The sequence below is a fragment of the Mytilus edulis genome, chromosome 9 (genome assembly GCF_963676685.1).
Source record: "Mytilus edulis chromosome 9, xbMytEdul2.2, whole genome shotgun sequence".
NCBI lineage: Eukaryota > Metazoa > Mollusca > Bivalvia > Mytilida > Mytilidae > Mytilus > Mytilus edulis.
Genome location: NC_092352.1, coordinates 14,278,705 through 14,397,760, shown reverse-complemented (window position 1 = coordinate 14,397,760; position 119,056 = coordinate 14,278,705). Strand labels below are relative to the sequence as shown.

The following is a 119,056-nucleotide window of genomic DNA, read 5'->3' as shown; positions in this document are numbered from 1 at the left end:
GGACTTTCTGTAAATTTTCCTCGGAGTTCAGTATTTTTGTGATTTTATACTTTTTACTAATAGTTATTAAGGTTTAGTAACATTTACTTATTAGCACAAAGAAAGATTATAAATGTTTTAGATAATGACCTGATAAAACTCAGGCTAAATTCATTTTCTTGTAAATGTGAAGTAAATTAATAAAGTCATGAAATTTCTCATATTGATAAAAATCAACTTGTTACCATTTCATATCTGCTATAAACTTAAATGATGCAATAAAACTATAAAGACAAAGAAGCAACTAGAACTCCACAAAAAACCTGAAGTAAGATCAAAGATTTATCAGTTTTAGTTTGTAACCCGGATTAGTTTTATCTCAATCGATTCATGAATTTTTAACAGCAGCATACTACTGTTGCCTTTATATTTTTGTATAGAGATTTTCGCACATTTGTAAACAATTAAGTTTTATTATTGCATATCTGCGTAAATATATGACTTGAGATGTTTAACAAATACGGTCCAAATTCTATTTTATATACATAGAATCTATATATTCCTTAATATTTGTTCATATGTTATTTCTGTAATAACTTGTGCACTGACATACTTAGAATTGGAACTACTTTAACCGTTCAATATATTTATTCATATAATAGAATGTGTCAGAAAATAGGTTATGTTATTATTATCTTTATTCATATTTGTCTGTCCTATAATGTACATTATGTCTCATAAGGGGTCCGAATCCGAATTGAAATATGTTGAATATTAATTGTTTAATTGTTATTGTTTGGCATGTTTGAACTGAAGTAGTGTCATGGCCCAAATCCCTTTTTTTTTTTAAATATATGATAAATATTAAGATGGATTTTGATCTGCCGTTGTGACATTGTCCCAAATGTGATATCTTTTCAGATTGTAAATTGGAATGCAGTATTGTAGGTGGATTTATTTTTTAAAACGACCATAAATCGTTAATGATTGATACTTTTACCAGAGTTATACGATAACTTAAGTGTACCTAAACAATGCATTATTTGATTTTATACATTATAAGTGATGACATGGAGTCACAAATTATTCTCGTGTGATCAACAGTGGCATAGAAAATCTTAAAATAAATATTAAAATGATACAATGATGTTAGTTTTACACAAATCATCTGAGAGAATAAAACATACAATCTTAGTTGAAGATGTGACCACCTTCCTCCCTCACTTAATAAACGAGGAACATCAATGTTAACCGGCGAAATTCTTCTTTATTCTTGAATTTATTAACTAACGAATTGCTTATCGTTTAACATTGATAACCAGTGCTAATAATTTAGGACCAAATGAATAGTGTGTGATAACATGAACGACAGTCTGCTAGAATGAATGGAGAAAAATGACCGAAAAAATACGAAAAAGACAACTATAGGCTAAAAGATATAAAAAGAATTGAGATAACAGCCGTTGCCTTTAAATAATTAAATCTTAAAACTTATGATATAGAACACTTAACTAAATACATTTTACAGTGTCACTTTTTTCTCCAAAATTCTTGTCAAAGTCAAGCGTGTGTAGGTTTTATTTATGTGCTTGTCCCGCAATAACTTTAGTTCACCTTGTGCTAGTTATGTATTTTAATGTGCCCTTGAGTGTAGTTGCTTTTATTTTAAATGGGACCATCCAAAGCTTGCTGTTTTGGGTGGACGGTTACCATCGCATTTTCGACTGTGTGTTGAACCATGTATGTCTTTTGTTGTGAGTTTATTTTTGTCGTCGTGAAGTTTCATATTTGTCTGAAGCAGATTGAAGCATTTGTTTTTCATTTCAAGTTTAACTTTTGTAGAATGCGCAAATATAATGTGAATTCAAATACTGTTTTATATCTAACTTGTTTTCTTCATTATTAAAAGAGATCCATGAGAGTTAATTTAAAGCCTCCTACAAGCTTCCGAAAATGACATCATGTTGTTTATTTTAGTATACATAACTTATATGGGTTATATACTATTCATTGTAACATTTTCAGTTTAAGGTCAAGTTGCAGTAAATGGGCTTAGTAATAGATTTTCATAAAATTTTGCAAATTTTGGTTTGTTGAGCTTTAATTGAAAATCGAAACTAAATACTATGCACCTATCTGTTATATTTTCTGAAACATTACTGATTGAATTCCATCAATATAGGTAAACAGTGTGTAAAAAGCACATACAATCGGCAAAAACGTTCTTAAATTTGTTTTAAAATAATCAAATCTTTAATTTTAATGCAAACTTTTATTAAAAAAAAAAACACTCTTTGTTGTCAATTGGTACAATAATTTCCGTTTTAAATGATGTTTATCAATAATAGGTACACCGATTTCATTTAAAAGTTTAACATGATCCAAAATAGTGTACTTGGTGAGAAATACCACATTACGTCGAAGTCACGTCAACGCGTTGTAGACCCTAAAAGTCGATTTTTTTTATAATTTTGTCATACCATCTAGGAAAGAGTTTGGTTAAAACGCAAAAAAAAAAACTAAGTCGGTGATGATTATTTTTATATCATTCAAACAGAAATTTATGTATTAACAATATTTTGTTTTTTTTTGAAAGAAAAATCTATGGATTTGAATTTAGACATTTGATGATTTTTATACAAATTAATGAACGTTTTTCGATATGTTGTTTCACAAATGTTCATACATCTTGATAGAATTCAATCAGTCATATTTAAGAAGAAAAAAGAGGTAAAGGCATTATTTTATTTTATAGATTTTCTTAGAGAATTCAACGAGCCAAAGTTGTACACATCATTTTACCAAAAACTATGACATAGCATATTTACTGTTCATTGACCTTAAACGGTAATACGATGAGAAAAGACAGTTATTTGATAAATGGAATTGCAATGTGACAATTAAACAATTTTAAAATGTAAACTACTACAATTAGTTATTGATGTTAGATTTACATGAAAAGAAAGAGATAGAACAATCACTATTGAAGACAAGACTCCCTTTCATCATAATTATACAGAAACATTTAAATTGTTTTCTGATAAAGGTCAGTTAACCGAATAATAAAGACTCTCCCCGTCACTGCTTCTCACCGATGGTGTCACTATCATGTAATTTCAAAATTTATTTGTTTTTCTTCGCCATGTTTTGAAAGCAGAAGTATTAAACTAAAAGGAAAACCCTGATTAGTTTATTTTAAATCATCATGCTGCATTTGCAAAAGAACAATCTATATTATCTTCACAATATTTTGGCTATCATAATAACAACATTAGATAAGACACCTTATCCTTATTCTGTACCATACATAACTTGATATATTTAAAATAATTGAAATATGTATGAATAATATGATATTTGACTGAGCATTCATTTTTTTATGATAGTTATCAAAGATACCAGGATTATAATTTAGTACGCCAGACGCGCGTTTCGTGTGCATAAAACTCATCAGTGACGCTTATATCAAAATATTCATAAAGCCAAACAAGTACAAAGTTGAAGAGCATTGAGGATCCCAAATTCCAAAAAGTTGTGCCAAATACGGCTAAGGTAATCTATTCCTGGGATAAGAAAATCCTTATTTTTTCGAAAAATTCATTGTTTTGTAAACAGGAAATTTATAATAAAAAAAAAGGACCACATTATTGATATTTATGTCAACACCGAAGTGTTGACTACTGGGCTGGTGATACTCTCGGGGACGAAACGTCCACCAGCAGTGGCATCGATCCAGTGGTGTCTTCACAATTTTAACATTGTAAGTTTATAAGGTTATCAAGTAACAAGAGCCGGTTATATGATTTCATATCTTATTTATGTATGTTGCACTGATTATGGCATTTTAATAATGAGAGACAGTTTTAAAATGAATGTATTGATGTTAGATTTACATACAAAATAAAGAGAGATAGAATAATCATTGTTACTGACAAGACTCCCCTTTTATGTAATTTTATACAAACCTTTAAATTGTTTTCTGAAACTGATTCCACCCAAAGATATTCACTCAACAGCACTCGGAGAACGCCGTAACTAAACCTTTGATAAACTGCAAAGATTTGAATATCAATTAATGTGCTTTTTCTATATGCCTTTCGGGGGTTCTTTTATACATATGAAGTGCACTGTACTTTTACATGACGTTAGTTTGCTATTATAAAACATTTTTGCATGCTTGCCTTTTAGTTTTGCTAAGGGACCGTTCAATATTTATCAGATGGATGGGCCGGTGTATTCTTAATATTAATTCATTAAAAAAGTTAATGCCCATCCTTTTAAATTCTGAAAAAAAAGTCCTCGCCCATCTAAAAAAATCTATAAAAAAAAGTCCTTGCCCCTCTAAAGCTTAAAACAATCAAAAAATATTAAAGTTCTTTTTCTATTTGAAAGTTTGCAGGTTTATGTCTTGAAATCAAAGAATAGACTTTGGTGTAAATACAAAATTTAAAATGTGCTAGTTAATTCCATTTATATAAATATTTAAGTGTGTATCAGAACCATACATTTTATTGTTTTTAAAACCAGCATGAATATACATGTATATATTTGATTTTATATTTGCAGCCTCAGATACAATATTGATTTAAAATAAAGGAAATAATTTAAACTAAGGGACAATAACTCTTGGACTAGTAAAAATATTATCATATGCTGAATTACTAATTATTGTCTTAATAACACAGCATGTTAAATATAGTTCAAATACCAATGTCCCTTTATCTAATCTTTCAAAAAAGAAATTATGGTCTTTTTAAGCAATTTAGGCAGACATATTTTTGACTTTGATGCACCCTTTTTCACCTATTAATTAAATCTGAACATTTGACAGTAAAACACCAAACAACCTGGCATTCTGTAAGATTAATTTATAAATGAGATAGCTGTAGAGTTATATGAAGATCTAAATTGATTTGAAAAAGTTATAAAAAAGTTTAAAGATGACTATCCAATGATTTGGCCTAAACTGAAAATTTAAGCTTGTTTTAACCTTTTTATTAAATCCATAAGAATGACACCAATTCACCAAACTACCAAACAACCGGGTATTCTGTAAGATCAATATATAAATGAAATAACTATAGAGTTTTATGGAAATCCATGTTAATTTGAAAAAGTTATAAAAAAAATTAAAGATGACTTTCTGGATTCAGCCTAGACTGAAAATTTTAGCTTTTTTAACCTTTCTATTAAATCCATAGAATGACAGAAATTCACCAAACTACCAAACAACCTGGTATTCTGTAAGATCAATATATAAATGAAATAATTGTAGAGTTTCATGAAAATGTCAGTTGATTTGAAAAAGTTATGAAAAAAAAATAAAAATGACTATCTGGATATAGCCAAAACTGAAAATTTTAGCTTTTTTTTTAACCTATTTATTAAATCCATAGAATGACAGCAATACACCAAACTACCAAAACAAACTGGTGTTCTATAAGATCAATATATAAATGAAATAATTGTAGAGTTTTATGAAAATGTCAGTTGATCTGAAAAAGTTATGAAAAAAATTAAAGATGACTATCTGGATTTAGCCAAAACTGAAAATTTTAGCTTTTTTTTAACCTATTTATTAAATCCATAGGATGAAAGCAATTCACCAAACTACCAAACAACCTGGTATTCTGTAAGATCAATATATAAATGAAATAATTGTAGAGTTTTATGAAAATCCATGTTGATTTGAAAAAGTTATAAAAAAAATTAAAGTTGACTATCTGGATTTGGCATAAACTGAAAATTATTGTTGAGACCATGTCCCTTATGTTTTTTGTGCCTGCAAAAGGAATTTCCTCCACACCAATAAAATTGAAAGCAAATTTTTTTCAAATAAAATCAGTTCTAGCCCATCTACTATATATATTAAAAAAAGTTCTTGCCCATCCAAATATTTCCACAAAAAAGTGCTTGCCCCGCCCCATTTTGCACCGGCCCATCCATCTGATAAATATTGAACAGTCCCTAATGTGCTTTGTCTATATGCCTTATTATGGTTCTTTGATACTTACATCTTACGAGTCTCTATACTTAAATATCCCGACATTGTGTTATTGTACTATGTAAAATTTGTGTGTTCTTGTCTTTAATTTTTGCTAATTTACTTGGTCTATATGACATTTTGTGATTATTTGTTACATATTTGTTTGTTTTTATGGTGATTAAGATTATAACACAATGATGACTGTTGTACCCCTATTTTTGACATTTTCTATCTTTTATGTCTGTTTTGTTTTCACGTATCGTTGTCAATATAATGGAATTCAGTGCGACTGTCAAACAAGAGAGAGGTTTAGCTACCCGAGGGTATCACCAGTCAGTAGTCAGCACTCCGGTGTTGACATGAATATCAATTATGTGGTCATTTTATAAATTTCCTGTTTACAAAAGTTTGAATTTTTCGAAATACTATGAATTTTCTGATTCCAGGCATAGATTACCTTAGTCGTATTTGGCACAATATTTTGGAATTTTTGGTCTCCAATGCTCTTCAACTTTGTACTTGTATGGCTGAATAACTATTTTGATCTGAGCGTCACTGATGAGTCTTATTTAGACGAAACGTGCGTCTGGCGTATCAAATTATAATCTTGGTACCTTTAATAAGTATTTAAAACCTGCAGGTTAAATCCGCCATTTTCTACATATTAAGAAATTGCCTGTACCAAATCAGGAATATGACAGTTGTTATCCTTTCTATTGGTATGTTTGCGCTTTTGAATTTGCCATTTGATTAGGGAATTTCCTTTTTGAATTTCCTCTGAGTTCAGTATTTTTGTGATTTTACTTTTTAACAGTAATTTGTTATTTTTATTCTATCTAGTCAGGTAACGATTGGAAACGATAAGAAATCAATAATTTTCCGTTGTTGTGACTCATTCATCGAAGTTTCAATTATCAAGGTCTTTCCTCTACGCGAGACCATCGGTAGATCTCATGAAGTATTATCAGATGAGGCTGTGTAGGATTTCATCATCCCCTGTAGAAGTTATCTCCCTTTTATTGTTATTCTTCGACATGGCCCCCCCTCGTTGTTTTTAAAGATATCATAAACTTATCTGGACAATGGACCATCGGTAGATCTCATGAAGTATTATCAGATGAGGCTGTGTAGGATTTCATCATCCCCCGTAGAAGTTATCTCCCTTTTATTGTTATTCTTCGACATAGCCCCACCTCGTTGTTTTTAAAGATATCATAAACTTATCTGGACAGAGGTAGATTTCATCATGATGTATTACCATATGAGACTGCGTAAGAGGTCATCATCTCCTTTGAGAGTTATGTCCCCTTGAAGGAATTTCTTTTATTTGCATTTTTTTTTAAAGTATTAGAGATAGAATCGATTTAAAAAAGGCAGCATGTACAAGAACAGATGGTAATGTTTATAAACATAAACAATTACTTTGTTCCTAAACCTTATAAGGAGTTATTTCCCTTTAAAAATTATAAATAATTTTTGAAAAATTTAATTTCGAGAACCAGAAGTCATAGAGACTTGGAACCTTCACCAATAATCTTTAATTCATGTGACCTTTAAAATGCACACAAGGTCAAAGGTAACCGAGTGCAAAAAAAAATTACGCTGCAATTTCAAGCTTACATATTAGGAAAACGATAAGACTTTGCTGCATACATACAGCGTATAAATTGTTCCCCTCGACGAGCTCTACATTTTATACAATAAGGCCAAAAATGTTAAACCGTCTGTTCAAAAGTTACAACGGGATGATTCTTAAAAGTATAGTATTGTGTGTATATCTTTTTAAAGGTAACAGATATCAACCTACTATAAACTGCAAAGATGATCAGTAATTCAAGACCTTCAATTTGAGGTCAATGTCAGTTCATGATGAAATATCACCTTGACCTTCACAGTATACAATGACCTTGACCTTGTGATATTTGAAAGGTCAAGTAGTCCTGAGTTGAATGGTGGTAGTTCCATGTCTCTTCATAGTCCATGAACGACTTTCGGTTCTCAAGTTTGGTATTGCATCATATATTTGATGATTCATTGTGACATTGATGAACTTTGGAATTGTCCCATTTTTTTCTATAATGTTGTCCTTCAACTGTAGATTATTTATTATTTAACAGATTTGAGATATCTATTGTCGTTTTAAAGATAATGCAGTTTGCAATTTTGCGAGCGGCAGCATGTATTTCTGAATCAACAACAGCTTATCACTTAAAATGTTTAAGAAATTGAAGAGGTTAACATAGTTATATGTTTGACTAAATACCGAAAACATTCCATGGAAAAAAACACCCAAAAAATCAATTTGAAATTTTCATGTTTTGCATTAGTTTAGTTTAAACATATTTATTTATAGTGGATTGGGAAACAAGTTTTGCAACTTATATTATTCCCTTTCCACTGTGCGGGTGCGACTACTCGTTTTCGAAATTTACAAGGGTGTCTTTAACGTGCAAGAGATATGGCTCTCTCTTAACACGGGTCAGCCATTTTCGACGGACTATCATCGTTTCCTCAAGACCATACTCGCAGATGGTGTCAAGGGAGAGCCGAAAATAGAGTTCCTGAAATTTTCATCCCAAACGGGAATCGAACCAGGAACCTTTGTGTTAGTAGTCCGATGTACTAACCACAACACCACGGCTCTCATTGACTTTGTAAGTTTCATAACTTCTATTTATATAGTTGATATTGCATCATTTTTGGCACTTTGTCAAATGGGGTCATCTGATATATCAAAATTGAAGGTCTCATTAAACTCTACTTAAAAATGAAAATTTTGAACCTCTGTTTCATCCCAGGGGGAAGGGGGAAAGGGGGGGGTCATTTAGTGAAAAAATTAAAATTTCTCAGATGGTAAAGTTGTCGCATATCAAATGATAGAACATAAAGCGTACATTTCAAATTTCAAATTGACGTCCCACAAAAAATGGTTGGATGGGGTCATTGAGTGCAAACAATAAATTTTCTTTTACGATACGATTGTTTTATATCAAATGAAAGGTCATGTGTACTTTGAAATATCAAATTACCGATCCAAAAAATGAGTTGGATAGGGTTATTTAGTGCAAAAATCTAACTTCTAGAACATGGCGTTGTCTCATATCAAATGAAAGCTCCTCTACCCTGTGTTACATATATCATACTTCCGATCTCAAAAATGAAGCCGATGAGGTCATTAAATGTAAAAAGCGAAAAGTTTCAGAAGGTATGCTTATCGTTTATCAAACGAAAGGTCGTACACAGCACATTACGAAAACATCACTTTTACAGGAAAGACCTTTCAATTGTTTTACAAACAATGGAGATTCTAGTGTGTCTTCACTGTTGTCTTCTTTGCCGTCTTTGGAAATTAAAGCATTAAACTAAAAAGGAAACCAGATTTTTTTAAATGATGCTACATTTGAAAAATATTTCTCGTTTGTGTTCTCCTTAATATTAAATTTATTATAGTAACAAATTATATAGAGATTTCACCCCAATTTTGCACCATGCATATCGTGAGATCATAACTTGATAATAACATAGTGTGTTGTATCTTTGACACATTCCTATTCTTATCCTTTATCTTATGCAAAGTAGGGACTGATATTTAATTCACTGATAGCAACGATAAGAGAAACATACTAGTATTTCATATTTCTTATTTCATAAGTACAAGTTATGTAACAAATATACAAAAAGATGAATGTATATCATTACAGCCACTAAACTGATAACCATTAATGATAAAAGAAAACCCACAAAAACAATACCTTACCCTATATATCATAGACGATATATTTTTTTTGAATTTTCCTTAGTCATTTACAGGTCGAATGGATAGAAATTTAAAAGAGCACTAGCTGTTAAATTCATGTTCACCGATTTGACTCGAATTTATATATTTGATTTATAACCACGTAAAACATTTATTCAAATTATAAAAAATCTATAATAAACAATTTACAGGTCATGAGCTCAATAACATGTAGCTTCGTTTCGTGTAAATTTTAGTCTTAACGTCAAATAATTAACTTTCGAGTTGACCTCAGAAGACATCTGATGGTCATATAAGCAATATAAACATAAATTTAGATATAAATAGAAAGCGGACTCGTGCAACTGCATTTTGTTTTTAGGTCTGTTTAATTTCATATTATAGATTGAAAATATATGTTAATCAACGTTAGTATTATAAGTCTGGAATCGGTCACGAATGTTGTCGTTGTCTTCTTGTTGGTAGTACATGTTCATGTCTTCTACTGCAATTACGTTTTTATTCAATTAGTAACAAAATTCATCATGTGATCAAAATCGAGAAAGTTATCTTACATTTAGAGAACAAATTGTTATCCATTCGCTTGATTAGGGACTTTCCACTTTGAATTTCCCTCAGAGTTCGGTATTTTTGTTATTTAACTTTTTCTTAACTTCTATGTATCAACAATCCAGCGCAGTGATAGATTCCGTTCTGGTATAAGAAATCCCTACTCCCCATAGATGAACAGAATCCGGACCGGAGATGGAACTTCCCTAAAGATTGTCATGTTTCATGTCAAAAGACTCCTGTTTAGAGCTAATGTAATCAGAGAATGTGGGGGAAAACTTGTAGACATAATAACACGTTAGTGATTGAAGATACTAACAGTTTTCAAATCAAACGTTACCATTGAAAGAAAGGAAGTCTGTTTATTTTACCGTTTTACCTTGTAAATATTTTCACAAATAAATGAATACTTATTATTGCAATGGTGCTACCAAATGTCTATCCCTTTTCGGTTTGAAGGTTATTTTTCCACAGGTTTTAACCATACTCCACACACATGATTTTTATGTCTTGGCATTTTATTTTATTTCTAAATCATTTGAACATTTGGTGAATATAGTTGGTAATAGAATTTTTGTACTTAATTGGTTTTGATAAATAAAAGCCAACAGCATTTTTTTCTTATTTTCCGAAACCGCTTACCCATTTCAAGTATTAAAGAACGAGCAAAACAAATTCGTCTGAAATCAAAGCGTTGACATTTTAAATTTATACTACTTTGAAATCAACACCAGTTATGACTAGATATGACAATTCAGAATCAAATATCAAATGGAATGACTGATATAAGGAGATTATAGGTCCACGTTGGCTGTCAAGTTTCTAACCCTTTCGTTTTGAAAAGAAGCTTGATACACAATCGTTCATTCTGATCGACATTAAAAAAAAAAATTCAAATCTCAGGGATTACAACATTATTGCATAAAAGATTTAAGGAGTTTAACTTAGCTATGGGAAATAAATTAAAACTTTTTCTGTATTTTGGAATTTGGATATTTTTCATAATTATTTCGATTGTTTTAAATACATTAAACATTGACTGGAAGCGTTCCCATTGGCTCACCGGTGTGATTTTGATTATTTTATTAGCGGTTTTACAGGGAACCGTATTAGAGATACCCATGCAAACAATATTTTGTATTGCTCTTGGAGGACATGGACGAGTACCAGTTTCTACTAAGAACCATAAATTAAAATTGATACTAAATTATAATCTTCTCGCCACGTGCGAAAACGATATAGACGAATGTATGCAAAATATGTTTGAGGCATATATGGGAAATTTACACGCAAACGTCGCAGCCGTTCTAGTCAGTGCAACGAAGGATGTAAAACTTAAGGATTATGAGCTCTATGTTCGCGATGACATTCGAAGAATGATATATTCTAAATTGTACCTCGAAGGCATGGCATTTTGCAAAATGCGCTACAATGAAATTGATGGACCTCGTCTTCAAAATTTTTGGAGTGCATATAGAGATTATGTTACGAAAGAGTTAAAATCATTTCATATCCACAGTATTTGTAAAGAGCGAATGGACAATTTTATGGTCGTTCACAGACTATCAAAAGTTTTGAGAAAATGTGGCCAATACCAAGATCTCATCCTTTTATCAGAGGGGGAAACGAAAGCCTACACGTACTGTGATCGAGAATTGTATAACGATTACGCACGCACGTATGGAGTTCTTTTATTTGAAACTTCCGCCGATACGGGGAGAATTGTGGGAAAACGGTTTGACTATACATTAGTTCTGGATGGCGACACAACAGTTCCAGAGGGTACTGTTATCAAGCTATTGGATGTGGCAGCCGGAAATCCGGATCGTGGAATAATACAACCAGGTATTGAGGTTGATTGTAAGAAAGGGGACACTCTTTTTATGCATTTAGACGCGATGCGACAAGTAATCAACTTACCATTGACGAATGCTATGACCGCTCTTTTCGATCATTCGTCCTTTTTCGGGAAAGGGTTAATAAATAACAAATTATACATTCAGAAAGTAATCGGATATAAAGCGAAATTGATCGAACGTGTACCAATAGATGTTCTCAGCCATGACTCTTTTGAAGCATCTATTATGAATGTCTTGTATGTTGGTAGTATACCGCTCAAGGAAGCTCCACCCTATAACTATGTCACATGGGGTATAAGGGAAAGAAGATGGAACAAAGGAGAGGTTTTATTAGCGATGTATTACTCGCCAAAGATTTTAGGAAAACCTCTTAGATGTCTGCAAAGAAAATTCCAGAAAAACTTTGTTGAACCTACAGTAAGAACAATTTCAAAACACGATTTTGTATTTTCATTTATTGCTCATTGTGCGCTGAGACAAATGTTTGTAAAGCCGCTCTTGCTACTATTTCTAATTGTTCATATGTTTGGCATTTTTAAAAATGAATATGCTTCTATATCGGTGACTATGTTTCTAGTAATCATATTTCCAAAGTTCGCAACTTGCAATAGTAAAACGTATAAAATAGTTATTATAGAAACGATAGCATCCATTTTGCAATTTACACCGGAAGCAGTAACTGGTACAGTCAGGATCTGTCGTGCGTTTCATGCAATTATAACAAACAACACACACTGGATACCTCAAAGCGCCGTTGAAGAAGAATTTAAACGTTCAAATCATTTTGTTTCCGCGTTTCGCCACTTGTGGGGATATTCTTTATTTTCCGTTATAGCAGTAGCTTTAGTTTTTGTGTTCATAGGACATAGATTCTTGTTTCTCTTCATGGCAACGACTGTATTCTTGCTACCAATATTTACAGCAGTGACATCACATTCGTTACAATATTCCGTAAATTCTCTGCAAAGCAAGTCAAAGATAGCCAAAACATCTGCTTCAAAAAAGGCTTACTTTTCTTTACTTGTACCTAACGCAGTAGAACAATTCTCTAAAAATCAAGTTATATTGAAGTCCCAAACTAAACTGGATCTTCTGAATCTGAATATACTTTCGAATTTGGATAAAAATATTGGAGCTTTTAGAGAATATTATTAAACGTGAAAAGGAAGACGTAGACACTCTATCCGAATGGATTAAGGCAGTGAGGTCGTTAATACAAATCAGAATCAAGAAACTGAATGGGTCCATCAATGCCCATGCTACGTCAATCTTTAAAGACCCAAATGTTGCTAAACACTTATCCGACCTCCATGATAAATATGTTGTTGTCCCCGCAGACAAAGTCCCAAATAACATCGTTTTTGTCAGTAAAAGTCACTATATTAATTGCTTGATAAACGAATTAGGTATAGACAATTCACTAGGAAACTCAACATATACCCTCACGACACTTACCAAAGAGGAAATCCTGGATAATCATAGGTCTGTTCTTTGTTCCTTTGGTATTTCAACAAAAGATGAAGAACTGGATCTTCCATCACTGTATTGGATACCTAAACTACATAAGTGTCCTTACAAACAACGGTATATTGCTGGGTCTTCCAAGTGCTCCACGAAACCTCTTTCTAAATTATTAACATCTATTTTATCAGCAATCAAAGACGGGCTTCAAAGTTATTGTGAAACTGACTATTCTAGAGGTGGCGTGAATCAGATGTGGATACTTAAAAATTCCAAAGATCTTTTAGAGTACATACAATCTAACTCTCTTTCATCTTGTAACAGTATTAAAACATTTGACTTTTCTACTCTCTACACAAGTATTCCACATTCCAAACTAAAAGACAAATTGAAAGAGTTGGTATTACTTTGCTTCATAAAAAAGAATGGCCAACGTAGATACAAGTATCTTGTCTTAGGGAGGGATAAATCATACTTTGTAAAGAATCACTCTGATTCAAACAAAAAATTCTCTGAAACCGATATTATCAAGATGCTTGATTTCTTGATTGACAACATATTTGTAACATTCGGAGGGCGTGTTTTTCAACAGACTGTCGGCATCCCAATGGAAACAAACTGTTCCCCTCTATTTGCCGACTTGTTTCTTTATTATTATGAGGCTGACTTCATGCAGGAACTTCTTAGGAAGAAAGATAAGAAGTTAGCAATATCCTTTAACTCTACTTTCCGCTATATAGATGACGTTCTTTCACTAAACAATTCAAAATTTGGTGACTATGTGGAACGCATCTATCCCATCGAATTGGAGATAAAGGATACTACAGATACAGTTAAGTCGGCTTCATATCTTGACTTACATCTAGAAATTGACAATGAGGGTCGGTTGAAAACAAAACTTTACGACAAAAGAGATGATTTCAGCTTTCCAATTGTGAACTTTCCATTTCTAAGTAGCAACATTCCAGCAGTACCTGCATACGGGGTATATATCTCCCAATTGAAACGATATTCCCGTGCTTGCATTTCCTATCATGATTTTCTTGATAGAGGGTTACTGCTCACAAGGAAGCTCTTAAACCAAGAGTTCCAAATGGTGAAGTTGAAATCATCCCTTCGTAAATTTTACGGACGCCATCACGAGTTGGTTGGCCGTTATGGAATAACCGTTTCACAAATAATATCGGATATGTTCCTTACGTCGTAACTACAATCCTCTTCCCTTTCATGAATGTGACCTACCGAATTAGACTATTTACCGGGTTTGTAATCACATAAGCAACACGACGGGTGCCACATGTGGAGCAGGATCTGCTTACCCTTCCGGAGCACCTGAGATCACCCCTAGTTTTTGGTGGGGTTCGTGTTGTTTATTCTTTAGTTTGTTTTCTATGTTGTGTCATGTGTACTATTGTTTTTCTGTTTGTCTTTTTCATTTTTAGCCATGGCGTTGTCAGTTTGTTTTAGATTTATGAGTTTGACTGTCCCTTTGGTATCTTTCGTCCCTCTTTTATAGCTATGAATAGTACTTTTATTTTCTTTGCAACTAACTGTTGGTGCATGTATAAATAATATGAATTATGTACATTTTTTATTATTATTCTTGCATTGCATGTAGAATGAGTCAGAGTTGATAACAGTTTCATATGCCAGAAAAAAAGATATTCATATTTGTTTTAAATTGATTTTCTGATATCATGATTGAAAAAAAAATATGCAGAGAAAATATGAAATCTGAATTTAGTGGATATTGTTGAACTAGCGTATTAATAACTTATATCATCACATAAGCAATGAATCACGAGTAAAATTAAAGATTAAGAAAAATCCATTATGAGACAAATAGTTATCAACGGTAACAGTATTATAATTAATTACGCCAGACGCGCGTTTCGTCTACATAAAACTCAGCAGTTACGCTCAGATAAAAATAGTTATAAAGCCAAACAAGATCAAAGTTGAAGAGCATTGAGGACCCAAAATTCCAAAACAAAAAGTTGTGCCAAATACGGCTAAGGTAATCTATTCCTGGGATAAGAACATTTTTAGTTTTTCAAAAAATTCAAAGTTTTGTAACAGGAAATTTATAAACATTACAAAATCATTGATATTCATGTCAACACCGAAGTGCTGACAACTGGGCTGGGGATACCCTTGGGGACGAAACGTAGTTTAAATAGTTATCAAAGGTACCAGGATTATAATTCAATTCGTCAGACGCGCGTGTCGTGTACACAAGACTCATAAGTGACGCTCAGATCAAAATAGTTATAAAGCCAAACAAGTACAAAGTTGAAGAGCATTGATGACCCAAAATTCCAAAATGATGTGCCAAATACGGCTAAGGTAATCTAAACTTGACCAGAAATCAATTTCAAAAGTATATTACGAGCTTTGTTGAACTAACCATTTAAATAGTTAAAACGGGATTCTTATTTGACCAGGTTATTTGTCGGTTCGGTCATATGATATATTTTGGGGGGGAAATATCTGTATCTAAGATTCACATCATTTGAATTTCATAATCAATAACATAACTTAATAACAAACGAATTGTATGGTTTCTGCAGCCTAATATGAAAGTGTCATTAGATTATGTAAAAACTAGGATAAATGATAAATTAATAGCTGGTCTGCATCTATACAGAATTGAGAGAAACTTGTAATGATTTTACAGAAATTGATAGATCATAAGAGTTTTGCTTTGGAAATTAAGTATATATTATAATTATAACTCTTATGATTTCAAATTATAATGATTTTTTGAATAACTAAAACAATATTACTAGTAATTGGAATGGTAAATTTCACTCATGTGATAATATAAATGATTTTGAATAATAATTCTAAATAGACGTCTTCGCCAGAATACGAAATCGAAACCGAGACCGAATCAATGTATATTTGAGTGGGTTGACATTTGTAATAACATTAACGGTACCAATTTTTCTGCACCAGATGCGCATTTCGACAAATAATGTCTCTTCAGTGATGCTCGTGGCCAACATATGTATAATCCAAAGCTTATATAAAAGATGTAGAGCTATAATCCAAAAGTTCCCAAAAAGTATAGCCAAATCCGTGAAAGGAATCAGAGCTTTGCACGAGGGAGATACATTCCTTAATTTATAATATTTTTTAACATTTTGTAACAGGAAATTTAATAACACAAAAAATCCGTATTTTCATGCCAGTACCGGAGTACTGGCTACTGGGCTGGTGACACCCTCGGGGACTACCAGTCCACCAGCAGAGGCATCGACCCAGTGGTAGTAATAACATTAACGGTACCAATTTTTCTGCACCAGATGCACATTTCGACAAATAATGTCTCTTCTGTGATTCTCGTGGCCAAAATATGTAAAATCCAAAGCTTATATAAAAGATGTAGAGCTATAATCCAAAAGTTCCAAAAAAGTATAGCCAAATCCGTGAAAGGAATCAGAGCTTTGCACGAGGGAAATACATTCCTTAATTTATAATATTTTTTAACATTTTGTAACAGCAAATTTAATAACACAAAAAATCCGTATTTTCATGCAAGTACCGGAGTACTGGCTACTGGGCTGGTGATACCCTCGGGGACTAACAGTCCACCAGCAGAGGCATCGACCCAGTGGTAGTAATAACATTAACGGTACCAATTTTTCTGCACCAGATGCGCATTTCGACAAATAATGTCTCTTCAGTGATGCTCGTGGCCAAAATATGTAAAATCCAAAGCTTATATAAAAGATGTAGAACTATAATCCAAAAGTTCCAAAAAAGTATAGCCAAATCCGTGAAAGGAATCAGAGCTTTACACGAGGGAGATACATTCCTTAATTTATAATATTTTTTAACATTTTTGTAACAGCAAATTTAATAATACAAAAAATCCGTATTTTCATGCCAGTACCGGAGTACTGACTGGCTACTGGGCTGGTGATACCCCCGTGGACTAACAGTCCACCAGCAGAGGCATCGACCCAGTGGTAGTAATAACATTAACGGTACCAATTTTTCTGCACCAGATGCGCATTTCGACAAATAATGTCTCTTCTGTGATGCTCGTGGCCAAAATATGTAAAATCCAAAGCTTATATAAAAGATGTAGAACTATAATCCAAAAGTTCCAAAAAAGTATAGCCAAATCCGTGAAAGGAATCAGAGCTTTACACGAGGGAGATACATTCCTTAATTTATAATATTTTTTAACATTTTTGTAACAGCAAATTTAATAATACAAAAAATCCGTATTTTCATGCCAGTACCGGAGTACTGGCTACTGGGCTGGTGATACCCTCGTGGACTAACAGTCCACCAGCAGAGGCATCGACCCAGTGGTAGTAATAACATTAACGGTACCATTTTTTCTGCACCAGATGCGCATTTCGACAAATAATGTCTCTTCTGTGATGCTCGTGGCCAAAATATGTAAAATCCAAAGCTTATATAAAAGATGTAGAGCTATAATCCAAAAGTTCCAAAAAAAGTATAGCCAAATCCGTGAAAGGAATCAGAGCTTTGCACGAGGGAGATACATTCCTTAATTTATAATATTTTTTAACATTTTGTAACAGGAAATTTAATAACACAAAAAATCCGTATTTTCATGCAAGTACCGGAGTACTGGCTACTGGGCTGGTGATACCCTCGGGGACTAACAGTCCACCAGCAGAGGCATCGACCCAGTGGTAGTAATAACATTAACGGTACCAATTTTTCTGCACCAGATGCGCATTTCGACAAATAATGTCTCTTCAGTGATGCTCGTGGCCAAAATATGTAAAATCCAAAGCTTATATAAAAGATGTAGAACTATAATCCAAAAGTTCCAAAAAAGTATAGCCAAATCCGTGAAAGGAATCAGAGCTTTACACGAGGGAGATACATTCTTTAATTTATAATATTTTTTAACATTTTTGTAACAGCAAATTTAATAACACAAAAAATCCGTATTTTCATGCCAGTACCGGAGTAATGGCTACTGGGCTGGTGATACCCGCGTGGACTAACAGTCCACCAGCAGAGGCTTCGACCCAGTGGTAGTAATAACATTAACGGTACCAATTTTTCTGCACCAGATGCGCATTTCGACAAATAATGTCTCTTCTGTGATGCTCGTGGCCAAAATATGTAAAATCCAAAGCTTATATAAAAGATGTAGAGCTATAATCCAAAAGTTCCAAAAAAGTATAGCCAAATCCGTGAAAGGAATCAGAGCTTTGCACGAGGGAGATACATTCCTTAATTTATAATATTTTTTAACATTTTGTAACAGCAAATTTAATAACACAAAAAATCCGTATTTTCATGCCAGTACCGGAGTACTGGCTACTGGGCTGGTGATACCTCAGTGTGATCTCAATTATCATATTTCTTTATATTGTTCTCCATAGTAGACAAGCCACTCCCTTGTGTTTGTCAATTGCTCCAGCTTAACATCCTATAATTATACCCTATACTTTAAGAAGATTACATTTTCAAGATTCTATTATCATGATCAATGCAAACATAACAATACCAAGACTTCAAAAATAATAGTTAGTGTATCAACCTCAATTTACCAATGGAAATGTCTAAATTAAAGCGGTATTGCACCAATAATTTAACTATGTGCAGCACTGTCCCTTCGATGAAACCTTCTTCGGAATTAATATTTGTTTTTTCTCAATCGATTTATGAATTTCGAACAGCGATATACTACTGTTGCCTTTATTTACAAAGTTAAACCATTAAAGTACTTAAGGAAGCACATGAAATCGACGAAAAAAATCATAGATTTACCTTAAAATCAACAAATTTTATAGTTTTACTCCATAGATTCTTCGGTGAAACCTTCTTCGGAATTAATGTGCGTATTCACAAAGTTATACCATTAAAGTACTTCCATGGTTATTCTAACATATTCATTTGCATATTGCTTGATTAATTTATGGTAGGGCCTATCCAATAAAGGTTTGAATAATATTTTCAAGATGGTAAGACTATGACAGTGTTAGCTACAGAAAAACAAATATAAATGATTAATTCGGCTTGAGTTCAATTACATGTATGCAAATTCCAACTCACTAAAATAAAAAGGTCAAGGAACTTTAAATGGGGTATGTCACAAATTGTTTTGAAATTTTGCATATAGTTGGGATTGTTGAATTAGATATAAAATCGAAAAAAAATAATACATTTATACATTTAATTACTGATTGATTTTTTTTTAAATAGGTGAATATTTGTATAGGAAGCACATGAAATCGACGAAAAAAATCATAGATTTACCTTAAAATCGACAAATTTTATAGTTTTACTCCATAGATTCTTCTTTAAAAAAAATTAAGTTAATGTTTTATTGATATAACATCATCATACATTTACCGTCTTCGTTTTTGGTGTATAACCAAATCCATTACGTTGTCTATAGAAAAAAACCCGTTTAAAAATCTATGAAATAGGGTCTACAACGCAATGACGATACGATTATTGCCACGTTTTTGTGTATTTTTCTTCTTCAATTATACCACTTTGCTTGATGTATACCATATTGAAACGAAATGGGGTCCCTTGAAATGGAACTTGTTTTCCCTAAAATTATGTGATGATGTTGTTAAAACCTTACCGTAAATTTACTGTTCCTATTATATATTTATTGTACAACTTTGTGTAAACATTGTTAACTTTTTATTATTCTTTCCTTTGTTTTTACAATCGGAACAGCTGTGAATTGTTTACTTCAAATGAAGTACACCAATGACGTCATAACCTATTTTTGTTATGACGTCGGCTCTGGGTTTGGTAATTTAGGTAAATGGTAAGCCGAAATGGTAAATGGTAAACCATTTCGGTAAATGGTTTACCTAAGTATAAATACGGTGGAGGAAAAGGATAAGGTTTAGTAGAGCTTTCTTACAAATTGACGAAAGGTACGTATGCTTGACGAATCATACGTAAGACTCGTTTTAGGGATCCTTTATTTTGACACATTTATACAATAGTCGTGGAACTTCGGACAATAATCGTGCATGCTACGACACTTATTAAATTGGATTTTTCTTGAGATATATTTAGGATTTCGGGACGTACGATAGGTTAGAATATGATTATTGATACCACCAGGTCGGAGGAGGTAACACTACAAAGTGTTCTAACGTAAGGGTACCCAAATTGCACCGAGTACCCAAATTGCACCTATTTAGAAAAAATAGCAACGGAAATCTTACAAGATTTCCTAGAGACTAAACAATTGTATTTTTATGATTTGATACTATGCACGTCTTTCAACATAGGTAAAATTTTGGCTGCTAAAGGCAGTAAGAATGTGTATTCAACATGTTCAGCTGACAAATCACAGATAACAGTTCTTGCATGTATGAGTGCAACAGCACACTACTTACCACCTATGCTTGTATTTCCAGGGGAGCGTTTCCGGTTTAATCCACTAGAAGGTTTCACTGAAGCAGTACTTGGTAGGACAAAGACTGGTTGGATGGATTCCGAACTATTTTACACCTGGGTGCGTGATCATTTTATTACTGCCATAAAGGACCGAAAAGTAAAGCTACCGGTTATTTTGCTGGTGGATGGACATACTAGCCATATTAGCCTGGAAACAGCTCAGCTTTGTAAGTCTGAGAATGTTATATTGTACTGTTTGCTCGAACATGCAAGTCATATATTACAGCCTTGTGATGTTACTCTGTTTGGGCCTTTGAAGAAGCACTGGAGAGATTCAGTGAGAGATTACCAGTTCAAAAATCCGGGTGAATTTGTCACAAAAGTTACCTTTGCTTCTGTATTTAAGTCGGCGTGGGCAAAAGGAACAACAGTTGATGTAGCAATTAAAGGTTTCCGTCATACGGGGCTTTATCCATTTTCAGTTGAAAGTGTAGATAAATCTAAAGTCGAGCCATCTGAAGTATTTGCCAGGGCAAAACCAGACCAGGATCTCGGTAATGACGACGATATGAATTGTAAAGATGCCCAGGTTGATAGTCGTCCAGTTACCAATAGTTCTGGGACCTACAATCTAGATCAAGAACCCGTACAAATTGCTGATGAGGCGGATACAGAAATTGCTTTAATGCCATCTGCAATTTTTGACTCTGTCTCATGTGAAACATCACATACAATAGTTGAAGAATTGCATGATCAGCCTCCTTGTCTTTATCCAGAAATCATCATACAAGTTAATCCATGCAATGTCAATGTAACACCACACAAAGACGAAAACAAACAATCGTGTGAAAAAGCACCTTCATCATCTGTTGAACTCCTACTTGTAACTCCAAGTGAACAAAAGACTCTCAAGAAAAGGAAAACTCGCACTGTACTACCAAAAGCCGTATCGGGATCGGAAATGATAAAATTTTTAGAGAATAGAAAACAGCAGAAAGAAGATGAACAGGAAATGAAAGAAAAGCGTAAGATTGATAGAGACTTAAAACGCATATAAAGGAAGAGGAAAATGCTAAAAAGGAAGAGAAAAAAAATGAGAAAAAGAAAAGAATGGAAGAAAATAAGAAACGTAAATTATCCAAAAAACAAAAGAAATCGGAGAAATCGACTACTTCCAGGTTTTGTTCCAAGTGTTTACTTGAAACAGACGATATTTATATATGTTGCGAGATTTGCTCCTCCTTTTATCATGCAAAATGCTCTGGTGTTGACTTTTCTTGTGTGCATATTGACGACATCGTTAGCTTTCCATATGAGTGTGATGATTGCCTCTAAAACCGTCAGATATATTATGTGACAAAATTTTCAAAATGAATGTATGACTTGCAGTTACAAATTCTATATATTTATTACTACAGTGCAATGATTTAAAAGAAATAATATTGCTACATGTATACTGTGATGCATTATCTGTTGTTATTTTCGATAGTTGGAACACATTTTTTTGGGGAGTCATTAGTCTTTGGTACGGGTGTGTGTTGCACAGTCTTTAGTTTTTTGTGTGGTTCTTGTTGCAGTCTAATTTTTTGTGCGGCTCGTGTTGATCAATCTTTAGTTTTTTGTTGGATTCGTGTTGCAGTCTTATTTTTTTGTGGGGTTCGTGTTGCACAGTCTAGTTTTTTGTGGGTTTCGTGTTGCACAATCGTTAGTCTTTGTAGGTTTAGTGAAGCCCAGTCTTTAGTTTTTTGTGGGTTTTGTGTTGCTCACTCTTAGTTTTCTGTGTTGGTTATGTGTGGACTGTCGTCGTATTTTTTTTAGTTTAATTGTCCCTTTGGTATCTGACCCCCCCCCCCCCCACCCCCCGATAAATTTTATCTTAAAATACAGAACATTTTGAAAAATGATAAATTCAGCGTGGCTTCGGCAATTTGTTATAATCGTTTTTCTGATAAATACATTTTTGTCATAAATAATTACTTGCCGTAACTTTAGGGAGAAACTATTTTATTTTTATTTGTTTGAGGGGGATATCATAATGTTAGTCCTATAATATAAGCCTTCTTGTGTTCAATGCATATTCAAGCGCGTGTTCTTTATCAATCAATTATATGGAACGTAAAAGGGCACACTGAATGAACAATATCACGTGCACCACTATACTTATTCACACAAAGAAACACTTACTTTATTCATCTGACAATGTGATCTTATCAATACAGGTCACGACAATTAATTTAAATTCGCACAAGTATTCACAAGCCCCGTGCAAGCAGTTGTAGCGGTTCATTTTTTCTTGTGAAATCCGCTTAAAACAGGTAATTCGAAATTTTCAGAAACACAACATTGATTTTTTTTAAAGCTTGCATGCCTGAATAATATCAGTTGCTGATCAAAACTTGTAACGTTCGTGTGAATACCGAAACTGTATCACTTTGAGAAGTTAAATGGTCGTTTATCTCCACTTACGATGGCAAAATAATTATCAATTAAACACTTCATGAACAATTGATTCTGGGGTCGAACCATAATATAATGTTACCAGTGATATGACAGAAGGAAATTAGAAAGTGGTCGAAAATGTCCGACCGTGGTCGAAAATACCCGAACATGGTCGAAAATACCCGAATATTTAACAACGTCAAAATAGTCATTACTAATGCAATTATCAAAAATTAAGTATTGTTTCTTCGACGAAAATAATGTCCAATATGTAAAGATGTTCACTTGTAACGTGAAGATGACCATTGTTTTTTCTCTGACGTCACAATCGAATTTACCGTTAAGTGGTCGAAAACTGCCGACGTTGCCCTATATTATAAGTATCCATTTCGTAAAATATGAAGAGTAAGCATGGACTAATATCCAATTGTTCAAAATATTTGAAGAAATTAAACAAAAGCTCGGTTATTAGACTTTTGACGATGTGAATTTAAGCATGGATGCAATTTGGGTACTCCTCATTACAGAATCATGGATAGTTTGGAGGTTGATTTAAACCCATTTTTGTATGACTCAATATGGATTCAAAATTAAATCGGTGTACCTATACAATAAAGAAGGGTAGGGCTACAAAATAAACACAGTATGGACATTTTTTTCTTGATCATAAAAAAAACGTAGGTGAAAAAACTGTCAAAATAGGTGCAATTTGGGTACCGTCACGTTAAATATAGAGTTGTCAGACGAAAAATATGTCCCCTAGAAAACTAAAAACCGACCCCTCCCCCACTTTTAATATTACAATGTTGCACTGTTTAACCCAAGAAAATATCAAAGCAAATACAAATGTCTTCTTCCCTAACAGAAATACAAATACTTCCTTGATTCATAATTTGCAACGCTTAAAATAATAAAATGAAAAAAATAGGATGATCTTTATACTATTCCATATGCTGGTTCTCATTTCATAACTTTTGAACCATCGCCTTAATGTGATATATGATACACCGGAGCAATGGAACGGTTATTTTAGCGTATAACTGCGTTTTGCCTAAGTCCTGAACATTCATGAAATATTAGCCACTGGACGATAAGTGACAACTTCGTGTCTATCTTCCAAACATGTGTACTGTTAAATCGTCATTATAAAATCCACAATATATATGGTGTAAAACTGTAGATTCATTTCTTGATATACAAAGTCTTTTTTTTTTTTTTTAGATTTATTCAACATTACTTTTTAAAATAATTGTATCATCATTTTATAGAAAATCTCGATATTCCACTTTGATAATTTGCTGAAAGTGTACTGTAACAAATAAAAATAAATGTGAATCTTGTCGTTAAATTTAGACTAACGATCTTCAATAATGTCATTGAATTGTTAATCGTGAAACTCGTGCTTAAAAAAATCCCGCGGAAATGTGTGTACTCGTGGTTTAAGTAAATAACGTATCGGACGTAAGTGTATTTGACACTTTTTTTCTCTGTTAGATTATATTATAATCGTGTATTATTTGCGATATTATTTTTTTTTTAAATAAACTTGATTTAGAAAAGAATGCTGTTTTACTGGATAAAACAAAGACTCTTTTAACTGTTTTTGTAAAAATGAAATACGTGCTCCCTTTACGTTCGTTCGTACCTTTCGTCAATTTGTAAGAAAGCTCTAGTACGACTTTACCCTGGGCAAGTAACACACGCTAATTCCAAGCGATTTAAATATACATGTACCGAAACCATTTACCAGACTAAGTAGTTACCAGACTATTTCCGTATAATGTGGGCTTGTTAGTTCCTTTTAAACAAGTGAAAAACGTTATCTTTTTACATTGAATTCAATTTACCATTGCCGGTTACCAAGCTATAGTTCGTAAACTTTCGAGATATATATATTTCCGCTATCCATTTTCTTTACGATATTCTAATAAAGTAAGGTATTTATTTGTTGGACTAGAATACTGTCAAGTTATATACTATTTGTATGAATTGTAGATATTTAGCGCATCTTAAAGATAATACAAGTTGATTTTTATTTAACGAGTCTGTTATTCTTACAAAAACCTAAACGGAACCAAACTAAGATCTATCAGAATACCACAACGTACTACAAAACCTATACAGGACCAACTGTAGATCTACCGGAATACCACAAAGTACCACGATACCAGAGAACCACGCTACCAAAGAAGGGTCGCCAGTTATAACTTCAGTTCATATATACTTATCCATGTTATAAAACACATTCTTATAGCAAAACACTAAGGATTACACATTTATAGTTTAACATCAAAGCCTGACCGCTCGGTTTTCGTTACAATATAAACGACATAAATCAACAAAAAAGGGACGAAAGATACCAGAGGGACAGTCAAACTCATAAATCGAAAATAAACGGACAACCTCATGGCTTAAAATGAAAAAGACAAACAGGCAAACAATAGCACACATGACACAACATAGAAAACTAAAGAATAAGCAACACGAACCCAACCAAAAACTAAGGCTGATATAGGTTTTTAAGAAAAAATTCTATGTAGTAAAAATTAAAAATGACAAATTTAAGAACGTTTTCGTCGAATTTATGTGCTTTCTGTACAAATAGGCACCTATTTTGAAAGAATTCAATCAGTAATATTTAAGGAGGAAATAAGAGATAAAGGCATCATTCTTTTTCGATTTTCAGATACAGTTCAACAAAGCCAAACGTGTATGTAAAATATTAAGATAGTCTGTGACATAGCGCATTTACTGTAACCTGACCTACGGCTTATGTTGAACATTTTTAGTAGAATGGTACTGGTCTGTGTTTTCGTGTAAACTAATGATATTTTACTGTGATTTTTTTATCTACACTATGCTTTGTATAATTATGCAAGTGTTTTATATTGTACATGTAGTCACCGTTAATAAAAATTTAAAAAAACAAAAAACATATTGATTGCATTTAATTTTTTGAATGTTTATCATCAAATTTGAATGAGTATATGTAACCAATATCTGATGCTATCCATCCAGCTAACAAACAGTTAATGCATTCCCCTATCAGAAGGTAAATGAGACAAAGAAATTAAAATCATGAAAGTGGTTGAGGGTTGTATATCTATTTCAAAATACTCTAAGCCTCTAGAACCCACGCCTTTTCTACAATTTGGCGGTCAAATGTATTTACATCCAGTAAATAAGCTATAAACTTTTAAAAGACTAATTTTTCGTTGTTGAAGCTTTTGTTTAGTGTTTGAGACAGTTGCAAAGTAGAAGGTATTTGTATGCATTAACATAATTATGGTTTTTCATTAAATAATGTTTCCCAGTATTATTCATCTTTGATATTATAAGTTGAGTGCAAAATTTTATTCAGACGACTAGGAAGGATAATAAAAGCCATGAACTTTATCAAAAAAAATATTCAAAATTCGGTCTTTTTTTTTTTGTCCTTTCCCTTCTTCTCTACTATCGCTTCTGTTGTCTACTCTTAAATTGGGACCATCGCCCTAGTAATTGTATTTTTTTTTCATTTTAGATATGCCTCAAAACAACAGTTTTTAATGCTGTCTCTTATTTGTCATCGTTTGCCTTTGCCCACGGGCTTGTGGATGTGCTTGGTTTCTCTTCCTAATTAATTTTGTTCACGGTTTCCTTTCCTTTCAATAATAATATAAAGCACACAATAAAAAGCATCCATCAGCTAAGAGTGAATATGTTCCAAACGAAGATTAAGCAAAATCGCAGAACAGTAATACTCACGACGATTTAAATGCTCTATAGGGGTTTTCATCTTTCAAGCCTTCCACAATAAAGAACTGCAATACTCACGACGAATTAAAGGCTCTATATAGGTTTTCACCTTTCAAGTCCTTCACAATACAGAACAGAAAAGCACGACGATTTAAATGCTCTAAAGAGGTTTTCACCTTTCAAGTCCTTCACAATATAGAACAGTAATACTTACGACTATTTAAAGGCTCTATAGGGGTTTTCACCTTTCAAGTCCTTCACAATATAGAACAGTAATACTTCAACGACGATTTAAATGCATTAAAGTGGGTTTCACCTTTCAAATCCTCCAAAATATAGAACAGTAATACTCACGACGATTTAAATGTTCCATAGGGGTTTTCTCCTTTCAAGTCCTCCACAATATAGAACCGTAATACTCACGACGATTTAAGGCTCTATAAGGGTTTTCACCTTTTAAGTCCTTCACAATATAGACACTCCGTTATATCTCTAATAAAAAACACAAATGTATACCCTAGTACCTCTGCTCGGGTTTACCATGAGGAAAAAAACTTGATATTTAGGTCAAAGTGATCAAACTATTATAGAAGTGTTTTGTTTTCTCACATAACCCATGCTCGTGTGTAAAGAGGAAGAGCGTAAATGGCTTTCTTTATGAAAGATATTTTCTGAAGATAGGATCTAAATAAAGGCAACAGTAGTATACCGCTGTTCGAAAGTCATAAATTCATTGAGACAAAAACAAATCCGGGTTACAAACTAAAACCGAGGGAAACAAAATAACTATACGAGGAAAACAACTAAACATTAGAAACACTGAAGTGAACAAAAAAGCAAACGACAATGCAACACACAGAGAAACGAACTATAAGATAACAACAGCCATTTTCCTGACTTGGTGCAAGATTGATGTGAAAATATTGTGAAAAGAAAAAAAAAAACAACTCTCAGGACAAACAATTGACCAATTTACATTGAAAAAAAAATGAGAACCGAAGACCCTGTAAAGCTGGTACGAGCTGAGATGCTCATGGAGAGTGAGCAGCTCCTAGACAACAACGATAAACGTCTGTACTGAAACGAAGAAATGGAATCTACAACAAAGGAACCAGGTATGTTGTCATTTTTAAATAAATAAATATTGAACATGGAAACGCTTCATATCAATTATCTTTCTTAAATTATTTAAGGAATTACTGTAATATTTTTTCTGTCTATGAAGAAAATAACATAAAAAATGTGGTGCATACAAAATAACCATGAAAAACGTTGATTACTTCGCAGTCACCTGACAAAATTATGTCTTTGAGCTAATAAACAAAACAACCTCAGCCAATCAGAAGACGCGTTACATCTAAAATTAAATTATTTTAAAATAATGACTCACTCGCATCATTTCTGGTCGTTATGAAACCTATAATTGATTCATACTTAAGTATATGAGTTGTTGATTTAAAAGAACCGACATGATCTGATAATTCTTTGCTTTTACAACCTTTAGTGTTTCTATTTAATAAAAGATTTATGTAATTTAGTTATTTTGATAACGAGACATCTCGGACCATGACAATCTCTAACGATTAGTTCTGAGAATAACTTGGTTTTTTTTAAAATTTTATTCGCTAGTATAAAATTTTAAAGTTAATACTTTTCTTATATTAATTTACACGACAGGTGATGCTTAATACTTGATAATAAACAAAACAGCCGGATTTAGTTTGCTTTTCAGTTTGCATGAACACAGCATGCGGTATTCTACTTCGTCATATAATTTACCATCGCCTCTTCTGATTAAAAAACTGATATATAGTTTATGCTGCCCTAAATTTTTCAACAACAGCTGCAAGCTAGTAAAAAAAGTGTTTTTCATTGTAATTGTATTCTTAAACGTTTGAAATGTGCTAATTACCTAGCTATGTTAATATGTCACGTCTATTTTATCATTGTACACAAGATTGTATTCCTAAACTTTCAATTTGCAAAGTCAATTTAAAAATGTAACCTCTAACTTTCGGAATAGCATTAGTTGACAAGGAAAAGCAGTTGAAAGTACCTTATGATAGCCATGATGAATTTGACAGATGACGTTGCCACAGAAATGAAAATTGGTGGAAAAATACATGGATTTACGATTTCTGCCGTTATCGTTTTATTGAATCTTCCGGCAGCTGCACTTAGTCTACTACCACAATTTAGAGGGAAAATTCGAAAGTCGTTATACATTGTTAGTCTTGGGATAACGGATGTTCTAGTTGGGGTTTCCTCGTTTGTGATGACAGATTTGTACGAAAATGTCCGAGTAGAAAGTTACGTGACCTGCAGACTAAATTTAGTTTGTTCTGTTTAATACTGCTTTCATTGCATCCATGGTCCACATTCTAGCCATATCATTGCAAAGACTATACATCATGCATAAAATGTCTATATCTGTTGACATTGGATCAAAACAATGGCATATCATTATTGCATCGTGGATTTTTCCTTAGTAAGCAATGGAATGGTTTTAATTTGGAGTAAAAGAGAAGACGTGGACACTGTATGCAGGTATTACACGGGCAATGATGAGCAAAAAGATTCGCTATATTCAGGTATTGTATTGATTTCTATTATTGTTGCCAATCTAGCAATAATTGTTACAATATTGGTAAAAAAAGGCATTTATGCGAGAAGTTATCCAAATTCTACTATTTCAAAAAGTAGCATTCGTATGATAGTTACTCTACTGATAATAACTGTTATGTACATAGTATGTGTAGTACCATTAGCATGTGTTCAACTTTACTGTTATAACTATCCGAGCTTTAGGTCAAATCGACCATACGCTTTATCCTTCGCAATGCTTAATTCTATTTGTAATCCAATAGTATATATCATCAGACTAAAGGAGTACCGAAGCGTACTGGTAGAATGTCTCAAATTCATTGGAGGTAAAATGTGCGGTGGATGTGGGTCTAAGATTCATGTCGATAACCCAAGTAACACTCAGAACGGTGTAGAAAATCAGGACAATCCACCGGAAGGTCGTAATACTGAAAAAAATCCAAATCTTAGTGTAACTGAAGAAGCGTTCACATCTATCTATAAAGGAGAAGACTCTTCAGAACATAGCAATACCAAACAATCAGAAGTCAAGACAGAGAACGACCAGAATGTTTGTAATACAAGATTTATATACGTTGTAGAAGTGGATCCTCGGAACTCGGTTATGTAAAGTAAAACAGTCACATAGAAGTAACTAATGCTAAAGAATGACCCAGTTGATATTTTTTTGTTTTTGTATGGAACTTTATTGTATGAAATCCTTTTCTCAATCGCTTGGAATTTACAAAGCTCTAAATACTACTGCCTCAATAGTATATTCTGTGATTGATATATAAATTCACTGACTCAAGTTTTTCGTTATGAATAGATAACATAAAAACGCAAAAGTTTTAAAATCAAATACTGTTTTTTTCTTTAAACAATTAGTAGATGAGAGCTTCCTTTATCATCAATGAAAAATTTGAGATAAAAGAGCCCATTTTTTTTTAATTTCAAAAACTGTCTGAAAACTCACGTAATCAAAATGTATCAATTTTATATGATTTTGAAGTTCGTGATTTCGATTTTCGATTTTCGATTTTTTTTCCTATATTTTCTTACCATAGAAGATTTATTTCTGTATTTAATTCTGTTAACTTGCGTTGGTCTTCTATTTTCTAGAAAAGTCAATTTCATGAAAGCTAAGAAAATGTGAGAGGACATTTTTTCTATGTTTGACATACTACGAAACGAAAAGGTACATATTTATCTATTGAATTTCATTTAATAAATACTTTAATAGTTCTCGAAGGTACCATAATTATAATTCAATACGCCAGACGCGCGTTTCGTCTTCATAAGACTCATCAGTGAACCTCATATTTTTAAAAATAGCTATAAGGCCAAACATGCATAAAGATGAAGAGCATTTGGGGCCCAAAATTCCAAAAAGTTGTACCAAATACGGCTAAGGTTATCTATTCCTAGGATAAGAAAATCCTTAGTGTTACGAGAAATTTAAAGTTTTGTCAACAGGAAATTTACTACAATGAACATATAATTAATATTCATGTCAACACAGAAGTGCTGACTACTAGGCTGGTGATAACCTCGGGGGAGAAACGTCCACCAGCAGTGGCATCGACCCAGTGGTGTAAATAGTTATCAAAGGTACCAGGATTATAATTTAATAAAGTGTACTGTCGATTTTGATTTGTGGATGTGAAGTTTGTGGTATGGGCAATAACTCTACTATAAAAAGTACGAATTATTAAATTTTGGGTTAATTTGTCAACCGTTACTCAAGAGAAACTTCCAGCAGTTCTGTATAGTTCAGCCCTTAAACAAATTGTATGTGGCATACATTTATCATATCAATAATATTTAATCAAAATGGTTTATCACTTGTATGGAACATCACATTGTGTGAGCACTTCCTGGATTTATTCAACTAGAGAAATCTCAGAGAAATAGAGTTAATTATCCTTCTCTATTTGCCATTTAAAAATAGACTATTAAAGTTCGTTTTGAGAATTTCTCACTTCCGTAGATAAACATGAAAAACCACCCTCAAATTATTTTGAGATAAACATGAAAACAGAACATAATTGATGTATCAATTGGACAAACAGTCAGCTATGGTGACAGTCGGACCTTTGTTTAAGTATACAGTTAAAATCAACTATCGCTAATAAATTGGAATTGGATTATTCAAAAATATGATTTTATAATATGGCTCGTGGTTTGAAATATGTACACCAGATATTGACAGATTTAGTTTGTAACCCGGATTTGTTTTTATCTATCGATTTATGAGTTTCAAACAGCGGTATACTACTGTTGCCTTTATTCAAAAACCAAAAATAACCAAACGTGATTTTCGTGGTATACACAACTAGATTCAAAAACACAGCATATACAAACGATAGGAAACCATCGTGATATAGCATTGTATAGTGTGTGTGACATGGTGTTAGTTCTCAGTAGGTACAAGATTAATTTTTAGGTATGAAGGCATATATAAATAACGAAAAACTTCATTCAAAATACCTGGCTAATTATTTAATCTGCAAGATGCGCATTAGACTCAAAAGAGGCTGAATTCTTTAAAACGGATAGACGTTTTTGACAATTAAGTAAAGGCAACAGTAGTAGAGACTTGGTACCGGACATTTATAGAATCTGGTTTTATGGCTATTCAAACCTCAGGCTCGTATGGCAATGTTAGAAATAGCTTATCGGACAGATATGTATCTCGAAAATTTCCAAAAAAAACATTATCAATTAAAACTATCAGAGGTTCGAATTTTCGTTGAACAACCATGTAATCCTGACTTTAAAGATTTATAGGTTTGGTTTTCGCAATTTCACATATTTTGATACGCCCCACAAAACATCCGAGATTTCTCTGGCGTCTGACGAATAACGATTAATTTATGAATAAAATTTCTAACATGCATCTAGTGTAGTCCCGAAAATACCTGCTGATTAACTCTTTCAGGTTTACTAATGCTGCTTATAAAAAGTAAAATCACAAAAATACTGAACTCCGAGGACAGTTCAAAACGGAAAGTCCCTAATCAAATGGCAAAATCAAATGATAAAACACATCAAACGGATGGACAACAACAGTCATATTCCTGACTTGGTACAGTCATTCTCATAAGCAGAAAATAGTGGATTGAACCTGGTTATAGCGCTAAACCTTTCACTTGTATGACAGACGTATCAAATACCATTATATTTAAAACGATGTGTGAACAAAACAGACATAATAGGTAAAATAGTCACAATATGGGTACAGCAGTCATCATCGTATATTTTTATGTTGCCTTACAATGGGTGAACTTTGATCTTATTCTATTTAACATGCGTCAGAATAGGCTGAGGGTATTGAACATTTCATTAAGATTTAGACCTAATTTTAACTGAAATAGTGTACAATTCGTAGACGTTTTGTGAAATATGAATATCACAAAAATTGTTAAGATTGTCTGCTGATATCGGATCAGAAAATATATTTTGTAAACTGACTGACAACACATTAAGATATTGCTTTAACTCGATATATATGATTCAGATTCATAAAACATACAAGGCAATATCAGGTCACGAGCCTTACACCTACATAAGACTCACCATAGGCATTTGAAGGCTGTACGGTGACCTATAGTTGTTAATGTCTGTGTCATTTTGGTCTCTTGTGGACAGTTGTCTCATTGGCAATCATACCACATATTCTTTTTATAAGTCCAGTTATAAGTAAAATACAGAAAAATGGAATTTTATTTTTACAAAATTTACTTCTGGATACTATCTTATGATTATAAATATGCTTCTGTCCAAGTTTTGTAGAAATCCATGATAGTTTAAGAAAGTTATTAAAATTTCAAAAACTTTAACCACAGAGTGAATATTTGTGGACGCCGACGACACCAACAACGATTGAATGTAGGATCGCTATGTCCTACTTTTTTGACTAAAGTCAAAGGCTCGACAAAAAGCAAAGAAAAAACAGAAACTTAAATACATCATGGTTTGTTGCAATGAGGGGGGGGGGTGGGGGAGATTAGGCAATAACATGTTGACAACACCTCAATTTTAGCAAATAAACTCATCATAGATACTAGGACTAACTTTTATATAATATACACCAGACGCGCGTTTCGTCTACAAAAGACTCATCAGTGACGTTCGAATCCAAACAAGTTTTAAAAAAGCCAAATCAAGTACGAAGTTGAAGAGCATTGAGATCCAAAATTCCTAAAAGTATTGCCAAATACAGCTAAGGTAATCTACGCCAGAGGTAGAAAACCCTTAGTGTTTAAAAATTGAAAATTTTGTAAACAGTTAATTTATAAATGTAACAATATCAATGATAATTCATGTCAGCACAAACAGTGCTGACTACTGGGCTTGTGATACCCTCGGGGAAATAATTCTCCACCAGCAGTGGCATCGACCAAGTGGTTGTAAATAAACTCATCATAGATACCAGGACTAAATTTTATATATACGCCAGACGCGCGTTTCATCTACAAAAGACTCATCAGTGACGCTCGAATCCAAACAAGGTTTTAAAAAAGCCAAATCAAGTACGAAGTTGAAGAGCATTGAGATCCAAAATTCCTAAAAGTGTTGCCAAATACAGCTAAGGTAATCTACGCCTGAGGTAGAAAAGCCTAACTATTTAAAAAAATTCAAAATTTTGTAAACAGTTAATTTATAAATATAACAATATCAATGATAATTCATGTCAGCACAAAACGTGCTGACTACTGGGCTTGTGATACCCTCGGGGAAATAAATCTCCACCAGCAGTGGCATCGACCCAGTGGTTGTAAATAAACTCATCATAGATACCAGGACTAAATTTTATATATACGCCAGACGCGCGTTTCGTCTACAAAAGACTCATCAGTGACGCTCGAATCCAAACAAGTTTTAAAAAATAAAAAAGTTAACAAAAAATGCAAAAATGCTGATAACAGTTATCAAAGTGGGTTGAAAACAGTTAGCAACTTAAATTGATCTCAGATAACAGCTAACAACACCTTGAAAAGGGCCATAACAGGTTAACACAAAAAGGTATTGCCCCCCTCTGCAATGGTAACCTTTCTAATCTATAATTTGTTATTATTTCTTGAACACCTTCAGGCTAGATCATGTAAGGTCAAATTTAAGATCATGTTTGAACACTTTTAGATATAATTTTATTCCAATACAGGACTTATGTCCCTACTCCTCTAGTTGGTTGGTGACCCATCCTTTAACTCTTATCAATAATCATTGATTATTAGTAGGATCTATTAAGAGCACTTCTACAAAAAACATATTAAACAGAAGTTTCAAAAAAAAGGGGGAAAAAGTGTTTAAAGAAGTTTCCTCAGCATTAGTTTACAGTTAAATTGATGTTTGTTGATTGGCAATGAAAAGGTGGAGTTTTAATTTGATTACATAACATACTAATGAGAGTGTCATTGTCTCAATTCAAATTGCAATTTTTAACCAAACTTCCACACAAACAAACATCATTAGATGCAAACATACAGAATTACTGTTGGATCATCTTATTGGAGATGGGTTCTAAAAACCTGAAAAACAGAAATTATGATGTATTTACCTTTGGTGGTTTTTTTTTTAATCTTTTATGATATGTCCTGTATGCTCGAAAAGTGGCATTTCTGAAATAGCAAGAAAAAACACATTTGATGAAAAATAAACATAATGTGCAACAGTTTAATTAAAGCAATGAAATATACTGTAATGGTTTTATTTTATTCATGTTTCTGTGCCACTTGGTTTATCATTTAACCCTGAATACACTGTGAACTATCTAAAAAAAGTAGTACTTCAATGCTGCCATATTCACAAATGTCATCAAATTCAACCATTATCAATAAGTAAAACTTATAAGTGATAAACTCACAAATGTCATCAAATTCAACTATTATCAATAAGTAAAACTTATAAGTGATAAACTATTCACTTTACAACTTTATTATTGTAAACATGTGTTAGCATAGAAATCAAAGATGAGGGTTATTTTCATGAATGTTTCAAATCAAACAATCAAATTGGGACAAACATATGTCAAAATTCAAAGGCAAAAAATTCAAATGTGAAAATAGAAATTCAAATACATTTGTTGAAGTTCTTAAAGAAATATGACTATGTTCTTTTAAAGTATGTAAGTGTTATATTAAGTCCATTTTGAATATTGACAAAAATTATGTAACATGATTTGGCATCTTTAAATTTTGTCACATACATGTACATGGCAATTGTAAAAGAAAAAAAGTTTAAAGACATTAAAGAAACAATCAGACTTACTAGAATGGATGGAAATTATTTGTTTTAAGTGTCAACCCAGACAACAGTGTACATGTGTATATGATTGATACAAGCATGTGAAAAATAAAATTAGCCAGCCTCAAAGCTCTGGGGCCCATGATTTGTTTATATCCCTGCTAATAAAACATTGACAACAAAAATTATCTAAATAAAATGTATCTAAAAGATGTGACAAAACTACCAATATTTTCTCTGACTGATTTCTGTCTTCTGTATAATCTTTGTCTTCTTTCATGTGGTGGTGGTGGTGTTTTGCATCTATCTATGTTCTATAGGTGGCTTGTAAACACCAGGTCTAGTGTGTTGTTTCCTTTTGTGGTGTTGTTATTTATTTGCTGGATTGACAAGTCAGCTGACATCTGTAAAAAGGCTCCTCATTTGATTCATACCACCTTTAGAATAAATATTTGCACAACAACTTTGAAGCCCGGCTTTAAGTGCTGATAAAGATGCTGTTAATAATCAAGAACGCGGTTTCGTAGAGCACTTGAAAGACCAAGCGATATAGCGTTGTTCGTGAGGGCACCTATCTATTTTGTGTATCCAATACAGTGAAGGAAGATCCAGTTCTTCATCTTTGGTTAAAACTCAAAAGGGACATAGAACATACCTGTGATTATCTAGGATTTCTTTGGTATTTGTTGAGTTTCCAAGTGAATACATAAATTAATTCATTTATCAAGCAGTCTATGTAATGTGATTTACACACAAAGACGATGGTGTCTAGGACTTTTTTGCGGGGACATTTTTGTCATGAAGGTAGAACAGATTTTTTGCAACATTTAGACCTATAAAGATTGATGCAGTATGGGTTATCATAGACCCATTCAGTTTCTTAATTCTGATTTGTATAAACAACCTCACATCCTTAATTCATCCAGAAAGAGTATCTACGTCTTCTTTCTTGAGTTTAATCTATTGTCTGATATAATCATAGACTGAATCCATCAGTTTTTAAGCGTGTTTGCAATTGAAAACTAAAGAATAAGCAACACGAACCCCACCAAAAACTAGGGGTGATCTCAGGTGCTCCGGAAGGGTAAGCAGATCCTGCTCCACATGTGGCACCCGTCGTGTTGCTTATGTGATTCAAAATTTTTAAAGTATGTAAGTGTTATATTAAGTCCATTTTGAATATTGACAAAAAATATGTAACATGATTTGGCATCTTTAAATTGTGTCACATACATGTACATGGCAATTGTAAAAGAAAAAAAGTTTAAAGACATTAAAGAAACAATCAGACTTACTAGAATGGATGGAAATTATTTGTTTTAAGTGTTAACCCAGCCAACAGTGTACATGTGTATATGATCGATACAAGCATGTGAAAAATAAAAGTAGCCAGCCTCAAAGCTCTGGGGCCCATGATTTGTTTATATCCCTGCTACTAAAACATTGACAACAAAAATGATCTAAATTAAATGTACCTAAAAGATGTGACAAAACTATCAATATTTTCTCTGACTGATTTCTGTCTTCTGTATAATCTTTGTCTTCTTTCATGTAGAGGTGGTGGTGTTTTGCATCTATCTATGTTCCATATGTGGCTTGTAAACACCATGTCTAGTGTGTTGTTTCCTCTTGTGGTGTTGTTATTTATTTGCTGGACTGACAATAGTTATCAAAAGTACCAGGATTATAATTTTATACGCCAGACGCGCGTTTCGTCTACATAAGACTCATCAGTGACGCTCAGATCAAAATAGTTAAAAAGCCAAATAAATACAAAGTTGAAGAGCATTGAGGACCAAAAATTCCAAAAAGTTGTGCCAAATACGGCTAAGGTAATCTACTCCTGGGGTAAGAAAATCCTTAGTTTTTCGAAAAATTCAAAGTTTTGTAAACAGAAAATTTATAAAAATGACCATATAATTGATATTCATGTCAACACCGAAGTGCTGACTACTGGGCTGGTGATGACAAGTCAGCTGACATCTGTAAAAAGGCCCCTCATTTGATTCATACCACCTTTAGAATAAATTTTTGCACAACAACTTTGAAGCCCGGCTTTAAGTGCTGATGAAGATGCTGTTAATAATCTAGAACGCGGTTTCGTAGAGCACCTGAAAGACCAAGCGATATAGCGTTGTTCGTGAGGGCACCTATCTATTTTGTGTATCCAATACAGAGAAGGAAGATCCAGTTATTCATCTTTGGTTAAAACTCCAAAGGGACATAGAACAGATTTGTGATTATCCAGGATTTCTTTGGTATTTGTTGAGTTTCCAAGTGAATACATAAATTAATTCATTTATCAAGCAGTCTATGTAATGTTTTTACACACAAACACGATGGTGTCTAGGACTTGTATCCAATACAGTGAAGGAAGATCCAGTTCTTCATCTTTGGTTAAAACTCCAAAGGGACATAGCACATACCTGTGATTATCCAAGATTTGTTTGGTATTTGTTGAGTTTCCAAGTGAATACATAAAATAATTCATTTATCAAGCATTCTATGTAATGTGATTTACACACAAACACGATGGTGTCTAGGACTTTTTTGCGGGGACATTTTTGTCATGAAGGTAGAACAGATTTTTTGAAACATTTGGACCTATAAAGATTGATGCAGTATGGGTTATCATAGACCCATTCAGTTTCTTAATTCTGATTTGTATAAACAACCTCACATCCTTAGTTCATCCAGAAAGAGTATCTACGTCTTCTTTCTTGAGTTAAACCCATTGTCTGATATAATCATAGACTGAATCCATCAGTTTTTAAGCGTGTTTGCAATAGTCGGATTTAGGCTCACAATATTTCGGGCCTTTGAATAACCATATTTGACAGAGAAGGTTCATTGACATTGACATTGACAAGGTCATTAGTGATAACTTGGTCCGTCGGATTATTGATTTATTACTTGATTGTTTGCACTGACCTAGACAAACAGTCACTTTCAAGTCTGCAGCTTATAATTTAAAATAGTGAATATATACCTTATTAACATGAGGCAATTACATAGATATAGGAAGATGTGATATGAGTGCCAATGAGACAACTCTCCATCCAAGGAACAATTTATAAAAGTAAACCATTATAGGTCAAGGTACGACCTTCAACACGGAGCATTGGCTCACAACGAACAACAAGGTATAAAGGGCACAAAAAATCCCTTCAAATGGGAAACCCAGGGGTCTTATCTATATAAAAACGCGAAACGAGAATAACGTATGAACTACATAAACAGACGACAAAACAAGTGCAGTCTGTTTATGACCAAATATTACAAGATCTTGTTTTTATTATTGTTATTTTTGCCTTTGACAATTTGTCTCTATACATGATAGTTTTGAAGATAAATTTTAAAAACGCAAAGATGGATCAATTTCGGGAATATTGGTCCTTAATGCTCTTCAGCTTCGTACTTTATTTGCCCTTTTTAACTTCTTTGGATTCGAGCGTCACAGATGAGTCTTTTGTAGACGAAACGCGCGTTTGGCGTAAATACAAAATTTAATCCTGGTATATATAATGAGTTTATTCAAAATCGTCATTTTAGTTAAATTACTCCTAATGTAGTTGATTTAATTACCATTTTAAGGATGATGATGTATTTGCAGAACTTATTTTGCTGATCATCTGTTTTCATTATTTGTTATTAATTGGCATGCATACTTTTATTAGCAGATAAGCAACTACACATTTCTCTCAAAAACATCCAATATAAGTGTCCTCCAATTTTCATTATCTCATATAATGGTATTTTAGGAATTCACTTCCTTTAAGCTATATATAGTTTCAATATATATAAAACAGTCTTAATTCAACTGTACATGTAATCTTGACATTCTGCCATTGAATTATACAAAAGAAAGAAATCCACCATTTCTTTTAACCAGGAACTTCTCGTATTATGTTTAAAACATTTTAGTAAGTTAGTAATTTATATGTCCGTTTGGAAAATTACTAATGTATTAAACGTTTAAAATGAATATCACAAAACTTCCTCATTGAAAGTTGAACTTGATTTGTGTATTTTTTTTTATCCCTTCTTGCCATATAGCTGCTTAAGTACTTAAATTTTAATCATCTATATAATTCAAACTTTTTGCGTACCTTATGGATGTTTATCGAGCTAAGCGCTTCGAATATGACATTGCTATCCATTTGTTTGATGTGGTTGATTTTTTTATTTTTCCATTTGATAAGCAACTTTCCGTTTTGAATTTTCCTCCGAGTTCGATGGCATTTTTGTTATTTTACTCTTAACTAACCCATCTACTTTATATATTTGTATTTTTCATATTCTAGTGCTAAGAGAGAACCCAAAACCTTCGACAATAACTCTATATCACTGCAGATGGACATACTTATAGTCACAGAGGGTACACATCACTAACTCACAAGTCAGTGCTTTATTAATGAAATAGGATCTGCTTACCCTTCCAGAGGACCTGATATCACCCCCAGTTTTTAGTGGGTTTCGTGTTGCCTCTTTAATTTTCTATGTTCTGTTTTTTTGTGAACTATTGTTTATCTGTTTGTCTTTTTCTTTTTTAGCCATGGCATTGTCAGTTTAATTTCGATTGATGAGTTTGAATGTCCCCTGATATTTTTCTCTACACTTTAATAAAAATACCTTTCCTAATTTTTCCGATAACCAATTTAAAATCATTTATAATTTAGGATGTTTTAACTCCATCATACAGAGTTGACTTAATGTGGTTTTGGCTTACAGATTACGGTGCATTAATGCTCCTTATGTATTCAAATTGTTATTCATCAACGGCTTTCAAATATTTTAGGTTTGGGCATTCCTGATGATACTAAAACTGTAGAAAAGCGTTACGGACGCATACCATTTATAATGTCTTATTTTCATTCTATGTTATTTTTTGAAGAACAAAGTTTGTCCCACGACCATATTTCAAATACTAGTTGTGTTTGCTCCATTCACGAGAACTATTCCTAATATATAAGTAGTAAAGAATAATAATACTAGCCTAGTTAGTATTAAGCGATCTATTTTATTTTTATTTTGTGTGTACCAAAATATTCGCGTTTTAAACTAGATTCCATTCAGTCTGAATTATACCAGACTCATTCAGAACTGGTATTACCTTATCTCACGTCGAATTTTATGAAAATTCATACACAATGCTAAGAACCATGATAACACACAGACAAAGTGTAAAATTTGCTCAGTATGTCATTTACCGTTCTAATTTGGGAAATTGCGAATTTTTCAGGTTTCGCATTCTAACAAGAGTTTGTCTTATCCACATTTTATGAGCCTCTTACACAATGCTAAGCACCGCCACATTCATACAAAGTTCGAATTTAGACAATGAGTCGTTTACCCTTTTTGAGTTATATTCCTTTTTAACTTTGAAAATTGCAAAGCTTGAGCGCGGGTGCATCGTGTCCTATAACACAATCTTATTTATTTCATTTTTTAATGCTCTCCAACTTCGTATTTGATTTGGCATTCCGACTGTTTTGAATCTAGCGCCACTTATGAGTCATATGAATACGATACGCACTTATGGCGTACCAAATTATAAACATGAAATATTTTATGAGTTATTATAGCCATTATAATCGTTATGAGTAACTTGTTTTCTGAGCGTGTATCTATAATGTATTTTCTGTTTAAGTAATGTATGGGTTTCTCGGTTCTGTATTTACTCTCCAACTTTACATATTCTGAATTTCTTGTTAATTGTCCCTCAATCCTCTATAACTAGTGTATAGGATTTTATGCCTTATGTGTCTAAATCGAAAGATTTTTTACTTATATCTTTACTTACATATACATATACAAATTGACAATTAGGATGGGTTAAGAACAAAACTTTTCGACAAAAGGGATGATTTAAGCTTCCCCATTGTGAACTTTCCATTTTATGTAGCAAGAAGGCAGCAGCGTCTGCATATCAAGTATAAATCTCCCAGTTGATACTATATTCCAGAGCTTGTGTTTCCTATGATTTTCTTCATAGAAAAATCCGACTCATTAGTAAGTAATTTAACCAAGCGTTCCAAATGTTGAATTTAAAGTCATCCCTTCGAAAGTTTTCCGAACGACATCACGAACTGTTTGGTCGTTATAGAATATCAGATAATACGACAGATATGTTCAAATTACCGAACAAACAATTCCGTCCTCTTGAGAAAAAAAATCCCCGACTGCGACATCAATGAATTAGAATTATCGGAACAGGTACAGTCTACCCTTGCAGAGCACTCTTAGTTCCACCCCGGATTTTGGTGGGGTCGTTTTGCTAGATTTTTGGTTTTCATGGATCTATTCGGCATTTTCGTTAATTGTCATGACGTTGTTAGTTTTTCTCTTGCTGAGTTTCAATGTCCCCCTGGTATCTTCCTACAACTAGTATTTTTCTTTTTTTATGACATGCTTATTGTAGTTTATCGATGTTCGAATCTTTAAAATGGATTAAGAAAACAAATTAAGGTAACACACATAAGGTTTGCGATATAACTGTCAAGATTGAATCATATTGCAAACGAATTAACTAATATATAAGGTCAAACACAAATTGTTAACAACGTTTGGAATGATAAGTTTATAGAAAAAAATTTAAGACTCTTTCTATATCATTGAGTGCTTTTCTCTTACAAATATCAAATATTTTAATTTCTAATTTTAGATTTGAGAACCTGAATTAATATTAATTTACTATGCAAAGTAAGCAGTGTAACCTTATTAATGCAGTTGTGGAAGGAAGAAGCAAAGACGTGAGTGAGTTATTAAATGACGGGACAAATGTAAATTACGTCGAAAATAAATCTGGATTGGATACGACACCTCTGTATGTAGCGGTATGTAATAACGAAATAGAAATAGTAAACATCTTGTTTCGACATGGGGCCGATCCTAATATTCCTGATAAAGACGGTAAAACTCCGTTATTCATGGCTCTCTACGACGATGTCGACATTAAACTATTTTTTTTTTATATTTTTAAAATATATTTGAACTTTTGATTGATCAGGGAGCAGACATGAACTGTTGCAACATGTTAGGTGGAAATGCTCTCTTGAGTCTTTTTAAATACTTTACAACGATTGGAGAGGGTATGTGTTATACAAGAATCAGTAGACTGCTTGAACTCTCCAAAGATGTTTTATCTCCTAATCCGGAAGGAAAATGTCCGATTCACTTTATACATGTCACTCGTCCTTCTGAAGAAGAACAGTCTTCCAAAAATGAAAATCATTTATTTGTCAGAAAATCCAAATTACGAAGTTTTCGAAAAATCAATGTACTGTCTAACAAGAAATGGACTGGATATAAATATTGAGGATGTTTTTGGACAAAATTTACTCCATCAGATAATGTTTTCCTACAAGGTCCAACTGAAACATGTACAATACCTGCTGAAAAAAGAGATGGATTTTAGGAGAAGGGATAAAATGGGATCTACTGTACTTCATATGATTATGTCACCTCCAGATGACCCAATTGAAAACACTGAAGACGATGAACTCAAATCAAGAGATAACGAAATAATCCAAATTGTAAAGTTTGTTGTTAATCGAGAATTAAATGTAAACGAGACAAATCTCCAAAGTTTGACACCTTTACACTATGCTGTTCAAAAGGGGAGAAAGCATCTAGTTGAGATATTATTGAAGCTTGGCGCAGATCCAACTGCTAAAGCGAAAACAGGAGAAACATCATGTCACATAGCGAGTAAACATCCTGAAATTTTAGAGATTATATTGGAAACACATTGTTCTAGTATTGTCAACATCCAGGATAATTTTGGCTCTACGGTTTTTCATTGGGCGATATGGTATCAGGATAATAGTTCATTTTCACTGCTTGTAAACAGAGGACTCGATCCTGTCGTTGAAAATTCAGACGGTAGAAATCCAATAGATTATGCGAAATTCCTTAATTATGAATATATGTTATATCAACTGATTACTCCATATAAAACTTATAAGTCTGCATGTGCAAGTGCAAGCGACCTTGAAGTCTGTCTTCAGGCTTTCGGTAAAAGTCAGAATATGCCCGAAGAAGAACCATATAACATTATCCATGTGCAACATACACATGAGCGTATGACGGATAACAAGTATGAAAACAGAGAATGTATATGCAAAGAAAACATATTTGGCGGGTGCCCTTTCTTGAATATATTGAAATGTTGTGATAATGAACTAAATATCAGTGAATGGTAACTACATTTACAAGACCACAAGGACGCTTTTGGTAAATATGCTGGTTTTATTCGCGATTCTTGTGACATGGGGTTATACTACAACACTGATGAAAACCATGATATTGTTCAGTATGTGAAAATGAAAACCCCAATACTTGAATGTAATGTTACCCTGTCAGGAAGCAGAAAAGAAGGAACAAAGATAGGACAAAATGACGAATTTGATATCAAATGGCATATACTAAAATTTAATGAACACGTAGAACCGATAGAGCTACCCGAATTTCCGAAAGGTTTTGTTAAACTCAAAGCTAAAATGTGGTGCAAATAGTGAGCTGTTACAAAAATACGTGGATGACAATGGCTTCATCGATAGCATGAAGGTCGTCAGAAGCTTGTATTCAGCCATAAACTTGACTTTGTTGAATAATGATATTCTTAGAAGTACAAATCTTTATCTGATATCCTTTCTTGATCTACACAAAGGTTCGATTTCTAATATAAATTTTCGATGGACAGGTAAATCATTTAAAGAACTTGATATATCTGTCGACATTGTTCCTGTTGTAGAAACAACAAAATGGCTACCAAAAACCATTAACTTGCACAATACTTTAATGAATCAGTTACATTTGGAACCAAATTATTATGTTGTGTTCAAAACTCCTGCCTCGGAGGTGTTTAGAGATTGGAATACACTTCTAAGAATATCGACAGCAGACGTTCGAGCCGATATTATAAGAAGCATGTCACCGTCAAAACGAAAAGGGTACATTCTGGTGAAAGCATTGCACAAATCCGAATATTTTCCAACTGTTTGGGACAAAGACGATGACTATGAACCAAGCGTAGAATATCTTACTACATACATGCTGAAATCATGCTTTCTCTTCGAACTAGAAAAGTATTTAGATCAATACAATTCAAATGAACACTCACCTGTTGAACCGGATGTTGATTCATCAACCGCTTGGGCATACAGGATAACTAGAAGAATGCTTTTCTGTGTTGAAAATCAGGGTATGCCTGTATTCTTTCTTCCAGAGATCAATTTACTTCACACATACACCCTGAATAAAATCGTCAACCTCCATATATACAAAGCACCGTGTGAATGTTTGAATGAAATTGCAAGCTTTGCTGAAGAAATACTGAACAAATCGCGATGTTAATGTCTCAGAAAAGACTGTAGTTTGTTCATGTTTATGTTATATTTCATTACTTAGTAATATGAATGATTGACGACTCTTACCGGTTTGAATGTCTTCACACAGTATACAGATTTGGTTCTCCTAACTTTAAGTTTCGAACATTACCTGTTAAAGTTATTCCCAAAATACACGTCGCGCCGGCTGATATGTGTGTTGTGAATCTTAATTTCATTCATTTTTTAAATCAATTGTGACGTTGAAGTAACAAACAGTTTATATCTAGTTCTTTATATTCAAATTAATGGTGTTTCAATTGTTTCAGATTTTTCTTATGTTTGATTATATATAAACTATAATATACATTTGCCTTTGAATCATAACTCATATTAGAATAATAAGATTAGGTAAAACTGCCAATAAGATAAATATACACCAAGACATCAAAGATACTAAAGGGACACTCAATTGCGTTTGTCGACAATAAACTGACAACACTATGGCAAAAAAAAAGACAAACATAAAAAACGCAAAAAGCTAAAGTTTAAGTAATTTGTTGTGACACAATCTATTACTTGAATAAAAATATCAGTCAAACACATATATCGTCATTGAAATCGAAAACGTACAAGCAGATACGGACATAGAGAACGAGTTAGGAAATAAACACTATAGAAGGACTCACAAATCGTCTGAAAAAGGAAAATAATAATAGAGAACGAAAATCGTCTGTTATAGTGTGAATATTAATTGAGTGTTTCTCGTTTGAAACTGAAATATCAAGAGAAGAAAACTTATTGCTGTTCATATTAGCTTTCGAAAAAGTAAATTTTCAAAATAAAATACGGTCTTTTGCACATTTAGAACAACCATAGAAAGAAAAGAGGGACGAAAGATACCAAAGGGACAGTCAAACTCATAAATCTAACACAAACTGACAACGCCATGGCTAAAAATGAAAAAGACAAACAGAAAAACAATAGTACACATGACACAACATAGAAAACTAAAGAATAAACAACACGAACCCCACCAAAAACTAGGGGTGATCTCAGGTGCTCCGGAAGGGTAAGCAGATCCTGCTCCACATGTGGCACCCGTCGTGTTGCTTATCTGATTACAAATCCGGTAAATAGTCTAATTCAGAAAAGATGAAGAATTCTGAAAAAAAAACTAAGACTCTTTTCAAGACACAAGTGACATATTTGTTGCGTCATAAAGAAGTGAATTTCGAAAATCATTTAAAGTTTTTTCATCGTCATTTTCAACTATATATATATATATTGTCTTCTCTTTCTAAACCAAACTCCAAGAAAAATTTTAAATGGAAAGTCCCATAACAATTATCAAAATCAAAATCTCAAAAACATCAAACGAATGAAAACCAACTGTCATATTCCTAACTTGGAACAGGCATTTCCTTATGTAGACAAATGGAGGATTAAAACTGGTTTTAAAGCACTGTTATTAACATAGCTAAACATCTTTATTGACAGGATCACATGGTCCTTACATTAATAGGTGAATTGCTACTTTAGCACATCACATGACTTCACATTTTTTGGTTTTAATCTATCGTGATAGTGTTGTTGCTTCCTTTGTATATCTGCCTCATATTTATAAACATATCTGTCTAAAATAGGAAACTTTTTCATTTTCATCCAGTTTTTTTTTACAAATTTCAACTTTTTCACCTTATTTTATGACTCTAAATATGGCACCACCCCTCGCCAATTAAGATTTTTGTTGAAAGTAAAGTATATGGCATATAAAGAATAGTCCAGCACAAATATTCTAGGCGAAGGATGGCGCCAATGTTAATTTTTCGGAAAACTGTCATAAATTTTGCATAACTCTGCTAAAAAATACTTTGCATGTATCCAGTTGTAAAAACTGATAAAAAAAAGGTTTATAATCTGGTACTTGAGGCGCATGTTTGTTCAAATAAGACCCATAAGTTGTGCTCGAATTAAAAGGCCAAAATAAATCCGAAAATTTAAAAATTATAAAACAATTATGAAATAAGGCAATACATACATGAGGGATAGCGTTATGTGTAGAATAACTGTTTTGTTTTGAATAATCATCAGTTAAGGAATATATATGTTAACCTATTATATTCATGACAACATAAATAAAATACTTTACCTTTTTACTTTTTGCGAAATCGACTTTTGGAGAGCGGTATCTTAAATTCATATATAACTTCAAATTTAGAAAATTGATGCAAATGCTTTTTTTTATAACCAAGTGTCATGTTTTGTTATAAAAGTTATGTACATAATCTTTTTTCTGCAGAAAGTTCTTTAATTCTTCAAAATTTAAAAGAAATTCATATTGTTTTCAAATGTTTGCTGCTAGCAAACAATTCTCCAACACGTTTTCCGTATGCAGCGTGACCTTTCTCGTAGAAATCCGGTGATCGCAATACGCAAGGGCGAAGGGGAAAACCAAACGTACACATCGCTCCGTCATCGAAATAAACTGTTTACTACTGTCCATGCTTCTTTGTTGATTGTGTACAACTGTGACAGACAGTAAATTTCGACTTCAAAACGACCATTAATTAGCTGCCATATTGTCACAAGAACACTGACCAATTGAAATATTTTTTTGACGAATATACGAAATGAATGCGTAAAAAATGACTTAGTTTATGATATATGTATGCATTGGTTCAAGAATTAGATACGCATTATTTTTCACCGGTCACTCGTTTCATATGACTTAAAGATGCCTTATTTTTTATACATAAAAGCAAAATAATGTATTAAACTCATGTACAATTATGTAAATCAGCAACAGTTTGTTAAAGTCTTAACTCAAAGTAGTGTCACTAATATTATATCCTCATTAGGAGATACCAGGTATAAAATTTTGAACACTGAAAGCCGAACATTTGAAAACCAAGGATGTGTAAGAAGCAAAACATCCGAAGAGCTATATGACCAAAAAGGACTTAAAAGATAGCAAAATCAATATAAGGTCAACATTGCATGGGAGTTGACACCTTAGCCTCATTAAAATTTCAAAATTTATAAACGGAAACTTTTAAGAACTGACTACTTTCTAGATCAGTATGATGTGATGGACGAGAGAAAATAGGCATCTCTGGAGTTTAATCATGTCTTCTGGACATATTCAAAGTTGGACCATATCCAATAGCTACGAATTGACAAAGTCTTTAATTGAAACATATCTTCTGAACATATTTCAAAATATTGTTTAATTAACAACAATTACCTCATTGGCACTTTCAAAACCAATAGACTGAAGTAATAAATGAAGCAGTAAGGATAACTCACATGACTTCTCAAAATCCCAAAAATTCAAAGCAGACCATTTCAATTGTTATATGAATATCCTGTACATTGTGCAAATCATCATTTTGTTTCTTTTAGTTTTTTTATTTTTCAATTTCTAATAAAGCCTTTCTTGAAAATACTTTTTTTTTTAAATTTGATGCGTCCCTCTGTATCAACCCTTAGCAGGAAGATTGAAAAAAGTCATGAAATAAATTATTGCCAACATTACACAAACCACTAACGCAACACGGTGATTGTAACAATCCAGAATATTTATAATTCTATGCTATCCTTTCTTTCATCCTTAACTATAAATAAAATATACATGTATGTATACAAGGGTAGTATGTGTGTGAGAGAGAATACATATCAAACGATAACAGCATACCCCTCATAAATGCAAATTGTTTTTGGCTTTGGCTATACTTTTGGGTCCTTTTTTGTTTATTGTCCTTCATATTTTTAACAAGCTTTGGATTTTCAATTTTTTGTAGCACCACTGAAGAGACATTGACCGAAAAGCGCATCTGGTGCAGAAAAAAAGGATACCGTTTATGTTATTATGTAGATTCTTATCCTATTAATCGAATGAATGAGGAATGATTAGTAATCAAATATACCAGGCTTATAATTTGAATCGCCGGACGCGCGTTTCGTCTACACAAGACTCATCAGTGACGCTCAGATCAAAATAGTTAGATAGCAAATCAAGTATAAAGTTGAAGAGCATTGAGTATCTAAATTTCCAAAAAGCTGTGCAAAATACGGCTAAGGTAATCTATGAATGGGATAAGAAAATCCTTAGTATTTCGAATAATTCATACTTTTGCAAGCAGTTCATTTATAAAAATGACCATAAAAAAGAAGATTTGGTATGATTGCTAATAAGACTCTCCAACAAGAGACCAAAATAACACAGAAATTAACAACTTTAGGTCACCGTACGGCCTTCAACAATGAGAAAAGCCCATACCGCATGGTCAGCTATAAAAGGCCTCAAATTGACAATGTAAAACAATTCAAACGAGAAAACCTAACGGCCAAATTTATGTATAAGAAATGAACGAAAAACATATATGTAACACATAGACAAACGACAATCACTGAATCAAAGGCTCCTGTATTGGCAATTCACTTAAAATCTCAAAAAATACCCCTCCCCCCCCCCCCCCGATACTTACTAAAGAAGAAATCCGGGATAATCTTAGGTATGTTCTATGTTCCTTTGGATCAATCGACACAAAAAAACGAACTGGATCTTCTATGACTGTAACACCTAAGTAATCTTACAAATAACTTTATATTGATGGGTCTTCCAAGTGCTAACGAAACCTCTTTCTAAATTATTAAGAGCAAATTTATCAACAGTCATGGCTGGGGTTCAACGTTATTGTAGAACTACCTTTTCTAGAGGTGGTGTGAAACAGAAGTGGATATTGGAAAGTTCAAAATATATTCTAGAGTATATACATTCTAAGACTTTCCCTCTGGTATCTGTCGCTCCTCTTTTACAATAGTATTCTTAACTAAAAGACAAATTGAAAGAGTTGATCCTGCTTTGTATTAAGAAATGACCAAACGTAGATACAAGTATCTTGTCCTCGGGAGGAATTAAGCATATATTTAAAAAAATCACTCTGATGCAAACAACAAATTTTCTGAAACCCCGTTATCAAGATGCTTGATTTCTTGATCGACAACATATGCGTTACGTTTGAAGGACGTATTTTTCAACAGACAATCGGCATTCTCCTAAGAACAAAGTGTACGATTTGTCTTGTATTCCCATGAGGCTATATAGAAACGTCTGAGGAAGAAAGAAAAGAAGTATGCATTATTCTTGAACTATACTTTCCGCTAGATAGATGATGTTTTCTCACTAAATAATTCAAACTTTGGTTACTATGTTACTATCCTATCAAAATTGAGATAAAGGATACAACAGCTATAGTTAAGTCTGCCTCATATCTTGACTCCTAGAGATTGTCTATGAGGGTAGGTTGAAATTTCAGATTTTATGAGGGCGCAAAGCGCCCGAAATGAAATATTGATTATATGATAAGATTAGAGTGAGATATAATAATGCATTGACCTTCAATTCTAACCAAATAACAGCTCTTTAAAGTACACCCCTGAATAAAAAATGTTACAATCCAGGTAATACCTTACTGCGCATGCCCATAGGTAACATCGTATACCTCGGGCTACAATAGATTGACTTTCAATGAAGCCAAACCTTAAACCTCAAACAATTATGTTTGATATAAAACAACAAAACCAATATCTGAACCAATAGAATATCATGTTCTTGTTCAAAAGATCTGATACGAAAGTAACCGATTCAGTAAACAATAGATATAATTCACCATAGACATATTTCTATGCATCTGGATAATGAATAAACAAATTGACACCCAAAATACTAATTATCAGTTCACTAAGCAAAAAGCAAAATCCAACATCTGACCAAACATCTGAATACTGAACTGTTTGGACTGAATAGATACAAGGCGGTTACTTAAAAAAAATAACTACAGAAAATAATCATTTGTATTATCAAATGTACATCAAAATATTTCACAGAGTATACACGTTAAAGTCAGTAATTTCTTTATAGTCCACGAAAAAACTGCATACGAATGTTCTATATCATATTCCGCCACACTGCTACAAAACTGCAATTATTGTTTGGAATACCAGTCATATTCAAGTCCATCCAACTCTATCCTTTCTGAAAAATTTAATGATATAGATGTATATTTCAAGTTAGCATTCGAGAATAAACATTCTGTGTAATATTTCATATTTTATTGAATACTGTTTAGAAATACTTAGATCAAGAGTCGTCTTATTGTTATCATACCACGTCTATTTGCAATTTGCAATGTATTTAATTTCTCTATAATAATGCATTTGGGTGGGATGGGTGGGAAATGCATTATTATATCTCACTCTAATCTTATCATATAATCAATATTTCATTTCGGGCGCTTTGCGCCCTCATAAAATCTGAAATTATATTTCTAAGATTTTCGTGAGATATAATAATGCACGTTTAAAGCAAGCTTACCATTTCTAAAACTTTATCTGCAAAACCCGCTTTTTCATTAGTCCTAAAATAAAATTTATTAAACGTTCTAGTGTTGGACCAATCTGCCATGGACATAATATCATCCATACTGATGCCACTCATCGCTGCCTTGCTAGTTGAGACCATGCGACAAGAATGTGCTTGAAACAATGAGATGTCGATTCCTGCCTCCTTCATAACCCATTTAATCCAATTTCCAACTGTCTGCGAAGATAGACCTTTAAAAGGTTTCTTAGTTGACCTTAATAAAGGATCAGGTTCATGTTTACTAACAGGCCTTAAATGTTCCGTTCTCAATTCATATTCATGTATACAAGAAATAACACATAATTTTTTCTTTGAAAATTTGCAGTATTTCACTGATCTGTTATTGCAATCTTTTTGTGTTTTAGACAGACCCGGTAAATGAAAAATTATACTACTTTTGTTTCTGGACATGAATCTTCTGTCTAACCTTGCAATTTCAGATATCCTTTTTGGCGCTGCCAAAGCCAATAAAATTGATAATTTTTTACCTAAAACTGAAAAATCAAGTTTTTTGTTTATTGGTAAAGCGGATAAATATTTAAGAACAATATCCAAATCCCATGAAAATTGGTATTTTGGTAAAGGTGGGTTATTTTGTAGAACACCTTTCATTAATTGTTTTACTATAGGTAATTGACCAATTGGGACACCATCGATATATGGCAGGACTGAAGATATGGCCGAACGGTGAACATTTAAAGTTCTGTATTGATACCCCTCTTTATACATCCAAGTCAAAAAATCTAAGATAGCGGCCAAAGGTGCTGAAAAGGGATCAATTTCCCGTGAGCTACACCAGCTAGACAACTTATTCCAGGCACTGTCGTAAGAAGATCTTGTTCCCGATTTCCAAGACCCAAGGAGTAATTCTTTAGTTTCCTCTGAAATTCCAATTGAGTTAAATGATCTCCGGAGACCGTCCACCCTGCTAGTTTTAATGTTTTGTTCAGAATCAGTGGGTGAGGCTCTTTCATTGGAGACAATACAGTGTTGTGACTCATGGGAAGTAACACTGGATAATCTACTGACATTTGAAGTAACAGAGGGTACCAAGCCTGGGATTGCCAAACTGGAGTTATCAGAATTATCTGACTGTTTTCCTCCCGAACTTTCGCCAGACACGTACTTATTAGACAGAACGGGGGAAAAGCATAACCCTTTATCTCTCTCCAGGATTGGAGAAGGGCATCTACCGCTTGCGCTTGGGGATCTGGCTTCCAGCTGAAATATTGATTCAGGTGAGTATTTGACCTGTCTGCAAACAGATCTACATTGCAAGGACCTATGCGTTTCATGAGACTTTTGAAAAGTATCGGACTTAACCGCCAATTGCTGAAATCCGCATAATGCCTGCTTTCCCAGTCTGCTATAACATTGCTTTTTCCTGGGATATAGTCCGCAGTGATTGTTAATTGCCTTTGAAGACACCAATCCCAAAACTGATTTGTTAGGGAATTTAGTCTTTTTGACACCGTTCCCCCCATTTTGTTTACATATACAATTGCTGTTGTGTTGTCCATTTGTATAAGAATATGCTTGTTTTGTAGATTTTTGGCATAAGATTGTACTGCGAACATTGCTGCTTTTAGTTCGAGTTGATTTATATGGAGGGATTTTTCCTCGTCTATCCAAAGCCCACCTATACTTATCTGTTGACATGTTGCTCCCCATCCCGACAGACTTGCATCCGACTGAATGGTCAAATGGGGTTCTGGTCTTAGTAACGCTTTCCCGTTCCAAGACCCCAGCTTGGTTACCCACCAATGCAACTCGTTCTGAACTTCCTCGTTTAACTGGATTTGGTGATCGTAATGGCCTCCCAAATGCAGGGCTTTTGTTTTCAATATTTGTAAACTGCGATAATGCAGAGGACCTGGAAGGACAGCTTGATTGGTTGCTGTTAACTGACCTATCAACTGAGCTAAATCTCTTGCTGACACTTTCTTGTGTTCTAGCATTAATTTTGAACTGTTCTTTATTTTCTCTACCTTCTCTTTCGGGAGAGACAAAGTCAACAACTTTGAGTTTACTGTATAACCCAGAAACTCCATTGTTTGTGAAGGTTCCATCACTGACTTGTTTGTATTGATCAGAAAACCTAAGCCCCTTAATATTGACAAAACTGTTGAGAGATCTGACAAAATTTTCTGATTTGACTGATTCATTATTAGAATATCGTCTAGGTAAACTATCAGACGTACACCTAAACGTCTCAATAAAGTCATGGGAACCTTCATCAGTTTTGTGAATATTCTTGGGGCTACTGCAATCCCAAACGGGAGGGACCTGAATTCCATTATTTTTCCCTGCCAAAAAAATCTGAGGTATTTTCTGTGTTCTTTTGCTATTTGCAATGTCAAATATGCATCGGTTAGGTCTATTTTTACCATCCAATCGTTCTTCAAAAGAAGATCTTTTAACAAATGAATTCCCTCCATTTTGAAATGTTCGTAACGTAAAAAAACATTTAGGCCTTTTAGATTTATAACAGGTCTTTGACCCCCTCCCTTCTTTGGTACCAGAAAAATGTTGCTTATGAACGAATCCTTTGTTAGGAAAGACTGTGTTATGGCCTTCTTGTTCAAAAGTCCTGTTATTTCTTTGTTTATCAAGTCCTGATTCTCTTGATTGAAAAAGGCTTGATTTGGTATTTGATTTTGGAAAGGTGTTGCTAAGAAATCTAATTTTATTCCTTTTACACACTGGAGAACCCAAGGATCTTTTGTAATTGAGTTCCAATTCTGTAGGAAAAGGCTTACTCTTCCCCCTACAGGAATAGAATTGTGATTGATTATGCAATTCATTGGTAATTGGAAATAGTTTTGTATATGATTGAAAGTTTTCTCTTGACCTACCCGTTCTATCGGTTTGCAGGTTTCTTGAACACTTGTTTGTTCTGAGGTTGAGTCTGGATTTGGTTCTGGGTCTGGTTCTGGCGCTGACCATAACTGTTCCCCTGTCTGTTCTGTGACTGGTTTCCCTGCCAAGGTCTCTTCCCTGAAACTTGTGGATGGAGAGCTTGTCTGCCGCCCACAGACTGCAGGTTGTTTGTGGGCCCCTGCTGAAAAAACTGATCATTTTTTCTATTAAAATGAGGTTTACCAGCATGTTTTTTCTTGTTAGAAAACAACAACATTTCTCTAAGTTCTTTGTTATCCTTGTTTTCTTTAGCCAAAGACTTTAGAAACTTATTACCAAAAAGTTGACCCTTAGATTTTGCCAAAGCTTTCTTGCCTTTCTTCTCATTTAAAAAATCTAGACTATCTGGCATTGTTTTAACTAACATTGCTTTTCTCCTGTCAGTGTTATAAACATAGTGAGCATTACCTGCTAGCACAATAGCCCTCTGTGTTAACTGAATTACATCAGAAGGGTCCATACCTTGATTATCTTTCTTAATCCTATGTGCTTCAGACCATAAACGGGACAGAGGACCCATAACATCTAGAATGCGTAGCTGTGTGTTAATTTTACTTCTCTCTAATCTAGCATTCCATTTTCTAACTTGAAAATAATTTTTCTTAAAAAATCTATCTGTTTCAAGAGCCTTTAATCCTTTAGACGAAGGAATAGGCCAATTCAAAGACATATCTTGTCTCGTCTTTTTACTTATACCCTTTGGAGCATACTTCTCTATATATTTGGTTACATGAGATGGTACTTTTTCTTTTTTATCTTTAGACAAAGAAGGTTCTGGGTCAAACGCTTCATTGTCTTCTGAACTCTCTGATTCAGAGTTACTAGAAGATAATTCACTGCTACTAGTATTTTCAGAGGAACTGCTAGAATGATTAACAACTTTCCTGTGTTTAATCTTACCTTTTCTGCTAGGTACGGAGTCGTCCCGTTTCCGTTTAGGGTTTTTGGTATCTAGGTCAGACCAGCTCTGTCTGACATCTTCTTCTGTCCCGTCGACTAACGACATTTCATCATCTTGACGAGAAGAGATATTTCTCCTCGCCTTGTGAGAAGAGCCCAAAGACTCGACTACCTTATCAGTTTCTACCGCCACTGCGGTAAAACTTACATTTTCATCAATGACCCTATGGTCTTCCGAATCAAGTGCACCGCTCTCTCGAGACGGTGTAGCCATCCCTAAAGGAATGTCATTGAGTTGGGCGTTAGCCATGCTAACTAAAATAATAAACCCACTAACCTTTAAATAATTTGGAAAAAAAACGTCTTTACTCAAAGAGAGCTAAATTGAAAGTCAATCTATTGTAGCCCGAGGTATACGATGTTACCTATGGGCATGCGCAGTAAGGTATTACCTGGATTGTAACATTTTTTATTCAGGGGTGTACTTTAAAGAGCTGTTATTTGGTTAGAATTGAAGGTCAATGCATTATTATATCTCACGAAAATCTTAGAAATATAATCAACATTTTACGACAAAAGAGATGATTTCAGCTGTCCAATTGTGAACTTTCTATTTCTATGTATCATCATTCCAGTTGTGCCTGCATAAGGAGTATATATCTCTAAGTTAATACGATATACCAGGGCATATATTTCTTATCTATTTTCCTTGATAGAGGATAACCGCTGAATAGGAAGTTATTAAATCAGTAGTTCCATGTGCAATAGCGAGTTGGTCGAAAGTTATGGAATATCTGTTTCACAGATGACGATATACATGTTTCTATATTGTAACCAATATCCCGTACCCTTTTAACCGAATGTGACCTACCAAACTAGACTTATCGCCGGTTTTTTTTTTTACTTATATGACGAATACGAAGGGTATCATAGGTGGAGCAGGTTCTGCATACTCCGCCGTAAACCCAAATGTAAGTACACAAACGAGGAATCCGCTAACGAAAACGTATATTGACAAATGCAGATTAAAAACATTGACCCAATAAAACCCAGGGGAAATTCATTTTCCCGTAAATATGAATGAAATTAATAAAGTCATGAAATTTCTCACAAAAAGGCAAAATTTGGGGCAAATAAGTCCGAAATTTATATAAATAAACATAATTACAGCACGACATCTTATAAATGATGCTAAAAAATTTGAACATGACTTCAAAGATATCATATTAAACGCCACTTTGGCGCAAATGGGTCATAAGAAGTGGTATCTATGACATTGCACTGGATAATAAGGTTACCGAAAGTTTACCGTTACAGCGATTTAAATTATGAAGATTTATACTATTGTCGCTAGTGGTATTACTATTTCAAACAATGTAATTGTAACATTACATAGAAAGTCATTATTGATGTTAAAAATACTTAAATGATATACTGGTGATACTTGGACTGAAACGAAGACGAAACGGAAAAGATCTTTATCATGTTTTTAAAATATTCACCGAATTTAACTAAATAACGGTTTCATGTAAACTATCCACCGAATTTTAATTGAAATCTTTATACTTGAACTTACTTACAGCTATTCAACTAACATTTACGATTAGCTTAAAGAAAGAAAATCTCAATATTTTAGAGATGCTAGCACACTTCGTCTATTTTCTGGAAAACTCTAGTCGCTAAAAAAAAATATGGGAATTGCATTAATAATGTCGAATAATATCTGATAGCATACGGTCATGAAAACCGTCTAATATGATCACCAAAATGTACACGTAACGTAACTGTAACTGCATAAAAAAAGAAGATGTGGTGTGATTGCCAATTAATAAGGCAACTCTTCACACGTGACCAAATGTTTCTACATTTTTTCCCATTTTTCCTCTTGGTGAATTTTGATTAAATCAACTCTTCGACATTTATATCAGGTTTTGTTCATCAAAATATTTCGGACTGAAAAGGCTTTAATTGTCAAAATATTGTCGAAATTGGTGCAGTAAAATTAACCTTGTTAATGTTATTACTACGCTGCGTCGATACCACTGCTGGTTGTCTGTTCGTTCACGAGTATATTACCAGCCATGTAGCCAGTAGTTCGATACAGAAATACATATGTATATAATGTTTGTATTCGCTGTTTTTAAAATTCGCAACCAATTCTAAACAAATGAATGTTTCTCAAAGTTGGATAGCTCTGATTCCTCTTCTGGGTTTGGCTTTACTTTACGTCCTTTTTGGTTTTATCAGCTCTCCAACGTTTTGAATAATATTCGAACTTCATGCATCCATGAAGGTACATCAGTTGTCGAATTGTACAAACGGTACAGTAACATTGGTATTGTATATGTTATTTTATCGTACTATGATTTTGAAACCACAAAATTAAAATTAGTTGAATCCCGCCGAACTTTATATCGATTGTTCTATATCAGGATAAATAGTATGCCTTTGTATCGGTATAGTTTTAGTTCTTAATTCTATGGAATTTTTATTGTATTTTGCCTTTCCTTTTTGTTTTCGGACTTTTACGTTACAGTGTATATTTTCCAGTTTGTTTTTTCTTTGTTGAAATAATTATTTGTTTTATTGTGATTAAGATTATAGCACAATGTCGACTGCTTTACTCTAATTTTTGAAATTTGTACCAATGATGTCTGTTGTGTTTAACTCACACAATATTGTAAATATATCCGAATTCTATGCGACTCTCATAAAAGTGAGAGGTCTTATTAGCTATAAAACTAGGTGGAATCCACTACTTATTACACAAGGAAATATTTATACATAGACAGGAATATGACAGTTGTTTTCCATTCGTTTGATGCGTTTGATTTGAGCTTTTGGTTTTGTCACTTGAAATAAAACTTTCCGTTTTAAATTTTCTTGGGTTCGGTATTTTTTGTTATTTCACTTTATAGATATTTTAAAATTGTTATTTTTGGTTTGTTCTTATATTGTTTGGGTCAACCATGACTGATTGTCCGTCGTGTGAAATTTTATGCTGCATTGAAGATCATGAATGTGTAATTACTTCTGCACGGACATACTAAGGATTTGAACTACTTAAGGTGGTACCTAACACTACAGGGAGATAACTCTGTAAAATCAGCTAAACGTTTTAATTACGTTGTGTTGTTAAGGAAATATTAAGCTTCTCAATGATCAAAATTAGTGTCTGTCAAACTGTTAATATAACCAGTGTAATTTTTCTGATAAAATGGTTGGTTCAAATTTTTGAAATTTTTATATTTTTTTCAAAGGGTCAAAGTAAATACTTTACTCTAAATAAATTTTAGTGAAAGTGTTGGGTACCAATTTAAACAGTTCAATATAATTATTTATATATTATAGCATGTGTCAGAACATAGTTTCTGTTATATTTATCTTTATTTAGATAATTCTGTCCTATAAAACATCTGTATGTCCGAATCCGAAATGAAATAGTTTAAATATTTATTGTTTGATTGTTAATTTTTGCCATGTTTGAACCGCAGTCGTGACATGGCCCCAATTCCTTACTTTTAAATATACAATAAATATCAAGATGACTTTTGAATTGCCGTTGTGACATTGTCCCAAATGTGATATCTTTTCAGATTGTAAATTGGAATGTAGTTTTCTAGGTGAGTTTATTTTTTAAAACGATCATAAATCGTTTGTGATTGATACTTTTACTAGAGTTATACGATAACTTAAGTGTACCTAAACAATGCAATATTTGATTTTATACATTATAAGTGATGGCATGTGATCTCAAATTATTATCGTGTGATCAACAGTGGCATAGAAAATCTTAAAATAAATGTTAAAATGATACACTGAAGTTAGTTTTACACCAACAATTTGAGATAATAACGCATACAATTTTAATTAAAGATGTGACCCCCTCCCCCATCTCTCACTTAATAAAAAATAATAATTATATAATAATAATTTATTTTATTAAAGTGTCACATACTTGTCTACATATTGTTTTATACAGATTATATAATATATATTGCACAATAATAAAAAAAAAAAAGATAAATATCCAGCATTATTAGACACTAGATATATTGGATTGGGTTTGATTTTTTTTTTTTTTTTTAACGCTACTTTTTAGCACCGCATCTAGGCTATTTCGTAGCGGCCAGTTTTTGTCGGAGGAGGAGGCCGGAGTGCTCGGAGAAAACCACCGACCTTCGATAGCAAAACTGACAATCCTAGTCAATTAAGATTGGAGTCGAGTGCACCTGCAAGAGCGGGGTTCTAACTCACAACCTCAGTGTGGACTGGCTAGTAATTACAGTAGTAACTACTTACACCACTCGGCCACCAAGAACCCTAGATAGATACATTGGAACATCAATGTTAACGAAATCCTTCTTTATTCTTGACTTAACTAACAAATTGCTAATCGTTTAACATTGATTACCAGTGCTAATAATTTATGAAAAATGAATAACATGAACGAAAATCTACTAGAATAAATGGAGAAAAAATGACAGAAAAAGAAAACTATAAAAAAATTAAGATAACAGCTAAAATTTTGATAAATAGAGAAAAATGTGCTTGCATTTCAAATGTAGAACTTTGATACTATTAACTTAATTCACTAATTGTAGGTGATTATTATAGTTAGACATGTTTGAACATATATGTTCATATAATTGCATGTGTCAGAACATAGATTGTGTTTCTTTTTAATTTTTTGTTTTTACTTCATGTTAAGAACTGTTATAGTAAAAATAACGTATTGTTTTAGATGCACATTAAGCTGCAACTGAATATATTTTTTAAAACAAGGTGTTATACACTTCCCGTCACTATTGGGGCAGCATTGTTCACACTAAGCATAAATCAAAGCAGGTTAATAAAAGAATTAAGCCTTTAACACAGGCGTATTCGTCGTCGTTGCCTTTAAACAATTAAATCTTTAAATTTATGATATAGAACACTAAACCCAGTAAGCTGGAGGTAGAAATACGTCTTACAGTGTCACCTTTTTTCTCCAAAATTCTTGTCAAAAGTCAAGCGTGTGTAAGGTTTATTTATGTGCTTGTCTCGCAAAAACTTTAGTTCACCTTGTGCTAGTTATGTATTTTGTTGTGCCCTTGAGTGTAACTGCTTTTATTTTAAATGAGACCATCCAAAGCTTGCTGTTTTGGGTGGACGGTTAGCATCGCATTTTCGACTGTGTGTTGAACCCTGTATCTCTTTTTTTGTGAGTTTTTTTGTCGTCGTGAAATTTCATATTTGTCTGAAGCAGATTGAATCATTTGTTTTTCATTTTGAAGAGAAAGAAGTTTAACTTTTGTAGAATGCGCAAATATAATGTGTATTCATATACTGTTTCATATCTAACTTGTTTTCTTCATTACTAAAAGAGATCCATGAGAGTTAATTTAAAGCCTCCTACAAGCTTCCGAAAATGACATCATGTTGTTTATTTAGTATGCTTAACTTATATGGGTTATATACTATTAATTGTAACATTTTCAGTTTAAGTTCAAGTTGCAGTAAATGGGCTTAGTCATAGATTTTCATACAATTGTGCAAAGTTTGTTGAGCTTTAATTGAAACATGTGAAAATCGAAACTAAATAAATTAAATATTCACCTATCTGTTATATTTTCTGAAATATTACTAATTGAATTACATCAATATAGATGAACACCTACAGTGTGTAGAAAGCACATACAATCGGCAAACACGTTCTTAAATTTGTTTTTCGAACAATCAAAGCATCTTTAATTTTAATCCAAACATTATTAAAAAAAACACTCTTTGTTGTCAATTGGTACAATAATTTCCGTTTTAATGATGTATATCAATAATAGGAACACCGATTTCGTTTCAATGTTTAACATGATTCAAAATAGTGTACTTGGTGAGAAATCCACATAAAGTCGAAGTCACGTCAACGCGTTGTGTGCCCTGAAACGTCGATCTTTGATAATTTTGTTATACCATCTAGGAAAGAGTTTGGTTAACACATAAAACTAAGTCGGTGATGATTATTTTTTTATCATTCAAACAAAAATTTTTGTATTAACAATATTTAGTTTCTTAAAAGAAAACTCTATGGATTTGTATTTAGACATTTGATGATTTTTATACAAATGAATGAACGTTTTTCGATATGTGGTTTCACAAATGTTCATATATCTTGATAGAATCAATCAGTAATATAAAAGAAGATTTAAGAGGTGAAGGCATTATTTTTTTATAGATTTTCATAGATACTTCAACGAGCCAAAGTTGTACACAACATTTTACCAGAATCTGTGACATAGCATATTTACTGTTCATTGACCTTAAACGGTAAGACGATGAGAAAAGAGAGTTATTTAATAAATGGCATCGCAATTTGACAATTAAACAATTTTAAAATGTAAACTACTACAATTATTTATTGACGTTAGATTTACATAAAAAAAAAAAGATAGAACGATCACTATTGAAGACAAGACTCCCTTTCATTATAATTATACAGAAACATTTAAATTGTTTTCTGATAAAGGTCAGTTAACCGAATAATATAGACTCCCCGTCACCGATTCTCACCGATGGTGTCACTATAATCATGTAATATCCAAAAAAAAAAAAAAAATTTTTCTTCACCATGTTTTGAAAGTAGAAGTATCAAACTAAAAAGAAAACCAGATTGGTTTATTTTTAATCATCATGCTGCATTTGCAAAAGAACAATCTGTTGTATCTTCACAATATTTTGTCTATCATAATAACAAAATTAGATAAGACACCTTATCCTCATTCGGTACCATACATAACTTGATACATTCAACATAATTGAAATATGTATGAATAATATAATATTTGACGGAGCATTGATTCAGCACTCGGCGATCGCCGTAACTAAACCTTTGATAAACTGCAAAGATTTGAATATCAATTAATGTGCTTTTACTATATGCCTTTCGGGATTTCTTTGATACATGTGACGTGTTCTGTACTTTAACATCCCGTTAGTGTGCAATTATAAAACATTTTTGTATGCTTGCCTTTCAGTTTTGCTAATGATGTGCATTGTCTATATGCCTTATTATGGCTCTTTGATACATATATCTTACGAGGCTCTATACTTACACATCCCGTCATTGTGTTATTGTACAATGTTAAGTTTGTGTATTCTTGTCTTTAATTTTTGCTAATATGCTTGGTCTATATGACAATTTGCGATTATTTGTTACATATTTGTTTGTTTTTATAATGATTAAGATTATAACACAATAATGACTGCTGTACCCCTATTTTTGACATTTTTACCTTTTGGTCTGTTTTTTTTCACGTATCGTTGTCAATATAATGGAATTTAGTGCGACTGTCAAACAAGACAGAGGTTGAGCTACCCGAGGGTTTCACCAGCCAGTAGTCAGCACTCCGGTGTTAGCATGAATATCAATTATGTGGTCATTTTATAAATTTCCTGTTTACAAAAGTTTGAATTTTTCGAAATACTAAGAATTTTTTGATTCCAGACATAGATAAAGGCAACAGTAGTATACCGCTGTTCAAAACTCATAAATCCATGGACAAAAAACAAAATCGGGGTAACAAACCAAAACCGAGCGAAACGCATTAAATATAAGAGGAGAACAACGACACAACATCGAAACGCAACACACACAGAAACAGACCAATCATCAGACAAAACACCACGAGAATAACAAATGTAACATGAAAACCAAATACATGAATTTGGGATAGACAAGTACCGTGCCACGTCTTATCTCAATATCTCAAAAATAAGAGAAAACACAAACGACTCAACGTTAAAGATTACCTTAGTCGTATTTAGCACAACTTTTTGGAATTTTTGGTCTGCAATGCTCTTCAACTTTGTACTTGTATGGCTTAATAACTATTTTGATCTGAGCGTCACTGATGAGTCTTACTTAGACGAAACGTGCGTCTGGCGTATCAAATTATAATCTTGGTATCTTTGATAAGTATTTAAAACCTGCAGGTCAAATCCACCATTTTCTACATATTAAGAAATTGCCTGTTATCCATTCGCTTGACTAGGGACTTTTCACTTTGAATTTTCCTCAGAGTTCGGTATTTTTGTTATTTAACTTTTTCTTAACTTCTATGTATCAACAATCCAGCGCAGTGATTGATTCCGTTCTGTTATAAGAAATCCCTATTCCCCAGATAGATATAGGAAGATGTGGTGTGAGTACCAATGAGACAACTCTCCAACCAAATAACAATTTATAAAAGTAAACCATTATAGGTCAATGTACGGCCTTCAACACGGAGCTTTGGCTCACACCGAACAACAAGCTATAAATGGCCCCAAAATTACTAGTGTAAAACCATTCAAACGGGAAAACCAGCGGTCTAATCTATATAAAAAAACGAGAAACGAGAAACATGTATAAATTACACACTGTACATCAGATTCCTGACTTAGGAGAGGTACAAACATTTGCAGCGGGATTAAACGTTTTAGTGGTACCAAACCTTCTCCCTTTTTCTGAAATAATAGCATAACATCACAACATAGAAAAACACACGATAAAATATCAATTGGCAAAAAACGTAAATTAACACACTATGATTTGAATTAACACACTATGAACGAATAAATTTTATCTGCGATATCTGAATGCAAATTCACAGTTAATAAAATATTAGGGACAATCAATCAAGGCCAAAAAGCAAACAAATAAGTCCAAACAAAGCCATGGCAAGACACCATCGCGAAATATTTAACCCTTGAAAATAATCACTTTTGAAGAAAAAAACGGTTTAACAGAATTCGGATCGGAGATGGAACTACCATAAAGATTGTCTTGTTTTATGTCAAAAGACACCTGTTTAGAACTGATATAATCAGAGAATCTAGGGGAAAAACATGTTGACATATTAATACGTAAGTGATTAAAGATACTAACAGTTTTCAAATCAAACGTTACCATTGAAAGAAATATTTTGTCTTCGCACGAATTTGTACGCTTGTAGATGTAGCTACACGACTATGACCAATGTGATCACAATTGGTGAAAAACATTGACACATTGTTTGCTTCTTATGATGGGGTTAGTTTAAATTATATATGTCGTCAATATTTTGGCCAATAAAGATGTAGTTGGGATTGTCTACGCCGTAAGTCTGTTTATTTCACCGTTTAATCTTGTAAATATTTTCACAAATACATGAATACTTAGTATTGCAGTGGTGCTGCCAAATGTCTATCTCTTTTGGTTTGAATGTTATTTTTCCACAGGTTTTAACCATACTCCACATGCATGATTTTTATGTCTTGGCATTTTATTTTATTTCTAAATCATTTGAACATTTGGTGAATATAGTTGGTAATAGAATTTTTGTACTTAATTGGTTCTGATAAATAAAAGTCAACAGCATTGTTTTCTTAATTTCCGAAACTGCTTACCCATTTCAAGTATTAAAAAACGAGCAAAACAAATTCGTCTGAAATCGAAGCGTTGACATTTCAGATTTTTACTACTTTGAAATCAACACCAGTTATGACCAGATATGACAATTCAGAATCAAATAACAAATGACATGACTGATATAAGGAGATAATAGGTCCACTTTGGCTGTACAGTTTCTAACCCTTTCGTTTTGGAAAGAATCTTGATACACAATCGTTCATGCAGATCGACATTTAAAAAAGTAAATGTTTAAATCTCAGGGATTACAACACTTTTGCATAGAAGATATTAGGAGTTTGTCTTAGCAATGGGGAAAAAAATTAAACTTTTTCTGTATTTTGGGATTTGGCTATTTTTTGTAATGATTTCAATTGTTTTAAACGCATTAAACATTGACTGGAAGCGTTCCCATTGGCTCACTGGTGTGATTTTGATTATTTTATTAGCGGTTTTACAGGGAACCGTATTAGAGATACCCATGCAGACAATATTCTGTATTGCTCTTGGAGGACATGGACGAGTACCAGTTTCTACTAAGAACCATAAATTAAAATTGATAATAAATTATAATCTTCTCGCCACGTGCGAAAACGATATAGATGAATGTATGCAAAATATGTTTGAGGCATACATGGGAAATTTACATGCAAACGTCTCAGCCGTTCTAGTCAGTGCAACGAAGGATATAAAACTTAAGGATTATGAGCTCTATGTTCGTGATGACATTCGAAGAATGATTTATTCTAAATTGTACCTCGAAGGCATGGCATTTTGCAAAATGCGCTACAACGAAATTGATGGACCTCGTCTTCAAAATTTTTGGAGTACATATAGAGATTATGTTACGAAAGAGTTAAAATCATTTCATATCCACAGTATTTGTAAAGAGCGCATGGACAATTTTATGGTCGTTCACAGACTATCAAAAGTTTTGAGAAAATGTGGACAATACCAAGATCTCATCCTTTTATCAGAGGGGGAGACGAAAGCCTACACGTACTGTGATCGCGAATTGTATAACGATTACGCACGCACGTATGGAGATCCTTTATTTGAAACTTCCGCCGACACGGGGAGAATCTTGGGAAAACGGTTTGACTATACATTAGTTCTGGATGGCGACACAACAGTTCCAGAGGGTACTGTTATCAAACTATTGGATGTAGCAGCCGGAAATCCGGATCGTGGAATAATACAACCAGGTATTGAGGTTGATTGTAAGAAAGGGGACACTCTTTTTATGCATTTAGACGCGATGCGACAAGTAATCAATTTACCATTGACGAATGCTATAACCGCTCTTTTCGATCATTCGTCGTTTTTCGGGAAAGGGTTAATAAATAACAAATTATACATTCAGAAAGTGATCGGATATAAATCGAAATTGATCGAACGTGTACCAATAGATGTTCTCAGCCATGACTCTTTTGAAGCATCTATTATGAATGTTTTGTATGTTGGTAGTATACCGCTCAGGGAAGCGCCACCCTATAACTATGTCACATGGGGTATAAGGGAAAGAAGATGGAATAAAGGAGAGGTTTTATTAGCGATGTATTACTCGCCAAGGTTTTTAGGAAAACCTCTTAGATATCTCCAAAGAAAATTCCAGAAAAACTTTGTAGAACCCACAGTAAGAACAATTTCAAAACACGATTTTGTATTTTCATTTATTGCTCATTGTGCGCTGAGACAAATGTTTGTAAAGCCGCTGTTGCTACTATTTCTAATTGTTCATATGTTTGGCATTTTTAAAAATGAATATGCTTCTATATCGGTGACTATGTTTCTAGTAATCATATTTCCAAAGTTCGCAACTTGCAATAGTAAAACGTACAAAATAGTTATTATAGAAACGTTAGCCTCCATTTTGCAATTTACACCGGAAGCAGTAACAGGTACAGTCAGGATCTGCCGTGCGTTTCATGCAATTATTACAAACAACACGCACTGGATACCTCAAAGCGCCGTTGAAGAAGAATCCGCCACTTGTGGGGATATTCTTTATTTTCCGTTATATCAGTAGCTTTAGTGTTTGTGTTCATAGGACATAGATTTTTGTTCCTTTTCATGGCAACGACTGTATTCTTGCTACCAATATTTACAGCAGTGACATCACATTCGTTACAATATTCCGTAAATTCTCTACAAAGTAAGTCAAAGATAGCCAAAACATCTGCTTCAAAAAAGGCTTACTTTTCTTTACTTGTGCCTAACGCAGTAGAACAATTCTCTAAAAATCAAGTTATTTTGAAGTCCCAAACGAAGCTGGATCTTCTTTCAGCAAAGAACATAGTTTCGAATTTGGATAAAAATATTAGAAATTTTAGAGATATATTATAGCTATGAATAGTACTTTTATTTTCTTTGCAACTTATAACTGTTGGTGCATGTATAAATAATATGAATTATGTACATTTTGATTATTGTTGCATTGCATGTAGAATGAGTCAGAGTTGAAAACAGTTTCATATGCCAGAAAAAAAGATATTCACATTTGTTTTAAATTGATTTCCTAATATCCTGAATGACTGAAAAATATGCAAAGAAAATATAAAATACGAATTTAGTAGATATTGTTAAACTACCGTATTTAGTTAATTTTATATCATCATATAAGCAATGAATCACGATTAAAATTAAAAATTAAAAAAAAATCCATTAGGAGACAAAACTTGACCAGAAATCAATTTCACTAGAATGTTACGTGCTTCAAACATTGTTTCATTCGTAAAATGTCTGAAATTTGTGAACTTATCATTAAAAATAGTTAAAACGGAATTCTTATTTGACCAGGTTATTTGTCGGTTCGGTCATATGATATATTTTCGGGGGGAAATATCTGTCTGTAAGATTCACATCCTTTGAATTTCATAATAAAAAAACATAACTTAATAACAAACGAAATGTATGGTTTCTGCAGTCTGATAGGAAATGTCATTAGATTATGTAAAAACTAGGATGAATGATAAATTAATAGCTGGTCTTCATCTATACAGAATTGTGAGAAACTTAAAATGACTTTACAGAAATTGATAGATCATAAGAGTTTTGCTTTGAACATTAAGTATATATTATAATTATAACTCTTATGATTTTTAAATTATAATGATTTTTTGAATGACTTAACCAATATTAATTAGAATGGTAAATTTCGCTCATGTGATAATATAAATGATTTTGAATAATAATTCTAAATAGACGTCTTCGCCATAACACGAAATCGAAACCGAGACGGAATCAATGTATATTTGAGTGGGTTGACATTATATTTGGTATATGTGTTTGTCCATTGCTTGTTAACGCCATATATCCAACTTAACATCCTATAATTATACCCCATACTTTAAGAAGATTACGTTTTTAAGAGGATATTATTTTGATCAACGCAAACATAACAATACCAAGACTTTATAAATAATTGTGTATCAACCTCAATTTACCAATGGCAATGTTTAAAATCAAATTAAAGCGGTATTGCACCAATTATTCAACTATGTGCAGCACTGTCCCTTCGATGAAACCTTCTTCGGAATTAATATTTGTTTTTTTTTCAATCGATTTATGAATTTCGAACAGCGATATACTACTGTTGCCTTTATTTACAAAGTTAAACCATTAAAGTACTTCCATGGTTATTCTAACATATTCAATTATATATTACTTAATTAATTTATGGTATTCAATAAAGGTTTGAATAATAATCTTCATGATAGTAATACTATGATAGTGTTAGCTACAGAAAAAAATATGATTAATTCGGGTTGAGTTGAATTACATGTATGCGAATTCCAACTCCCTAAAATAAAAAGGTCAAATAACTTTAAATGGAGTATGTCACAAATTGTTTTAAAATTTTGCATATAGTTGGGCTCGTTGAATTATATGTGAAATCGAAAAAATAATACATTTATCTCTTTAATTACTGATTGAATTCTTTTTTAAAAAGGTGAATATTTTGATAGGAAGCACACGAATCGACGAAAAAAAAATCATAGATTTACCTTAAAATCAACAAATTTTATAGTTTTACTCCATAGATTCTTCTATAAAAAACAATTTAGTTAATTTTTTATTGATATAACATAATCATATATTTACCGCCTTCGTTTTTTTTGTATAAACAAATCCATTACCTTGTCTGTAGAAAAAAAACATTAAAAAATCGATGAATTAGGGTCTACAACGCAATGACGATACGATTATTGCCACGTTTTTGTGTATTTTTTCATCAATTATACCACTTTGCTTGATGTATACCATATAAACGAAGTTTGAAGCTTTTGGTTAGTGTTTGAGACAGTTGCAAAGTAGAAGGTATTTGTATGCATTAACATAATTATGGTTTTTAATTAAATAATGTTTCCCAGTATTATTCATCTTTGATATTATAAGGTAAGTGCAATATTTTATTCAGACGACTAGGAAGGATAATAAAAGCCATGAACTTCATCATAAAAAATATACAAAATTCGGTCTTTTTGTCCTTTCCCTTCTTCTCTACTACCGCTTCTATTGTCTACTCTTAAATTGGGTCCATCGCCCTAGTAATTGTATTATTTTTTTTAGATATGCCTCAAAACAACAGTTTTTAATGCTGTCTCTTGTTTATTATCGTTTGCCTTTGCCCACGGGCTTGTCGATGTGCTTGGTTTCTCGTCCTAATTATTTTTGTTCACGGTTTTCTTTTAATAATAATATAAAGCACACAAAAAAAGTATCCATTAGCTAAGAGTGAATATGTTTTAAACGAAGATTAAACAAAATCGCAGAACAGTAAATACTCACGAAGATTTAAATGCTCTAATGGGGTTTTCATCTTTCAAGCATTCCACAATAAAGAACTGTGATACTCACGACGAATTAAAGGCTCTATAGAGGTTTTCACCTTTCAAGTCCTCCACAATACAGAACAGAAAAACACGACGATTTAAATGCTCTAAAGGGGTTTTCACCTTTCAAGTCCTCCACAATTTAGAACAGTAATACTTACGACTATTTAAAGGCTCTATAGGGGTTTTCATCTTTCAAGTCCTTCACCATATAGAACAGTAATGCTTCAACGACGATTTAAATGCATTATAGTGGGTTCCACCTTTCAAATCCTCCAAAATATAGAACAGTAATACTCACGACGATTTAAATGCTTTATAGGGGTTTTCACCTTTCAAGTCCTCCACAATATAGAACCGTAATACTCACGACGATTTAAGGCTCTATAAGGGTTTTCACCTTTTAAGTCCTCCACAATATAGAAACTCCGTTATAACTCTCATAAACAACACTGCTCGGGTTTACCATGAGGAAAAAAACTTGATATTGAGGTCAGAGCGATCAAACTATTATGGAAGTGTTTTGTTTTCTCACATAACCCATGTTCGTGTGTAAAGAGGAAGAGCGTGAATGGCTTTCTTTATGAAAGATATTTTCTTAAGATAGGATCTAAATAAAGGCAACAGTAGTATACCGCTGTTCGAAGGTCATAAATTCATTGAGACAAAAACAATATGGGTGAATTTTTCGCTACATTGAAGACCTGTTGGTGACCTTCTGCTGTTGTTTTTTTTTTTTTTTTTTCTATGGTCGGGTTGTTGTCTCTTTGGCACATTCCCCATTTCTATTCTCAATTTTATTACAAACTAAAACCGAGGGAAACAAAATAACTATACAAGGAAAACATCGAAGCATTAGAAACACTGAAGTGAACAAAAAAGTAAACGACAATGCAACACACACAGAAACGAACTATAAGATAACAACTGCCATTTTCCTGACTTGGTGTAAGATTGATGTGATAATATTGTGAAAAGAATTAAAAAAAAAACACTCGTAACAAACAATTGACAAACTAGCATTGAAACAAAAAAAACAAATGAGAACAGAAGACCTTGAAAAGCTGGTACGAGCTCAGATGCTCATAGAGAGTGAGCAGCTCCTAGACAACAAAGAGTTTTTCATAAACGTGTGTACTGAAACGAAGGAATGGAATCTACAACAAAGAACCAGGTATGTTGTCATTTTTAAATAAATAAATATTGAACATGGAAACGCTTCATATCAACTATCTTTCCTTAATTATTTAAGGAATGACTGTAATAATTTTTCTGTCTATGAAGAAATAACATAAAAAATGTGGTGCACACTGAATAACCTGTGTAGCGGGTTATTTTAGGTGTGCACCACATTTTTTATGTTATTTTGAATAAACAGAAAAAATATTACAATTATTTCTTATAATTTAATTCTAACTTCCATTTTAAACCAGAGAAACCATAAAAAAAAAAACGTTGATTGCGTCACAGTCACCTAACAAAATTATGTCTTTGAGCTGATAAACAAAACAACCTCAGCCAATCAAAAAGTTACATCTAAAATTAAGTTATTTTAAAATAATGTCACACTCGCATTTCTGGTCGTTATGAAACCTATAATTGATTCATACTTAAGTGTATGAGTTGTTGATTTAAAAGAACCGACATGATCTGATAATTCTTTGCTTTTACAACCTTTAGTGTTTCTATTTAATAAAAGATTTATGTAATTTAGTTATTTTGATAACGAGACATCTCGGACCATGACAATCTCTAACGATTAGTTCTGAGAATAACTTTTTTTTTACATTCTATTCGCTAGTATGAAATTTTAAACTTAAAGTTTATACTTTTCTCATATCAATTTACACGACAGGTGATGCTTAATACTTGATAATAAACAAAACAGCCGGATTTAGTTTGTTTTTCAGTTTGCGTAAACACAGCATGCGATATTTTTTTTTTTTTTTTTTTTCTATGGTCGGGTTGTTGTCTCTTTGCTCATATCAATTTACACGACAGGTGATGCTTAATACTTGATAATAAACAAAACAGCCGGATTTAGTTTGTTTTTCAGTTTGAATAAACACAGCATGCGATATTCTTCTTCGTCATATAATTTACACTCGCCTCTTCTGATTAAAAAGCTGATATATAGTTTATATGCTGCCCTAAATTTTTTAACAACAGCTGCAAGCTAGTAAAAAAAAAGGTGTTTTTCATTGCCATTGTATTCTTAAACGTTTAAAATTTGCTAATTACTTAGCTATGTTAATATGACACGTCTATTTTATCATTGTACACAAGATTGTATTTCTAAACTTTCAATTTGCAAAGTCAATTTAAAAATGTAACCTCTAACTTTCGGAATAGCATTAGTTGACAAGGAAAAGCAATTGAAAGTACCTTATGATAGTCATGATGAATTTGACAGATATTGCCACAGAAATGAAAATTGGTGGAAAAATACATGGATTTACGATTTCTGCCGTTATCGTTTTATTGAATCTTCCGGCAGCTGCACTAAGTCTAGTACCACAATTTAGAGGGAAAATTCGAAAGTCGTTATACATTGTTAGTCTTGGGATAACGGATGTTCTAGTTGGGGTTTCCTCGTTTGTGATGACAGATTTGCACAAAAATGTCCGAGTAGAAAGTTACGTGACCTGCAGACTAAAGTTTGTTCTGTTTAATACTGCTTTCATTGCATCCATGGTCCACATTCTAGCCATATCATTGCAAAGACTATACATCATGCATAAAATGTCTATATCTGTTGACATAGGATCAAAACAATGGCATATCATTATTGCATCGTGGATTTTTTCCTTAGTCAGCAATGGAATGGTTTTAATTTGGAGTAAAAGAGAAGACGTGGACACTGTATGCAGGTATTACACGGGCAATGATGAGCAAAAAGATTCGCTATATTCAGGTATTGTATTGATGTTTATTATTGTTGCCAATCTAGCAACAATTGTTGCAATATTGGTAAAAATAGGCATTTATGCGAGAAGTTATCCCAATTCTTCTATTTCAAAAAGTAGCATTCGTATGATAGTTACTCTACTGATAATAACTTTTATGTACATAGTATGTGTAGTACCATTAGCATGTGTTCAACTTTACTGTTATAGCTATCCGAGCTTTAGGTCAAATCGACCACACGCTTTATCCTTCGCAATGCTTAATTCTATTTGTAATCCAATAGTATATATCATCAGACTAAAGGAGTACCGAAGCGTACTGGTAGAATGTCTCAAATTCATTGGAGGTAAAATGTGCGGTGGATGTGGGTCTAAGATTCATGTCGATAACCCCAGAAACACTCAGAACGGCGTAGAAAATCAGGACAATCCACCGGAAGGTCGTAAAACTGAAAAATATCCAAATCTTAGTGTAACTGAAGAAGCGTTCACATCTATCTATAAAGGAGAAGACTCTTCAGAACATAGCAATACCAAACAATCAGAAGTCAAGACAGAGAACGACCAGAATGTTTGTAATACAAGATTTATATACGTTGTAGAAGTGGATCCTCGGAACTCGGTTATGTAAAGTAAAACAGTCACATAGAAGTAACTAATGCTAAAGAATGACCCAGTTGATATTTTTTTGTTTTTGTATGGAACTTTATTTTATGAAATCCTTTTCTCAATCGCTTGGAATTTACAAAGCTCTAAATACTACTGCCTCAATAGTATATTCTGTGATTGATATATAAATTCACTGACTCAAGTTTTTCGTTATGAAGATAACATTAAAAACGCAAAAGTTTTAAAATCAAATACTATTTTTACTTTAAACAATTAGTAGATGATTTACCAAAGAAAGCTTCCTTTATCATCAATGAAAAATTTGAGATAAAAGAGCCCATTTTTTTTTAATTTCAAAAACTGTCTGAGAACTCACGTAATTAAATTGTATCAATTTTATATGATTTTGAAGTTCGTGATTTCGATTAATACTGTTTTTTTTCCCTATATTTTCTTACCATAGAAGATTTATTTCTGTATTTAATTCTGTTAACTTGCGTTGGTGTTCTATTTTCTAGAAAGGTCAATTTCTCGAAAGCTAAGAAAATGTGAGAGGATATTTTGTCTATGTTTAACATACTACGAAACGAAAGGGTACATATGTATCTATTGAATTTCATTTAATAAATACACTAATAGTTCTCGAAAGTACCAGAATTATAATTTAATACGCCAGAAGCGCGTTTCGTCTTCATAAGACTCATCAGTGAACCTCATATTTTTAAAAATAGTTATAAAGCCAAACAATAATAAAGATGAAGAGCATTTAGGACCAAAATTTCAAAAAGGTGTGTCAAATACGGCTAAGGTAAACTATTCCTAGGATAAGAAAATCCTTAGTGTTACGAGAAATTTAAAGTTTTGTCCACAGGAAATTTACTAAAATGAACATATAATTGATATTCATGTCAACACCGAAGTGCTGACTACTAGGCTGGTGGGGGTAACCTCGGGGACTAAACGTCCACAGCAGTGGCATCGACCCAGTGGTGTAAATAGTTGATCAAAGGTACCAGGATTATAATTCAGTCAGGATTTTACTTCGTCAAAATTATCCCCCCATTACGCCAGTTCATTTTCACAATCGTAGAAATGGAAGCCATTGTAGGGATGACGCGCTGCCAATTTTGCTCTCGGAAACCGATAAATTTATCCACATTGCACCCGCATTACGATCCTTATATGTCAGTTGTATTTTAAAAGACAAATGTATCAACTAGCTAATGAGCATCAGTTAATGATCTTGTCTGCATTGATTCAACTTAAAACTATTGTCTGATCGGTTGTCAGGTGGAATTTTCGAAAATTCATAAACATTTTAAAAAATTCTAATCAGTAAATATTTAGTGGAAGGGCAGAATAGATTTTTCAGTGGTTGAAGACTATAAACCCTGGTTATCACATACAAAAAATTATATAATTTTTCGAAGATATTTCATCATCCAACTTCTACTCTGTTTTTGTGATTCATTAGATAGGTATTTCACTTGACCCAGATATTTCATCTTTTAGTACTGTGATTTTTTTATGTTATAAAGTCAACCTGTAGCTTTGATATATAAAATGATAGAATCTGAAGCGAAACGATGTATGAAATATTCTTGCTTTGTACGATATCAAGATAAAATTTCAACTCAAACACGCCCTAACCAAAAAAGGTCCACTCGATTATCTCTCCGTCCGTGGTAAATTTTAAATAATCGGAGGTTATGCATTTTCTACATCCAACTTGAAAAATACCCATGTCGTCGACTTGATATCTAATTGTTTTGGTTAACTATGTACTAGATAAATTGAAAACTTATGCAAATGGTGTTTTTAAAATAAAACACTTCGTAATTGAGAAGAAAATTGTAATTTTGTTTGTTTCTATTAACTTTTAATTTTTTGTCACTATAGTAAACATTACAGTAAGCATTTATCGCCTTCTCTAACAAAGAGCTTCGATTCTTTTGTTCTTTTTCAACCGGGTTTCCGACTGAATTTAATAAAGTGTACTGTCGATTTTGATTTGTGGATGTGAAGTTTGTGGTATGGGCAACAACTCTACTATAAAAAGTACGAATTATTAAATTTTGGGTTAATTTGTCAACCGTCACTCAAGAGAAACTTCCTGCAGTTCTGTATAGTTCAGTCCTAAAAAAATTGTATGTGGCATACATTGATCACACAATAAAACCAATTTTATTATATTGTAGTGAAATTTGGGGTTCATTTAAAATAAACTCTGCTGCTTGCAAGAAAAAAAGTGATTATCTATTTGAATTAATCTACATAAATGATTATTTGGAATCACATTTCAGATATTTAAAGTATATTCTTGGTGTAAATAAGAAAGCCTCAAATTTAGCAGTGTTATCAGAGGTTGCAAGATTTCCTCTTTATTTTTCTGTCATTATATCTATGGTAAAATATGTACACAGGCTTAACAAGTTGGACAAAGGGTTACTTTATGATGCTTATGTTTGTAATAAAATTTTAGATGCAGAAAACATTAATTGTTGGTATTCATCTATGAAATATGTACTTCAATCACTTGATATACAAAATTTAGATACAAAGCTCAATACATTAATTAAATTTGTAAAATGTAAACTTTGTAATAGTTTTAAAACATTTTGGTTGGTCAAAAGATCTGAAACCTTATCACAAGGTAATAGTAAATTAGAGAATTATTTCAACCTCAAGACTGACTTTGTAAAGGAGGCTTATTTATCAATTAAAGATTTTAGTATAAGAAGAGCTATATGTAAAATGAGAATAAGTGCTCATGATCTTAAAATTGAGAAAGATAGATATAGTAAAAAATACATAGAGAGAACTCAACGTCTATGTCATCACTGCTTATCACATGGGTCAAATTCTATTGAAGATGAGACCCATTTTACAGTAAATTGTCCATTATATAATATGATGAACAGAGGAAATTACAATATGATAAGAGTTATCACTTTTTGTACTAATTTTAAAGAACTACCTAATGATAAGAAATATTTCTGGCTGTTCACAAATGAGCATTTACCAACTCTCATGTGCCTAGGAAATTACATTATTAAAGGTTTAGAAATAAGATCCAGATGTAAACAAAATATATGAAGTAATTTAGTATTTTATTGTTATAAGATTTAATATAATAGTTATATAAAACACATGTTGTGTTAGGCTCTGATCCTGTTCATAACGTTATAGTATGTATTAGTTTTCTGTTTTGTTTTTTCCAATCATATTGTGTTGTAAAATGATGCCCTTTATGGGTTCTTGATTAGATTAATAAAATTCTTATTCTTATTCTTATCATATCAATAATATTTAATCAAAATGGTTTACCACTTGTATGGAACACATCACATTGTGTGAGCACTTCCTGGATTTATTCAACTAGAGAAATAGAGTTAATTGTTCCTCTCTATTTGCCATTTAAAAATAGCCTATTAAAGTTCGTTTTGAGAATTTCTCACTCACGTAGATACACATGAAAAAAACACACCTCAAAATGTTTTGAGATAAACATGAACAAGAATGTGTCCAAAGAACACAGATGCCCCACTCGCACTATCCTTTTCCATGTTCCATGGACTGTGAAATTGGGTAATTATCTAATTTGGCATTAAAATTAGAAAGATCATATCATAAGCAACAAGTGTACTAAGTTTCAAGTTGATTGGACTTCAGCTTCATCAAAAACTACCTTGACCAAAAACTTTAACCTGAAACTCCCACTTTCATTTTCTATGTTCAGTGGACCGTGAAATTGGGGTCAAAAGTCTAATTTGGCTTAAAAATAAGAAAGATCATCTCATAAGCAACAAGTGTACTAAGTTTCAAGTTGATTAGACTTCAGTTTCATCAAAAACTACCTTGACCAAAAACTTTAACCTGGACAGACGAACAGAACCACAGACAGACGGACGGACGAACGGAGTCACAGACCAGAAAACATAATGCCCCTCTACTATCGTAGGTGGAGCATAAAAAAAGAACATTATTGATGTATCAATTGGACATGCAGTCAGCTATGGTGACAGTCGGACCTTTGTTTAAGTAAACAGTTAAAATCAACAATCGCTAATAAATTGGAAAATAACAGCTTAGATTATTCGAAAATATGATTTTATAATACGGCTCGTGGTTCCAAATATGTACACCAGATATTGACGGATTTAGTTTGTAACCCGGATTTGTTTTTATCTATCGATTTATGAGTTTTGAACAGCGGTATACTACTGTTGCCTTTATTTTAAACCAAAAGTAACCAAACGTGATTTTCGTGGTATACACAACTAGATTTAAAAACTCATATAGCATATACAAACGACAGGAAACCATCGTGATATAGCATTGAATATTGTGAGTGACATGGTGTTAGTTCTCAGTAGGTACAAGATTATTTTTTAGGTATGAAGGCAAATATAAATGTGAAATACAAAATGACATAACGAAAAAATTCATCCAAGATACCTGGCTAATTATTTAGTCTGCAAGATGCGCATTAGACTCAAAAGAGGCTGCATTCATTAAAACGGATAGACGTTTTTGACAATTAAATAAAGGCAACAGTAGTATAGACTTGGTACCGGACATTTTAAGAATCTGGTTTTATGGCTATTCTAACCTCAGGCTCATATGGCAATGTTAGAAATATCTTATCGGACGGATATGTATCTCAAAAATTTCCAAAAAAACATTATCAATTAAAACTATCAGAGGTTAAGGCGGGTGATGTGTTGAAGTACTAATTCGAATTTTCGTTGAACAACCATGTAATCCTGACTTTAAAGATTTATAGGTTTAGTTTTCGCAATTTCACTTTTTTTGATACGCCCCACAAAACATCCGAGATTTCTCTGGCGTCTGACGAATAAAGATTTAAGATTAACTTATGATTAAAATTTCTAACATGCAAACAGTGCATCTAGTGTAGTGACCTATAGTTGTTAATGTCTGTGTCATTTTGGTCTCTTGTGGACAGTTGTCTCATTGGCAATCATACCACATCTTCTTTTTTATAATTGGTGCTCAAATCAAATCATTTGTTAAGGAAATCTTCCGAAGTTACAGAGTATTCAAAACCGAACAGAAAATGTAAAGAAACTGACACTATTGATGATAGTTTATGTCAGCATACAAGTACTGCAATATCATCCTGAACAAAACATCTACCAGCAGTGGAATCCACTCAGCCGTTATAATATCTCATCAAAGATGCCAGATTTGAGATCTCTATACACCAGACGCATGTTTTTTTTCTACATAAGACTCGACAGTGTTATTAAAACAGTTGGAAATACAAATCAATAACAAAGTTAACCAGCATTGATAACCAAAGATATACCAACAAATTGCACCAATACAACCATTTATGCATGGTTGTAGGCGAAAAAGTGTTTCAAATTATAAAGATAGTTAATTATAGTGAACATTAAACTTCATGACAACATATATAAAAGACAAAGTTTGTATTATTTATTATTAAAACATATAAATGTTGCTTGTACTGGTTTAAGCAATATTGGTACAATAAGTTTAAATACTGTTATATTTATATAAGATTGGTAAAATGTTAAAAAATTAGCCCTTAAAAATATAAACATTTAAAAGCAAATATTGTATATAACATATGTAAAAGTATATAATCAACATCAGTTTTTCAAGACAAAATGGTAAAGAACAGAAACTAGAGGCTCTCAAGAGCCTGTATTGCTCACCTGACTCTGGTTTTTTTGAAATCATATAAAAAAAGATAAAATTTGGCTACAAAGTTAAAAAAAAACTTGGTCAGCACCTCATAAGGAACATTCATGCTATGTTGGGTTTCAGTCCATTCAATGGTTCTCTAAAAGAAGACTTTTGTATGCATTTCCCATAGGGTCCTATGTTAACATAAACCCCCAGCTGGCGGGCATCTTTGATGATGTATCGGCTACAAAGTAACAAAACTTGGTCAGCACCTCATATTTAAAGGAACATTCATGCCATGTTTGGTTTCATTCCATTCAGTGGTTCTTTAAAAAAAGTTATTTGTATGCATTTCCCATATGGGTCCTATGTTAAACTAAGCCCCCCGCTGGCGGCCATCTTGGATGATGGATCGGCTACAAAGTAACAATACTTGGTCAGCACCTCATAAGGAACATTTATGCCATGTTTGGTTTCATTCCATTCAGTGGTTCTCTAGGAGAAGTTCAAAATGTAAAATGTTAACGACAACGACGGACGAGAACGCTTTCAAAGCTGATACAAGACAAAACATGAGAATTATAAATGATTGATTATAGTGAAACCGTTAGGATAAATCACAAGACTTCTCAATACCACCAACTTAAATAAATGTCAATTCCAGTCGAGATATCCATTACTTTTACTCTTCTCACCAAAATGTGCAAGTGTTACCAATTTGACTAGATTAAATTTTTATTTTTGAATTCTTGCAATAAAGCCTACAATATAACAACAAAACAACAAACCAGGGAGGTATACTATACATGTATAAATATTTCAATATTGCATTGTTTCTATTCTGTTAATAATAAAAAGGTACTAGTATCCATAATTGAATTTTTTTTTTCAAAATCCTGCTCTTTTCTTGGTAGTTCATCAACAACATCCTTAGCATGTAAACACAGAAGTTGTGAGTACAAACTCAGCACATGGTATTTTCTTTTAAATTGGAATATATCTTCACAAGTAATATAAAGGAGTATAAGACATTTCAAAATCCCACTATTTGGAATGTATCTTAACAAGTAACATAAATGAAAATGAGATATTTTAAAATGCCACTATTTGGAATGTATCTGAAAGAGTAATGGCAAATCCCATAATAGCTACTTCAGAATGCCACTATTTGGAATGTATTTAAACATGTAATAGAAAGGAAATTTAGATACTTTAAAATGCCACTATTAGGAATGTATGCTAACATTCTAAAAATAATAGATACCATAGAATACCACTATTTGGAATACTATAAAGGAGTATTGTACACTTTAGAATGCCTCTATTTGGTTTGTATCTTAAAAAGTAATACAAAGGAATATTACATACTTTTAATAGAATGCTACTATTTGGTTTGTTACAAATGAATATTACATACTTTAGAATGCCTCTATTTGGTTTGTTACAAATGAATATTACATACTTTAGAATGCCTCTATTTGGTTTGTATCTTAACAAATAATACAAATGAATATTACATACTTTAGAATGCCTCTATTTGGTTTGTTACAAATGAATATTACATACTTTAGAATGCCTCTATTTGGTTTGTTACAAATGAATATTACATACTTTAGAATGCCTCTATTTGTTTTTTTACAAATGAATATTGCATACTTTAGAATGCCTCTATTTGGTTTGTTACAAATGAATATTGCATACTTTAGAATGCCTCTATTTGGTTTGTTACAAATGAATATTACATACTTTAGAATGCCCCTATTTGGTTTGTTACAAATGAATATTACATACTTTAGAATGCCTCTATTTGGTTTGTATCTTAACAAGTAATACGAATGAATATTACATACTTTAGAATGCCTCTATTTGGTTTGTTACAAATGAATATTACATACTTTAGAATGCCTTTATTTGGTTTGTTACAAATGAATATTACATACTTTAGAATGCCTTTATTTGGTTTGTATCTTAACAATTAATACAAATGAATATTACATACTTTTAATAGAATGCTACTATTTGGTTTGTTACAAATGAATATTACATACTTTAGAATGCCTCTATTTGGTTTGTTACAAATGAATATTACATACTTTAGAATGCCTCTATTTGGTTTGTATCTTAACAAGTAATACAAATGAATATTACATACTTTAGAATGCCTCTATTTGGTTTGTTACAAATGAATATTACATACTTTAGAATGCCTCTATTTGGTTTGTTACAAATGAATATTACATACTTTAGAATGCCTCTATTTGGTTTGTATCTTAACAAGTAATACAAATGAATATTACATACTTTAGAATGCCTCTATTTGGTTTGTTACAAATGAATATTCCATACTTTAGAATGCCTCTATTTGGTTTGTTACAAATGAATATTACATACTTTAGAATGCCTCTATTTGGTTTGTTACAAATGAATATTACATACTTTAGAATGCCTCTATTTGGTTTGTTACAAATGAATATTGCATACTTTAGAATGCCTCTTTTTGGTTTATTACAAATGAATATTACATACTTTAGAATGCCTCTATTTGGTTTGTTACAAATGAATATTACATACTTTAGAATGCCTCTATTTGGTTTGTTACAAATGAATATTACATACTTTAGAATGCCTCTATTTGGTTTGTTACAAATGAATATTACATACTTTAGAATGCCTCTATTTGGTTTGTATCTTAACAAGTAATACAAAGGAATATTACATACTTTAGATTGAAGAGACATATATTGTCGAAATGTGCATCTGGTGCAAGAAAATTGGTACCGTTAATTTTATTAGAATGCCTCTATTTGGTTTGTATCTTAACAAGTAATACAAAGGAATATTACATACTTTTAATAGAATGCCATTATTTGGAATGCACCACAAAAAGATGGAATATTCATATCTCTAATGCATAATACAATGTGATGGTATTTTCGGAAATGGCAAATCCCATTATCAATGCTATGCATATTGAAATTGCAAAACTTTATGTACATGTCATCAAACAAGCATGTAAAGACTAAAATTTGAAATTTTCTTTAAAGAATATATACATAAAGTACATTAAAAATATTAAGCAATTTATCAATGCCCATACAATGTAAATAGAATGCATTCTTATAAAATAACAAGTGGTAACACACATTCTGTAATGCCACTATTTGGAATGCATCATAAAAAGAGAAAATTAAAGGGATAGGAATAACCTCTTGCAGTATGTATATTTCTCTCCATAATGTTTAAAATTTATTTTGTCATGAAAATAAAAATATACAGGTTGAGTTTGGTCTAAATTGTTTATCATAAAATTAGGGATTTCTATTCACTCCTCTATGTTTTATGTTTCAGAAAAGAATGAGTTTTAAAAATATGAATTGACCTATACACTTTAAAAGTATTGTCTAAGACTATATATAATCAAAGATTGTTTGAGAGAAAACTTGTGTCTGGATATGAAAAAAACAAAGAAAAATATGGTATGATTTTGTTATATTTTTTCAAACAGTCTAGAAAATCACAGTTTTCCATATCTTAATTAAGATGCACCAATTGCTCCTTTCAATGTTCTGGGTTTTTTTTCATGTCCCAGCTGCTAGGAGAAGATAGCAATAAGTGTCACCCTTGTCCATCTAACCATTTGTATGTCCCAAAATTTGTTTTCGTTCTATCACTTTTGTTTGCATCAACCAAATGTTATGAGCTAATACAATGTTTATAACCATAAAACACGGATCGAGTTCACTGACTCACTTTTACAGTTTTTTTAGTTATGTTTCTTTTTAACATAATATGCAAGTGGGGGCTTAATATGTGTCCCATAAACACATTCTTACAACTAATGACTGCCAAGCACATGACTAAATATGAAGTCCTTCTGTTTTTGTTCCTAAGTACTACACAAAGTGTGACCGAAAATTTAAGTTCATTCTTTTGAAAATTCTAAATGTTGGCAAATAAAATATAGATGTCTGACAGATCTGATAATTACCCACATCTTACAACTTATCCATGTCAAGCTGCTGACAAAAGATGAAGTCATTCTGTTCTGTTAGAAAAGTGTGATAGAAATATGTGTTGGATGAACAGATGGACAATGTAGAATAGTGACAACTTCTAAAATAAAAAAGTCAGTTAAAAATCATGAATGGTAGATAGATATATAGGAAGAAGTGGTATGAGTGCCAATGAGACAACTCTCCATCCAAATAACAATTTATAAAAGTAAACCATTATAGGTCAAGGTACGGCCTTCAACATGGAGCCTTGACTCACACCGAACAACAAGCTATAAAGGGCAACAAAATTATTAGTGTAAAACCATTCAAACGGGAAACCAACAATCTAATCTATATAAAAAAACGAGAAACGAGAAACACATATAAATTACATAAACAAACGACAACTACTGTACATCAGATTCCTGACTTAGGACAGGTGCAAACATTTGCAGTGGGATTAAATGTTTTAATGATACCAAACCTTCACCCTTTTTCTGAAACCATAGTATAACATCACATTTTTAACAAGTAACTGACAACTTCTAGCACCAGACTTATCATGGTAAATCAATGACTTTTAGAAATTACTTAACAAAAATAGCACCAGAGTGGGCATTATCAACTATCCACATCCAGTCAAGCGCTATCAGAAACACTTACGATAATTAATTTATCTTATGTGGGAAACTGACAAATTCATTTAATTAAAGAAAAAAAACCTTCAAAAAAATAAAAGCAAAAAAGTATTATAAATAAGTATCTTAATATAAGTAGTTGATAATTATAAAAACAAAAACACAAAAAAAACAAACAAGATATAAAAAACTTGTTGATAATTATAAAAACAAAAACACAAAAAATACAAGCAAGATATAAAGCCTTCTCTTATATCAATACAACACAATGTATACTTAGTATAAAAATAAATAGTTGACTATATTTTATTATCACTTATACAATCATCACAACATCAATCTTATTATCACTTATACAACCATAACAACATCTGTATCAGATCTTAATAATACTGAACAAGACTTAAAACATTGTTGAGTTACTAACAATTTAAAACAACCTTTCATCACTAAACAACATCAACACAACACAATGTATACTTAGTATATAAATAAATATTTGACTATATTTTATTAACACTTATACAATCATCACAGCATCTATCTTATTATCACTTATACAACCATAACATCTGTATCAGATCTTAATAATACTGAACAAGACTTAAAACATTGTTGAGTTACTAACAATTTTAAACAACCTTTCATCACTAATTTACAAAAAATTACTTTGGAGATAAGACTTCAAAGGCACTTTTAAACCAATTGAAATCTAATAGTAGACATTTGTCATTAGAAAGCCTACCTTTGAAAATATAGGGAAAAACCCATACAATTAATAAATGTATGGAGGATAACACCCCCCCCCCCCCAAAAAAAAAATCATGTAAAAAATACCAGATAAATATATCAAACCCCCTCCCCAATAAATACAAACATAACAAAGCAGATCTTCTTTCCATTATAGTTTTTCTCTTATAAGACCATTCTTAAGAGAGACCATTATTTAACAGACATCTTTTACCAAATAACGCATTGATTTTGTATGCGTTGCAACCCATTTCAAAAAGTTTCCTTTATAATGTCTAATAACATAGGCTGTGATGGTCTTATAAGAAGGACTACTGTTTAAACATCTCTTAAGCATCATAACATATTAATGCAGTTGTATCACAAAATTGTTCTGAATATTGAAGTGCCAAAAAAACAAACACTTTAAGCCTCAACAAATATATATTAGTTATCTGAATCAATTTATTTAATAAATAACTAGTTCATAAAAATCTTAAAAGCTTTATACTAATATAGCATGCTCCAATCACTCTGAAAAGGTAATTCAACATCCTTAAGGGCATACGATACAGTTACAGGGGAGGTAATGACGTTGCTAACGTAAAATGTTATTTTCGCGACGTCAAACTGTGACATATCGGGAAAAGATGCATTTTTCGACTGATTGTTATCATTCAAACTGATTTAATTTGAAAACGAGTGCATGGACCCCTATTTTTTAAAACGACATTTTGTTTCATTTTGCAGGAAGATTATGTGGAAAAAATTTAATAAAACTGTAAATAGTGCAATTTTTTTAATTTTGTTAAAAATACAGCAAAAAAATATGTTTTTTTTCTGAATTCATGACCATTTGATAAATATAAGTTATTTCTGAATCAAAAATGCATATTTTTTTAATACTTATAAAATGCAGAAATAACAAATTATTTAACAAAAAACAATCTGTGTTTATCTTTTAAAACAAAAAAGTTATGGTTTTCTTACGAAAGGGAAAATACGGCCACAAATCCGAATTTTGAGTAAATATACAAAATTTCGACCTCATTTAACTCAAAAAGTAGCACATGAAGGTATATTTTTTATTTCATATATGATTTTATCAGGCAAAAAATAGCCTATATGGAAATTTTCATCAAACTGTAAATACAGGATCAAAACTGTATCGTATGCCCTTAATAACTTGTGAAGTATTTATTTAATGTTATGGTATAATTTCCAATGCTTTTGTTCTACTGGTACATTCTGTAGACTGCATTAGTAACTTGAACTGTGGATGGGTAAATAATGCTGCTGGTACCTTTAATGCTGAATGATTTAAACACAGAGCTCTGATTATCAACTATTGTGGTCTGAATATCACATCACTGAATAGTGTTCGTACAGCAGTTTCACTATCAACAATTAATTCAGATTCTCAATTCCTTATAGCTGCATACTGTTCGTAGAAAGGTTTCACGGGCAACAATTAGATTCTTAATTCCCTATTACTGCATACTGCCTATTACTGCATACTGTGCATTGAGAGGTTTCACTATCAGCAATGAGATTCTCGTTTCCCTATTGCTGCATATTGTTCATAGAGAGTTTCTACTGTATCTTTCTCTTCCTTTAACAACCTTATCAAATAGTTTTTATCTTTAGCTTCCTGTTCAATTGAAAATAAAATAAGAATGAAATAAAAATGTCAGTTTCAACATTAAATGTCACTTACAAGTATTTTTTTTTATATGAAAATGTTTAAAATATACAGTGTAACCTGTCTTATCCAACACACTGGGGGACCAGAAAATGTGTCAAAGTAGGATGTTGGAATACTCAGGTATCGGATTAGGCAGGTTACACTGTGCAAATATTAAATGATATTCACTTTGAATATTTTAAAGATAGCTATATTGAAACTAGGTGGAATTGTTTTAATGGACCGTAACTAATGTTACCTCCTTCATCTCCAAACATCATTCCACTTACATCCATACAATATACACAATTGGAATGATACTTACCCAATATTATATGATACATAGTGACATAATACAATATTTATGGGGTCAGTAAATTCCATATGGGGTAAGAGTGAAGATCAGATCTACATATGGCATTTATTGACCCCATATATATTGTATTAGATCACTAGCACACTATGTAACAAATTTATCTTACTGACTATCTTGTGGTATTTAGACAAGTGGCTTATCAAAATGATCAAGTATTCAGAACCTACTTCCATTTGTCTATACAAAAACAAATGCCAACAATAACAACTTGTTAGCTAGAAATGTTTTTTATGAATTTATTTCATTCGTTCATTAACAATTTCTTCATCAGTTGACACCTTTAAGGTTGTGTTTTTTTTAAAAGGGATGCAACACCACCATAACCATGTATTGAAATAAGCCCTGCCTACTAACCTACTATGGAATATTCACAGTCTCCGCACAGTCCCTTTTAACCAATCATATTTGTAGAAATGTCTATTAGGTAAGATAAAATTAATTGTAGCCAGTTTTATATAATACATACCCAATATAACTCATTTGACAGATATTTTTGTTTTGTCTTTAAACCATTGACAAATATTATCCATGCAGAAGTACATCCTACTCTGAAAAAAAGCAACATTGTCTTCTTAAATAATACAAAGTCTTAAAAATCAAAACAGACAATACTTTAATATTGGGCTTTATCAAACAGTTTCTTGTCTTGAAGATATAAAATAATTAGCATCCATCATTATCGTTCTGATGATCTGAGCATGATATATTTAAACCATGGATATCTGTTTAAAGATAAAACATGAATTACCTTGTTCAATGATGTATCAATTGTCTATAGGCTTGTATGCATACAATGGCAAAACCACAAAAATTAACATTTTATCAAATTTACTCCCTACTTTTTAAATTGCAATGTAACATTGTGTATAGTCTTGAAAATATGTTCAATGTATTCTGAGTAATGACTTTATTTGTTTCTGTTTTTGACTTTTAATATAGTTCTGATAAAGAGTTTTCCACTTAACATTCATACATTTGACACCTAACAGTTGCTTGTAGATGCAAACAAATAACAATATGTTTTAATGACTCTTTTAACCAAGTGTTCTCCACAGGAAATTTTCCCATTATGGTGAAATGATGCTATATTGCTTTAATGTGTTGCTATCTGAGATAATTATGCTATAGATATTGTTATAGATGTGATGCTATAATTCCAAGAAATAAGATGGTATTTTAAAATTCACTGTTTACCAGGATGCTGTATGAAATTTGTGGGGAGAACACTATTAAACCGGTTCAGTTATTAGTTTCAAAGTAATATTTGGCAATATGAAACCAATATTGTGATATAAGAATAACTCACATCAGTATGGCAATAACAATGGACCAAAATCCAACACTGAACAAATAGGAAAGGAAATTTTGAATCCAGTTTGGCCATGTTATGACTTGAAATTTAATTGAATCAAATATAACAGTAGACTCTCCATTGTATAGTCTGTAAGGTCCACAACTTTTGCTTGGTTGTAATCTGTAAAATATGTAAACATTACAATTATATCACAGCACATTATGGATTAATCATATACTGTAACCCAATCTTACTATCTGGTACTTTTTTTTACTTTTAGTCCTTTCACAATTTTCAAATCCACTAAATGTAGTTAAATAAGGAAAGATCCAAGTTTAACATGTTCACCACGATTTATATTAGCATAATTTTTCTATTTGTGAAAGTTGAAAAATAAATCACTCATGAATTTTAGTTGGTTTACAGTATTATCAGGACACCTGCAAATCATTTTTATAAAAGGAAATGAAACCTTAACGTGACTAAACTGCAGAAATCAATTGAAAGTCTTGAAAGATACATTTCAGTTGACCTTTTATATCAAATGTTAAATGATCTTAAATGTTTTTTCTAATGTCAAGAATCTTTACCATTTAGATGTTGATACTGCTCTATATCTACATCTAATTTGGCGCTAACAAATATTTAAACTTTCCAACATTATATTTTAGATTTTTTTGGTTCAATTTTTATCTTGTAAAAAGGAATCGAAAAAAAGACTCCAAATATTCATTTTTTTTACTTAAAAAAATTGAGAAATCTTGAGAAATTCAGATGAGAGTATTCAGGCAAAATGTAATACAATACATGCACACCTGTAAAACACCCAACAAATAGCACAGAAAGGTCAGAGTTGAATTGAAGTGTAGGCAGAACTTCATTAGAATTTCAAGTTCAATGACTTCCTCCTCATTTGGTATCATATTTCCCTAAAAGGATGGTAGAGATATATACATTTGTATTCAAAAATATCTTTCAAAAACAAATCTTTAAAGATGGAAAAGAAATCTTTAATATACTTCAATTCAAAGCAAAACGGTTTATAATCAGTCCTTTATACTGTGGATTCATTTTTATTCGTGGTATACCAATTTTCGTGGGATTCGTTGGTCAAAGCGAACCACGAATTTAAGAATTCAACGAAGAATAATCCCGAGAAATGTGTATGGAGTTGGATGTTTATGTCCGGTTATGTTATGCAGTTCTAGTATAGTGTTGACTAGCGATCAACATTGTAACATAACACGTGATTTTTATTGAAAGAAGATACAAGTATTTTGATTAAATCTATAATAAATATGTCGAATATCAGTGATAGTTTACTTTTTAAAATTGATAAAAACTGTTCATGGAAAATAACTGCAAGTTGTTAATTACCGTGTCATAGTTTGGTTTACCTGTGATTAAAAATCAATAGGATTAAGTACGGGGATATTGCCCGTAGGTAATATTGTTTATGACAGGAACATTTATTTTCACACCTTATACTTATATCACTGTTTATTATATCGTGATTAGGGAAATTAGCTTTCAATCATAAAGTTTTGAATGACTTATAGAATTCAGACAAGAATTTATAAATTGTAAAACAAACAAATAATCAGTTGTCTCTGCCCATTATTGTAATCGAAGTTATCAATGAACACTTTAACCTAGAATAACCAATTAAGCGAGGATTTTGACAATTAAAAACTTTTTCAATGAATTCCTTCCTTTTTTTTTTTTTTTATTATTGATCGAACCAAGGATGTTATATGATCTCCTAAATCAAAAAGAAATCCATGAATTACGTATCTAATTTTTGTTGTTGTAATCAGCGATCCACGAATTTACGTATACCACGAAACGTCTTTTTTTCTCTATCCACGAAAATTGATACCCACGAAAATAAATGAATCCACAGTAGATCAAGGTGAACTTTGATATTTCATGTAACAGAAAAAGAACCTTGAAATAGAATATTGAGAAGCAAAAATTTGAAGTGTGCAGTAACTTTTTGAAGTATACTAAAGTGTGCAGTAATTTGTTTAAGTATCCTACTGTTTAAACATCTCCAAACTGAAATTTAATCCAATTTAACCTCATAATTTAAAAAAAATAAATGTCATTCTTGTGAAAATTGGGCTTCTGTTTTTACACTGATCAGATACAGATAAAAAAAAGTTCCATGTCTGCATTTTATCTAGTAATAAAAGATGATATCAACTCTTACAAAACTAACTGTAGATCTTTTAAGGATGAATCTAATACAGGTATCTAAAAGCATAGGCACGTTCCCTAAATAACAGATCATTCATGAAACACAAATATAGAAATATAGTTAACAAAGACATGCATTGAACAGCTTTGTGATAAAGACATGCTCAACTGAACTTGTGAATTCTTCCAAACAAATACTTTTACCTTTTTTAAAATCCTGAAATTAATTATCCATTTTTATTATCATATTGTCAATGTAACTTTTTCCCTACCTGATAGCAATACATAATGTGATTTTCATAACCCTGTCATAATTTATTATTGACAAGAATATTAAAGTATACCTGTTTGTCTTTTGACATTTTTTTCCCATACCAAAAGTACAGATTTTTGGGTTTTCTACCCATTTATATTGCAAAATAATAGCTGTGAACCATTGAACCTGTTTGGTAATATATAAACAGGTAAGTGAGCATATAAACAAACAAAATAAGCTTCACATTGTGTCAAGCCACTGATATTTTATACTATCTGTGTGTAGAAAACCTGATTATCTGTTAATCATTCTATAACTGGTCTTTCCCACTCCTTTAGACAGTTTTAACGATTAAAGCAAGCTGGATATAGGTTAATTGTCTGACCATCCTTTTATTTTTGGTTTAGCCTTAAAGGAAATCTTATCATATACTAGACAGAGTGATTGAGACCAGATTGAACACATTTTGACATATCAATGTCTATTCTGTAGTTTTTTGAGTGTCGCTCTATGGTTTTCTACTTACAATCCCTTTTTATTACAGTAGGGGGACAGTAGTCATTCATTTTCCCGACATATCTATTTCATACAAATTTTAAATTGTTAAACCAAAAGAATATTTCAGCTCATTTCTCCTCCAATTTTCAAAAATTTTTCACTGCATTCTATTTTTTAACAATACTTACGATTTAATAACATATACTAATGGTACAACAGCTAACATATACGACCACAACAGTACGGTCATAAATAATGATATTGACCGGGATGTTCTGTATGGACGGTCTTCTGGACGACAATTATGTACTAATGTTAACTGAAATATAAACCACGAGGATAGGTTCAATGTATGTGGTAATCCTAGCATGAGAATAACAATATTCTGTCTTGTTAAGAAAAACCTGTAATATTTCTTTTAAAAACCTGCTTCAAATGCAGTCAACTTTTGAAATATCAAAATTGACAGGACAGCAATAAAATTTTGAGTGAACATAAAATTGACTCATATGAAAAAGGAAATAAGCCTGAGAATGCACCATGTATAACAGGATTAGATTTAAAAATAGAATGGCTTGTCCTATTGATAGGATTAGACAGTTTACTCTTGTACATCAATCCAAATTATGTGTTTTACTTTAAGTGGAATTTTTGTTTTTTTGTACATACAGTACTCCGCCATAAGTATTCGTAAATCAACAATGGCGGTCACGTCATGGAAGGGTAAACAAGATTTGACCGTAGTCTCCATGTCACAATCGGGATGGCAATGAATCTATATATAGATGATCATGTGATTGTCATGTGACACGTGCGTGATGACGTTAGAAGCGTCTGCACTTACGTTGTAGCTAATGTAAACAAAATGGGTCGCAAGGGAAAAGAACTGACATCTGATCAGAAAAGTCGTCTCGCTGCATTAAATGATGCAGGTTACAGAAAAAGTGATATCGTCAAATTGACAGGCATTAAACAGAGTACTGTTTACAGTTTTTTTAAGAGGTATGAGCACCGGGGTGATATAGAAAGCATTCGGAGAACAGGCAGACCAAATCCTTTCATGACAGGGACATGAGAAAACTTTCCCGTTGTGTAAAAAAACATCGCCATAAATCTTTATCTGAAATTACTAATACTTTTAATTAGAGCATTGATGGACCTTTCTCTAAACCAAATGTTGAACGTAAATTACATTCTGATGGGTTCCACAAGCGATCAGTAAAGAAAAAAAATCGTATCCGTGAAGTCAACAAGAAAAAACAAGTGGCATATTGCAGGGGGAATTTACATAAAACTGTTAATGCACACTGGAGTAAAGGGATATTCAGTGATGAGTGCAAGGTAGTCATTGGGCAGGATTCTCGTGTCAGTGTCTGGAGAAAGGTTGGATAAGAGTGGCTTACGGATTGTATTTGCCCTCCATCTCAGCGCAAGTATAGTTTAATGATCTGGGGATGCATCACTTACCATGGTGTCGGAACTATTACTGTTGTTGAAGGGAACATAAATGCCTTAAAATACATTGACATTATTGACAATAATTTGTGGCCAGTGGTTGTTAGTCATTTTCCAGATAATAACTACGTTTTTCAAGATAATAATGCCCCTGTCCATCGAGCCCGATCTGTTCAAGATTTTCATAGGGAAACGGGTCTAAAAAGCATGAACTGGCCAGCTCAGAGTCCGGACCTCAATATTATTGAGAATTGTTGGTGGGTATTAAAAAGGGAACTGCAAAAACGTACTCAGAACATAAATAATACCAAAGACCTGGAGTGTGAAATTCGTGACATATGGGACAAATTAACAGTTACTTACCTGAAATCATTGTATAACAGCATTCCTAGGAGGATTTTACGAGTAATGAGGAACAAAGGAAACATTACAAAGTATTGAGGTAGGATTTTTTTATTTTGTTACTTGTTCAATAGTCCCATTTTTTTTCATGTGCAGATTTACATTGAATGGCGGTCATTTTGTTTTACGAATACTTATGGCAGACGACTGTACTAACATACTATAATTTTCTAATAATTTTGCTATTTTTATCTTTTTTGATGTGTTGTCGAAGGTTGATTTTGATGGACCCCTTAGTTTTTCTTTGTTTTTATTACCTTAATAGAATTATTGTTGACTTTTATATCGGAGTCTGTTTATTTAATAAAGAGTTGAATAAATCTTTTCTGGACAGACAAAAACACACAAATCAGCCTGATTTTATTTCGGCATAATTTTTTTTATAAGTCAGCCTTAGAAGTCAAAAAAATTCAATGTAGACAGTTAATTCGAGAACTCCTTGTTTTATACCAAGAGTAACATATAGTGCACATGTCTTCCATCCCCTCACATGTGCATTCAAGTGCTGCTCAACATATGAATTTTGTGTTAAATAATTTATTATTGTTTTAAATATTTATATATTGTCGATGGTATTTCAAACAAAAGGATGTATTTCAGCTACATTCTCATCAAAGGACAATAGCTGAGAAACATCCTTGAAAGACCATTGATAATCTGTTTATCACTGCTTTCCTGACATAGGCTTATGACATTATACATTCTCTTTCTAATGACTGAGAAAATATGAGATAATTTTCTACCTCAAGCAAGTGAAAGATATAAAAAAAATATCATAGAAAGAGATCAAAAGAAAAAGACACAAAATAGTGATAAGTACCTTTTTCAAATAAAATAAAATAAAACATTTCAGAGCTGTCATCAATGGTATCCATGGACAGAAAAACATTCCCAACCTAAAAATAAAAGAAACAAATGAGTAATATTATGTATGAAAAGGCTGACATTTATACAACACCCTGTTATATTCTAATCATCCTGGGAAAAATAATCACACTAAATAAGTAGCTCATATTGAAAAGTGTTAAATATTTTCAAGGTCAAAAGAATAAAAAAATAAAAACTAATTTCACTAACCATGCAATGAAATCAGGTTAATATTGGTAATGAGAATATGTCTACAAACTTTAGGTGAAGGACTTCAAAAACCAGGAGGAAAAAGTGTCCCATAAATAAATTTGTGAATAATTTTCTTTCACAATCAACAATGGTAACTTTTGATGAGGTCTTCAATTATGAAACTACAGAGTCTATTTATATCTAGGAACAGGAAACACACACACATACCACAATCTGATCACACAATTTGATTTGTTTGTTGAATGCTATTGTTTACATGAAACTTTTACAATGTAACTGCAAAACACCAGAAAAGGACTCTGTCTACCACTCATTCCAGATTCTTTGTTATTTCAAAATTGAAGATAATTTTTCATTTATACAACTTACCAACATAAGTATTGAGAATAAACTAAGTCAACAACATTTCTTGGTAAATCAAATTCTTGTTCTCCCAAAAACTTTACAATTCTGAAGCTTTTCCATCTGTCATAGATCAACCTGAAATTGAAAAAAGAGCACACATATGTGTATTGTTTAAAAATACCAAGTCAAATGAACACATATTTCAATCAAATGAACATAATTTGATGAAACATCTTCTTCAATCAAATAAACAAAATCTTATGAAAATTTCTCATTGGCAATCATACAACAACCAGTTTTTTAAAATGAATACTTGAATATTTTTTTACAATTTTAAAGTATCTTAGACATAGATCATAGATCTTTTTCATATTGAAAACAGTAGATTAATTGTTTAAAAATGCTAAAAATATTAAGGATGTTTACTGGTCATGTTTTGGAAATTTTGTCAGATTTCCGAAATTCCCTGGTTTTATCCATTTGAATGCTTTAAACAATTTTGCCCATGGACCCCCATTTTTCTTTTATAAATCTTTTACATGTATAATTATATGCCATTTCTAAAAAGTCTTATAAAATCTTATTTATTTTTTAATAGTTTTTGAGAACTTTAACTGGTCAATGATAAAGCTATGCAAAAATCAAGAGAGAATATTTTCCTGCCAATATTACAATGGCTAATATCTCGAAATCAAGCACATTGACCCCTACATTTTTTTTTTGCTTTTTTGATTCCTCAATTAAACCTTTCAATATATACTAGTGTCATGGAAAACTATTTCTTTTTAAACTGAGCAGCATACTAAATTAAATGTATTCAAAATCTAATAAAACTTTTAACTGGTTAACACAACTAAATTAAGTAGTCAAATCACTGTATGAATATGAATATCAATATGAATATCAATATAATTAAGAAATAACAGATAAACTTACTTTCTAGGAAAATTTCCACAAAATATAACAAAAGTAGTAACAATCAAATCCATAAGAGCTAATCTGTATAACTGTTGTCCTATGTAGTTTTCCCAACACTAAAAATAAATAGAAGAAAAATCGTATAAATAAAATAAATACACATAAAAAGTGAAAGGAAAAAAGGATATCATTGTAAAATAATAGCAAAGAAACACATTTTCTTTCATATTTGTTATTTTTAAGAACAGCTGATAAAGTTTTGCATGATGTAAAAAATTCATACATTCTGAGACTTCCTTTTTTCTAGTATCATATAACAGCTCAGTATTAGTTTAAACATATTTATTTATAGTGGATTTGAAAACAAGTTTTGCAACTTATATTAATCCCTTTCCACTTTGCCGATGCGAGTGCTGCCATGTAGCGTCATTAGCCTGTTCTTTTTCGAAATCTACAAGGGTGTCTTTTACGTGCAAGAGATATCGCTCTCTCTTAACACGGGTCAGCCTTTTGTCGTCCTTTTCCGATGGACTATCATCGTTTCCTCAAGACCATACTCGTATATGGTGTCAAGGGAGAGCAGAAAATTCAGTCCCTGAAATTTTCATCTAGGAACAGAAGTCGAACCAGAAACCTTTGTGTTAGTTGTCCGATGCACTTACCACAACACCAAGGCATTCATATTCAAATGTGACAACTACCTCAGTATACTGTAAATTCAGAAATTATTGCGTGCATTTATTATTGCGATTTTGTCATTTTAGACTTAAATGCGATTTTAATTTTTACGATTTTGAGAAAAAATCCTGTTAAATTCATATAAAATATTTCAAAATGCGAGTTTTAATTATTGCGTTTACAACTCAGTCGCATTTTTCGCAATAATAAAAACCTCGCATTAATTTCTGAATTTACAGTATTTAATGTCTTCCAGGACAATTTTCATGGAATTTAATTATCAAATAGCAGAAGAAAATTCATATCTATACAAACTATAAACTATGAAGCCAGCTTAATGAAGCAAATCTTTTGAATTTGATGTATCATATGCCAGTTTTTGTACACCAACCAGGATATCAATTCTTCAGAATAATAAGAATGTAAAATAACATTTTTTTGCAATCTTGATCTTACCTTTATTACAATTTTTTTAGTAAGTCCAGATGAACTGTCCTCCCATCTTTTATTTCCACAGACAGGAGGTGTGTCAACATTTATTATTTCTACATATATAGATGCTAACAGAACCATGGGTGATGCTAATCGTAACAGAATGGCTCTGCATGAAAAAAAAAAAAAAACATTTTAAAAATACTAAACATGTTACAAACAATTTGTATCAATTCTTCAGACATAATCTTTCATCTTGTAACAGTATTAAAATGTTTGACTTTTCTACTCTTTACACAAGTATTCCACATTCCAAACTAAAAGACAAATTGCAAGAGTTGGTATTGCTTTGCTTCATAAAAAAGAATGGCCAACGTAGATACAAGTATCTTGTCTTAGGGAGGGATAAATCCTAGTTTGTAAAGGTTCATTCTGATTCAAACAAAAAATTCTCTGAAACTGATATTATCAAGATGCTTGATTTCTTTATTGGCAACATATTTGTTACGATCGGAGGACATGTTTTTTCAACAGTCTGTCGGCATTCCAATGGGAACAATCTGTGCCCCTCTACTTGCCGACTTGTTTCTTTATTATTAGGTGGCTGACTTCATGCAGGAACTTCTTAGGAAGAAAGACAAGAAGTTAGCAATATCCTTTAACTCTGCTTTCCGCTATATAGATGATGTTCTTTCACTAATTAATTCTAAATTTGGTGACTATGTGGAACGCATCTATGCCATCGAACTAGAGATAAAGGATACTACAGATACAGTTCAGTCAGTCTCATATCTTGACTTACATCTAGAAATTGACATTGAGGGTCGGTTGAAAACAAAACTTTACGACAAAAGAGATGATTTCAGCTTTCCAATTGTGAATTTTCCATTTCTAAGTAGGAACATTCCAGTAGCACCTGCATACGGGGCATATATCTCCCAATTGATACGATATTCCCATGCTTGCATTTCCTATCATGATTTTCTTGATAGAGGAATGCTGCTCAGAAGGAAGCTATTAGAGTTCCAAATGGTGAAGTTGAAATCATCCCTTCGTAAATTTTACAGATGCCATCACGAGTTGGTTGACTGTTATGGAATAACCATTTCACAAATGATATCGGTTATGTTCCTTACGTCGTAACTACAATCCCCTTCCCTTTCATGAATGTGACCTACTGAATAAGACTATTTACCGGATTTGTTATCACATAAGCAGCATGACGGGTGCCACAAGTGGAGCAGGATCTGCTTACCCTTCCGGAGCACCTGAGATCACCCCCAGTTTTTGGTGGGGTTCGTGTTGTTTATTCTTTAGTTTTCTATGTTGTGTCATGTGTACTATTGTTTGTCTGTTTGTCTTTTTCATTTTTAGCCATGGTGTTGTCAGTTTATTTTAGAATTTCTGAGTTTGACTGTCCCTCTGGTATCTTTCGTCCCTCTTTTATAGTACTGACCCAAAGGCAACTTGGAGATGCTGGGACACCATTCAATAGTAAAATAAAACAAAAACAAAAAAGCTAGACAAGAACAAAGTCTTCCACTATAGGAACTAAGTTTATACTGCAAGTCAAGCTCTACATTGCTCTGCATCTAGAGAAATTGTGAATAAATTTAACAGACAATAAAAAACCTTATCTATGATCAGTTATGCTTGCTGTTTTAAACTAATACCTGACAATCTATAAATTCATTACATTCCTTTGAGACTGTTTCAAATTCCAGAAAAGAATTGTTTTTAGACTTCTACTATAAAAGTCATACCAACCTTGTTATAGACATTTTGATCTCAGTTTCATGGAGGTAGCTTTCATATAAAGTCAGTCTCCAACACACTTTCGGTACAACAAAATTCAGTACAGTGATTGTTAGGTATGGTGCAAAGCTTATCATCAAACTGTTCAACTTAGACTGGTACATGGAATTTAACTGGAAAATAGATACAAAATATCATGTTAATTCCTATTAGTGAACTGTCTTTTTTCTTTATTTCATAAATCAAAATTAGATAAAATCTGCAGCAATTAGTTTAAACTAGTTGGTTGAAGTTATGTTTCTTTTTTTTTAAACTTTCTATTGACACATAGGTATAAACTGCATAAAGAACACATGCTCTGTATGGTATTGACAATCATAAAGGTTAGTCTGAACATGCTTTTAAAGTAATTGATAGCATCTCCTACGGTATGATTTAGTTGGTTCAATTTGTGGTGATGATTATGATGAAGACATATTGAAATTGCAGCCTGAACATACAGACAATCAAACTAATAAATATGAGGCTTAATTGAACTTTTTTTTCCAAATACTCTTATAAAAAAGCCAATCTGTTTATAGAATTTTCATTCTTGATTCCATAATGTTCACTTTAATATAATACCTACCAGCATCATTTGCTCTGTAACTTTATATATAGCAGCTAAGCTGAGTCCTAGTAAGATTGTGATCAACACATTAATGACTATTCTTAAACCATATACCATCAATTTATCTGTTAAAGATCTCCTTTTCCATAGGTCCTTCTTTTTAGTATCCAGCATTTCTGCCTATTCAAATTGACAAATATTTGAAAGCATTAATTAACTTTATAAATAATAAGCTTGATTTACTCTAAATATATAGGATGATAAGTTTTTGCTTATTCAAAGCCAGTCCATACTTTCTCCAACTGTTTAATATTTTTTATATAATCAATGTGTGGTTCATTTGATCTCAGTTCTTCATAAGTCAAAATTCAATTAAGACTTAAAATTTACTTGATTTTCTATGAATTTGCAATTATGAAGTCACAAAACAGGCAATTTGCATAATCTTGCTGACAGTAATCCTACCAAGTTTTTGCAATTTTTCAGCAATCATAACCTATCAAACATCTATAGTTACTACTTTATCTATATGTAAGTCAAGTAATAAGATCCTGTACACACAAAGCTACAGAAATGCAAGCCACAGTCATTCCTTGCCTACATATACTTGTACTTGAATTCAGTACAACTATCCTTCCCAGAAATGATTATTGAAAAACTTACAATAAGATCTGTTCTTATACTGGCCATTTTAGATTTAGCATGTTTCTCCTTGCAAATACAGAAATCCCATCCAGCCCACACACGACTACTGTACTTGGCTGGCTTTCCTTCTCTACCATAGGAGGCTTTCATATTCTTAGCTGAGCTACAAAAAATAAAGTCAAGGTAACCACTTTAAAAATTAAAATTTGATAGGTTACTTTTATAAACTTAAAACAACCATTATTCATTGTTATGCTATTGTTTTACTAAGATCAACCTGATTTTCCATTTGTAAAATAGAAAGATATGGTATGATAGCCATGAGTCAACTATCCACTGGAGACCAAATGACCTTGATGTTAGTAACTATTGAAAACTGTCCAGCCCTCAACAATAAGCAAAGTCTATACCACATAGCCAGCTACAAAAGTCCTGACATGACAAAATAACAAACAGTTCAAATGAGGAAACCAACAGCCTGATGTATAGTTCCAAATTTACATTTCAACTCTTTTCTACCTTGCAAGTGCTATTAAAACAAGAATTTCAATTGTGAGATAATGTATTAGTGAATATATCATACCACAAATATGCATTGGTTTACAGAACTATGAATTAGAGCCCACACTTAAAAAGATTGCTATTTGAGCAAGTATGATTAAACAAACTGACATATGGTTGTCAAAATGTAGGGATATTTAGTATCAGGATACACATTTTAGGTTATAATCAAGTACTGACTACTTTCTTTTAGTTAATAATCAAGTACTGACTAATTTCAATAATCTTGAAGTTTTCTAAGGTCTGTGTTCCAGTCTTTAGCATAACCTTTCTATTGTTAAATGTGATTGGAAAGCCTGATGTCTGATTCTAATATGGTCTGTCCTATGCACAATATAAAAAACATATAAAAAATCACCAGTATCAGACATCAAAAGTAAACCATTTGACAAATATCCAAAATTTATTTATTTTATTTTTGTTTTCATTCTGGTAACATCTTGTGAGCCTTGATCATGATATTACACTATCTTCATTATTATAAAGTGTTAAAGCTTATATATCACTTGTCACATGGGACAAGAGTACATTGTCATTTACTTGGTACATAACAATGAGATAAGCCTTACTAACGGCACTGAATTAATGGCTACTAAAATCAATAGTTACAGAAAGGTCACCAATAATGGTATAGACTGCAGACGTGATGTCATGAACCCCCTATGAAATTCATAGGGGGTCATGTCACGTGATGGCTTTAAACCAATCAAAACCTGATAATTTACCCGTGGTGTGATAATGAGTACTATTAAGTCTACAAACTGAGTGCTATATGTATTATATCTAATCTGAAAAGTCATTTTATTTTTTAAATCTGTTGTTTTGAACTTATTGTATAGTAGCACCAACATATTTTTAAAGGAATTGACAAATACTTACTTTCTTACCACTTTGACAAAGCTGATGATTAGACATACGCCAACAGCAGAAATATAAGCCACACCCATATTATAATTCAGCTTATATTCACTTTCACCTTCTGTTGTATTAGACTTCTTTGATTGGTTTCCTTCCCCCTCCCCTTCTATGGTATAATGTACTATAGCTTCTTTATCTAGAACATCTCCAACATCTCTTTTTGGTCTTTTTGTTGTTGGTATTTTTATATTGATTGACTTATGTTTCTTTGAACTGAATTTATTAAATGTTGTCTTGTTGAAGTATGCTCCATAAAATAAGACCTTTGTTTCCATCCAACCCTATAATGGAATACAAAATACAGGTTAAACAGAAATACAAATAAGTACCTCATTCTTTTGTAATTCAGAAATTATTACGAAATGCACAAATAAGAACTCCAAATCTGATATCTGATACAAATATCTGTGTCCAAATTTTCCAAAATTCACATGCATTTTTATCCTTTTCTTAAAAAATCACAATAATAATTGCAGAATAATTTCTGAATTACAGTACCCTGTAAAAAGTATTACATACAAGCTTGACATAAGTATTTCTATATAATATCACTTATTGACATATCAATTTAAATTAAGGCTCAGTATATATTTCCTCAGATAGAATTTTCTTATACTTTGTCAGAACATAGATTTTTCCATGCTTTTTGCAAAATTATAATTAAAAGTATGGGTCAATGCACTATTTTTCAAGCTACAAGCCGTGCAAAATTGCTCAAATGTGCAAAGATTTTTCACCAAAAAAAAACACTTTTCTGTTTATAAAAAGAAATCTGAGATAGATTTTGAAATAAAGTATGAGAAGATAGGTTTTCAAATATGCGCTAATAAAATATGAAAATTAAGTGTCACTGACCTCATTTTCTTGCTACAAGATAAATTCAAAAATTTCGCTAAGTTGTTAATTTGAGTAGAACAAACAAAGTTATCTCCCCTCGAATGGCTAAGTTGTTAATTTGAGTCAAACAAACGTAAATAATGGGTTTTTCATTAATCAGTCTAAATAATGTAATACATCACTCATCTTCAATTCCATTACAATAAACAGTCTAACTCATTAATAAAACAAATGGGTCCCTAGTAAAAAGGATGCCCCATCCGCACTATCATTTTCTATGTTCAGTGGACCATGAAAATGGGGTAAAACTCTTATTTGGCATTAAAATTAGAAAGATCATATCATAGGGAACATGTATATTAAGTTTCAAGTTGATTGGACATCAACTTCATCAAAAACTACCTCAACCTAAAACATTAACCTGAAGTGGGACAGACGGACAAACGTACTAACATACGCACAGACCAAAAAACATAATGCCCATAAATGGGGCATAAAAATTAAAAATGTAATGAAAACAACTCTATCCATCTTTGGAATCATATAATATTATACAAAACTTACAGTTCCTTCTAAGAAATCTAATATCTTGTCAACTGTTGTTAGCTTCCGTGCAAAACCATCGATATAAGTTTTATAATTTTTAGAACACGTCATTGTTTCTTTATACTCTGTCTTATTACTGACAGTAAGAGATTCTTCAAATTCGTATGGTAACATACTTCCAGGTACAATGACAACAGCTAACATGATAACGGAAAGGTAGATGTTCAGGAAAAATAACCAACGAATGAATTTAAAGTATGTCATGATTGCCATTCCATATCTACCTGTAAAGAAAAATGTAAATATCTGTAGTGTTATAAAAAAATGTTTATACTTCATGAAAAAACACCAGCAAAGCATGAAATTATTTAAGCTGGCTACTATGGATTCATTTTTTTTTGTAAGTACAAATTTTGAGGAATGAGGAACTTTGCTATGTGGATACTTGATGTCAAGGTTTTGCCAAAGTCAGCATACAGTTCTATAGAAAGTACTTTGTTGAACATTAATTTAAATTTGTTGTTCAAATCTAACTTGGAATCCATAAAAATTGGTATACCCCTAATGATTAATAATGAATCTATGGTAAACTGAATTATATACCTGTAGTTACTAGGACACTTGTTCTTTTTTAACACTTTCCTTACTGAATTATTTTTTCCGCAACATTGTGTGACCTGATCAAAATCAAATTTAAGCATGCAATTTGCCTGGCCTGAATTAATTTGATGTGTGGAAAAAAAAGTGCCATTTTAGAAAAAAAACTTTTGTATCTTTGTTTCTAATCAAATCTGTTACAAACTTGATATTGTTACACTTAAGTATGAAAAGATTGTTGCAATATAAATAAATTTACATGACAATACCTACTTTTGATATTTTTTATGTAATTTCACATGCAATTCATGCCAAGGCTCTGTGCTGAAGACCATACTGTGATCAATAATGATTTACTTTTATAAATTGTGACTTGGAGGGAGAGTTGTCTCATTGGCACTCATACCACATCTTCTTATATCTATTTGCTTGCTGTTTTTAGTCTAAAGTCTGTATTGTTTCTGTATTTTACAGACCGGTGCAAATAGCCATCTTGAACTTCTAGTGAGGTGAGAATTTTTTATTCATGTTGAAGGCCTCACTGACACTGAAATAGAGAGCAGCAAACCTTTTTTCCCCATATAAATGAAGAGTTTGTGAGTAATGAGTTTATGTACCAAAACATTTCTATTCTAGTTTTTAGGAGTAAAGAAACAATTAACAGATTTCTAAATTTCATTTAGAAATTTTAACTTAGGGTTGAAATTGTCTGCTTCAACAGACCATGACTGGGGGTGTGGTGCCAAATTATCTACATGGAAATGAGATGTGTCAATGTTTATGCATCTACAAACCAAATATCATTGACCTAAAATGCCATAATGCCATTAGTGGTTCCCCTTAAACTGACCTACATATAACTAATACATGTTAAGTAAGCAAAAGTTTCAATTTCAATAGACGATTGAGGGGAATGGGCAAATAATCTACATGCAAATGAGATGTGGCAATGCTAATATAACTGTATATCAAATATCATTGACAGACCACTAGTGGCATACATTGTGATGCTGCTGTGGCTGATAACAACTTGAATATGTCTTTCTTTTTGACTCTTTGCAAAGAATCGACTTTGGGGTTTGATTGGCAATATGACTTATTTGTTTCAATTAAGGACAGATGGTTTATACCTTTATCATCACTACTTACAGTTAACTAACAAACATGATTATCTTACTTACCTTCTACCTCTCTTATAGAAGCTGTCCACAAGGTAAATTTTTCTTTTAAATCTTCTAATTTTATTTTCAATCTTTCCCATTTCTGTGGACACAATCAGTATACATTATTTTCATAAGACTCACTAAGATAGATCAATTATCATATTCTCAATTGCTAGGGAATAATAAGAATATTGAATTGTGATTTGTATGCATGAATATTTATAAAACAATGTATTTATTTTGTCTTCCAAGAAAAACCTATATTGCCTGGAATCTCCACCCAATAGAAGCAGAAATTTCTAAATTGTTTTGGTATAAGAAACCCCATTAAACACAAATTCAAAATAGCAGATGTACAACTTCATGTCTTGTCAAAGATTCTGTGCATTGAGTTTGGTTGAATTTTGTCAAGCAGTTACTAGTAAAAGAATTAATAACAGTGAGATTCTACCTTCTCAATGATAAAGCTTAATATGCAGCAGTCAATGGATTACTGTGAATTCATTTATTTTCGTGGGTATCAATTTTTGTGGATTGCTGAAAACTTGAATATTCGTGGATATTTTATTTCGTGGTTTTGCCAATCTCTGTATAAAAAGCCTATGGCTAGTATTGAAAATATGATATTCGTTGAACATTTAAATTCGTGGTTCACCTGTACCCACGAAACCCACGAAAATTGGTATCCAACGAATTATAATGAATCCACAGTATTCTGCGACAAAAAATAATAAAAAGCAAAGAAAATACAGAAATTTGACTAAATCATGGTTTGTTGCTATGGTAACTTGCCTTATTTATAATTTGCTTTTATTTCTTGAACACCTTCAGGCTAGATCATGTAAGTTCAAATTAAAGATCATGTATGAACACTTTAAGAACTCATGTCCCTACTCCTCCAGTTGTTCAACTGTTCTCAATAATCGTTAGGATCTATTAAGAGCACTTCTACAAAAAAACATTAAAGACCAAACAGCCTATTGTTTATGCGCATCAACTAACGCAACTTGGTAGTGACATAAAAAGTCTATGACGTTGTTTCTAGCAATGAAAAAACGTTAAATTATAACGTCCTATTTCGCGTTTTTCACAGATTCCAACATGGTGAACACGTAAAAATATGTCTCCCAAGAAAAAAGGAACTAAGCGTTGCGCTGATATCTTGTGGAAATTTAACATAAATGGACACAAAAGATACTACACTATATTTAACCTTCGTTCTAATAAAAATAATAAAATATAAATTTTGATCTCGACTTCTTGCATTTGCGCCGATCTGCATTTCATTTTTTTTTATTCTTTCACATGTGTAGATTTTGTCTTATATTTGCGCCGATCTGCATTCCTTTTTATTTTATTCTTTCACTTGCGTAGATTTTGTCTTTCATTTGCGCCGATTGTGTACAGGTTAAAAAAGTAAGGTAAAAGTTATTTTTATGCCAAATCTATGGACATTGTGTTTTTTGGTCTGTGCTTCCATTCATCCATTCGTTCGTCCATCTGTCCCGCTTCAGGTTAAAGTTTTCGGTTAAAGTTTTTGGTCAAGGTAGTTTTTGATGAAGTTGAATTCCTATCAACTTAAAACTTAGTACACGTGTTCCTTATAATATGATCCTTCTAATTTTAATGTCAATTTTTCAAAAAATTTCAATATTGAGTATTCAGAAGGCCATGCCGATAAACAATTATTCCTAGAAGTTTTGACATACTGGCAACGTATGCATGCAACTGATGTCTGGATGATTCTCTTAAAATAATGTCCGATCTTGCAATGAAGTTAAAATTTATTTATACTGCTTATTTGACAAAATCTTGTAGTAAAAATAAAATTGTGACAAAGGGTCATTGTCGTTTGTCATTTGTTTTATTTCAAATGGTCTTAAGGAGAAATGATAAACATTTTGCCTGATCTCACTGAAGCTTATAGCTAACTTCTTAATGTATGTAGATCAACACTTTGGTTAGCTTGCTTGCTTGCTTTGTTTGTATATTTTGTATAATTATATATTGATAACGTCCAATTAAAGTTAGATATATACAGGTTTACATACCTATATATGAAGATATCAATCTTAATTACAAAGCTTGAATAAACATTTATACAAACAAAGCAAGGAAGCCAACCAAAGTTTTACCCTACATGCTGGCGTTTTACATTTGCGCCAATCTGCATTTCATTTGTCACGATTATTTCTTTCATTTCACAGTAGTCAGACCATCAGCTGAATCTGTGGTGACTCTAGCTTTACACGATTTTATGGTACATCAGTAAGATATTTTTTTCATGTTTCAGGACACTGACCTTCCGATATGTATGACCATCGATGATTAAAGAATTGACCCCTTGGCTGGTTTTAGTGTGCAATCAAAACTAACTTATTTATTAAACCTAAGTGAACAAAATGTATAACCAGATTTTACCAATGGTATAGTACATGTGCAAGTATTAACTTACCTGTAAATCTAATCAGGAGCAAATATATAAAATTATTGCAAATGAAAAAGGCGCAAAAGAAAGAATGATTTTTTTTTAAATCGGCACAAATGTCATACGCCCCTACATGCATTATGAAATTGGCTGTAAGGAAAAACAAATTAATACTCTGCGAATGTGAATTAAAATAAAAAATTTTGGTGTTTAAAACTAAATTTTTGTATATTTAACTTGATATGACAAAAACAATTGCTCCAAGAATAATATCCAACATAAAATCTCTCCCTTTCTGATTTAGCTACAACTATGACCGGAAAGATTGAAAACAAATTTAGATTTTTAATGCTGGCAGCAACCTCGTCTTTGTTTTAATTTCTAAAATGAGCCATTTAGATTTATAATATTTTATCCTGTTAAAGAAATCTTACTTTGTAGTTTTCAATGGCAAATTATTTCTAAATTAATTTTTGAATTAAAAACTTTTTGTATTTTATATTTACTGCTTCGTTTATTCAAAACATGTGAGGTAGTAATAACAGGGATTGTATTTTATGATACATGTACATGTATAACGTTTTAGAATCAAAAACTTTAATTCATATATTATACCTATAATTTATGTCTTAGATATTAAGAAATAAGGAATTCACAAACTAGATGGAATAATTTCTATACGTTCGTCTTAGTCGGGAAAAATAATGGTACAAAGCAGTCCGTCTATGCTTTTGTATGTCTGTCTGTCAACAGTAGCGAATGAGTTCATTACGGCAAATTCTGAAATTGACGCGAAAAAAAACCCACACATCTAGTCTGATATAGTCAAAAGTTAGCCAGTGCCATCTTTCATTTCTTTTTTTATTTTCAATTTTTATTTTCAATAATTTTGCTAATGAGGGGCAGAGAACAAAAACAGACTTTCCTAACAAAAGCGGCGTGAAAGGTTATTTCAAAAAAATTTCCATTCCGACGGATGGTGTTTCTGAAGGTTAATATTGTGCTGCAACACCATCATAAGATCTGATACTGATAAATGCATTTAATCTCTTGTATTACAGGATAATAAAGTAGGTGAATACAGTTGTAATTCTAGGAAATTTAAATGTGGGTTTCAAACGTCCAATTTGCGATTTTTTTCAAATAGTGCGCCAGCAAGGAAAGTTTTTACTATGACGTCAGATGCAATGTTCTGAAGAAAGACAACTCTTTTCTTCAAAACGAACGAGAAAAAAACATGAAAATTACTCATAACTGTTTTGAAAGGTCGGTGACATACACTTTTTTTTGCTTTATTTTGAAGAGTACACATGGCACTTTCCTTCCAGAAATTTTTATGAAGAAATCACTGGTAGATATTTTTTAATACTGGAAACGTTTTTTATATTTACGTTTTATTTTTTGGCGGGAATGAAATAAATCAAATTTTTAAAGATCAAAACAATATGAGTCTTAAACTCTTGAACTAGTATTTGATAGATACAAATCTACTGTTTAACATGAAACAAGAATTATGCTTGTAGGTTTGTTATAAAGGATTTTTTTTAGAGTTTAGATGACAAGCAAATGTTATGTTAATATTCAGGAAAACACGAAACTGAGGTTGCTATAGTGACAAAACTAAGTCGGTGACCCCCAATTTTTTTTCATCATAATTTGTTCCTCAAATCATGAAATACCTTCACACACAATTTTAAGGAAAAATCACTGGTAGAAATGAATAGGCTGTTTGGTCTTTAAACAGAAGTTTGGCAAGTGTTTAAAGGAGATCCCTCAGCATTAGTTTACAGTTAAATTGATGTTTGTTGATTGACAATGAAAAGGTGGAGTTTTGGTTTGATTACATAAAATACTGACATTTGATTGGATAAATGATATTATTATTGTCCCAATTCAAATTGCAATGTTTAAGTAAACTTCCACACAAATATACATCATTAGAAGCAAACATACAGAATTACGGTTGATCATATATTTACCTTTGGTGGTTTTTTATCTTTAATTGTCCTGTATGCTTGAAAAGTGGCATTTCTGAAATAGCGAGAAAAAACACATTTGATGAAAGATAAACATAATGTGCAACAGTGTATTAAAAGCAATGAAATGTAATGGTTTTATTTTATTCATGTTTACATGCCACTTGGCTTATCATTAAACCCAAATACTGTGAACTATATACATATATAAAATAAAAATAATACTGCAAACTTAAGGTAGGCCTTAAACTGCTCACCTTTTACCAAAAGAAAGAAGCCAAGGGTAGGAAAAATGCTGTCATTTTCACAACATTTCATCAAATTTTCTTCAAATAGTACCAACAAAAAACCTTAATAGTGATCAACTACTCATTTTACAACATGCACTATAGTAATCATATATATATACATGTAACTATATGTTAGCATGGAAATCTGATTTAATTTAGAGACAAGGATTATTTTCATGAATGTTTCAAATTCAAACGAGCCAATTGGAACAAACATACATTGTACATTGATATGTTAAAATTCAAATACAAAGGTAAAAAAATTCAAATGTGAAAATAGAAATTTAAATACATTTGTTGAAGTTATCAAAGGAATATTACTATGTTCATTTAAAGTATTTAAGTGTTATATTAGTTTCACATTTTTTTAGGGGCCTCTGTGGCCGAGCGGTCTAAGTAGTCACTAGCCAGTCAACACTGAGTTTGTGAGTTCAAAACCCGCTCGTGAGGGTGCACTCGATCCAATCTTAATTGACAAGGATTATCAGTTTTCCTATCAAAGGTTCTAGTTTTATTTGAGCACTAAGTTTTCCTCCACCAATAAAAATTGGCCGCCACGAAATAGCCAAAAAGCTGAGCTTAAAAGCGGTGTTAAAACACCAAAAAACTTTAACAAAAATATGTAACATGATTTGGCATCTATAAATTTTGTCCAATACATGTACATGACAATTGAAAAAGAAAAAAAAATATTTCAAGACAGTAAAGAAACAATCAGACTTATTAGAATGGATGGAAATTAATTTTTTAAGTGTTAACCCAGCCAATAGTGTATATGAACAAGCATACACGTGAAAAATAATAGTAGTCTGTCTCAAGTTTCAGGGGCATGAGCTCTGGGGCCCTGGTTTATTATATCACTGCCTTCTAATTTCTAAAACATTGACCCAAAAAAAAAACTAAATAAAATGTACCTAAAAGATGTGACAAAACTATCAATATTTTCTCTGACCGATTTCTGTCGTCTGTATAATCTTTGTCTTCTTTCATGTAGAGGTGGTGGTTGTTCTGGTGGCTTAGAAACCCGACAATAAACTTTATCATGCTGACGTATTGTTCTTCTCTGGTCCAATTTCAGATTGCTTGCCTTTTTCTTTCTCATCTTAACACTTGGTAAACTGGCATGGATATTATCCAGGAAAGACATTCTCCAATCAGCCACATTCTCATAACGTTTATATGCATTATTGTTGAGAGTACCATTTTCCTCTTCTTCTTCTGGAACATCAGGTAAGATCACTCTGGAAATCTCATTATCTTCATTTTCTACTGATTCAACAGTTATTTGGGGAAATGATTCATCTATAAATGAGAGATTTCACAGGTTAATGGTTAATATTTAAAAGTAAATGAAACTAAATGGAATCATACACTATTTTTTTAATTAAACACTTATTAAAATAACATATATAATAATTCAATGTATATTTTACTTTACTATATTAAAATTATTCATATTTTCTTCTAACTAAATACGCAATCTGTTTAATTTATATCATTCAAATAATGTCAAACTCTGAAACTAATGAATGCATCCATTTATATATAAAATTTATCAACACATCTCAGATAATTTTAAAATAAGCATTCTTTTAATAAAATTGTGAGTTGTAGATAAATACATTTTAAGATATCATATTTATATCTGAATTAACATTCTACCTTTTTGCTGGTGACATTAATATTAAAAATAATGTTAATGACTTCCAGTGTCAAATAATTAATAGACTGAATAAAATAAAGTACAAATGGATGTTTAGACTAGTCATCCAACTTATTTAAAGGTTTTGGAGTTGTTAAGGAGGCTCGAGGGTATAAAAATTTCAGAGAAAAATTAAACATTTGTTTTTCATTACAAATTTTATTTATTACCTTTTGCAGTTGTTATTTTATCATATGGTACAAAAATCATTCAAAACAATCAATTCGTGTTGGCCCAAGATGACTTTTAAAATGTAAACATCATTGAAAAAGTTCCAAATTATCTCCCTTTGGTGGAAAAATGCTATTTTTTGGCTTTAAAATTGAAATATCTTTTTTACCTCATCGGTGACCTATATTTTTTAATATAATTTCCATATAAGCTGTACTTAAACTAAATTATTGTAAAATTTGAGCGAGTTCTGTAATAAATTTCCTTTTTTTTTTTTTCGATATTAACTTTATTTCTCCTATTACTTCAACAGACAAAAAACACCTTTACAAAAATGTATGCTTCTTTCGAAGGCAGATTGTGAGCGAAAATGAACGGTGACCCCACTTTTTTATTTAATTTTTCTATTAACTATAAGATAAAGTTCATTTATAGAAAAATATAGAGAAATCCTATATAAATGATTTAGACCCGCGAACCCCCTTAAACAAATGTTACAAATTCTTCTATCATTAAGACTTCTAATAAGCAAGATAAGAAACTGGAAATTTTCATAAGGATAAATGGGGCCCCAACTACCCAATGCTTGGATTGGAACAGATAAAAAGTCTATATTAACCATAAATGTAGCTTTAAAGGGAGGCTAGGCAACCCAGGCCCCCTTTTAAATCAATCTCTGCTAAAAAAATACAATGTAGTATTTATTGTACTTTATCTGACATGTCTGAACAGTTTCTATACATTTTTTACATGTAATATGAATTCATTCTAAAAGAAAAAGAAACTAAGTATAAAATGTGACATACCTGCTGAGAAACCACAATTGAACATATCTAATAAATCCAATCCAGATATTTTATGCATATAGTTTTAGAAATTAACCAATTTTCATGTTCATCAATATGTCATATTTATCAATCAAAATATACAAGTACATTAATTACTATATGTATCATCGATGACTGAGGGCTAAAATTCAATGCATTAATCATTTAAAAAGAAATAAATTTGGAACCAAAAATTATTGTGTTATAGCTGTATGGTATATTGATGTAATTACAGGTCAGTTAGACAAATGTAAGTTAGAAAATAAAATAATTTTCTAAATTTCTGAAATTCTTTTTTTCTTCCTGCACTGTTGATTCATTTCCGAATTTGTTATTTCGGTCATTTCATCTGAGTTTTTCAAAATCTATTTTTAATACCTACCAGATTATAAAATTTAAATATTTATGATAATTGAAATAAATTTGCCTTATATTTTTAAATTATAAAAATTCCTAAAGGAGATAATGAAATTTCAACAGATGAAAATAGGTATTTGAAAAAAACAACTTTATTGAGATCTAGATCTATAGCATTAGAAATAATTGAGAAAACTAAGATTTTAAGTAAATAAAGAGATTTTAAAACCTAAATTCCAGTTTTTTTGATAGAGAGAAATTTTCAAAAATTGTTAGCATGATATAAATATGGGGACTAGGGGGTGACCTATAGTTATATGATGCTTTATTTTCAAACATAAACATGTCAAATTTCCTTAAAAGTAATCTGGTGATGACCTGAGGCAATTTTGAACCATGACCTTGTGATCTAAAAGTGTTCTCTACTGATGTCCCCAGCTTATATGTTCATTGAGGTCAATATTTTACAATTGTTTAAATAATAAAATGCTGAGAAGAAAGTCAAAGCTTCTATTCAAAGATATTTCTATATTTTCAAGAGAGAGTTGAAATTTATGAAATCAAATCTAAATATATAAAAGCCCTACGTCTGTTGTCAGGTTATGTATCCAATTAATGTTCTAACATGTTTACAATATGAAATGTTTCTATAGATTTTTGTTGTCTACAATCTACATGGGTTTTTTTTCTGTTCAAAGACTGCAGGAATACAGAAATTCACATTTACTGTGAAATGTCCTACATGACTTTTAATCTTAGCCAAAATTAGAAGCATACGGTCTGTCTAAAAATTCTCTAAAATTATTAAAAAGTTATTTAGAAAACAGAAAACAACAAATTAAAATTGGAAGTTCTTACAGCGAATGGGATCGTATGTTTAAAGGCATACCACAAGGGTCAATTCTTGGTCCAGTTCTTTTCAATGTCTTCATAAATGACATATTTCATTTTGTACAAAAAAGCACCATTTATAATTATGCTGATGACAACACTGTATCATACAGTGATCATAATTTAGATAAAGTTGTTGAAAGTTTAGAAAATGATAGTTTAAATCTAATAAACTGGTTTTCTATAAATTTAATGAAGGCTAATCCTGACAAATTCCAGGCTATAGCCATTGGGAAAAAAACAAATAAATATAATTTGATATTTAATTTAAATGGAAATAAAATTTCTTGTGAAGAAAATGTTAAACTTCTTGGAATAACTATAGATTCGGACTTAAATTTTAACAATCATATTTCTGAAATATGTAAAAAGGCATCAAGACAATTAATATTCTAAAACGTATGGGTAAATATTTAAACAGGCTACAATGTAGGTAGGTTAACAGCATACTACTCATTCATACTTTCGAACTTTAACTATTGTCCAGTAATTTGGCACTACTGTAGTGAAAAAAATTCTTTTAAAATGGAAAAAATTCAAGAAAGAGCTCTAAGATTTATTTATGAAGATTATGATATTCCTTACGAAAAATTGCTAGAAAAATCTAAATTACCATCTTTAAAAATAAGAAGAATAAAAACAATTGCAATAGAAACATTTAAAATAATTCACCAAAAAAGTCTGAGCTACCTTCATGATTTGATTGATATAAAAATTAACAAGTATGATTTAAGATCACAGGAAACAGCAGTTATCTCCCAAGAGTTCGAACTACTAAATATGGCTTAAGACCATTTCGCTATAATGCTGCACAAATCTGGAATGAGCTACCGAACCATTGTCGAGTGGAAACATCTTTCGACCAATTCAAAAAATTGGTACAAACATGGGATCCAAGTAACAGCTCATGCCAGTGCAGTGCATGCATATAGTGTTTATGCCTGTTTTATTTTACTTTTATTTTCTGTGTGACTATTTGATTTGTGCAATCTTATTATTAACTTGTGCTATGTTTTAAGTGTACTAGATGCTTTTAACTTATATATGTCATTATGGTATCTTACTATGCATTATATGTTTAAAATTGTGTTGTTTTCATGACTTTTGTATGCATGTATTGTATTGTGTGTGTGTGTATTGTATTTTGTTATTAAGTCGATTTGAAAAGCTCACTAGAGCTTGTGTTATGTAGTTTATTGAATATCGACTCTAAATAAAACTTTGAATTGAATTGAATTAGGGGAGATAAGTCAAGATAATATATTTTATGAAAGGAATGTGCAAACATTTTTCTATTTTATTATAATACATGTAATAGGTAGAATAAGTAAGATGATCCACTTTTTTTCTTTTAATTTTCTAAAAGCATTCTTTTTTTTAACATACATTGACTGTATATAATGCTTTTAACCTATTCAAAAGAAAGTGTCAACATGGTCAATGGTTTTTAAGCTACATGACCTATAGCATGGGTTTGAGATCAAGCTCTGTTAATGAGTTACAAATCATCAAGTTTATGTTTGGTTCTGCCCCGCTGATTTTTGCCAAAATTACAGGCTTTTGACTAAGAAATTCGTGAATATTAAAGTGAAACAGAGTTTTTCTAAACACCTTCATACATGTGTATATTGTACAAACTGACTTGAAGAAAGCTAGGGAAGTACTTCTTTAAGTCAAAGTTAGGAGTGCTGACTTCAAATAGAGATGTCTCTGTTTCAGTCCTAAAGGAGGCAATGTGATTATGTAATGAGAATAATAGTGCTCTCCAGTTAACATAGCCTCACCGGACTCAATTACGAACGATTTTTTAACTGTGATTAATATTTTTTTATGTACAATGTAGACTACTTTTCTTGAATTGTTTATATCATAGAATTTTTAAAAGATGTATGATGGCTTTCCATTTTGCATCATATCCCACATAAATTTTTATTCACGTTAGGATACTTTGGTAAGATTTGCATGACCTCATTTTACGGGTCAAGAGTGCCACATATGGACGCATTTCCGAACAGCACTGTATTGATATATCTTGCAGAAGAAATCAATGACAACAGTCTAGATTGATAAAGCATACATTAATCTTTATCTCAAACACATTTTCATAGGAAAATAAGATGCGCAAGTTTGTTTTTTACTTCAATTACTTCAGCAGTGGTTGCAGACGAAATGTTGGTCATGTGTAAAGGAAAGATTTCTGATTTTTTTTGTTTTTATGTAAGTTCCTTCTTTATAAAAAGAGCACTAAATTCAAGTTTATCCATTTCGGTGGTGTACTTATCATTCATCTATGAATTTATTTATATAGGTCAACATTTCTTTTGGAGTTCTCTGCACTTTGCAATAAAATTACATGTAACATAATTTCTTTTGACCATAAATATGGTCATAAGAGTCTAAAAAACGTCAATTGTGGGGTTATTAGGGCTAGATAAAAGGCATCACCCATATGAACAGAATCAGGAGACATTTTTCTTTCTATATATTAACAAAAGAAGGCAATATGCTCTTACCTTTATTTTTTTTTTATATAACTTGCAGACTAGATTGCTGTTCTTATAATATTTTCAGAATGATTTCGTCATCATCATCAACATTCACCAAGAACATATATATTAACGTTAGATATACTGTTCCCAGCATTCACCAAGTGCACATAAATTATATTATCATGAAAACAAGGGAATTTTAATAGGGTTTTTATTTATAAAAACATTTATTGATAAATATAAATGAATATGATCTTAGAGGGCAAACATTGGAAATCGTTCGTAATTGCGTCCTGTGGGGCTACATAAATTTGGCACACAACTATAACTCAAAGTGGTTAGAGAGGAATTTGAGTCAAGGCACATGTACATGTATCTGTTGAATGTTGTGAGAGTATGGTATGATGACTCTTGTGATAAGATTACTTCATTTTGTACAAGTAGTGATTGACTTAGCCAGGGGTAAGAGGTTGAGCTATTGATGCCATATACATGTGTACTGGCCCTGCAACATAGTTGTACTCATGCAAAGAAAGTGATTCTTAAACTCAGTTGGTAAAGCGCTGACTTGAAACACAGACATCCTGTTTTTGAGTCTCTCTCAGAGGATATACTGTGATTTTTGTAACATAAATCCTTTTAAATATAGGAACTATAATAAAATTGAGAAAGGAATATATCATGCATATGGGATGTGTTTAATTAATGCATTTCATAAGTGACTTACCATATCCTTGTAACAAAATTGCAATGTAATCTTTGTGCACATTGAGAAAAAGAAAACTTGAACCGAAAAACAAATAAGTACAACAATGCTTATGCTAACACTACATGTACCAAGCCCAAGGGTATAGAAAGCTTGACTCATAAACTCATAAAACTGTTAAGTGATTCACCAACGTTTCTTTTGTTTCTGATATGTAAACCTACCGTTTTTCTTCAGTAAAGGAGAATAGACATCATCCCCTGTGTCTTCTTCCTTTTTATTGGACGATGCCATTTCATTGCTAGTTATATGATCAGTTATCAAAAAGTTGGAATAGAAAAACAAAAACAAAGTTTCCTTTTTATAATAATGAAAACGATTCCGGTTTTTGGAGTGATAATTCCGGAGCGAAATTATTAGCCTGGGTGATCTGGGTAAGCTTGCTATATATAGTCCTATAACATATGACTTCGCATTCTTATTAAATTTTTAACGTTTTTATACTGATATTTTCATTTTTTATTTTTTTTGAATGCTCGGGTGGCACATTGATAGTAAAAAAAATAATATCAGAACAGTAAATAGAAATAGTAAATAATGCCCCCGAGGTCATATGTTATAGGACTAATATGTGTATATTCTCTCTGATTGTATCTATGATGCCATGTGCGGATCCCGAAACTATTGCTAGGATACTAACTTCACATGTAGCTAATTACTTTTATTATAATTACGATTATTAACCTCAAGACTTTTATGGCATAGAATTAGAAAAGAATAGAATAGAATATTTTTTATTTCCCAAATTACAGTGCCCATATACTCAGACCAAAATGATGAAACATTTTGATCAACGAAGTCATTATTTTACTTGGACTACATTAGATACTGATGATTTTTGATTTTTTTCCTGTGTGCCAATTTCCATAGATTGTAGACAAATTGCTTTTTCGTGTTTTTTTTTTTTTTTTTTTTTTGTTGTTGTTGCGTGGATTTGCTTAAATATGTATACAAGTCTATCAGAAACTGCTAATCCATTGAAAACATTTAAATTCGTTGTTTATGAAAAACACGTTATCCACGGAAATTGGTATCCACGAATGATAATACATAGTACAAGCACTCACTCGAATATGGGCTATAGAGCTAGAGAGACAGAACATCATCAATTTATTTGAAAAGAAAGATATTTCTTTCTTTTGTCCCTCAGAAAGTTTTTTTTATCAATAAAATTGAGAATGGAAATGGGGAATATGTCAAAGAGACAACAAGCCGACCAGAGAGCAGAGTTAGCTTCAAAACAAGTCGATAAGAAGGGATGCTCAATTATAGTACCCATTTGTGATCCAGCTTCAAAACAAGTCGGTAAGAAGGGATGCACAATTAAATTACGCATTGGAAATCCTGCTTCAAAACAAACCAATAAGAAGGGATGCACAAATATAGTACTCATTGGAAATCCTGCTTCAAAACAAGTCGGTAAGAAGGAATGCTCAATTATAGTACCCATTTGTGATCCAGCTTCAAAACAAGTCGGTAAGAAGGGATGCACAATTAAATTACGCATTGGAAATCCTGCTTCAAAACAAATCGATGAGAAAGGGATGCACAATTATAGTACTCATTGGAAATCCTGCTTCTAAACAAATCGGTGAGAAGGGGTGCTCAATTAAATACATAAATCAATAAGAAGGGATTGTCAATTATAGTACCCATTGGAAATCCTGATTCAAAACAAACCAATAAGAAGGGATGCACAAATATAGTACTCATTGGAAATCCTGCTTCAAAACAAGTCGGTAAAAAGGAATGCTCAATTATGGTACCCATTGGAAATCCTGTTTCAAAACAAGTCGGTAAAAAGGGATTCCAAACTATAGTGCCCATTGGAAATCCTGCTTCAAAACAAGTCGGTAAGAAGGGATTCCCAACTATATTACTAATTGGAAATCCTGCTTCAAAACAAGTCGTTAAGAAGGAATGCTCAATTATAGTACCCATTGGAAATCCTGCTTCAAAACAAGTCGGTAAAACGGGATTCACAATTATAGTACCCATTGGTGATCCAGCTTCAAAACAAGTCGGTACGAAGGGATTCACAATTATAGTACCCATTGGGAATCTGCTTCAAAACAAGTCTGTAAGAAGGGATTCACAAATTATAGTACCCATTGGAAATCCTGCTTCAAAACAATTCGATAAGAAGGGATTCACAATTAAAGTACCCATTGGAAATCCTGCTTCAAAACAAGTCGGTAAGTATTCCCAACTATAGTACCCATTGGAAATCCAGCTTCAAAACAAGTCGATAAGAAGGGATGCACAATTATAGTTCCTATTGGAAATCCTACTTCAAAATAAGCCGGTAAGAAGGGATTCCCAATTATAGTTCCCATTGGACATCCAGCTTCAAAACAAGTAGATAAAAAGGGATGCACAATTATAGTACCCATTGGAAATCCAGCTTCAAAACAAGTCGGTAAGAAGGGATTCACAATTTAAGTACCCATTGGAAATCCAGCTTCAAAACAAGTCGTTAAAAAGGGATGTACAATTATAGTACCCATTGGTGTACAGACTGTCTGTTGTCGGTAAATATAAGTCCGTCATTTTGATGATATCAGCCTCGATGAATTTATTCTTTGAATCAGCTAGACGTGCGTTCTTTCACAAAACCAAGGGAGAAGACAACACAATTATCTCTCGATTGTTCAACCAAGATACATTTTATTGTGCTGGTCTTTGTATGTAAATGTACTCTCTGAAGTCTTACCTGCATTTTGACGAACATTTTTATGTATTTCGACTTGTCTAAATTTCCTATAAATTGCATTTTTTCGTCCATGCATGTTGCACATTGCAAATATAACTTTATCTCAGAAGCACATATCTTGTTTTGATTAAACGTGAGCCGAGTTGATGATACTATATAACTTAATAAATTGTTTTGACATATTTCATATTACAAGTGGCAAATACTTATGTCAATCCGGTGTATGTATATATTTTATACGACAGAAGTGATGACCTTAACATCATTTTTAAACTGAATGAAGAAAAGAACATGATAAAAATACTGTTATGACCGTATTGTAATTTTTCATGTAAATTACGCCCTCCAGCCAAGTTCAGTTCCATAAATGTATTTTTAGGAAATTGAAAAACGTTGTCATTTTATGTACCGTGGTGTTTTGTTTTTATGATTGATTGATTAATTATCTGGTGTTTAGTTTTACTTTCAGCACTGCTGGCTGTTTCGAGGTGACCAGTTTATTTTGGTCTTTTGTGGATAGTTGTCTCATTGGCAATTATACCACATCTTCTTTTTTATATATTAGTCAACAAATGCATTACTACAGTTGCACTCAGAATACAATCGGATTCGTCGATTGGTATCACTATATTTTAGTGGACGTCTTGTAGGTCTGTCAGTAATCATTTGTGGACACCTTAAGATGTGCATTCTGATTTAAATCGAGGGACACTAATATAAATTCAGAACCCCAAAAGAGTGCTATTTCCCCCCTATTTCCACCTCAATTTTGTACTTAATAAGAAATCCCTGTTAGAAAGGGCAATTCGAAGACACATTTGCTGGGTTTTTTTATTCAGTAGAGACTCAAACGAATATTT

At 32.1% G+C, this 119,056-nt stretch overlaps 5 protein-coding genes across 8 annotated transcripts; 3 read left to right on the top strand and 2 right to left on the bottom strand.

The window, feature by feature from the left end:
- Nucleotides 1–11,692: 11,692 nt before the first annotated feature.
- LOC139489834 (uncharacterized) lies at nt 11,693–16,257 on the top strand. The gene is made up of 2 exons (XM_071276680.1): nt 11,693–12,547; nt 16,162–16,257. The coding sequence occupies exons 1-2, from the start codon at nt 11,693–11,695 to the stop codon at nt 16,255–16,257; spliced, it is 951 nt and encodes a 316-aa protein (XP_071132781.1).
- A 26,937-nt stretch (nt 16,258–43,194) lies between these two features.
- LOC139489833 (putative ankyrin repeat protein RF_0381) lies at nt 43,195–44,175 on the top strand. The gene has a single exon (XM_071276679.1). It carries the CDS (start codon nt 43,195–43,197, stop codon nt 44,173–44,175), a length of 981 nt encoding a protein of 326 aa, XP_071132780.1.
- Nucleotides 44,176–51,145: 6,970 nt separating this feature from the next.
- On the bottom strand, nt 51,146–56,043 carry LOC139487681 (uncharacterized). 2 transcript variants are annotated; one of them, XR_011655854.1, is made up of 3 exons: nt 55,884–56,043; nt 54,583–54,797; nt 51,146–51,340 (listed from the first exon to the last, which is right to left on the bottom strand). XR_011655854.1 is itself a non-coding variant. In XM_071272652.1 (3 exons), the coding sequence occupies exons 1-3, from the start codon at nt 55,854–55,856 to the stop codon at nt 51,332–51,334; spliced, it is 534 nt and encodes a 177-aa protein (XP_071128753.1). In that variant the 5' UTR covers nt 55,857–55,873; the 3' UTR covers nt 51,146–51,331. The 2 variants fall into 2 exon arrangements, 1 of the variants encoding a protein (XP_071128753.1); XM_071272652.1 differs by lacking the exon at nt 55,884–56,043 and adding an exon at nt 55,547–55,873.
- A 9,387-nt stretch (nt 56,044–65,430) lies between these two features.
- LOC139489832 (uncharacterized) lies at nt 65,431–73,321 on the top strand. Its single transcript, XM_071276678.1, has 2 exons — nt 65,431–66,169; nt 72,975–73,321. Exons 1-2 carry the CDS (start codon nt 65,431–65,433, stop codon nt 73,319–73,321), a joined length of 1,086 nt encoding a protein of 361 aa, XP_071132779.1.
- A 12,192-nt stretch (nt 73,322–85,513) lies between these two features.
- On the bottom strand, nt 85,514–118,354 carry LOC139487680 (transmembrane channel-like protein 7). Of its 3 annotated transcripts, none has more exons than XM_071272649.1 (17): nt 118,197–118,354; nt 109,195–109,582; nt 107,994–108,045; nt 103,605–103,686; nt 101,845–102,110; nt 100,405–100,724; nt 98,983–99,127; nt 98,338–98,499; nt 97,722–97,882; nt 95,979–96,123; nt 94,863–94,960; nt 93,951–94,061; nt 93,322–93,397; nt 90,833–90,963; nt 87,704–87,871; nt 86,864–86,945; nt 85,514–85,988 (listed from the first exon to the last, which is right to left on the bottom strand). In XM_071272649.1, the coding sequence occupies exons 1-17, from the start codon at nt 118,279–118,281 to the stop codon at nt 85,878–85,880; spliced, it is 2,583 nt and encodes an 860-aa protein (XP_071128750.1). In that variant the 5' UTR covers nt 118,282–118,354; the 3' UTR covers nt 85,514–85,877. The 3 variants fall into 3 exon arrangements, with proteins under 3 accessions (XP_071128750.1, XP_071128751.1, XP_071128752.1); XM_071272650.1 differs by lacking the exon at nt 118,197–118,354 and adding an exon at nt 115,648–115,800; XM_071272651.1 differs by lacking the exons at nt 85,514–85,988; nt 86,864–86,945; nt 87,704–87,871 and having other exon boundaries at nt 90,722–90,963.
- Between the last annotated feature and the right edge of the window lie 702 nt (nt 118,355–119,056).

What these genes read in the sequence shown, in the direction of transcription:
- LOC139489832 (XM_071276678.1), top strand. Translation starts at nt 65,431, where the DNA reads ATGCAGACAATATTCTGTATTGCTCTTGGAGGACATGGACGAGTACCA. An exon ending in ACCAGGTATTGAGGTTGATT is followed by an intron (nt 66,170 to 72,974) that starts GTAAGAAAGGGG and finishes GTAATCCAATAG; the next exon opens with TATATATCATCAGACTAAAG.
- LOC139489834 (XM_071276680.1), top strand. Translation starts at nt 11,693, where the DNA reads ATGCGCTACAATGAAATTGATGGACCTCGTCTTCAAAATTTTTGGAGT. An exon ending in AAAACTTTGTTGAACCTACA is followed by an intron (nt 12,548 to 16,161) that starts GTAAGAACAATT and finishes TGGTTTCTGCAG; the next exon opens with CCTAATATGAAAGTGTCATT.
- LOC139487680 (XM_071272649.1), bottom strand. Translation starts at nt 118,281, where the DNA reads ATGTGCAACATGCATGGACGAAAAAATGCAATTTATAGGAAATTTAGA. An exon ending in AGTTTTGTCACATCTTTTAG is followed by an intron (nt 108,046 to 109,194) that starts GTACATTTTATT and finishes TCGCTATTTCAG; the next exon opens with AAATGCCACTTTTCAAGCAT. An exon ending in TGTGGAAATTTTCCTAGAAA is followed by an intron (nt 94,062 to 94,862) that starts GTAAGTTTATCT and finishes TTTCAATTTCAG; the next exon opens with GTTGATCTATGACAGATGGA.
- LOC139489833 (XM_071276679.1), top strand. Translation starts at nt 43,195, where the DNA reads ATGAAAATCATTTATTTGTCAGAAAATCCAAATTACGAAGTTTTCGAA.
- LOC139487681 (XM_071272652.1), bottom strand. Translation starts at nt 55,856, where the DNA reads ATGGCTAACGCCCAACTCAATGACATTCCTTTAGGGATGGCTACACCG. An exon ending in CTCCGTACCTAGCAGAAAAG is followed by an intron (nt 54,798 to 55,546) that starts GTAAGATTAAAC and finishes AAAAATGATCAG; the next exon opens with TTTTTTCAGCAGGGGCCCAC.